Source organism: Pseudophryne corroboree, chromosome 10, assembly GCF_028390025.1.
Source record: "Pseudophryne corroboree isolate aPseCor3 chromosome 10, aPseCor3.hap2, whole genome shotgun sequence".
In the NCBI taxonomy this organism is placed as follows: domain Eukaryota; kingdom Metazoa; phylum Chordata; class Amphibia; order Anura; family Myobatrachidae; genus Pseudophryne; species Pseudophryne corroboree.
The window spans coordinates 341,956,469-342,100,647 of NC_086453.1; positions in this window are offsets into that span (position 1 = coordinate 341,956,469).

Genomic DNA, 144,179 nt, shown 5'->3' on the forward strand with positions numbered 1-144,179 from the left:
AGACGGGATCCGCAGGAGACATGGGCACACTAAAAGACTTTGACTGGGTGTGAACTGGCTCCTCCCTCTATGCCCCTCCTCCAGACCTCAGTTAGATTCTGTGCCCAGAGAGACTGGACACTCACTAGGAGAGCTCTCCTGAGTTTCTCTGAAAAGACTTTTTTATGTTAGGTTTTTTATTTTCAGGGAGACCTGCTGGCTACAGGCTCCCTGCTTCGTGGGAGTGAGGGGAGAGAAGTCAGACCTACTTCTTCTGAGTTAAAGGCTCTGCTTCTTAGGCTACTGGACACCATTAGCTCCAGAGGGTTCCATCACTTGGTGCGCCTAGCTGCTTGTTCCCGGAGCCGCGCCGTCACCCCCCTCACAGAAGCCAGAAGAAAGAAGCCGGGTGAGTACAAAGAAGCAAGAAGACTTCAGTGACGGCAGAAGACTGCGCGCCATGCTCCCACACATACACCATCGGCACTCACAGGGTGCAGGGCGCAGGGGGGGGCGCCCTGGGCAGCAAGTTACTGGAGCTAATAACACTGGCAAAAACATATATATAAGTGCCTAGGCACTAAATATAAGACCCCCACCAGTCTAAATATTCAAATTTGAGCGGGACTACAGTGTGCCGGGAGGGGGCGTGGCTTAGCCCTCATAGCTTACCAGCGCCATTTTTCTCTCTTCACAGACATTGCAGAGACGCTGGCCACAGTTATTTGGTGCTATCAAAACAGCGCAGTGATCATATATTATTTTTTTGGTAGTATATGGGCGCTGGGGTGTGAGCTGGCATACTCCCTCTGTGTTCTCTCTGACAGGCTTCTCTGTGGGTCTGTCCCCTTTTGCCAGTGTGAGTGTGTAGATGTCGGTACGGTGTGTCCACATGTCTGAGGCTGAGTGTTCCTCCCCGGAGGAGGTTACTGGGGGCGCAGAGAAAGAGTTGGGAGTGTCTCTGTCTGCACCGCCAACTGCTGATTGGGTGACCATGTTAAGTACTTTGAATGCAAATGTGGCATTATTGTCTAAGAGGCTGGATAAATCTGATTCTCAGACTCAAACGTGGAGAAAATCTATGGAGGAAGCCTTATCCCAGGTACAGGCACCCTCGGGGTCACAAAAGCGTTAATTTACCCAGATGGCGGATTCTGATACCGACACGGACTCTGATTCCAGTGTCGACTTTAGTGAGGCCAGTTTACATCCAAGAGTGGTGAAGAGTATTCAGTACATGATTGTAGCAATTAAAGATGTTTTACATATTTCTGAGGTGCCTCCTGTTCCAGATACAAGGGTTTGTTTGTTTGTTTAAAGGGAATTATCCTGAGGTGACATTTCCCTCCTCTCATGAAATAAATGCTCTTTGTGAAAAAGCTTGGGAATCGCCTGACAAAAGGTGGCAGATTCCCAAGAGAATGACGACAGGGAAAAGTGGGAGTCAACTCCCAATGTCGACAAGGCCCTCTCCTGGCTGTCCAAGAAGGTGGCACTTCCGTCTCCCGATACTGCTGCCCTCAAGGATCCTGTGGATCGTAAGCAGGAAACGACATTAAAAGCTATTTATGTCACTACGGGTGCACTCCTCAGACCTGCCGTGGCGTCGGCTTGGGTGAGTAGTGCTATTGTTAAGTGGGCTGATAATTTGGCATCTGATATGGATACCCTGGAGAGGGATAACATTCTTTTGACTCTCGGTTATATCAGGGACGCTGCTGCTTACCTAAAGGATGCGGCGAGGGATATTGGCCTCTTGCGATCAAGGGCCAATGCCATGGCTGTCTTGGCCAGGAGAGCGCTGTGGAATCATCAATGGAATGCGGATGCCGACTCCAAGAAAGCTATGGAAGCTCTCCCTTATAAAGGTAGTGTCTTGTTTGGGGACGGCCTCGCTGACCTGGTGTCTACCGCTACAGAGGGTAAGTCATCTTTTCTTCCTTATGTCCCAGCACAACAGAAAAAGGCACCCCATTATCAGATGCAGTCCTTTCGGCCTAATATATACAAAAAAGGAAGAGGCTCGTCCTTCCTTGCTTCAAAAGGTGGAGGAAGGGGTAAAAGGGCGCCTGCTGCGTCAGGCTCCCAGGACCAAAAGTTCTCCCCGGCCTCTACCAAGTCCACCGCATGACGCTGGGGCTCCCTTACGGGAGTCCGTGCCGGTGGGGGCGCGTCTCAGACTCTTCAGTCAGGCCTGGGTTCACTCGGGCCTGGATCCTTGGGTGTTAGACATAGTGCCCCAAGGATACAAACTGGAGTTTCAGGGGCTGCCCCCCCCCCCCCCCCCCCGCCACCGATTTTTCGAATCAGCCTTGCCAGTTTCTATCCCAGAAAGGGGTGAGTGCGGCAATACAAAAGCTGTGTCAACAGTGTGTCATTGTCCCGGTACCCCCGTCCCAATGGGGAGAAGGGTTTTATTCAAGCCTCTTTGTCGTACCAAAGCCAGATGGCTCGGTCAGACCGATCCTGAACCTAAAATCCCTCAATCTGTATTTAAAAACTTTCAAGTTCAAAATGGAATCTCTTCGGGCAGTGATCTCCAGTCTAGAAGGGGGGGAATTTAATGGCTTCAGTCGACATAAAAGATGCCTACTTACACGTCCCGATATATCCTCCACATCAGGCGTTCCTGAGATTTGCGGTGCAGGATTGTCATTACCAATTTCAGACGTTGCCACTGCCCCGAGGGTCTTCACCAAAGTGATGGCGGAGATGATGGTGCTCCTACGCAAGCAAGGTGTCACAATTATCCCGTACTTGGACGATCTTCTGATAAAGGCGAGATCGAAGGAGCAGTTGCTAAGAAATGTGGAACTCTCCCTGACGGTTCTGCAACATCATGGTTGGATTCTAAATTTGCCAAAATCTCAGTTGATTCCGACAACTCGGCTGCCGTTCTTGGGCATGATCATGGACACGGTACTGCAAAGAGTGTTTCTTCCAGCGGAAAAGGCTCTGGTAATCCAATGCATGGTCAAGGAAATTCTGAAACTGGCAAGAGTGTCGATTCATCAATGCACTCGAGTGCTAGGGAAGATGGTTGCGACTTACGAAGCCATTCCGTTTGGCAGGTTTCATGCAAGGGTGTTTCAGTGGGACCTGCTGGACAAATGGTCCGGGTCTCACCTGCACTTGCACCGGAAAATAAGTCTATCTTCCAGGACCAGAATTTCTCTCCTGTGGTGGCTGCAAAGCTCTCACCTTCTAGAGGGAAGCAGGTTCGGAATCCAGGATTGGGTCCTGCTGACCACGGATGCAAGTCTCCGAGGCTGGGGAGCAGTCACGCTAGGAAGACGTTTCCAGGGAAAATGGTCAAGCCAGGAAACTTGTCTCCACATAAACGTTCTCGAGTTAAGGGCCATTTACAATGGCCTTCTGCAAGCGGAACACCTTCTTCGAGGTCTACCTGTCCTGATTCAGTCGGACAACATAACAGCGGTAGCGTATGTAAACTGTCAGGGGGGAACAAGGAGCAGAGCGGCGATGGCGGAGGCTACAAGAGTTCTCCGCTGGGCGGAAAAGCATGTGAGCGCTCTGTCGGCAGTCTTCCTTCCGGGCGTGGACAACTGGGAAGCAGACTTCCTCAGCAGACACGATCTCCATCCGGGAGAGTGGGCTCTTCATCAAGAGGTTTTTGCAGAAGTGACATGGCGTTGGGGAATTCCTCAAATAGACATGATGGCGTCTCGCTTCAACAAGAAGCTTCCGAGGTACTGTTCCAGGTCAAGGGACCCCCAAGCCAGTGCAGTGGATGCCCTGGTAACTCCGTGGGTGTTTCAGCCGGTATATGTGTTCCCTCCACTTCCTCTCATTCCGAAAGTGTTGAGGATCATAAGACGAACAAGAGTTCCGGCAGTACTCGTCGTTCCAGATTGGCCACGGAGGGCCTGGTATCCGGATCTTCAGGAATTGGTCATAGAAGATCCTTGGCCGCTTCCTCTCAGAAAGGATCTGTTACTGCAAGGGCTATGTGTATTTCAGGACTTGCCGTGGCTGCGCTTGACGGTGTGGAGGTTGAACGCCAAATCCTAGCTCGAAAGGGTATTCCCGGGGAAGTCATCCCCACTCTCCTTAAGGCTAGAAAGGAGGTCACGGCGAAGCATTATCACCGAATTTTGGAGAAAATATGTGTCGTGGTGTGAAGCCAGGAAAGCTCCTGCGGAGGAGTTTCAGCTGGGTCGTTTCCTCCAATTTTTGCAGGCAGGTGTGGATGCAGGCCTAAAATTGGGTTCCATCAAAGTGCAGATTTCGGCTTTATCTATTTTCTTTCAAAAAGAATTGGCCGCCCTTCCTGAAGTTCAGACCTTCGTGAAGGGAGTGCTGCATATCCATCCTCCGTTTGTGCCACCCGTGGCACCGTGGGATCTTGACGTGGTGTTACAATTTCTTATGTCTCACTGGTTTGAATCTTTGCGAAAGGTTGAGTTGAAATTTCTCACTTGGAAAGTGGTCATGCTTTTGGCCTTGGCGTCCACCAGACGGGTGTCGGAATTGGCGGCTTTGTCTCACAAGAGCCCATATTTGATTTTCCATGTGGATAGAGCGGAATTGAGGACTCGTCAACAATTTCTGCTGAAGGTAGTTTCTTCGTTTCACATAAATCAACCTATTGTGGTGCCGGTGGCTACGGATGCCGTGGCAGTACCAAAATCTCTTGATGTGGTAAGAGCGTTGAAGATTTATGTCGCCAGAACGGCTCTTGTGAGGAAAACAGAGGCTCTGTTTGTCCTCTATGCTACCAACAAGATTGGAAACCCTGCTTCCAGGCAGACTATTGCGCGCTGGATTTGTAATACGATTCAGCAAGCTCATTCTACGGCTGGATTGCCATTGCCGAAGTCAGTGAAGGCCCATTCTACCAGAAAGGTGGGCTCATCTTGGGCGGATGCCCGAGGGGTCTCGGCACTTCAGCTTTGCCGAGCAGCTATGTGGTCGGGTTCAAACACTTTTGCTAAATTCTACAAGTTTGATACCCTGGCTGATGAGGACCTCATGTTTGCTCAATCGGTGCTGCAGAGTCGTCCGCACTCTCCCGCCCGGTCTGGAGCTTTGGTATAGACCCCATGGTCCTTTTGGAGTTCCCAGCATCCTCTAGGATGTAAGAGAAAATAGTATTTTAATACCTACCGGTAAATCCTTTTCTCCTAGTCCGTAGAGGATGCTGGGCGCCCATCCCAGTGCGTACTGTTACTTGCAGTTGTATGGTTACTTGTTGTTTTCGGTTACACGAAGGTTGTGTATTGGTCATGTTCAGCTTGTTGCTGTGTTTTTCGTTCATACTGTTATCTGGTTTTCTTGGTAATCCAGTTGTACGGTGTGTTGTGATGTGAGCTGGTATGTATCTCACCCTTACTTAACAAAAATCCTTTTCCTCGAACTGTCCATCTCCCTCGGCACAGTTCCTATAACTGAGGTCTGGAGGAGGGGCATAGAGGGAGGAGCCAGTTCACATCCAGTCAAAGTCTTTTAGTGTGCCCATGTCTCCTGCGGATCCCGTCTATACCCCCTGGTCCATTTGGAGTCCCCAGCATCCTCTACGGACCAGGAGAAAAGGATTTACCGGTAGGTATTAAAATCCTATTTTTTCTTCAAACTGCTCCCAGTGTACCAGAGACGCTGGGCTGTGACTGTAGCTGTGCAGGAATTGCACATGTACAAAGTCGCACAAGTGTCAGCATGCCCCGACATCCTGGGCCTGCTGGAAACTACTGTGCTCCTGTAGAAAAAAAAAACTATACAGGACAAACACACCCCACGCACCCTTGTTTTCCAATCTATTGTTCACTTAAGGCGTAATTTAGTGGTGGACGTGCTGCAGATGTTGGACATAGTAGAGCAATTCTTGGCACTGCGCATTGGTCATTATTATTTCCCTACAGTGTTGCCATTTGCGAATTCGGACGTACGCATGGGGAAGTGTACTGAAAGCGTAGAGGGCGTTCCTAGCTGGTTACAGGGAGGCTGCGACCAATAGCCCCCTTCGCTTGCCTTTGGCATACGCGACTGAAAAGGGGGCGTGTCCCTGCTAGAGCCCCCATTTTACATCAGGTGTGGTATGGAAGGTAGATAGTAACTAGTTCGACAGTGTCTAGTCGACAACTATTGGTCGACAGTAACTAGGTCGACAGGGTCTCTAGGACTACAGGGTCTTTAGTAGAGATGAGCGGGTTCGGTTTCTCTGAATCCGAACCCGCCAGAACTTCATGTTTTTTTTCACGGGTCCGAGCGACTCGGATCTTCCCGCCTTGCTCGGTTAACCCGAGCGTGCCCGAACGTCATCATGACGCTGTAGGATTCTCGCGAGGCTCGGATTCTATCGCGAGACTCGTATTCTATATAAGGAGCCGCGCGTCGCCGCCATTTTCACACGTGCATTGAGATTCATAGGGAGAGGACGTGGCTGGCGTCCTCTCCGTTTAGACACTTGATTTACTAATTTTGGGGAGCATTAGGAGTACTCAGTAGTGTACAGTGCAGAGTTTTGCTGATAGTGACCAGTGACCACCACTTTTATTTATAATCCGTTCTCTGCCTGAAAAAAGCGATACACAGCACACAGTGACTCAGTCACATACATACCATATCTGTGTGCACTGCTCAGGCTCAGGCCAGTGTGCTGCATCATCTATTATCTATATATAATATTATATATCTGTCTGACTGCTCAGCTCACACAGCTTATAATTGTGGGGGAGACTGGGGAGCACTACTGCAGTGCCAGTTATAGGTTATAGCAGGAGCCAGGAGTACATAATATATTATATAGTGAGTGACCACCAGACACACAGTGCAGTTTATTTAATATATCCGTTCTCTGCCTGAAAAAAGCGATACACACAGTGACTCAGTCAGTCACATACCATATCTGTGTGCACTGCTCAGGCTCAGGCCAGTGTGCTGCATCATCTATATATATTATATATCTGTCTGACTGCTCAGCTCACACAGCTTATAATTGTGGGGGAGACTGGGGAGCACTACTGCAGTGCCAGTTATAGGTTATAGCAGGAGCCAGGAGTACATAATATTATATTAAAATTAAACAGTGCACACTTTTGCTGCAGGAGTGCCACTGCCAGTGTGACTAGTGACCAGTTACCTGACCACCAGTATATAATATTAGTAGTATACTATCTCTTTATCAACCAGTCTATATTAGCAGCAGACACAGTACAGTGCGGTAGTTCACGGCTGTGGCTACCTCTGTGTCGGCACTCGGCAGCCCGTCCATAATTGTATATACCACCTAACCGTGGTTTTTTTTTCTTTCTTTATACATACATACTAGTTACGAGTATACTATCTCTTTATCAACCAGTCTATATATTAGCAGCAGACACAGTACAGTGCGGTAGTTCACGGCTGTGGCTACCTCTGTGTCGGCACTCGGCAGCCCGTCCATAATTGTATATACCACCTAACCGTGGTTTTTTTTTCTTTCTTTATACATACATACTAGTTACGAGTATACTATCTCTTTATCAACCAGTCTATATATTAGCAGCAGACACAGTACAGTGCGGTAGTTCACGGCTGTGGCTACCTCTGTGTCGGCACTCGGCAGCCCGTCCATAATTGTATATACCACCTAACCGTGGTTTTTTTTTCTTTCTTTATACATACATACTAGTTACGAGTATACTATCTCTTTATCAACCAGTCTATATATTAGCAGCAGACACAGTACAGTGCGGTAGTTCACGGCTGTGGCTACCTCTGTGTCGGCACTCGGCAGCCCGTCCATAATTGTATATACCAGTGACCTAACCGTGGTTTTTTTTTCTTTCTTTATACATACATACTAGTTACGAGTATACTATCTCTTTATCAACCAGTCTATATATTAGCAGCAGACACAGTACAGTGCGGTAGTTCACGGCTGTGGCTACCTCTGTGTCGGCACTCGGCAGCCCGTCCATAATTGTATATACCACCTAACCGTGGTTTTTTTTTCTTTCTTTATACATACATACTAGTTACGAGTATACTATCTCTTTATCAACCAGTCTATATATTAGCAGCAGACACAGTACAGTGCGGTAGTTCACGGCTGTGGCTACCTCTGTGTCGGCACTCGGCAGCCCGTCCATAATTGTATATACCACCTAACCGTGGTTTTTTTTTCTTTCTTTATACATACATACTAGTTACGAGTATACTATCTCTTTATCAACCAGTCTATATATTAGCAGCAGACACAGTACAGTGCGGTAGTTCACGGCTGTGGCTACCTCTGTGTCGGCACTCGGCAGCCCGTCCATAATTGTATATACCACCTAACCGTGGTTTTTTTTTCTTTCTTTATACATACATACTAGTTACGAGTATACTATCTCTTTATCAACCAGTCTATATATTAGCAGCAGACACAGTACAGTGCGGTAGTTCACGGCTGTGGCTACCTCTGTGTCGGCACTCGGCAGCCCGTCCATAATTGTATACTAGTATCCAATCCATCCATCTCCATTGTTTACCTGAGGTGCCTTTTAGTTGTGCCTATTAAAATATGGAGAACAAAAATGTTGAGGTTCCAAAATTAGGGAAAGATCAAGATCCACTTCCACCTCGTGCTGAAGCTGCTGCCACTAGTCATGGCCGAGACGATGAAATGCCAGCAACGTCGTCTGCCAAGGCCGATGCCCAATGGCATAGTACAGAGCATGTCAAAACCAAAACACCAAATATCAGTAAAAAAAGGACTCCAAAACCTAAAATAAAATTGTCGGAGGAGAAGCGTAAACTTGCCAATATGCCATTTACCACACAGAGTGGCAAGGAACGGCTGAGGCCCTGGCCTATGTTCATGGCTAGTGGTTCAGCTTCACATGAGGATGGAAGCACTCAGCCTCTCGCTAGAAAACTGAAAAGACTCAAGCTGGCAAAAGCACCGCAAAGAACTGTGCGTTCTTTGAAATCCCAAATCCACAAGGAGAGTCCAATTGTGTCGGTTGCGATGCCTGACCTTCCCAACACTGGACGTGAAGAGCATGCGCCTTCCACCATTTGCACGCCCCCTGCAAGTGCTGGAAGGAGCACCCGCAGTCCAGTTCCTGATAGTCAGATTGAAGATGTCAGTGTTGAAGTACACCAGGATGAGGAGGATATGGGTGTTGCTGGCGCTGGGGAGGAAATTGACCAGGAGGATTCTGATGGTGAGGTGGTTTGTTTAAGTCAGGCACCCGGGGAGACACCTGTTGTCCGTGGGAGGAATATGGCCGTTGACATGCCAGGTGAAAATACCAAAAAAATCAGCTCTTCGGTGTGGAGGTATTTCACCAGAAATGCGGACAACAGGTGTCAAGCCGTGTGTTCCCTTTGTCAAGCTGTAATAAGTAGGGGTAAGGACGTTAACCACCTCGGAACATCCTCCCTTATACGTCACCTGCAGCGCATTCATAATAAGTCAGTGACAAGTTCAAAAACTTTGGGTGACAGCGGAAGCAGTCCACTGACCAGTAAATCCCTTCCTCTTGTAACCAAGCTCACGCAAACCACCCCACCAACTCCCTCAGTGTCAATTTCCTCCTTCCCCAGGAATGCCAATAGTCCTGCAGGCCATGTCACTGGCAAGTCTGACGAGTCCTCTCCTGCCTGGGATTCCTCCGATGCATCCTTGCGTGTAACGCCTACTGCTGCTGGCGCTGCTGTTGTTGCCGCTGGGAGTCGATGGTCATCCCAGAGGGGAAGTCGTAAGCCCACTTGTACTACTTCCAGTAAGCAATTGACTGTTCAACAGTCCTTTGCGAGGAAGATGAAATATCACAGCAGTCATCCTACTGCAAAGCGGATAACTGAGTCCTTGACAACTATGTTGGTGTTAGACGTGCGTCCGGTATCCGCCGTTAGTTCACAGGGAACTAGACAATTTATTGAGGCAGTGTGCCCCCGTTACCAAATACCATCTAGGTTCCACTTCTCTAGGCAGGCGATACCGAGAATGTACACGGACGTCAGAAAAAGACTCACCAGTCTCCTAAAAAATGCAGTTGTACCCAATGTCCACTTAACCACGGACATGTGGACAAGTGGAGCAGGGCAGGGTCAGGACTATATGACTGTGACAGCCCACTGGGTAGATGTATGGACTCCCGCCGCAAGAACAGCAGCGGCGGCACCAGTAGCAGCATCTCGCAAACGCCAACTCTTTCCTAGGCAGGCTACGCTTTGTATCACCGCTTTCCAGAATACGCACACAGCTGAAAACCTCTTACGGCAACTGAGGAAGATCATCGCGGAATGGCTTACCCCAATTGGACTCTCCTGTGGATTTGTGGCATCGGACAACGCCAGCAATATTGTGTGTGCATTAAATATGGGCAAATTCCAGCACGTCCCATGTTTTGCACATACCTTGAATTTGGTGGTGCAGAATTTTTTAAAAAACGACAGGGGCGTGCAAGAGATGCTGTCGGTGGCCAGAAAAATTGCGGGACACTTTCGGCGTACAGGCACCACGTACAGAAGACTGGAGCACCACCAAAAACTACTGAACCTGCCCTGCCATCATCTGAAGCAAGAAGTGGTAACGAGGTGGAATTCAACCCTCTATATGCTTCAGAGGTTGGAGGAGCAGCAAAAGGCCATTCAAGCCTATACAATTGAGCACGATATAGGAGATGGAATGCACCTGTCTCAAGTGCAGTGGAGAATGATTTCAACGTTGTGCAAGGTTCTGATGCCCTTTGAACTTGCCACACGTGAAGTCAGTTCAGACACTGCCAGCCTGAGTCAGGTCATTCCCCTCATCAGGCTTTTGCAGAAGAAGCTGGAGGCATTGAAGAAGGAGCTAAAAGGGAGCGATTCCGCTAGGCATGTGGGACTTGTGGATGCAGCCCTTAATTCGCTTAACAAGGATTCACGGGTGGTCAATCTGTTGAAATCAGAGCACTACATTTTGGCCACCGTGCTCGATCCTAGATTTAAAGCCTACCTTGGATCTCTCTTTCCGGCAGACACAGGTCTGCTGGGGTTGAAAGACCTGCTGGTGACAAAATTGTCAAGTCAAGCGGAACGCGACCTGTCAACATCTCCTCCTTCACATTCTCCCGCAACTGGGGGTGCGAGGAAAAGGCTCAGAATTCCGAGCCCACCCGCTGGCGGTGATGCAGGGCAGTCTGGAGCGACTGCTGATGCTGACATCTGGTCCGGACTGAAGGACCTGACAACGATTACGGACATGTCGTCTACTGTCACTGCATATGATTCTCTCAACATTGATAGAATGGTGGAGGATTATATGAGTGACCGCATCCAAGTAGGCACGTCACACAGTCCGTACTTATACTGGCAGGAAAAAGAGGCAATTTGGAGGCCCTTGCACAAACTGGCTTTATTCTACCTAAGTTGCCCTCCCACAAGTGTGTACTCCGAAAGAGTGTTTAGTGCCGCCGCTCACCTTGTCAGCAATCGGCGTACGAGGTTACATCCAGAAAATGTGGAGAAGATGATGTTCATTAAAATGAATTATAATCAATTCCTCCGCGGAGACATTGACCAGCAGCAATTGCCTCCACAAAGTACACAGGGAGCTGAGATGGTGGATTCCAGTGGGGACGAATTGATAATCTGTGAGGAGGGGGATGTACACGGTGATATATCGGAGGGTGAAGATGAGGTGGACATCTTGCCTCTGTAGAGCCAGTTTGTGCAAGGAGAGATTAATTGCTTCTTTTTTGGGGGGGGTCCAAACCAACCCGTCATATCAGTCACAGTCGTGTGGCAGACCCTGTCACTGAAATGATGGGTTGGTTAAAGTGTGCATGTCCTGTTTTGTTTATACAACATAAGGGTGGGTGGGAGGGCCCAAGGACAATTCCATCTTGCACCTCTTTTTTCTTTTCTTTTTCTTTGCATCATGTGCTGATTGGGGAGGGTTTTTTTGGAAGGGACATCCTGCGTGACACTGCAGTGCCACTCCTAGATGGGCCCGGTGTTTGTGACGGCCACTAGGGTCGCTAATCTTACTCACACAGTCAGCTACCTCATTGCGCCTCTTTTTTTCTTTGCGTCATGTGCTGTTTGGGGAGGGTTTTTTGGAAGGGACATCCTGCGTGACACTGCAGTGCCACTCCTAGATGGGCCCGGTGTTTGTGTCGGCCACTAGGGTCGCTAATCTTACTCACACAGCTACCTCATTGCGCCTCTTTTTTTCTTTGCGTCATGTGCTGTTTGGGGAGGGTTTTTTGGAAGGGCCATCCTGCGTGACACTGCAGTGCCACTCCTAGATGGGCCCGGTGTTTGTGTCGGCCACTAGGGTCGCTAATCTTACTCACACAGCTACCTCATTGCGCCTCTTTTTTTCTTTGCGTCATGTGCTGTTTGGGGAGGGTTTTTTGGAAGGGACATCCTGCGTGACACTGCAGTGCCACTCCTAGATGGGCCCGGTGTTTGTGTCGGCCACTAGGGTCGCTTATCTTACTCACACAGCGACCTCGGTGCAAATTTTAGGACTAAAAATAATATTGTGAGGTGTGAGGTATTCAGAATAGACTGAAAATGAGTGTAAATTATGGTTTTTGAGGTTAATAATACTTTGGGATCAAAATGACCCCCAAATTCTATGATTTAAGCTGTTTTTTAGTGTTTTTGGAAAAAAACTCCCGAATCCAAAACACACCCGAATCCGACAAAAAAAATTCGGTGAGGTTTTGCCAAAACGCGTTCGAACCCAAAACACGGCCGCGGAACCGAACCCAAAACCAAAACACAAAACCCGAAAAATTTCAGGCGCTCATCTCTAGTCTTTAGGTCGACATGGTCTAGGTCGACAGGTCAAAAGGTCGACATGAGTTTTTTTAAAAAAAATTGGTGTCGTTTTCTCTGTACACTGACCAGGAACCCCAATTAGTGCACCGCTTCGCTCGCCATGCTTCGGGCAAGGTTACCGTTCCAATCGTAGTCCACGTGGATCGTTAAGTATGAAAAGGTTTAAAAAAAGAAAAACGTGAAAAACTCATGTCGACCTTTTGACCTGTCGACATAGAGACCCTGTCGCCCTAGAAACCCTGTCAACCTAGTTACTGCCGACCAATAGTGGTCGATCTAGTTACTGTCGACCTAGAGACCGGATCCCTTTACATCACCCTGGAGGTGTGCCCAGCATCCCCGGATGGATGTGTGTCTAATTACTATCCCAGCAAATCAGGTAATTAGTTGGTAGTGAGAATATTGCCAGCAGGTGTATAGGTTCATACACACTGTGCGGTATTTTAGTCAATATCGCTCATTTCACGACCGATGCGCGTTGCCGGCGGTAGCTAACGACCCCCGCTGTCGGCTGTACATGCAGGTCAGGTCAGCCAAAACTGTAAGTACAGGCTGGCCGCGGCGTGACATCACTGAGTGATGTCGTTTACGGTATCGCTAAGTATGTACGCACAATGTTGGGCAGCCCGGAAGGGAAGGGAACACACTGTGCAATATCGCTCACAGTGTGTACCCACTTTATGTTTTGGAGTTTTGTTGTTGTTGGTTTTTTTTTTTTTGGGGGGGGGGAACTTTTACCAAGCGTGCAATGGCGTCACTGGCTGCTATGCCCAGCGGTAACAATGCCATAATCAATAAACAATACATGTTCCATTGCCCCATGACTTGTTTTTTATACAAAAGAACTAGCAGCTTTTATATCACATTCCTCTCATGTCCCTCACCGCTTCTCCACACACTGAGAACTCATTTATTTCACATCCACATTAATCATGTCCACTCCCTGCAAACATAATAACATTTCTCCCCTCCCACGTGTCAGCTGTCCTGCAGGCGCATGGATGTGTAGCCCCACAGTAATATATGCTTATACTTTATATCTGTGTAATATGCTGAACTTCTACACCACACAACAGATACTAGGATACATCACTGATAGACAATAATAACATATATAGCAATGACTAGTAGCAGGGCCAAAACTAGGATTTTTAACGCCCGGGGCAAAGCAACAATTTGGCGCCCCACCCCCAACCCATACCTCCCAACTGTCCCGATTTCAGCGGGACAGTCCCGCTATTCAGACACTGTCCCGCTGTCCCTCCCGCGGGTCACAGTGTCCCGCGGGCGGGGGGGCAGTTGGGGGAGGCTTTGATCACCCGCTGCTCTGCTCTGCAAAGCAGCGAGTGATCTCTAAATAGATGCTGTGCGCACGCGCACAGCATCTATTCAGTGCAGGGAGTGAGCCGGGGGCTGCCCAGCTGCTCAGGGAGCGCTGGGCACGCCCCCAAAATGACTAAAACGGACCCACGGCGCGTGGCCACGCCCACTCGATTGTAGCCACGCCCCTTCCATACGAGGCCATGCCCCCTTTTCGGGACGCGCACGGCTATGCCGCGCGGAGTGTCCCGATTTAGGAACATTCAAAGTTGGGAGGTATGCCAACCTCAACCCCTACCAATATTTATCTGGTAGGGATGGTGACCAAACTGGGAATCGAGGTAAGCAGATGCTGTAGGTAACTTGGAAATAGTGGTCGAGATAGAATTGCGATTATTGAGGGATGAAACTGCCATAGTATAAGTATCATTGGATAATGCGATCACTCAGCCACAGTAGTCCTGGGTGCTACATGCTTAACTCTGCCGGATGAAGAGGAGACAAGGTAGTGGGGTGATGGGAGAAGTGGCTGGATGTCTGCGGTGTGTCTCCAATAAATATAGGCCACTCTTTAGCACACTGCCACAGGTCTCCCCACTGCTGATAGATGTAAAAGTGACCGTCATTGCGCCCCCACAAATCCAGTGCCCGGGGCACACGTCCCCCTAGCCCCCTCCTAGTTGCAGCCCTGCTAGTAGTGATACTAATTACAGTACAATACAATGTGTACACAAGATGCACACTGACAGAAGATGGAGAATACATTACAGTAAGCGATAGTATAAGCATTTGTGCATCCCTGAGATGTGCAGAAAACAATAGGGCTGTAATAATAAATTAAAAACATGGAACTGAGAGGCCAGGAGATTTGTATGGAATCAGTATTTACTTACTTACCCAGCTGGGTCCGTCATCCCCCAGTTCTCAGTAGCAATAGGACAGAGATACCATATTGTGTTACTGGAGTGCTAAATGTAATACCTGGAATAACTCATCCATGTACACCTACAGTCGCTCTAGTATGGTCTTCACTGTAGTCTTCATCTTATACAGCTGCCTATACGCAATGCAGAAAAGATTGTCAGGTATTCACCTGTTGTTCCAGGTATTCTGAATGAGACCAGCAGACAATATACAAAAAAGTTAACAAAGATTCCAGCTCCCATAGTGTCCACCCTTCAATCACAATATCCATATAACTGGCGTTCGGCTTCAATTCAGTATTTGGGGATCCAAATCCCACCTTCTACGGCCTCTGTTTTTGATGTTAACTTACCTCCACTCATTAATAGTTTTTTAGACCTGACTAAGTCCTGGTTATCTTATGATATTTCGTGTTTGGACGCCTAGCAGCCTTCAAAATGACTCTCTTACCTAAACTCATGTACTTATACCGAACCATACCTTTTCTTTTCCCTAAAACGTACCTTGATAGGTGTCGTGCTATAATGCTACGCTATGTCTGGAAGGCACGATTGGCTCGATCCAAAATGATTCTCCCTCGCAGAAAGGGAGGGCTAGATATGCCCGACCTGGTTCTTTACCAGGAGGCATGTGTGCTGGCCCAGCTAAAATACTGGTTGAGTGGGGCGCCTGCAGTGGGATGGGTATCTCTTGAACGTACTGGGAGTTTGGACCTTCCCTTAGAAGACCTTTTTAAGATACACCCAAACTCTAGACCCCGCTTATTGTCCCTCCTCCCTGCCACTAGAACATCTTTACAAATCTGGGATAAATTGGTGACTCACCTGCCTGGACATCAATTTCCTTATTCTACTATCTCACTATGAGCCATAGCTAAATGAATCCCTAATTTAAATCTCTCTACCTGGTTTGTTTGTGGTTTGACTGTCTTGGGGACCTTCTGGATGGTAATGTTATGCAATCGTTTTCTCAACTCCAGTCTCGATATAATCTCCCCAGTGGAGAATTATTGCATTATTTTCAAATTCACCACTGGTACAAAGGTTTGCCTAGACAGATGGCTCCCCCGAACCCGTTATCCCAGGTTGTCTTAACACGTGTATCTCTGTGTGACTCTAGAGGGGACATCTCGTTTTGGTACAGGACGCTTATCAGCTTGCTTACTACTACTAAGTCTAATGCGCAGCTGAAATGGGAACAAGACTTGGATCTTCCCCTATCTGAAGCCCAATGGGAACAAATTTTTATTTCTTCTTACCGAATGTCCAAGTGCTTGAATCACACGGAGATGCATTTCAAACTCCTTAATAGAGTATATTTAACACCGGATAGGCTACATACATTCTGGCAGTCTTGTTCCAAATATTGCTGGCGTAACTGTCGGGAAGTAGGCCATATTTTCCATATTTTCTGGTCCTGTCCTTCCTTTCAACATTTCTGGAGCAAGATATTTACTTTGATTAATACGGTCTTACACCCGTCCCTCACCCCCTCTCCGGCCATAGCCCTGCTCCACATTTTTCCTGCTGAGATACCACCTCATCAGAGATACCTGGTGGGGCATATTTGTATAGCTGCTAGGGCTGCATTGGCCCAAAGTTGGAAACAAGCTTCTCCCCCTCCTCTATCCCTAGTCACCAACGGAAACTGAGTTCCTGCCTTACTCCTCCTCGGCTTTCTCCCCAATGGTGAAATGGAGGGCATGGCATGACTACAGTACGTCACTGCTGGAGGGGGTGTTTCGCCTCCCCCTAACTGACTCGGCTTATACTTCCGCCCTGTGCACCGGCTGTGCCTTACTAGCTCTGTGTCTTTTATTGATTATCTGTTTATTGATAAGTTTTCATGTTTGGCCCGTGTTTATCTGTATCTTTTTCCAACATAACTGTATTTTTTCTATTGTATCTATACTGGATTGTTATATTTGACTTTCTGACAATTTTGATATTTGCATGTTTACATCCTGTTCCCTTGGCTCTATGTACCAGCCCCTTCCTTTTTTCTTTTCTGTACCCCTTCCTCTTGCAAAAAGAAAACTTGTTTTCAATAAAAATCATTGATGAAAAAAAAAAAAGTTAACAAAGCCAGGACCAAACAATGAACAACAGTATAAAACCAATGAGCAGAACAGAAATTAGGTGACATGCCATTGGTCAAACAAGTTAGAGTTTAGACAATGTTAATGAATAGGCAGAAGTGTCACATATTGTGTCATACAAAACCAGTGTCAGTGTCATCTGCAGTGTCTGGTTTCCCGAAAAATCATCCTACGGTATGTGGCTATACGGACCCTCCATTGCTGTGATTCCTCACCGTTATGGATCTTGGCAGTATGTCTCTCCGATCTAATGGTGCATTTACACCACCATGGACCCAGGGCCATCTTAACAGGAGTGTAAACCCCTGGACAAAGCAATACACTGGGGCCCCTACCCATTCTCCAGCGGTAGGGGTGGGGGGGGGTGCTATCAGCGGCAGCATTGATGTCCCGCGGACGGTAGGGGGTGTTTTATCTTCATCTCAGCATGTAGGACCTGGAGCAGTAATTTCTGCTAATTACTCCTTTACTGCACAGATGGTGGGAGATGAGGTGGGATGGAGAACACTAAACTGCAGAAGGGGGCATTGGGCTGAATGAAGGATCCCTGGTACATGACTTCCAGGGTCATAGTGGGTGATTAATATGCAGGGGAGTGGTGGATAATGGAGTGGGCTTAATATTCATCATTTTCTGGTGGGAGGACAGCTTGTTTGACTGTAGCTATCTAATAGATTTCTTAGCTTCCAATGGGATAAAAAAAACTAGAGAGTCCCACCTTTCAGGAAGTACTGGGGACTTGAGGGTCAGAGTTCAGGAGCCAGAGCAATCCACCAACGAAAATATAAACCTGCATACCAGGCGTGTGGAGCTGGCGTATGGGCCAGCTGCTGGAAGGCTGATATCTCTGGTTCTGGGCATAATAGAGACAAGTTGCCAGTGTCCACTGAAAGGGAAGAGTCTCAGCTTTAGGAGTATACCCTCAGAAAATCAGACAGAACCCGAGATATTTGGCTGGGAAGAGCAATTAACAGGCACGGGTGGGGACCACTGCTTTGATACTCCTGGTGCCCATTAAGCCCATACAAAAAGATGGCACTGCATGGACCTGTTCCAACCTTACTTGGATGACATCAGCCTATTTAAGTGTTTCAGACCCAATGGCCAGTGCTTGGTTATTACAAATGTTTCAAAACGAGAGCCAACGTGTAAATGAATAAAGGAATATTTAATAACAGTGTTTCACAATTGATATACCATCGATAAAGTCACGTGAGAGTGACGAAATGCGCCAGGACCCCGCCTTCTTGCACACCTGGTCCAGGTGAATACCTTGTGCAACCCGAACTGGTCTAAGCTATTACACCTTCTGACCATTCTCTGCTGCAGCCGGCTGCCGTTCATTTCACCGCCGCGGTTAGCAACAGCCATCCGGTGACCTCTTCAATCCATCTCTGCGGCAGAGTGTAGTGGGCATTGCAGGACTTTTAGCCGAGGACGCTCGGCTAACAAACCAGCCCACCTAAGAGGTAACTTTATTACTAACCCGGTGACTCTGAACCTTTTCTCCGTGGAACTGCACTACTACTTTGAATCGTCCGCTTTTCAGCCATTCACAATTTGTGGAAAACGGACGTTTATACATTTATACCTAACACATGGCTACGTAGCCTTTTATCACCTGAGACAGATATAGGTGTGCTCTTATTGTTTTTAATATTATATATTCTTATCATCATTCAATGTTTTCAATTGTGAAACACTGTTATTAAATATTCCTTTATTCCTTTACACGTTGGCTCTCGTTTTGAACTCATTAACTCTTGATATACAGCGCAGCCGTTGTTGTCCTTTTTTTTTTCTGTCTGCTTTACCACTCCACATAGTGTGTAGGCAAGCGCAGTATCTCATGAGTTTTTAATTTCTAATTATTAATTTATTGTGTTTGAGGCGCTGTGTAAGTAGATTTTTCGTTTTATTATAAGTGTTTCCCTGCACCTTCAGCATCCAGTTTCTTGAGTCTTACCTCCTGTTACCTGACCTGTGATGTAACCTGTGCCCATGTGTCTCAGATTCTCCTTACCTGATGTAGGTACAGCGCACAATCTTTAGTAATAGTGATGTTTATTTATGCAGAACTAGCTCTTATAAGTAGGTGGTAGATGTTATACCCAGACACAACATTTGCAGCTTGGGGTTCTACCCCTGAGGGGATACGATGGTGGCCAATCTGAGAAAGGAGGTAGACTACACTGAGCCATCCATTCAGGACCAGAACAGCCATGTGCAATGCATTTATAACCATACATGAGGATAGGACCTATCTCTTGTAAGCTTTCCTGCCTATGATAGCGTTGGTATCGGCATCCCGGCAGTGGGGATGCTGGCTGTCAAAATACCGGCAGCAGCATCCAGAAGTTTGAAATACATACAAATGGTATTTTTGAAGGCCAACCCTGATCCCTAACCCCCTAACTGTAACCCACCTTTCCCGCAGCCTAAACCTAACTCTTCCCCCCCCCCCCCAAACACAGCCTAACCTTAACCCTCCCTGGTGGTGCCTAACCCTAACGCCCCCTGCTTGCCTAAACCAAACCCTCCCTTCCCCGCAGCCTAACCCTATTGATAATGTTGATATTATCTTAGACCGCAAAGCTATACCTCTAAATATACTTTTACCGTTGAGCCGCTATGGCCGCTAGACTACATGCACGTGTTACGCACTTTGTACGCTATTTGCGTACAGAGTCCTGCACGTGGTACGCACTTGGCGTACACACGCTGCGCTGAGTGTACGGAGTACACACAGCGAGCGCACACACAGTTGATAACCTTTAAACCTTGTTAATGATACAATGTAATGATATGCTTATACTTTAAACCCTTAACAGCAAAGTACTGTAATGATGTAATACCTTTAAACCTTAAGCAGCGCTGGCGATACAAAGTACCCGCAGTGCGAACACCTTATCAATGCTTTATACACCTTATACAGATAAATCTACTTTAAGAGCCCATGCAGGAAACTGAAAACACAACACTGATTTGTAGTTGCAACCACAGGATTCTAAGGCCTCCGTAGATTAATTCCAAAAGGTAAATACAATACAAATCATACACTACAGGCTAACAAGTAAATCTAAACAGAATAATGGCTACAGAGAATATACATACATGAGAATGTTCGCAAGCGCAACCCGAGTCGGTCCTCCGCTGGTCATACAGATAGCGTTTAGAGTCTTCTGACCGGCCAGGCAACAATGGTCTTTTTATACACAACAAGCATACGCAATACAATGGTCACTGTAATCTCATTGTCCATTGGACACAGGGATGTGTCTCTACATTACAGAAAAGGTCATAGGTGGATTTGAAAAGGTGGGCGATGTCTTTCCCCAACTGCTCTTGTGGGTGGTATCCTCTGGATTCCCACCGCATACATAAAATACTGTAAATACAGTTAATGTTCATATTCTACTTTTGTACATAACTATACGCAGGAACAAGCGATCTTTCTCTAACTAACACCGGAATGTTACCCTCAAAATACCCTACAGCTGGATACTAGGCATCACCTTCCAACCTTTATCAGACCCTTCCTATCATGCAAAGGCGAATCCCTCTGTCCAGGAACTGTTTAAACTAATAATACTCGCTGACATGGTCTAGGGGAACTATATCTAAAATGTACGCTATATGGGTTAAATATGTAATGTTCTAATAACACGCTACATGCTCACAAACTCCGCCGTAAATACCCATATCACGCGCATGATCGCCGGAGCGATCCTACGCAAATTGCGGATATGTGCACGCACGGAGGACTGAGTGCATGAGCAGCGGGCATGTGCATGGGGTTAGTACAAGGCATATGCATTACAATATTTTTCGACTTTAACACTATCCCTCCCTGTGAATGCCTAACCCTCCTGCCCCAAAGCCTTATCTTAACCACCCTCCCTCTGAAGCCTTTTAATATATTAAGTAAGCAGATCACATTTCCCAGTCTTGCAATGGGAAATCCGACCAGGTTGAATTGAAATCTAACTCTCTCTGCACATGTTACATCTGCCCCATCTGCAGTGCACATGGTTTTGCCCATTAGAGGAAAATGTTATTTTGCAATCAACCTTGAAATAGACCCACAATCACAAGCTTGCTAGGAACCTACTGACTCTAGGTTTAGAGAGGCCAGGACTTTCAATACTGTCCCTTAAAATATTTTCTTGTTCCGCCGTTATCCGCAATAATTTATCTTGTTTGCAAACGGAAAATTCAGGTACCTTATCTATAGAACAGTTTGTTGTCTACAGTGCCTGAAAGAGTTAATATGATCTCTGCGTGCCTCCAGTCTGTCCCTCAGGGTGTGTTTGGGAGAGTTAAACTCAAGGGAGCTAAATGAAGCCTGGAACGAGGCCAATGGCTTGGCCACAGATACCCTCTTTATATTTAGGCCATTTTTTTTATTTTACATTATACAGTACATAGGGACCATAAAGTTTATACCAAGCATCCTGCCTCACCGTAATGTGTTTCTGTGTGCACTGTACACTCAATAAGCCTCATTCCAGCAGCTAGGCTTTCCCTAGAGCCAAATGAAAAAGGCTTGAAATCTTAAGCACATTTTTCCACCGCAATATTTTAAAATTGGTTTTAAATTTCCAGATTCACAAGTGTATGTTGCTTGTCTGGATTTTACTGGTCAAGGGAGGAGGGGGGGAATCTTTTGCTTAAGCAGAGAGTTAGCGAAACCCTTACAGCTTTGTCCGTTCTCAGGATCTTTAAGCTATCATTAACCCAGCGATTCATATAACACATTCCCAAGTGAAATGAGCGCACTGCGGCTTAAAGACAATTCCTGATATGATTAATACGCATTAAAAGTCTCATTAAAATATTGCAAAGCAGCACCAGTCATGACAGAGGCTGGACACATAGGGTCTAATTCAAGGTTGATTGCAAAACATCATTTTCCTCTAACGGGCAAAACCAGCAAGTAACTTTGTGTCTGGAACAAACTATGGGGGTTCAGATCTGATTGCAGCAGCAAACTTGTTAGCTTATTAGCCATAAAACCATGTGCACTGCAGGGGGGGCAGATGTAACATGTGCAGAGAGAGTTAGATTTGGGTGGGTTATATTGTTTCTGTGCAGGGTAATTACTGGCTGCTTTATTTTTACACTGCAATTTAGATTTCAATTTGAACACACCACACCCAAATCTAACTCTCTCTGCACATGTTACATCTGCCCCACCTGCAGTGCACATGCTGCTGCGATCAGGTCTAAATTGGGCCCTATGTTGTAATGCAACGGACGTAGGCCCTCATTCTGAGTTGTTCGCTCGCTAGCTGCTTTCAGCAGCATTGCACACGCTAGGCCGCCGCCCTCTGGGAGTGTATTTTAGCTTAGCAGAATTGCGAACGAAAGATTAGCAGATTTGCGAATAGAAAATTCTTAGCAGTTTCTGAGTAGCTCCAGACTTACTCTTACATTGCGATCAGTTCAGTCAGTTTCGTTCCTGGTTTGACGTCACAAACACACCCAGCGTTCGCCCAGACACTCCCCCGTTTCTTCAGACACTCCCGCGTTTTTCCCAGAAACGCCAGCGTTTTTTCGCACACTTCCATAAAATGGCCAGTTTCCGCCCAGAAACACCCACTTCCTGTCAATCACACTCCGATCACCAGAACGATGAAAAATCCTCGTTATACCGTGAGTAAAATACCTAACTTTTGAGTAAAATAACTAAGCGCATGCGCTCTGCGAACCTTGCACATGCGCAGTAAGCGACTAATCGCAATACAGCGAAACTTGGCAACGAGCAAACAACTCGGAATGAGGGCCGTAATACAGTTATACAGGTTGAGTCTCCCTTATCCAAAATGCTTGGGACCGGAGGTATTTTGGATATGGGATTTTTCCGTATTTTGGAATAATTGCATACCATAATGAGATATCATGGTGATGGGACCTAAATCTAAGCACAGAATGCATTTATGTTACATATACACCTTATACACACAGCCTGAAGGTAATTGTAGCTAATATTTTTTATAACTTTGTGCATTAAACAAAGTGTGTGTACATTCACACAATTCATTTATGTTCCATATACACCTTATACACACAGCCTGAAGGTCATTTAATACAATATTTTTAATAACTTTGTGTATTAAACATAGTTTGTGTACATTGAGCCATCAAAAAACAAAGGTTTCACTATCTCACTCTCACACAAAAAAGTACGTAATTCGGAATATTCCGTATTTCGGAATATTTGTATATGGGATACTCAACCTGTACTATTTTCTGTGCAGAGTCAAGACTGGCTGCTTTTGCATGTAGCCCACAGATGCTGGACAGCTTTATTTTTACACTGCAAGTTATAGTAGATTTCAGTTTGGACACACCCCCACCCAAATCTAAATCTCTCTGCAGATCTCACATCTGCCCCACCTGTAGTGCAGCATGGTTTTGCCCAGGTGCAAAGTAACTTGCTCTTTTCGATTTACTTTCAAATCAGAATCAGGCCCAGGATGTAGATGGATGCCTGATTTCGAAACTCATCTGATTAGTAAAAATATAGGAATGATCATACAATCCTACAGGTGAGTCCATCTGTGGCACATACCGTACCAGAGGATAAAAGGAGGGTGGAGCTATGGGAGTGGAGGGTTAGGGGGGCATTTACTAAGCAGTGATAAGAGCGGAGAAGTGAGCCAGTGGAGAAATTGCCCCATTAACCAATCAGCAGTTCTGTATCATTTTATAGTATGCAAATTATAGATGTTACTTCAGTGCTGATTGGTTGCCATGGGCAACTTCTCCACTGGCTCACTTCTCCGCTCTTATCACTGCTTAGTAAATGTCCCCCTTAGGCTGTTGGGAGTGGAGGGTTAGGGTTAGGCTACAGGAGCGGAAGATTAGAATTAGGCTGCGAGAGTGGAGGGTTAGGGTGTTGGGAGCAGAGGGTTAGGCACTAGGGTGAGAGATAGGCTGCGGGAGTGGAGGGTTAGGCTGTTGGGAATAGAGGGTTAGGTACTAGGGCGAGGGTTAGGGTTAGGCTACAGGAGCGGAAGATTAGGATTAGGCTGCGGGAGTGGAGGGTTAGGCACTAAGGGGAGGGTTAGGGTTAAACTGTCGGGAGTTCAGGGTTAGGCACTAGGGGGAAGGTTAGAGCTAGGCCAGTGTTGGATTTGGGTATGAAGGGCCCACCAGGGGGAATGCAGTGGTAGGGGCCCATGTTTTAGGGGTATGGCCAGCTTCCAGAGAGAATGTGGCCAGCCGCACAGAGGTTTGGCTAACAATTAGAGAGTGCATGGCCTGGGCTCTTTGATAAATATATACAGTACAGTAAATACTGCTAGTGAATGCATGGTAATGTACCAGATTAATAACAGCAATGCACTACAGTATATAGAATACACCATAGTCCTGTGCAGTATAAGGTAATATATTAGGGTTACCACCTCATCCCTTTAATTCTGGACACATATTAATTACACAGGTTCTGTGGCTGATTAAAACCAGGTGAAATGGAGTCTTGAAGTCAGCCAGCCACAGAACCTGTGTAATTAATATCAGAATTAAAGGGATGAGGTGGTAACCCTATCACATGTATAATGTATAATTCAAGTGCACAGTCTGGTACCTAATCCCTAGAGGAGGAAGTGGGGCCCCAGGCAGTGGCTCCCACCAGGGGTTTCCTCTATTCCCCTGTTAGCCAGTCCAACCCTGGGTTAGGCTGCTGGAGTGGAGGGTAGGCTTAGGATGTCGTGAGTGGAGGGTTGCAAACCCTTTCAGACTTATCCCCTCATCACGTGTTGACGTATTCCTATCCTGATGGCAGTGGCATATTCCAGGATGACGCGCCTCATCTTCTGTGCATGACGATATTATAGCGATGTAGATACAAACACTGGAACTCTGTTAAATTTCTACATTCTGTTAACGAGGCCAAAAATCTCTTTTAATCTATGAGCGGTTACACCCTAAAGCAACATAAAAAGAATTCATTGCACATTGAACAATAGGGATTTTTTTACTTCTCTAATAAAATAAAATATATACTGTACGTGCACCTATTGCTCAGTGTGGATGTGTAATTTGGGGCAGCACGGATGGTGTAGTGGTTAGCATCACTGCCACACAGGGCAGAGGTCATGGGTTCGATTCCCACCATGGCCCTAACTGTGTGGAGTTTGTATATTCTCACTGTTCTTGCGTGGGTTTCCTCCGGGTACTCCAGTTTCCTCCCACACTCCAAAAATATACTGGTAGGTTAATTGGCTCCCAACAAAAATTAACACTAGCGTGACTGTGTGTGCGTGTACATGTGATAGGGAATATAGATTGTAAGCTCCACTGGGGCAGGGACTGATGTGAATGGGCAAAATATTCTCTGTACAGCGCTGCGGAATATGTGTGCGCTATATAAATAACTGGTAATAAATAAATAATTTGGTGCAGGTACTGTCATTCCTGCCACCTGCTGACTTATGTCATAGAGTTACCATTCTCACACTGAGACCACTTATACAATCAAAGTCCCTGGAGCACAAATTACACTCCTACAACCATGGACAGAACATCTGAACTTCTAAAATGAGAACTGGGCCCAGCAGTACTGTGTAATCAGGACATCTGGCGATATTCAATTTACTAAATCACTTTAATTATTCTCAGTCATTTTGATGTGACTGCTTATGGGGATTTCATTTGTCCTTTGTTCATTATTAGAATCCATTATTCTAAATCAGCCCATATAGACAAAAAAAAGTCCTCACAAGTCCCACACACACTGTACTATACTATGGGCCCAATTCAAGGATGATTGCAAAACAACATTCTCCTCTAATGGGCAAAACCATGTGCACTGAAGGGGGGGGGGGGGGGGGCAGATATAACATGTGCAGAAAGAGTTAGATTTGGGTGGGTTATTTTTGTTTGAACATTGAAGATTTCAGTTTGAACACACCCCACCCAAATCTGACTCCTGCACATGTTACATCTGCCCCCCCCTCAGGCCCTATGTAAGAGCAACAGGTTCTGCCATTATCTGATTGGCTGATGGACATCACCCTACAACGTTACCCGTTTCTATTGTCAGGGTTAAGGTGTTACTGTTAGGGTCTATTTATCTAGTACATTCTATAAAATAATAGCTAGAATCTGGGCAAAATATCCAAGATTTGATAACCCTCCCCCTTTGTGTGGTTTTCTAACTACGATATGTTTTTCATTAGGAAAACGTCTTTTAGGGGATACTTGAGCTGGTAGATGTGTGGGCAATATTCTGTTGGGCTATGTTACTGGTAATATTTGCATATCTGAATTATTAGTATTCTTCTATTCTCTTATAATAGTTTTATAATCTTATTTTGTTTCAGAATAATTTGCATTTTTTTCTGTGTATTATAAACTGCAAAGAATTTTCTTTATGGCGGTGTCTGGAGGGTAATATAGTCAAATCTTTAAGATCTTTTAATGGTTCAAATCTGTCTTGTGTGGCAGGGTTTTCTTATCTAATGACGCGTTTCTGGTTTCTGTGATTAATCTCATCAGTTCCAGAAAACAGCTCAATTGCTGTCTATTGTAAATTCAGAACGTACTCTATTAGCACGGAATAAACAGTACATGGAATTAACACTACGGGAGAGATTAAGAAGTAAGGACGTGTTACCGTTGAATCCAATTTTCATTGACAATAGGGATATTTTAAATTTCAGCATATACATGCTTGGCATGTGGACATTAGACATGTTGACAGCGATGACATGTCAACATGATAAGAATGTTGACAAAACATTACGGGTGTTCCAGTGATGACTTACCTTCTTTGAGTTGTCTGGCGTGTCCAGCGGTGTCTTCTAGGTCAGGCGGTGATGTCATGAGGACAACCAGCTGTGATGGAGCAGATTGGGTGGTGAGTAACTCCTCTAACCCTAGTGTCTAACCCTGACCCTCCCCTTCTGCAGCTTTCCCTGCCCTTCCCTCCTGCAGCTTCCCCTATCCCTCCCCCTAGTGCCTAACCCTAACCCTCCCCTCCTGCAGCTTCACCTAACCCTCCCCCTAGTGCCTAACCCTAACCCTCCCCTCCTGCAGCTTCCCCTAACCCTCCCCCTAGTGCCTAACCCTAACCCTCCCCTCCTGCAGCTTCGCCTCACCCTGACCCTCCCCTCCTGTAGCTTCCCCTATCCCTCCCCCCAGTGCCTAACCCTAACCATCCCTTCCTGCAGCTTCACCTAACCCTCTCCCTGGTGCCTAACCCAACCATCCCTTCCTGCAGCTTCACCTAACCCTCTCCCTGGTGCCTAACCCTGACCCTTACCTCCTGCAGCTTCCCCTAACCCGCCCCATAGTGCCTAACCCTAACCATCCTGTCCTGTCCTGCAGCTTCCCCTAACCCTCTCACTAGTGCCTAACCCTAACCATCCCTTCCTGAAGCTTCACCTAACCCTCCCCCTAGTGCCTGACTCTGACCCTTACCTCCTGCAGCTTCCCCTAACCCGCCCCATAGTGCCTAACCCTAACCATCCTGTCCTGTCCTGCAGCTTCCCCCAACCCTCTCCCTGGTGCCTAACCCTAACCGTCCTGTCCTGAAGCTTCACCTAACCCTCCCCCTAGTGCCTAACTCTGACCCTTACCTCCTGCAGCTTCCCCTAACCCGTCCCCTGGTGCCTAACCCTAACCGTCCTGTCCTGAAGCTTCCTCTAACCCTCCGCCTAATGCCTAACCCTAACCCTCTCCTCCTGCAGCTTCCCCTAACCATCCCCCTAGTGCCTAACCCTAACCATCCCATCTTGCAGCTTCCCCATACCCTGCCCCAGAGCCTAACCCTGACGCTCCACTCCTGTAGCTTTCCCTATCCCTCCCCCTAGTGCCTAACCCTAACCCTCCCCTCCTGCAGCTTACCCTAACCCTTCCCCTAGTGCCTAACCCTAACTGTCCCTTCCTGCAGCTTCACCTAACCCTCCCCCTAGTACCTAACCCTGACCCTCCCCTCCTGCACTTTCCCCTAACCCTCCGCCTAGTGCCTAACCCTCTCCTCCTTGAGCTTCCCCTAACCCTCCTCCTAGTGCCTAACCCTAACTGTCCCATCTTGCAGCTTCCCCTAACCCTGCCCCTAGAGCCTAACCCTGACCCTCCTCTCCTGTAGCTTACCCTAACCCTCTCCCTAGTGCCTAACCCTAAACCTACCCTCCTGCAGCTTCCCCTAACCCGTCCCCTAGTGTCTAACCCTAACCGTCCTGTCCTGCAGCTTCCCCTAACCCTCCCCCTAGTGCCTAACCCTAACCGTCCTCTTCTGCAGCCTAACCCTTTGCTCCTTGCAGAACGTCACCATTTCGACAATGATGAAATCATAACTGTCGACGATGAGGTGTCGACATGGTGACTGCATTCCCTACAGGCTGCCAGGACTGCTGAGTGAGAAACTTGTTTCAGGTGTCCTGTCTCTTCTGACCCTGCTTGCAAGTGCATATACCTGGCATGGGGTTACTCGATAGTTAGCTGTTAGCTCACTGCTAGCCATGTATACAGAGAATTCTCTCTTCCAGTTTACCAGGGCTGAGTTATTGAAGTTGGGTCACACCGGTGGATCCTTGCTGATAGAAGGGTCTATTTACTAAACCTTGGATGGAGATAAATTGGACGGAGTTAAAGTACCAGCCAATCAGCTCCTGACTGCATGTTACAGGCTGGGTTTGAAAATGACAGGATCTGGCTGATTGTTATCTCCATTCATGCTTAGTAAATACACCCCATAATCTCTGTCCACTTTATCTCCATCGAAGGCTTAGTAAATAGACCTCTAGAACCTCTAACTAGTGTTTCCCCGAGTACCTCACCTGATGTAACATTTTACCCAAGGTTCCTGTATGACTTGAGGGTTTCACAGTGTGCATGCCTAGAGTCTACTAGAGCTTACACACACACCCCTGCCAACTAGAGAGAAGGAGGCCCTGACGGACACTGCACGTGGACCCCCTCTTCTCTTACTACGTCCCTGGCCACAACCCAAGTTCCCAGTTCTCCAAAATGGCACAGCTGCTTGGCTAACAAAATGTAATGATTTCTCTGCTAAACCGTGCACCACAGCTACAGTACCTGCTCCCTCTAATTCTTGTGCTATTGAAATGACGGCAAGCAGAAAACTTTTACTGGTGAGTGGAAAACAGCATTTTGCATGATATATGGCCATTACAAATACCCTGTCATGCCTTTGGGCCTTTGCCATGTCTGCTACTTTTTCAGCACTTAACTAACGATGTGTGTAAAGATTTAGTTGACCAGTTTGGGTTTATTTGGATCTCAGCTTCTTCTACAACACTGAAAACAAGTCTCCATTGTCCTGGCACATCTACGCCAACCCAAACTTTTTGCTAAGTTGAAAAAATAGTCTTTTAAATGATAATTACTGGAGTTCTTGAGTTGTATAACATCAACCCAGGGTTTACAGATGCATCCTGCCTAAATCAAGGCTATTAATGAATGGCCGATTCCAAAAATGATAGAGGGTTCCAGTGCTTCATTCGCTTTATCAATTACTAGCTAAATTCCAGTGCTTTGTTTTACGGAATTTAAAGAATAATGCCAATCTTTGTCAGGCCGAACCTCTGGGCTTCCCCGAATTGATGCTGTCAGAATGGTGCTGAGGAGAATAATCCACCTCCTTCTCTGCCCCGTCCCGCCTCTGATGCTGCCCTGCTCAGTGCTGTAAATGCTGGGACAACAGGCCAAGCTGCGGCCGCTGTATGTTAAATATGTTAGGTTTGCAGGCTGACTCTATGTCAAAGCGCCATAGGTCTCCTTGCTTAGCTTCGAAACTAAACTCGTGTGTGCCTCTGCTCCTACCCGTATGCCTATGTCCCTACCCGTGTGTGCCTCTGCCCCTACCTGTGTGTGCCCCTATCCTTACCTGTGTGTGCCTCTGCCCCTTACCGTGGGTGCCTCTGCCCCTACCCATGTGTGCCTCTATCCTTACCTGTGGGTGTCTCTGCCCCTACCCATGTGTGCCTCTGCCCTTACTCATGGGTGCCTCTGCCCCTACCCGTGGGTGCCTCTGCACCTACCCATGTGTGCCTCTATCCTTACCTGTGGGTGTCTCTGCCCCTACCCATGTGTGCCTCTGCCCTTACTCGTGGGTGCCTCTTGACAATGCTAAATTCCTTTGTCGTATAAATAACCCTTAATGAAGTCTAAGAACACTGTACGCTGTTTACTTAGGAAGTACCGTAAGGGTACACTAGTTGCGTAACGATCGCTCAGCCGTAGGCGAGACGCTCAAGCGCCACGTTCGCTCACGGCCCAGTGATCACAGGACAGCACGTTATTGGTTATGTCTAGAGTACTGATTCGTTATGGCGTAGCGTACGCTAGAGACCACGAGGAGATCACCAGCGGCGCAGGCGCTCACAACGCTATACCTTTATGTCTAAACCTTTTATCAATGAAATACACAGAATACCTTAATGTGAATACAGGGTGTATGTGCAACCTTGTGTAACCTAACTAACTACAAAGCTGCTTGAGCGTCACCGACGCTCAAGTGAACACTTAAAACTATAGAAAATACACAGATACTGGTTTAGGGTCCAAAGCCTATCAACTGTATTATATCTAATATACGTGTAAAAGAGAATAACAGTACAAATGATACACTACAATATAACAGAGACTTCCTAACCAAAATACAATACTATCTAATACAATACAATACTAGTCTAGGGGAGATATGAGAGAAAAAAGAATAGAGAGAGAGAAATGGAGAGAGATGAGAGAAATTGGCTCACAGTAAGACAATGATTACGGAGAGAAACTTACGCACAAAGGGTATGATCGCATGCGCCTCGATATCCAGCTCCCGATTGTCAGCAAGACAACCGTTGATGAGAGAGTGAAATTGGATATGGTCGGCCTGCCTATTTATGCCCCACACACAATGCAATCTCACAGTCCCTACAATCCCATTGTCCATTGGACGTCGGAATTCGGCCCTGCATCATAACAAAAGGTCATAGGTTGATTCATACAGGTGGGCTGTGACGTTTTCAAACAGCTCAGGTGGGTGGGGAACTAGGTTTCCCGCCGCATACCTGAGTATGAGTAAATAGTAGAAATGGACATAAACTTCTTATGTCCATAACTATTCGCACGAGCGATTAATACGCTCCAAACCAACACCGGAATATTGCTATTTAAATACTCTTCCGATGGGTACCAAACACTACTGCATGACTCCTGTTAGACCCTTCCTACGATACAAAGAGGGATTCCTCAGCTCAGGGACATTCTATATTAACCAAACTTTCAGAATCTATCAAAGGGACCATGATCTACAAACTACATTAATTGTGAAAATATGTAACGAATGAGTCGCACGCTACGACTACATAAACTCTACCGTAAATACGCATACCGTGCGCCCGCGGGTGCACGCTATTGCGGGTATGCGCCTTCACGGGAGAGCGTACGCATGCGCAGCGCGGACCAGTGTGCGGTGCAAATATGGCAGTGTGTATGGGGATATTTTTCTGACTTTGACAGTCCACCCTTTGGCAGTCAATAATAACTGCCACCTTCAAAACATTTCAAAAGGAGAAAAATATAAGTCAGGGGTTAATTGATTTCCATGGTTGGGTAGGGGAGGAGAGAGGAGTAGGTGTGAAGAGGGTATGACCTAGTGAGAAAGCAGAAGCATGTGTGTATGAGTCCATGTTTGGAGGGTCATGTATCATCGTGCCGTACGTGTGGTAAATCAAGCTTCGAGGTATTGCGAAGTATACATTTGAATTCCTTCTTATCCCGTGGTACAGGTCTGTGGATGGGCTGTCAAACTTTACCGAGCTCTTTTCGGCTTTTGAACAAAATGGGGAGCACATTTTAGTTGATGATACATGAATGGGGGAATATGTGATTGCTGATATCTGTGCCTGTATTCCCTATACTATGTGTGTTATTACCTGAGGGTTGTAGAGATGAAGATAAAGGACACTTATGGGAAATGCAATGATATTCTATGTCAGGGAAATGTACATCTGTTGTTGAAGTTTTGTTCGGTATCTGTTGAGAGTCGTCTTCTTTGCGCTGTATTGCTCCTTGGGCATGAGCAAATAGCTTTGTCAGTGCCATCAGATTTACAAAAAATGTTGGGCTAGCGTGAGTTTAAAAATACTAGGGAAACTGGGGATCCATGGCAAAGTTCATCAAGTGTCCATATCATAGGTTGTCAAAACTTCATCTTTGGTGCTTGTCTGTTGTCTGTATAGCGTCTCGTCAACTTCCTCGTCCAAGGGGGTCTTTGTATCTTGGAGAAAAGCAGAAAAACAGGTGAAAGAAACGGACCGTATAATCGCATTTTCATCACATTCTGGTTTCTATCATTGGGTCATAAATCAAATCCAGGTTAATTACGGTTTCCTCACTCCTCAAGCTCATCACTTTTGTACTTTGTTTGCACCTCATTAAAGCCTGCCCGCATCTAAATATCAATCCAATCGATATAACGACACCCAAGATACATAGTAGAAACTTTCCAACATCCATTATGACTCCTTGAGCCCAGTCTCCTAAACCGGAGAACCAATTTCGCGGGTTCAACCATGACACCCAACCAGTCAGCTCATTACCTACAGCAGCAAGGGTGAGATTGTGTTTTCGACGAAATTCCCACTTCAATTGGAGAATATCGTCCATCTTTTGGTCTATGACCTCTACCGGATCCTCGGTGCTATTTGTGATATACGTGCAACACTTTATGCCGTACTGTGTTGCCAATGTAACACAATATCCGCCTGTTACTGCTGTAAGATAATTAAGAACCATTCTATGCTGTACCAGTTCTGTTTTATAAGCTTGGAGTTCTCTTCCGGTGTATCTAAACGTGTCATCATACATTTCAGTGATATTATCTAACAAATTGGCGAGTGCGGAAATGTATCTATAATTCGTCACTCCCCGAGCGGTGCGAGTGAAATCTAATGCTACCAGAACCTGAATCCCGGTGGATTCATGGATAAGATCAGAGGCCGGATGCTCTAACCTTTCTGACAGTTGTCTTTTAACTCGGTGCTCGTAATGAGTGTGAGTATAAGGAGCTTGGGCACCACGGTGTATGTCTTTCATTTTGTCATGTGTTACAGTCATCACTTCAGGCAATACTTTTCCAATATAACACAATCCTTCAGAGTTTGGGGCAAGCCACTTGTACGCCTTTCTCCCGCATATGAAATATGCATCATCGGGGAGAACATATGGGACAGAGAAGGACATTACCATATTACACACCTTCCAGGTGAATTCTCCTGACCCTAATTCTGCCATCTGCTTAATGCACGTATCAGACTGTACGATATGTGCACAGTATCCTGGTGATACTTCTCCAACTCTAGTAATTCTATTTCCTAGGGTGTATCTATACCGGAAAGATTTTCCTCTACTGGCTATGTGGCGTACAAGCTCTGTATCTGTAGGCATTCTATCTGCTCTGTGTGAAAAGGTCATGGTAAGGTTGCTCCATGACACTTCCCAATTTCCCGGCTTACGGGGATTGGAGATATTAAAACATAAGAGGGACCTATCCACATGGTATTGGTGGAGCTTCAAACTAGGAGGGCTGGAGATGTTAAACCTCCGGTCCACCGGTCTCCCACCATTTAATTCAAGTACCTCCCCTAACGTTAAAGGAAATGGTACTAGCCCTGATTTGCTATGACCCTGAGGTACTTGAGAGCATACCCAACAATCTGTTTGGTTTAACACGTTACCCACTAAGGAGTGATAGTCACTTAATGGATGCCGGTCCATATGGATATTAAAACTGGATTGGCATTTCTTTATGCATCCATCTTCAACCAAATTGTCACAAAGCCTACAGATACAATTTTCTTCAGCTAACAATCCATCACAATTTCTTCTATCGGATCGTTTTCTGATACTCGCCTTTGCTTGTTGGTTTGGTTGATCTTGGAAAACTACGCCTCCATCATCATAATCGGAACCCATTCCAGAACCTCTCTCGACCTCTATGGTACTCTCGCCGGAACAGACTGCTCTGGTCAACATCATGGTTAACATCAAAATCCGGATCACAGTCTCTTGGGGCAAGTCCATCTTTGAGGAGGAAATAGAGAAGAATGAGAAGGGGGAAAAAGAAATTTTAAGGGAGAGGGGATGGGAAGTGGAGGAAAACAATAAAAGGGAGTGGGGAGTCGACAGCTGCTTTCGGTCTTCAAGGCTCAGGTGCCGCCTCAGTCCTCCTGGAACAGACACTCCAGTGATACAACCTCTACCGTCTGTTCCTTATCACGGGACTTCTCTGGATCAGCAACCTTTTTGCAGTGGGATGAATGGACCCAAGTCTCTCTCTCAGCAACCTTCAATGCTGTGGTGCTAGTCAATAAGACCTGGTATGGTCCTTCCCATCTATCAATAAGACAACCTGAGCGTAGAAAATTTCGTATCATTACATAATCCCCAGGTTCAATGTCATGACAATTACTATCTGGTAAATCAGGAATCACCAATCTCAGATTATCATTTTGATTCCTCAACTGTTTACTCATGTTAATCAAGTACTTTACAGTTACTTCATTGTTACATTTCAAATCATCCTGAGGGTTAATCATGACATGCGGTTGTCGACCAAACAAGATTTCAAAAGGGGACAGATTAAGAGGGGACCTGGGAGTGGTTCTGATGCTATACAAAACAATGGGTAAAGCTTCTGGCCACGTCAATCCTGTCTCTGCCATTACTTTACTCAATTTATTTTTAATAGTGCTGTTCACTCTTTCGACCTTCGCACTCGCCTGTGGACGGTACGGAGTGTGCAGCTTGCTATCAATACCCATTAATTTACACATTCCTTGAAAGACATCACCTGTAAAATGGGTACCCCTATCACTTTCAATGATTCTAGGGATACCATATCTACATACAAATTCCTGCACAATTTTCTTAGCTGTAAACATAGCGGTATTTGTAGCTGCTGGAAAAGCTTCGACCCAATTTGAGAAAACATCTATACAAACAAGTACATATTTCAAATTTCGACATGGGGGTAATTGAATGAAGTCAATTTGTATTACCTGGAAAGGGCCGCCGGCAGGTGGGATATGGGATGGTTCTGTAGGTATTGCCTTTCCAATATTCTTTCTCAGACAGGTAAGGCATGACATTGCTCTTTTACTCGCATGAGAGGAGAATCCTGGGGCGCACCAGTATGCTCTTACCAATTTGCACATTCCCTCCTTGCCTAGATGAGTCAACCCATGAGCTGTTTCAGCCAGACATGGAAGATATGCTCTGGGGGCCACTGGTTTACCATGTCCATCCGTCCAGAGCCCTGAGGACTCCTGGCCATATCCCTTTGCCTTCCAGACTGCTCTTTCCTGTGTGGAACACAAATTCTGCATCTCACACAACTTTTGTGTGTTGATGGTATTAAATGCCATCAGTTGTGTGGTGTCTGTCTGTATGGGGGTAGCAGCTGCAAGCTTAGCTGCTTCGTCTGCTCGGCTGTTACCAAGTGACACTGGGTCTTGACTATATGTATGTGCTTTACATTTGATAACAGCCACTCTGTCGGGTTCCTGTATTGCTGTTAGAAGCCTTTTTATGTGAGCTGCATGCGCTATCGGTGTACCAGCTGCCGTTATGAAATTTCTGAGGCGCCATAGGGCTCCGAAATCATGTACTACCCCGAAGGCGTATCTAGAATCGGTGTAGATATTGGCTGACTTGCCCTTAGCCAATTCACATGCTCTGGTTAGGGCGACCAGTTCAGCAACCTGGGCTGAGTGAGGTGGGCCTAGCGGTTCCGCTTCTATGGTGTCTTGGTCATCTACGACTGCGTATCCAGTACACAAGTCTCCCGAGTCTGACTGTCTATGACAACTACCGTCAGTGTAGAACGTGAGTTCTGCATCTTCCAGTGGATTGTCACTGATGTCAGGCCTTGCGGTAAAATTTTGGGTCAAATATTCCATACAATCATGTGTATCTTCCTTTGCATTAAATCCTCCTTCCCCATCACTCTCACCTTCCACCCTTTGTGTCTGACCAGGCACACCTGGGAGAAATGTTGCAGGATTTAATGCGCTGCATCTCCTTATGGTGATGTTTACTGGGGCCATTAATGCCAATTCCCATCTTGTAAACCTTGCTGATGAGACGTGTCTGGTTTGGGCAGAATTCAATAAGGCAGATACCGCATGTGGTGTATGGATTGTGAGGTTGTGGCCTAGCACGACATCTTCGCTTTTTGTCACTAGCAATGCTATCGCAGCAACGCTTCGCAAGCATGTGGGGAGGGATCGCGCTACCGTATCTAGCTGAGCGCTGTAGTATGCAACTGGCCTGCTGGCGTCACCGTGTTTTTGGGTTAGTACACCTGCTGCGCACCCAGCACTTTCTGTTCCGTATAGTTCAAAGGGTTTCCCATAGTCTGGCATACCTAGTGCTGGTGCCTGCGTTAGGCATTGCTTAAGTCTCTCAAATGCTGTTTCGGATTCGTCGGTATGCGAAATCCGATCAGGTTTGTTTGAGGAGACCATTTCCTGCAAAGGTAGCGCCAATATGGAAAACCCTGGGATCCAATTACGGCAATACCCACACATTCCTAAAAACGTTCTGATCTGTTGCTGGGTTTGTGGCAGGGTCATGTCTCTAATTGCTTGGATTCTATCAGCGGTCAGGTGTCTCAGTCCTTGTGTTAGACAGTGTCCCAAATATTTTACCTTAGTCTGGCATAATTGTAACTTGTCTTTGGAAACCTTGTGACCTGTGTCTGAAAGATGAAACAGGAGCTGTTTCGTATCCTTCAGAGAGGCTTCCAGTGAATCTGAACACAGCAGTAAATCGTCCACGTACTGTATCAATACTGATCCACTCTCTGGTTGGAAAGACTGTAAACAATCATGCAAAGCCTGAGAAAATATACTTGGACTATCTATGAAACCTTGGGGTAACCGAGTCCATGTGTATTGGACTCCTCTGTATGTGAATGCAAACAAATATTGGCTGTCAGGATGCAGAGGTACCGAAAAGAAAGCGGAGCAGAGGTCAATAACAGTGAAAAATTTGGCAGTGGGAGGAATTTGCATTAGGATGACAGCTGGATTTGGCACTACGGGGAACTGACTCTCAACTATTTTGTTAATCCCCCTTAGATCCTGCACTAGCCTGTAACCCCTCCCCCCACTCTTTTTAACAGGGAAGATGGGACTATTGGCTGTGCTGGACGTTCTTACCAGAATGCCCTGTTGCAGCAAGCGTTCTATTACTGGGAAAACTCCTAACTCCACCTCTGGCTTCAGAGGATACTGTGGGATTTTTGGAGCTATCCTACCATCTTTTACTTGTACAACTACTGGAGCTACGTTTGCCATTAATCCAGTGTCCTGTCCATCTTTTGTCCAAAGTGACTCTGGTATCTGAGATGTCATCTCTTCTATTTGGGATGGATTCCTATTTGTCATAATGGAATGTGACATTAATTTTGATGGGGAGTCTAACATGTCTCGTACCTCCTGAGCGTGATTCTCAGGAATGTCCAAGAATACACCTTCAGGAGTACAATAAATGACGCAATCCATTTTACATAGTAAGTCTCTACCCAGGAGATTAGTTGGTGCAGATGCAGCCAGCAAAAAGGAATGCTTGGTGTGCAAAGGCCCTATTGTAATCTCGGCTGGTTTGCTAACAGGGTAGTGCTGGACTACTCCTGTTACTCCCATGGCTGGAATTGTCCTACCAGTGGTTCTCATGCCCACTGTCGAATTTATCACTGACTTGGCCGCCCCTGTGTCTACAAGAAAGTTTAAGGTTTTACCAGCTACATTGATTGCAATCTCTGGTTCACTTCCAAGACTGGCAATCAACTTAACTGGCTGCAGATTACAGGTATGGCCACACCCCTAGTGGGTATGCTGACCTCCCTGGATCCCGCTGGCAGCGACTACTTGTGAGGGGGTTAGCTGGGAACTATCAGAGGCATGCCAATCTCTGTTCGGGGGATATCTTTTTGTTTCCCCTGTATGTGGCTCAAAACTCCGCCTCTGTGGACCCTGCTCCCAATGTCGTGTGTCGTGTCGTTGTCTAGGGGGTTGAAAAGATTTTGGTACATTTCTTACTCTACATTCTCGTGCATAGTGTCCCGGTCTGTTACAGGAATAACAAGTTATTACAGTTGACTTACTTACAGGATTCGATGGTACATACGCAGGCTGCTTTGTGGTCAGCGCCTGTATACTTACTGACATTAATTTATCACTTTGCGACTCTCTGTGCCTGGTGATGTTTCTGTCGTGATCAATAGCAGCCTCTCTCAAGGTGGACACTGACAGACCTCGCCAACATGGTTGCGTGGTCTGTACCCTAGCTTTTAATGTTTCCTTTAAACCATCCATCAGTACAGATACTGCTACTTCTTGATGGTTTGGGTTGGTCCTAATGTCTTCTATACCAGTGTATTTTGCCATTTCTAATAGTGCCCGGTGAAAATATTCTGTTGCCGTTTCGGACTCCTTTTGCTTAATGGAAAATATTTTATTCCATTTAGCAACGGCTGGGAAATACTCTTTTAGCTGCAAATTTATCCTTTTTACATTATCCTTGTTGTACACGTCTGTAAGCGGTACATCTTTATCCAATGCACAGTCAGCTAAGAATTGAGTTGAGTCGACATTGGAAGGTAAACAAGCTCTTAGCAGTATCTGCCAATCCTTGTTGTTGGGTTCTACAGTGTTACCTAGATCCCTGATGTATTTTTGGCTAGCAACTAAGTCTTTCCTGGGGTCAGGAAATTCAGACACTATTGTTCTTAATTCCATTCGGGAGAATGGAGTGTACATGGCAATGTTCCTTATGGGAGTGGCTCCAGACACATCTGTTTTTCCATTGGGAACTGCTATTACCTTTACAGGAGCAATTCTAACAGCCTCTTCCTGTGTAGATTCTACAGCTTGTTGTGGTACAATTGTTTCAGTGTAGTGCATGGTGCCGTACTTACCCGTTGACACGACCCACCTATCCCTCCGCTAGGGGCCTTTGCTAATCTCGTGGGTGTTGCTGTGCCTACTGTGGTTTCTGATATGGTGGCCGCTAGAGAGAGCGCTGAGATTGTTGCCGAATCGTCTTCTTGATCACACTCCTGAGGAAAGTTCAAAACAGGGTACAACTTGCACGGGTTAATAATTGCCTGGGTTACTTGGTTAACATCATTAACATTTACAGGGTTACTAAGAGTTTGTGTTTTACAACCCAGTGCGTTTCTCTCCGCAATCAACTTCTCTCCTGCAATGTATGGTGGAGGAGGGGCTGTGGCTATCAGCTTCCTGACTGCCCCAGATCCCGCCGCCAGAGCCAAACCTCTCTGTATCTCACCTTCCTGCTGCCACAACTGTAAATAATCATGATGCTGAATTCGTCTCTTTGTTGATTTTATGAGACATATCCTCCTCCTTAAATTTTGTAACACTTCTGGACTGAAGCTACCTATTCTTGGGAATTTCTCCCTGTCTTGTACAGTCATTCTCTCCCATTCATCACATAAAACCTCTGTGTGACTTCCGTATTTTTCACACATGATGTATCTTGCCGACCCGACTGGTCGGTTCTCTGAATCAACCCGAACCGAGGTTGATCGCCCCCTACCTGAACAACTGGCCCCCATAATCTGCAGGTGTTGCTTATTCCTCCTTGGATCTTTATCTCAAGGTTTTCAGCGAACCCTTACAAACAAACCAAGATGTCCTGGGCAGGCTGGCGGTGGCGGTTTACCAAGTACCCCACTCACTTCTCGCCCACGTTGGCCAGTACTGCAATCACTGTATCCAGAGCTGCTGTACCCAACTCAGGGCCCCTGTGAACCTTTATTTACTGGGGCGCGTTCCCCAGCAAGTATTGGTTGTTGGATAGTTCCTGAGTGACCAGCGAACCTCCCTTCCAAAAATAATAAATTACACAAATCACGTCAGAATGTACAAATAGCGTTTGTGACCACTTTACTCTAATGGTATTAGGTCAGATTACTAACTACTGCACACAATTACGTGCGGTACAATCGTTCAGTACATAAGCACTACTTGTCATGTACTGAAAGATCAATGGAATCGAAAATTTCGGCTGCGAATTCCTTCAGCATGAGCTTGTATGGCCTATATGGGTTCTGCACCAACACCCCTGGCGTTGTGCCTCTTGTACCTTTATAGCGGACCTCTTTGTCTATTTTACCTGTTACCTTATGACCTCCTGGTCTGTTACCTTATGACCTCCTGGTCTGTTACCTTATGACCTCCTGGTCTGTTACCTTATGGTCCGCTATACTCTAATGCTCAAATATTATTTAACCAGGGATGCCTCCCTAGCCACCGTATATGTCACTTACACGTATGTTCCTCGACGAGTACCCGACTTTCCTTTTGGTTCAACCTCTAAGTTATATAAACTTATGTGATAAAAACACACTTCACTCAACACATGTACACTTTGTTTCTATATCTATTTCTGCGCAGAAATTTTCTTCAGCCCAGCTGTGTTACCAATTAGGAGCAGGATCTGTTAAACTAAATTTCAGATTTTTCCAAAAGTAGATTTGCGTTATTTACCGCGTCGCGTTATCTACCGCTGTGCGTTATTTATCGCCTTTGCGTTAATTATCGCTTTGCGCTAAAATCCAACTTTTCGTGATGAGCTACGTGGGCGTAACCGGACGCTACGTTGCGTAATGTACGCTGCGTGCGTCTGCCTCTGGATTGCGTACGCTAGTCTTTGTTAGAGACACGTGTACGCAAAGCAAAGATCCACCGTAACACAATTTCTACCTTTATCAATGTAGATGATCCCTGATCATCTACCGCACACCACACTGACTGCCTTATCTCCCAGACAAGCCGTGTGTTGGTCTATACTTTAACTATTACCTCTACTATGAAATAACAGCAAATCTCTTTTAGCACTTTCTATCAACTATAAAAATTGGCAAACAGGAATAGTGATATACGAAATTGAAAAAGAAATGCAGATATATATGTATGCGTGCGTGTATACGCAAGACAGAAGAGAAATAAACAGTTTAAAAAAAAACACAAGCGTTTTGTTCTTACCTCCGGTTCCCGGATTCCTTCAGCACTCTTTATCTAAGCAAAGCAGACACTTATCCCGTCAGCACTGCGAGACAACCTCCCACCCTTTGCTGGGGGATAATGTCTGCTGATCTACCTAGTGCAGATATGAGAAGGACAGGACGAGTCCCCCAATTGACAATGCTAAATTCCTTTGTCGTATAAATAACCCTTAATGAAGTCTAAGAACACTGTACGCTGTTTACTTAGGAAGTACCGTAAGGGTACACTAGTTGCGTAACGATCGCTCAGCCGTAGGCGAGACGCTCAAGCGCCACGTTCGCTCACGGCCCAGTGATCACAGGACAGCACGTTATTGGTTATGTCTAGAGTACTGATTCGTTATGGCGTAGCGTACGCTAGAGACCACGAGGAGATCACCAGCGGCGCAGGCGCTCACAACGCTATACCTTTATGTCTAAACCTTTTATCAATGAAATACACAGAATACCTTAATGTGAATACAGGGTGTATGTGCAACCTTGTGTAACCTAACTAACTACAAAGCTGCTTGAGCGTCACCGACGCTCAAGTGAACACTTAAAACTATAGAAAATACACAGATACTGGTTTAGGGTCCAAAGCCTATCAACTGTATTATATCTAATATACGTGTAAAAGAGAATAACAGTACAAATGATACACTACAATATAACAGAGACTTCCTAACCAAAATACAATACTATCTAATACAATACAATACTAGTCTAGGGGAGATATGAGAGAAAAAAGAATAGAGAGAGAGAAATGGAGAGAGATGAGAGAAATTGGCTCACAGTAAGACAATGATTACGGAGAGAAACTTACGCACAAAGGGTATGATCGCATGCGCCTCGATATCCAGCTCCCGATTGTCAGCAAGACAACCGTTGATGAGAGAGTGAAATTGGATATGGTCGGCCTGCCTATTTATGCCCCACACACAATGCAATCTCACAGTCCCTACAATCCCATTGTCCATTGGACGTCGGAATTCGGCCCTGCATCATAACAAAAGGTCATAGGTTGATTCATACAGGTGGGCTGTGACGTTTTCAAACAGCTCAGGTGGGTGGGGAACTAGGTTTCCCGCCGCATACCTGAGTATGAGTAAATAGTAGAAATGGACATAAACTTCTTATGTCCATAACTATTCGCACGAGCGATTAATACGCTCCAAACCAACACCGGAATATTGCTATTTAAATACTCTTCCGATGGGTACCAAACACTACTGCATGACTCCTGTTAGACCCTTCCTACGATACAAAGAGGGATTCCTCAGCTCAGGGACATTCTATATTAACCAAACTTTCAGAATCTATCAAAGGGACCATGATCTACAAACTACATTAATTGTGAAAATATGTAACGAATGAGTCGCACGCTACGACTACATAAACTCTACCGTAAATACGCATACCGTGCGCCCGCGGGTGCACGCTATTGCGGGTATGCGCCTTCACGGGAGAGCGTACGCATGCGCAGCGCGGACCAGTGTGCGGTGCAAATATGGCAGTGTGTATGGGGATATTTTTCTGACTTTGACACTCTGCCACTACCCGTGGGTGCCTCTGCCCCTACTTATGTGTGCCTCTGTGTAAATTGCTCCAGGCATTCCAGAGGTATGCCAAAAACTATGGATTTTTACATGTCACCCCCATTCCAGAGTTATGCTGGAACACACACACACACACACACACACACACACACACACACACACACACACACACACACACACACACACAAACACGTCTGTTTTTATAAATATACTGTAGATTACCAGCACTTCATCCAAACCATTTTTTTCAGTTCTTGGTGCCTCATTGACGATCCTGGCATGCATCTTCTGATGGTCTAGGGAGGCCCTACATGCTTTTACCTCTTTGCTACAGCTCTAGCCCTCCTGGCATGCATCTTCTGATGGTCTAGGGAGGCCCTACATGCTTTTACCTCTTTGCTACAGCTCTAGCCCTACTGTAGCTCACGCAGACTCTACAGTATATTACTGTTTCTTTTAGATATAGACAGGGCCATATTAATCCACAAGCAGGCTCCTACGGTTCGGGTATTTTGGGCACCTCTGGCACTTAAATCTTTCACTCCACTAGAGGTGACGTTTGGGAAGCAAAACTTATGCCATTATTTACATTTTCAGTATTCACACAGACACCGAGACCCAGTTGAAATAAAGTCTGCTGACCTCTTTTTTCACAGCAATCATTCTTCTTTTCTCTTCTCTTTTCTCTTCTTTTCTCTTTTGGTCTGTAGTCTCTACCCCATCTACCCCATCGTCTCAAATCAAACCTCAGCTGACTATGAGTGTGTCTTGCCAAGGCGCTCAGTTCAAAGTGCCTTTAACCATTGGCGCCCTAGGGCGCAAGTACCAGTGCCTCAGCAAAAAAATAAAAATTGACGGGCCCCAAGTCCCCTAGGCTTCAGCCTAGTCAGCCCTATGGATAATACGACCCTGGATATAGATGTATCAGATATAGCCCTTGAAACTCTACTAACTATCTGAATTTAAGGACTTCTGTATTTCATTGATAAGGACATATTGCAAAATTTGAGGACAGCTCCAATATCTCATCAAATCAACATCACTGTGCAAAGACATTGAATCTTTTACACCCATCGGTCTAGTACATGTGAGGTGCCTTGTGAGAAAGGACCATTGTTCACACAATCCCTGAGTAGTGGTTCTTCATAGGCCTTACTAACTGTAATCAATCTCTTACATCATGAGGGCTTCGCCGTATTCATGTCAAACCTCAACCTAAGATGCTTCTCTATCAGAGGTAACGTGTTTTCTTTTCTCATGCAATCTTTTCAACTTCTAAATCTGATTTTAGTGACAGTTGCTCTATTTGAATGATCACGTGTTTGTGTCACATACAGTGGCAGTTTAAGTCCTTCTGCCATGCCTCACTAATCTGATACAAACAAGCCATTTTCAGTGGCATGTCCATCACTATAGCTCCTAGAAGTTCAATGCTGTAGTGTACCACGGCCACTGTAATCTCCACTTACATTGGGCCCAGTCCTTGTCTATGCTATGCATGCCTGGAAACATTTGAAGCTTCTTTAGCAATGTCATCAGACAGCATAACTCCAGCCTCTATAAAATGGACTAATTGTATTAACCAGTGCTTTGCTATTGCAAGTCCACCAGTATGTTGTGCCTTAGGGGACCCTTCACTGTGAGAATATACTATTTGTACCAACTCCTGGTATTCCCTGACACACCCAGATGTATCCCTCTCTGTTGTTCTACTGCTCCTTGGACAAGTATATCTATGTGCCTTCATTTCAGTTCCTGAATCTTGCTCACTGCTTACATTGGGCTGATCACACAATAAAGGACTGATCACGGTTTTCTTTGAAGCTGCATTGCTGAAGTTTGTCGCGCAGTCCCTACTTGTCTCTCATGTGCTCTTTGTCTCTAGGCATCATAATCATCCTTTAGGCAACAGGTACTATACTTCACTACTTATATTATGACAATCTGATCAATGGCCATGGAAGACTACCCATCTGACTCTTGATCCCTTGCAGTGGCTGAATAACTATCTGACTCTTGGTTCCTGGCAGTGGCTGACTACCCATATCTGATTATTGGCAGTGGCTGACTACCCATGTGACTCTTGGTTCCTGGCAGTGGCTGACTACCCATGTGACTCTTGGTTCCTGGCAGTAGCTGACTACCCATCTGACTCTTTATCCCTAGCAGTGGCTGACTACCCATTTGCCTTTTGGTTCCTGGCAGTGGCTGACTACCCAGATGATTGCTGATTCCTGGCAGTGGCTGACTACCCATCTGACTCTTGGTTCCTGGCAGTGGCTGACTAGCTATCTGACTCTTGGTTCCTGGCAGTGGCTGACTACCCACCTGACTCTTGGTTCCTGGCAGTGGCTGACTAGCTATCTGACTCTTGGTTCCTGGCAGTGGCTGACTACCCATCTGACTCTTGATCCCTGGCCATGACTGACTACCCATCTGACTATTTATCCCTGGCAGTGGCTGACTACCCATCTGACTCTTGGTTCCTGGCAGTGGCTGACTACCCATATGACTGCTGATCCCTGGCAGTGGCTGACTACCCATCTGACTCTTGGTTCCTGCTAATAGCTGTCTACCCATCTGACTCTTGATCCCTGGCAGTGGATGACTACCAATCCAACTCTTGGTTCCTGGAAGTGGCTGACTGCCCATCTGACCCTTGGTTCCTAACAGTGGATGACTACCCATATGGCTGCTGATCTCTGGAAGTGTCTGACTACGCATCTGACTCTTGATCCCTGGCAGTGGCTGACTACACATCTGACTGCTGATACCTGACAGTGGCTGATGACCCATCTGGCTGCTGATCCCTGGCAGTGGCTGACTAGCCATGTGACTCTTGGTTCCTGGCAGTGGCTGACTACCCATATGGCTGCTGATCTCTGGCAGTGGCTGACTATACATTTGACTCTTGATCCCTGGCAGTGGCTGACTACCCATCTGACTCTTGATCCATGGCAGTGTCTGACCACCCATCTGACTCTTGGTTCTTGGCAGTGGCTAACTACCCATCTGACTCTTGATCCCTGGCAGTGGCTGACTACCCATCTGACCCTTGATCCCTGGCAGTGGCTGACTACCCATCTGACCCTTGATCCCTGGCAGTGGCTGACTACCCATCTGACTCTTGATCCCTGGCAGTGGCTGACTACCCATCTATTTATCCCTGGCAATGGCTGACTACCTATCTATTTATCCCTGGCAGTGTCTGACTACCTATCTGACTCTTGGTTCTTGGCAGTGGCTAACTACCCATATGAGTTTTGATCCCTGACAGTGGCTGACTACCCATCTGACTCTTGGTTACTGGCAGTGGCTGACTACCCAGTTGACTCTTGATCCCTGGCAGTGGCTGACTACCCATCTGTCTCTCGATCCCTGGCAGTGGCTGACTACTCATCTGACTCTTGATCCATGGCAGTGGCTGACTACCCATCTGACTCTTGATCCTTGGCCATGACTGACTACCCATCTGATTATTTATCCCTGGCAGTGTCTGACTACCCATCTGACTCTTGGTTCCTGGCAGTAGCTGACTACCCATAGCATTGCTGATTCCTGGCAGTGGCTGACTATCCATCTGACTCTTGATCGATGACTACTTTTATGATAATTTCCCTGTCTGGTTACAGCCCATCAATCCTGTAAACAGCAAATGCTCATGTAGAAGCTCTGACTGTCTGTACTCTCTATATTATTTTCTGACTGTGGCCTCTCCGGGCAATAAGAGGTCATATTCATTCATACCCCAACATACATCTGAAGTTCCTGGGTAGGTTTACTTGCTAATGTCCCTTTAAGTGTTTCTTCCGGCCAAATTATGTCATATATATGAGCACCATCACCTCACCATGTAATGTAGAGGGCTTCTATCTGCGGGGCACCTTACAGTCACATTTCTTTTACACAGTGCCAGCTCAGTAGCAGTGCCAGCTTCCATTACATACACTGTTTACCTAATGAGTTCAGGTGCAGTTATAAGTCAACTTTGTTTTACAAGGTCACCAGGGATGTGGCTTACTACACTGGAAAGAATCCACCTCAAACTAATTATAAACCCCCTTACATAGACGAACCTCACATTTCTGTTTGGCTGTATTGTTTTGTGCCCGCCATGCGTTACATGTTAAAGAGTAATGGTGATTTATTCTGAGGTGCAGAAACATATGTGTCTCAGAAAGACATTAATTGGCTCTCAGCAAGCAAAAGCAAACAGCTGTATGAGGTCACCATCTGATGTCCTCGAGTGCACCTTTACAGGTACAGCAAACAGATTGATCGAATTACATCTCCCAGCACCCCCCCCCACCCCAACATGCACGCACACACACACACACACACACACACACACACACACACACACACACACACACACACACACACACACACACACACACACACACACACACACACACACTAGTTCTCAGAGCAGAACCCCAAATATTCACCTTACAGGGGGAACTTGATTAGATTCCAGGGAAATTCCTGCATATTTACTAAAATTACAATGTTTGTCTTGGCCGCTTTGCGTTTAAAATGAAAACAAAGCAGTGGTCTACTTTACAGGAACGTAAATTATGTCTGGCGATAAGGCAGGAATGCACCAAGCCTCACTGGGGATGACAGAGACTCCAGAGTCTTGACAAAGCAGGGGTTTCAGCCAACGATGAGGCAGTGCAGGATATTGTGACATCGATATATGTGCTATGTATCATGGCTGTTTCCCGGGAGACTTGTATTTCCATCACAGGAAATCACAGAATGAAATATTTTCTGCGCCAGGTGCTGAGACAAGCGCAGTGTTTCAAATGTGAAATATTAACAAAAAAAAGGAAAACGATTTTATCGGACGCTATTTTACTATTTCTTCGTCAACTTTTTTTTTCTCAAAAAGATCACGTACGTATGTTGTACACAAGAAATAGTATAAAGGATTCCTAGCCTAGTATAAGCTACAAACCTCAGTACTATACAGTTAATACATGGAACTGAAGGGACCTGCATCAGCATTTAAAGGTCATATTAATTCTTTTTATGCTTCCATAGCAATAGTCCTAGATTAGGGAGATTCCCGTCAACCACCGTCCTCCCTAAATCTGCCAGATTGCATATGTCTCTTTGGGAAGGCGAAACTGTACCTAAAATGAACATGAAACAGGTCCCACTAAAAACAAGTCCAGATTTCCATTCCTTCTACTGAAGAGTAGGACAGAAATCATTTTGTATGGAGAACTATTCTCTATAGCCCCTGCTGTCGAGGTGTCACCCTAAATCCGCCAACCTTTCAATCTCATTTAAATAGGCATGTTCCCCAACTGCTTTTGGGTGCATTCATGTGTCACCCTTGATCGGCAATCAAGGACAAGAAAGGACACTACTCTGGCTAAAACATGTCTGTGGCTTTGGAGCTGGAAACTCCTTATTCCGTTATGGAAACCAGTACACATAAATATTAAGGATCAGACTATAAAGACAATATGTGTCTTATCTTGGTGGCTTCACTCCAGGCTTTATGTCACGAACGTTTCAACACCGAAGCGAAGAGATATCCAGGACTTGGCCAGTGCTCAGTGAGTTCTGAGAATGTGACGGTTACTTCCAAGACCTGCATTGTTTTGTCACTTTCTAGCCAGAATTATCATCCAGTTTTAAGAAGCTGATTATATTAAATCATAAAGTGGATGCACAATGGCCCGGTATCTAGAGAGCTTTTATATGGACAATGGCTTCAGTAAGGAGCTTTGCCCTTCTACTACCACCCCCCCCTCCCCCTCCCCCCACACATATCATTGCCCAAAGCTATTTTGTTCTAAGAGTGGTCTCATGCCTTAATCATTTAACTGGCAAGATTTAGGATGAATTATAGGGCATAGAGGAAAAGTAATTGCACCTTTAATGAATGGCTATCATTATAAACTTGCTATCACTAACCTAGAAACCAGTTCCTATAACAAGAATATTTTATACAGTCATCCCTTAATGTTTAGACAACTACAGAGATAAAGGGGGTCATTCCGACCCGATCGCATGCTGCGCTTCCTCGCAGCCGTGCGATTGGGTCGGAAGTGCGCATGCACGGCAGTCGCATTGCGCAGGCGCGTCGTTGCCCGGCGACACCGCGAACGAAGAAAGGAGGAAGGCGGATCCAGGCGGCAACTCACCGTTTTCGGGGAGTGGTGAGTCCAACGCAAGCGTGTCCAGGCGTTTGGAGGGCGGATGTCTGAAGTCAATTCCGGGACCTGCATCGCTGGATCGATCGCACAGGGTAAGTAACTCTTACCCTGGTCTTCTTTTACAGGAAACTTTTTTAGCATAGCAGGGCTGCACAAGCGTTCGCAGCCCTGCAGAAATACACTCCCCCATAGGCGGCGTCTAGTTGATCGCACGGGCAGCAAAAAGTTGCTACGTGCGATCAACTTGGAATGACCCCCAAAGTAATATGATAGCATTATACTGTAGCTATAGAGACTCTTTAAGAAAGCTATTTCAGGTCCAATACAATGTATGCCATTTCTAACCACTATAAACGCTAAAAGGGACATTTGCTATGCCTGCTTAAGCTAAAGGATAGGGGTTGTGGGTTACAGGACCAACAGGAGTTTCTAAACCTTGGTTAAAGCCAGTTAATAATACACATATGGGGGAATCCAATTAGCCACGGTAACTTACCATGGCTAATTGAGCCCTGCCCCAATAGCCAGCACTATCAGGGATTTCGTTTTACTGGCCCGGACGCAGTAAAGACAAAAAATATGCGATAAGTGCCGTTTTTTCATGGCAGCGATAGCGAAAATACATGCATCTGGGAAGTTATCATGGATCAATGTGTTTTTGCATGAAAATGGGTAAATTACCACATGAAAAAAAGGGTCACAATTGAATTGCCTGATAACACTACTGGGCAATAAATAGATGTAAATTACAGGGAGGGGGGGGGGGGGGGGGGGTCGTGCAGTAATTTACAGCGATCAATTGAATTCACCCTCAAAACACTCATATTAAGTTTATGAAAAACATGAGCTACCATATCAAACTTAGCTGAGTTAAATCATCATAAATATAGACCTAGTATCTGCAGGTGCCCTGCAGACTGGTGCTAACACAGATCTGGGTGCAGTGTGTTGTAAAGTGGAATAGATGCGTTTTACTAGGCATCGTGTCCATACAACATCCTCCCACCAGTGTCTGTAATGCCAGTTCCTGGACGTTCCGGCAGAACTAATTTCTGCGGGCCTGTACTGTACCCTTGATGCATGGTTGTTGTGAACCCTCTGTGCAGAGCCGGCCATAGGCATAGGCAAACTAGGCAATTGCCTAGGGCATTTGATATGCCTAGGGGCATCAGCAGCTTCTGCTGATTAAAATGATATGCAGCATGCCTATATTCTGTGTGTAGTATTTCGTATGCAGATACAGCCACAGTCTCACACAGTATATAGGCATGCTGCATATCATTTTAATCAGCAGAAGCTGCTTGTGCATCCTAGCCACATAGCAATGCAAATAAGATGCATTTTCATAAAAAAACAAGGTGCCCGACGTTAGCACTGAGGCAAGATTTATGAGGACACATCTGTATCCAAGCAGAGGCAGAGGTCACAGTGTTAGTGGCAGTGTGAGTGCTGTGTGCATGTGAGTGGGTTGGTTGTGCAGTAGTGTTCAGAATATGTGTAAGGAGCATTATGTGTGTCATGTAAAAATGCATTAATAATGTGCAACATATGTGTAAGGGGCACTGTGTGTGTCATTATGTGTATAAGGGCATAAATAATGTGCGGCATATGTGTAACAGGGTACTACTGTATGTGTGTCATTATGTGTATAGGGGCACTTATAATGTGCAGCAAATGTGTAGGGGGCACTATGTGTGTCATTATGTGTATAAGGGCATTAATAATGTGCGGCATATGTGTAAGGAACATTATGTGTAAATGGGCATCAATAAAGGTTGTCATAATGTGTAAGGGGCATTACTGTGTGGAATTATGTGTATAAATGCATTACTAATGTGTGGTATTATGTGTATAAGGTGCTCTACTATGTGTCATTGCGTATAGAAAGGGCATTACTGTGTGGTCTAATGTGAATAAAGAACAATATGGTGTGGTGTAATGTGAATAAGGAGCAATTCAGTGTGATGTAATGTGAATAAGGGGCTTTACCGTGAGGAGTAACGTTTATAAGGTAAAGTGATACTACTGTGTGATTTAATATGAATTATGGACACTATCGCATGATCAAATGTGAATTAAATTGCAGTTCTGTGTGGCGTAATTGGAATTGAGGGTACTATTGTGTGGCCATGCCCCTTGCCAGCAAAAACACACCCCTTTTTGGGCTGTGCGCCAAATGTCCGAACTGTTCCTATGTAAAATATAGGGGGTACAAATACCAAAATAAGGACTGCTATAGGTGAAGGGGTGATGGTGCTGGGAAAGAGGTACAAGGTCAGAGGTGGAACCAGCGGTGGTGCTAGGGGGCACCAGCCAAAATCTTGCCTAGGGCATCATATTGGTTAGGGCCGGCTCTGCCTCTGTGTGCAGGTTAACCCCAAATCACAGACTGCAATAGTGAATTCTATAAGATGTTTATTGTGGGATATGCAATGGCAGGGGAGTAAACGTGATATGCAGACAAACACTTGATAAGGCAGATACAGTATACTTGAGTGCAGATATACTTGAGGTGCAGATTACTTTGACAATACAGATTTTCTTGGCATGGCAAATTGACTTGATAAGGCAGATTAATATGACAAAATAAAAATACTTAGCAAAGCTGATCATCGGGAAGGAAACTTGGCAAGGCAAAACATGAAACATTAGTCCAAACAAAAATTCCTTGGCTTGGCAGGATCTTGGCAAGGCAAATCATCAACAGGACACATTAACAGGATCAGGTATCCAGGAATCTTGGAAACATTAAACAGGAATAAAAGGAAGCATCAGTGAATATCCCTGACCAAGCCCTCAGTATTGGGATCAGACAGACCAAATAGGAAGCTGCCAGGTGTAGTCCATGCTGGTAATAAAACCATCCGTTACCCAACACCTGAGCACAGATTCAGAGCAGAGTCCAAAGAACACCACGTCTAATATAGACCAGTACTGCAGCTCACATCAAAGGAGTCTTGGTGACCTCTAGTGGCAGGGAAACATACTGCCAGGAAAACAGCAGAACAGAGTTCTTACATTGGTCCATTTTACAGCTACTGGCACCTGCTTTGAGAAGACTTAAGACATTGTGGCCTCAAAAAAGCGGAAGCCATGACAAAACTCAGTTGCTAAACAGATTGTTGAAAGGAGAACTTCCCCGTTGGAGGACTCTCTTCCAGTCATGCTACCGTCAGGCTAAAGAGTGTCCCTTTCCTGTTACAATCATCATTAGTTCATGTTCCACCTTTAGTACTCCATTTCCCAGGGATCATATAGAGTGCACAGTGCTTCCCACAGTAGTCCTTCCTTATGTGCAGCTGGTTGTACACCTAACTTTGTGCTGTAAATATCTGTATAAGCATTTCCATCCTGCACCGACTTACGTGTCCAACCCCTTATTGTACTCAAATCCACATGGCATGTCCTCACCTTCCTTCTCCAAGTCTAAGGATCTGTCTGTGTAAGATGCGTGCAAATCGAGATGCGGGTCAGATACTTTGTGTATGAGTATACACAAAGTATCTGACCCGCATCTCGATTTGCACGCATCTTACACATACAGATCCTTAGACTTGGAGAAGGAAGGTGAGGACATGGCAAGTGGATTTGAGTACAATAAGGGGTTGGACACGTAAGTCGGTGGAACCTTCTATGACATGGACACATCCCCAGATACACTTATTTTGAGCTGTATTGTTTTCGAGTTTTGGAGGCCTGGTGCACAGACACAGTATACACTGATGATATCATCAGCAGTAATATATTCCCAATTCTGATTGGTGGTTTATATTTTACCACAGGAATGGGTAGTTCCGGAGCCTCTTGAGTACCTTTGTATATTCAATGTGGCTTCACTTGAGATATACTATATATAGAATAAATAAAAATACATAATACACATTCTTTCATCATTCTTTCATCATTCCTCTTTAATAGCATATAATTAAATGGGATGATATAAATTGGCAGACATAGCACACGTCAAATGTGAAGGTGGGATTGGAAAATACAGGTAATTAGTTATATTAACCCTCTTTGTATTAATGAAGCACTACCAGCCTGAGGATGTGGACTGATGATCCGTGAAACGCGTAGCTTTATATGGCATTTCATGGTTACTCTCATTTGGGGCCGGATGTAATGCAGAGCGAGACGGCCGGAGCTCCGAGATTCCGGACGAACTTGCACATTTACATTGTAAATGATTGCCGCTTTAAAAAATGTATGAGTTCTGTCGGAATGTTAGAGCTCTGGCCGTTTCGCACTGCATTAAATCCGGCCCTTAATTTCTTTTAACTGCTTTTTCTATAGTGCATTTTTTTTGCATTTTAAAAATCAATTTTTTTTTCAAGTAAAGTATTTTATCATTAAAAGCACCATTTGTTCAGTAGTAGTGCATCCTATTCCAAAATGCCCTACTTTGATCTGTTTTTGGTATTAATAACATCGGGAACTTGAAATAACTGACCAAAGTGCTTCATAAATATAGAAAAGGTGAGTGTAACCATTCACCTGTATTTCCCAAAGCCATCAAGAAAAGGGGGCGTAGACTGGAAAGACGATGGAGGAAGACTAACCTAGTGGATGACAAAATAAAACTAATAAAGCATAATGAAGAATATCAATCGACAATCACCTGTAAGAAATCACAGTTTCTGTCAAATGAGATCACAGCAGCAAACAATAGGCCAGCTCAACTTTTCCACACAGTGGAGATGCTTTGCAAGCCAGCATGCCTGCAGACTGATGAAACCCTCTCCCAGGCAAGATGCAACGAGTTTGCAAACTTCTTTGCAGATAAAATATCCACCATTCGGGCTGGAATCTCCACAGTGCCATCAAAGGAGTGTCAAACTACAAAACCTGCCAATATAAGCCACCTGCCTTCATGGACCAGCTTTCACCCAGTGGATGTAAAGGACATTGCAGAAATTGCTCGGATTTTGCGTCCCACCACCTGTGATCTGGACCCTGCCTCAACCAAGCTTCTAATAGGTTGTATGGATATAATTGGTCCTGTCTTTGCAAAAATTGTTCAATGCTCTTTGCAGACAGGCACATTTCCTGGACCCCTAAAGGAAGCAATTGTTAGACCTCTTCTTAAAAAATCTAATTTAGATCCCGACTGCATGACCAACTATAGACCGGTATCAAACCTTCCTTTTCTAGGAAAGGTTATTGAGAAAGTGGTTGCAAATCAACTGGAAACCTGCCTGACAACCCATGATATCTATGATCCATTCCAATCAGGATTCAGGAGAAGACATAGCACTGAAACAGCCCTGGTGTGTGTGTTAAATGATCTTCTGACGGCAAGAGACAGAGGCAACTGTTCAATATTAATCCTTCTGGATCTCTCTGCAGCATTTGATACCGTGGACCATGGGCTTCTGATTGAGCGTCTGATACATTTTTGTGGACTGGATGGCACAGTCCTAAATTTTTTCAAATAATTTCTCACAGGCGGGTCACAGAGAGTATCGTCTGGATTATACTCATCACCACCAGTGCCATTGCCATGTGGTGTCCCACAAGGTTCTATACTATCCCCCATGCTTTTTGCAGTATACATGCTCCCGCTGGGTGAAATAATCAGGCGCCATGGGCTAGTCTACCACTGCTATGCAGATGATACACAACTGTACTTGTCCTTTGCTTCGGGCACTGATAACCCAATAGCAACCCTAAATGGCTGTCTAGCTGAACTCCAGGAGTGGATGAGTGCTAGTTGGCTGCGACTGAACCCGGATAAAACAGAGGTCCTTATGATAAGACCGCAACATCAAAGGACAAGACTGCAGCATAGCCAGCCAACTGGACTTACACTCGGGTATTCGCAATTACATACAACTGATCGTGTGCGGAATCTTGGCTTTGTCCTGGATGGTGGCTTGACACTTAAACATCAGATATCAGCCACAATCAAATCCTCATTATTTCACCTGAGGAACATAGCCAGAATCAAGCACTTAATTCCCTCAGATGATCTGCCAAAAGTCATCCAGGCATTTGTATCATCTCGATTAGACTACTGTAATGCCCTCTACCTTGGTCTCCCAGCAAAAGAATTGCACCGATTACAGCTGGTGCAAAACACAGCTGCCAGGCTATTAACCAACCAGCCCCGTTCTAGCCACATAACACCCATACTCTACTCCCTTCACTGGCTGCCTGTAAGATGGTGAATCATCTTCAAGATTGGCTTACTGAGTTTCAAAGCACTACATGACCAGGGCCCAAGGTACCTGAAGCAGCTACTGACCCCATACTGCCCCACTCGATTACTGCGATCTGTAGATGAAGGACTTTTAGCAGTACCTAGAATCTCCCGTAATTCATCTGGGGGTCGAGCTTTTAGTCATGCGGCTCCGACTCTATGGAACTCACTTCCCCGGACAGTGTGAGAGGCCCCAACTATAGAATCCTTCAAAAGTAGACTCAAGACTTTCCTTTTTACTCAAGCATTCCCATAATTGTCCCTTTAGTATCTCCATGCTTCTGTATTTTATGAAAATCTGTTCTGTACTTCATTATTTTCTGTACTATATTATGCTATGTATCTGTTAAGCGCCTTGAGTCCTATTGGAGAAAGAGCGCTATATAAATAAAATTATTATTAATAATTATTATTATCTTTACAATTGACATGCACCCGTTATCGTGTATGGCGCTGTCTACTGCTGACCTCCATCTCCTGTCTCGCTCTCCTGAGTGGCTTCTGCCTCCCATTGCCTTCTCAGTGGTTCCCATGCCTCCGGTCCATGGGCACTGCCATCTTGGAATGATGTCACTCGGATGTCCAGCCAGTCTATGAAGGCAGAATCCAGTCACATGACCTCTTGGGCCAATTACGAGCAAGGGTGCCTTATTCAATCTATTGGGTGTTGGCAATGAGTTGCCAGTACAACTTCCCTCTTAGAGGTCTCAGCACTTTGGTTCCAGGTTGCTTTGTGCTTCATAGTGTATCCTGTTGGTATCTGGTTGATAAAAAGATATACAGTCAATAGGTTGACACCAAATGGTCTCCATGCAAAAGGTCAACGAGTCAATAGGGCGACAGAGTCAATAAGTTGACGTTAAAAAATGGTCACATATTAGGTTGATACAAGTTTTTCATCATTTACCATCCATGTGGACTACGATTGGAAATAGTAACCTTGCCTGAAGCATGGCCAGCAAAGCCTACTAGGCAATCCTGCTAAACCTGCACTGTGCAATGCTGATATCCTGCTGGACAATCCTGCTAAACCTGCACTGCGTAATTCTGATATTCTTCTGAGTAATCCAGTTATATCTGCAAAGTGTCACCCTAATGTCCTGTTTTGTATTATGTACATTCCTGCAATCCTTACTGATACAAACCTGTATTCCTGCCACAGGTATCCTGTATTCTGCACGGAGTATCCTGCCTCCCTGCACTTTGCTTGTTGTAAAGTCTTGCTGCCTATACCTGCTCCGTAATACACTGCTTCTGCCACTTCCTATCAGTTGTGAGACTCATGCTTCTAAATCTAGTCTGCATGAGTAGTATAATAGGGCCACCTAGATTCATTAATACCCCTTTCACACCGCACAAATAACCCGGTTTTGACTCGGTATATTGCCAAGTTGACACGGGTTGCTGTGCGGTGTGAAAAGGGGCCATGGTTAAATTCCCGGGTCACCTGACCCGGTAATTCAACTCGGGAATAAAGCAGTGTTATTCCCGGGTTAAATACCGGTTCTGGTGCAGTGTGAACAGGTTGCCAGGTCGATGTGACCCGGGACCCGTTCACTGCATAGGAAGATGTGGTGTAGAGATGATGTCATCTCCCAGCGCCGCTTCCGCCCCCGCATATTACCAGGTCGGGAGGGCAGTGTGAAAGAGTCCAATAATGGGTCCCACCTGCGAAGGATCCGTTTTCAGTTCCCAGGTGGCATTGCAGTGTTAAAGGGTTATAATGTTCCAGTCATCACAGCTAGCCCTAGGAACCCTGACCTGAATCCCAGTCCTCCTAGTGCCGTGATAAAGCCAAGCTCATCTACTACTGTTCTCTCCAGGATAAAGCAGGTGCATATGCTGCCCTTACTTTATCTGCAAAATAAACCAAATTCACCTGTACTCGGAACCCATTTATTGCATGGGATTAGACGCAGTCAGCCCGTGTCTCCCGTGTCCTCCTCTAGTGCACTTTGTGTGACTGCCATGTGTTTGTGGTAAAGAATATCTATGGGGGACCCGACTCATCTTTTGCATCAGAAGAACCCATGAGTCTCTCACTATTATACCCCTTTCACACCGCAGCTTATACCCGGTATTTTGCCGTTTTAACTAGAGATGAGCGGGTTCGGTTTCTCTGAATCCGAACCCGCCAGAACTTCATGTTTTTTTTCACGGGTCCGAGCGACTCGGATCTTCCCGCCTTGCTCGGTTAACCCGAGCGCGCCCGAACGTCATCATGACGCTGTCGGATTCTCGCGAGGCTCGGATTCTATCGCGAGACTCGGATTCTATATAAGGAGCCGCGCGTCGCCGCCATTTTCACACGTGCATTGAGATTGATAGGGAGAGGACGTGGCTGGCGTCCTCTCCATTTAGATTAGGGTTGAGAGAGAGAGAGAGAGATTGACCTGAGGCTGTGATACTGTAGAAGAGAGTGCAGAGTTTAGTGACTGACGACCACAGTGACCACCAGACAGTGCAGTTGTTTGTTTTATTTAATATATCCGTTCTCTGCCTGAAAAAAACGATACACACAGTGACTCAGTCACATACCATATCTGTGTGCACTGCTCAGCCCAGTGTGCTGCATCAATGTATATATATATCTGACTGTGCTCAGCTCACACAGCTTATAATTGTGGGGGAGACTGGGGAGCACTGCAGTGCCAGTTATAGGTTATAGCAGGAGCCAGGAGTACATAATATTATATTAAAATTAAACAGTGCACACTTTTGCTGCAGGAGTGCCACTGCCAGTGTGACTAGTGACCAGTGACCTGACCACCAGTATATATAATATTAGTAGTATACTATCTCTTTATCAACCAGTCTATATTAGCAGCAGACACAGTACAGTGCGGTAGTTCACGGCTGTGGCTACCTCTGTGTCGGCACTCGGCAGCCCGTCCATAATTGTATATACCACCTAACCGTGGTTTTTTTTTCTTTCTTTATAGTCATACTAGTTACGAGTATACTATCTCTTTATCAACCAGTCTATATTAGCAGCAGACACAGTACAGTGCGGTAGTTCACGGCTGTGGCTACCTCTGTGTCGGCACTCGGCAGCCCGTCCATAATTGTATATACCACCTAACCGTGGTTTTTTTTTCTTTCTTTATACATACATACTAGTTACGAGTATACTATCTCTTTATCAACCAGTCTATATTAGCAGCAGACACAGTACAGTGCGGTAGTTCACGGCTGTGGCTACCTCTGTGTCGGCACTCGGCAGCCCGTCCATAATTGTATATACCACCTAACCGTGGTTTTTTTTTCTTTCTTTATACATACATACTAGTTACGAGTATACTATCTCTTTATCAACCAGTCTATATTAGCAGCAGACACAGTACAGTGCGGTAGTTCACGGCTGTGGCTACCTCTGTGTCGGCACTCGGCAGCCCGTCCATAATTGTATATACCACCTAACCGTGGTTTTTTTTTCTTTCTTTATACATACATACTAGTTACGAGTATACTATCTCTTTATCAACCAGTCTATATATTAGCAGCAGACACAGTACAGTGCGGTAGTTCACGGCTGTGGCTACCTCTGTGTCGGCACTCGGCAGCCCGTCCATAATTGTATATACCACCTAACCGTGGTTTTTTTTTCTTTCTTTATACATACATACTAGTTACGAGTATACTATCTCTTTATCAACCAGTCTATATTAGCAGCAGACACAGTACAGTGCGGTAGTTCACGGCTGTGGCTACCTCTGTGTCGGCACTCGGCAGCCCGTCCATAATTGTATATACCACCTAACCGTGGTTTTTTTTTCTTTCTTTATACATACATACTAGTTACGAGTATACTATCTCTTTATCAACCAGTCTATATATTAGCAGCAGACACAGTACAGTGCGGTAGTTCACGGCTGTGGCTACCTCTGTGTCGGCACTCGGCAGCCCGTCCATAATTGTATATACCACCTAACCGTGGTTTTTTTTTCTTTCTTTATACATACATACTAGTTACGCGTATACTATCTCTTTATCAACCAGTCTATATTAGCAGCAGACACAGTACAGTGCGGTAGTTCACGGCTGTGGCTACCTCTGTGTCGGCACTCGGCAGCCCGTCCATAATTGTATATACCACCTAACCGTGGTTTTTTTTTCTTTCTTTATACATACATACTAGTTACGAGTATACTATCTCTTTATCAACCAGTCTATATATTAGCAGCAGACACAGTACAGTGCGGTAGTTCACGGCTGTGGCTACCTCTGTGTCGGCACTCGGCAGCCCGTCCATAATTGTATATACCACCTAACCGTGGTTTTTTTTTCTTTCTTTATACATACATACTAGTTACGAGTATACTATCTCTTTATCAACCAGTCTATATTAGCAGCAGACACAGTACAGTGCGGTAGTTCACGGCTGTGGCTACCTCTGTGTCGGCACTCGGCAGCCCGTCCATAATTGTATATACCACCTAACCGTGGTTTTTTTTTCTTTCTTTATAGTCATACTAGTTACGAGTATACTATCTCTTTATCAACCAGTCTATATTAGCAGCAGTCACAGTACAGTGCGGTAGTTCACGGCTGTGGCTACCTCTGTGTCGGCACTCGGCAGCCCGTCCATAATTGTATATACCACCTAACCGTGGTTTTTTTTTCTTTCTTTATACATACATACTAGTTACGAGTATACTATCTCTTTATCAACCAGTCTATATATTAGCAGCAGACACAGTACAGTGCGGTAGTTCACGGCTGTGGCTACCTCTGTGTCGGCACTCGGCAGCCCGTCCATAATTGTATATACCACCTAACCGTGGGTTTTTTTTCTTTCTTTATACATACATACTAGTTACGAGTATACTATCTCTTTATCAACCAGTCTATATTAGCAGCAGACACATTACAGTGCGGTAGTTCACGGCTGTGGCTACCTCTGTGTCGGCACTCGGCAGCCCGTCCATAATTGTATATACCACCTAACCGTGGTTTTTTTTTCTTTCTTTATACATACATACTAGTTACGAGTATACTATCTCTTTATCAACCAGTCTATATATTAGCAGCAGACACAGTACAGTGCGGTAGTTCACGGCTGTGGCTACCTCTGTGTCGGCACTCGGCAGCCCGTCCATAATTGTATACTAGTATCCAATCCATCCATCTCCATTGTTTACCTGAGGTGCCTTTTAGTTGTGCCTATTAAAATATGGAGAACAAAAATGTTGAGGTTCCAAAATTAGGGAAAGATCAAGATCCACTTCCACCTCGTGCTGAAGCTGCTGCCACTAGTCATGGCCGAGACGATGAAATGCCAGCAACGTCGTCTGCCAAGGCCGATGCCCAATGTCATAGTACAGAGCATGTCAAATCCAAAACACCAAATATCAGTAAAAAAAGGACTCCAAAACCTAAAATAAAATTGTCGGAGGAGAAGCGTAAACTTGCCAATATGCCATTTACCACACGGAGTGGCAAGGAACGGCTGAGGCCCTGGCCTATGTTCATGGCTAGTGGTTCAGCTTCACATGAGGATGGAAGCACTCAGCCTCTCGCTAGAAAAATGAAAAGACTAAAGCTGGCAAAAGCTGTAGCACCGCAAAGAACTGTGCGTTCTTCGAAATCCCAAATCCACAAGGAGAGTCCGACTCCAATTGTGTCGGTTGCGATGCCTGACCTTCCCAACACTGGACGTGAAGAGCATGCGCCTTCCACCATTTGCACGCCCCCTGCAAGTGATGGAAGGAGCACCCGCAGTCCAGTTCCTGATAGTCAGATTGAAGATGTCAGTGTTGAAGTACACCAGGATGAGGAGGATATGGGTGTTGCTGGCGCTGGGGAGGAAATTGACCAGGAGGATTCTGATGGTGAGGTGGTTTGTTTAAGTCAGGCACCCGGGGAGACACCTGTTGTCCGTGGTAGGAATATGGCCGTTGACATGCCTGGTGAAAATACCAAAAAAATCAGCTCTTCGGTGTGGAAGTATTTCACCAGAAATGCGGACAACAGGTGTCAAGCCGTGTGTTCCCTTTGTCAAGCTGTAATAAGTAGGGGTAAGGACGTTAACCACCTCGGAACATCCTCCCTTATACGTCACCTGCAGCGCATTCATAATAAGTCAGTGACAAGTTCAAAAACTTTGGGTGACAGCGGAAGCAGTCCACTGACCAGTAAATCCCTTCCTCTTGTAACCAAGCTCACGCAAACCACCCCACCAACTCCCTCAGTGTCAATTTCCTCCTTCCCCAGGAATGCCAATAGTCCTGCAGGCAATGTCACTGGCAATTCTGACGAGTCCTCTCCTGCCTGGGATTCCTCCGATGCATCCTTGCGTGTAACGCCTACTGCTGCTGGCGCTGCTGTTGTTGCTGCTGGGAGTCGATGGTCATCCCAGAGGGGAAGTCGTAAGCCCACTTGTACTACTTCCAGTAAGCAATTGACTGTTCAACAGTCCTTTGCGAGGAAGATGAAATATCACAGCAGTCATCCTGCTGCAAAGCGGATAACTGAGGCCTTGACAACTATGTTGGTGTTAGACGTGCGTCCGGTATCCGCCGTTAGTTCACAGGGAACTAGACAATTTATTGAGGCAGTGTGCCCCCGTTACCAAATACCGTCTAGGTTCCACTTCTCTAGGCAGGCGATACCGAGAATGTACACGGACGTCAGAAAAAGACTCACCAGTGTCCTAAAAAATGCAGTTGTACCCAATGTCCACTTAACCACGGACATGTGGACAAGTGGAGCAGGGCAGGGTCAGGACTATATGACTGTGACAGCCCACTGGGTAGATGTATGGACTCCCGCCGCAAGAACAGCAGCGGCGGCACCAGTAGCAGCATCTCGCAAACGCCAACTCTTTCCTAGGCAGGCTACGCTTTGTATCACCGCTTTCCAGAATACGCACACAGCTGAAAACCTCTTACGGCAACTGAGGAAGATCATCGCGGAATGGCTTACCCCAATTGGACTCTCCTGTGGATTTGTGGCATCGGACAACGCCAGCAATATTGTGTGTGCATTAAATATGGGCAAATTCTAGCACGTCCGATGTTTTGCACATACCTTGAATTTGGTGGTGCAGAATTTTTTAAAAAACGTCAGGGGCGTGCAAGAGATGCTGTCGGTGGCCAGAAGAATTGCGGGACACTTTCGGCGTACAGGCACCACGTACAGAAGACTGGAGCACCACCAAAAACTACTGAACCTGCCCTGCCATCATCTGAAGCAAGAAGTGGTAACGAGGTGGAATTCAACCCTCTATATGCTTCAGAGGTTGGAGGAGCAGCAAAAGGCCATTCAAGCCTATACAATTGAGCACGATATAGTAGGTGGAATGCACCTGTCTCAAGCGCAGTGGAGAATGATTTCAACGTTGTGCAAGGTTCTGATGCCCTTTGAACTTGCCACACGTGAAGTCAGTTCAGACACTGCCAGCCTGAGTCAGGTCATTCCCCTCATCAGGCTTTTGCAGAAGAAGCTGGAGACATTGAAGGAGGAGCTAACACGGAGCGATTCCGCTAGGCATGTGGGACTTGTGGATGGAGCCCTTAATTCGCTTAACAAGGATTCACGGGTGGTCAATCTGTTGAAATCAGAGCACTACATTTTGGCCACCGTGCTCGATCCTAGATTTAAAGCCTACCTTGGATCTCTCTTTCCGGCAGACACAAGTCTGCTGGGGTTGAAAGACCTGCTGGTGACAAAATTGTCAAGTCAAGCGGAACGCGACCTGTCAACATCTCCTCCTTCACATTCTCCCGCAACTGGGGGTGCGAGGAAAAGGCTCAGAATTCCGAGCCCACCCGCTGGCGGTGATGCAGGGCAGTCTGGAGCGACTGCTGATGCTGACATCTGGTCCGGACTGAAGGACCTGACAACGATTACGGACATGTCGTCTACTGTCACTGCATATGATTCTCTCAACATTGATAGAATGGTGGAGGATTATATGAGTGACCGCATCCAAGTAGGCACGTCACACAGTCCGTACTTATACTGGCAGGAAAAAGAGGCAATTTGGAGGCCCTTGCACAAACTGGCTTTATTCTACCTAAGTTGCCCTCCCACAAGTGTGTACTCCGAAAGAGTGTTTAGTGCCGCCGCTCACCTTGTCAGCAATCGGCGTACGAGGTTACATCCAGAAAATGTGGAGAAGATGATGTTCATTAAAATGAATTATAATCAATTCCTCCGCGGAGACATTGACCAGCAGCAATTGCCTCCACAAAGTACACAGGGAGCTGAGATGGTGGATTCCAGTGGGGACGAATTGATAATCTGTGAGGAGGGGGATGTACACGGTGATATATCGGAGGGTGATGATGAGGTGGACATCTTGCCTCTGTAGAGCCAGTTTGTGCAAGGAGAGATTAATTGATTCTTTTTTGGGGGGGGTCCAAACCAACCCGTCATATCAGTCACAGTCGTGTGGCAGACCCTGTCACTGAAATGATGGGTTGGTTAAAGTGTGCATGTCCTGTTTTGTTTATACAACATAAGGGTGGGAGGGCCCAAGGACAATTCCATCTTGCACCTCTTTTTTCTTTTCTTTTTCTTTGCGTCATGTGCTGTTTGGGGAGGGTTTTTTGGAAGGGCCATCCTGCGTGACACTGCAGTGCCACTCCTAGATGGGCCCGGTGTTTGTGTCGGCCACTAGGGTCGCTAGTCTTACTCACACAGTCAGCTACCTCATTGCGCCTCTTTTTTTCTTTGCGTCATGTGCTGTTTGGGGAGGGTTTTTTGGAAGGGACATCCTGCGTGACACTGCAGTGCCACTCCTAGATGGGCCCGGTGTTTGTGTCGGCCACTAGGGTCGCTAGTCTTACTCACACAGTCAGCTACCTCATTGCGCCTCTTTTTTTCTTTGCGTCATGTGCTGTTTGGGGAGTATTTTTTTGAAGGGCCATCCTGCGTGACACTGCAGTGCCACTCCTAGATGGGCCAGGTGTTTGTGTCGGCCACTTGGGTCGCTTATCTTAGTCACACAGCGACCTCGGTGCAAATTTTAGGACTAAAAATAATATTGTGAGGTGTGAGGTGTTCAGAATAGACTGAAAATGAGTATAAATTATGGTTATTGAGGTTAATAATACTATGGGATCAAAATGACCGCAAATTCAATGATTTAAGCTGTTTTTTAGTGTTTTTTGAAAAAAACACCCGAATCCAAAACACACCCGAATCCGACAAAAAAAATTCGGTGAGGTTTTGCCAAAACGCGGTCGAACCCAAAACACGGCCGCGGAACCGAACCCAAAACCAAAACACAAAACCCGAAAAATTTCAGGCGCTCATCTCTAGTTTTAACTGGCTTCCTAAACGGGTCAAGCTGCGATGTGAAAGGGTCCCCTTCAATTTACCGTTTTCAAAATACCGGTATTTTGAAACGGTAAAAAAGAAGGGTCCTACCCGTTTCAGTCCCATTTCACTGTGCAGTGTGAAAGGGTCTGAAACGGTATTTGCAAGCCCCAGCAGGTCATAGGCTGTCTCCATGTGTGATGTCAGCAGCCACAACCAGGAAACAGCTTGGAAAACACAGGAGACACATGTGAGAGTGGCTTTATAAACGTTTAAACGGGAAAAACACGGGAAAAAATGGCGTGGGGTCCCCCCTCCAAAGCATAACCAGCCTCGGGCTCTTCGAGATGGTCCTGGTTCTAAAAATGCGGGGGAAAAATTGACAGGGGATCCCCCGTATTTTTAAAACCAGCACCGGGCTCTGCGCCTGGTGCTGGTGCAAAAAATACGGGGGACAAAAAGAGTAGGGGTCCCCCGTATTTTTTACACCAGCATCGGGCTCCACTAGCTGGACAGATAATGCCACAGCCGGGGGTCACTTTTATACAGTGCCCTGCGGCCGTGGCATTAAATATCCAACTAGTCACCCCTGGCCGGGGTACCCTGGGGGAGTGGGGACCCCTTCAATCAAGGGGTCCCCCCCCAGCCACCCAAGGGCCAGGGGTGAAGCCCGAGGCTGTCCCCCCCATCCATTGGCTGCGGATGGGAGGCTGATAGCCTTGAGTAAAATGACAGAATATTGTTTTTTCCAATAGTACTACAAGTCCCAGCAAGCCTCCCCCGCAAGCTGGTACTTGGAGAACCACAAGTACCAGCATGCGGGAGAAAACCGGGCCCGCTGGTACCTGTAGTACTACTGAAAAAAAAATACCCAAATAAAAACAGGAGACACACACCGTGACAAGTACAACTTTATTACACACTGCCGACACACATACATACTTACCTATGTTGACACGCCGACTGCCACAGTCTCCGACGATCCGAGGGTACCTGTAAAAAATGATACTCACCTGCCAGTGTCCAGAGATAAATCCACGTCCAAAGATAATCCTCGTACTTGGCAAAAAAAAAACACGAACACCCGAACCACCGGACTGAAAGGGGTCCCATGTTGACACATGAGACCCCTTTCCCCGAATGCCGGGACATCACGTGACTCCTGTCACTGAGGTCCCTTCAGCCAATCAGGAAGCGCTACTCCGTTGCGCTCATCTGATTGGTTGTGCGCGTCTAAGCTCAGACAGCGCATCGCACAGCTGCCTCCATTACTTTCAATGTTGGGAACTTTGCCGTCAGTGGTGGGGTTACCCGCGGTCAGCCGCTGACCGCGGGTGACCCCACCACTAACCGCAAAGTTCCCACCATTGAATATAATGGAGGGAGCTGTGCGATGCGCTGACAGCTCAGACGCGCACAGCCAATCAGCAGAGTGCAAGGACGTTGCGCTCGCTGATTGGCCAACGAGACCTTTCAGTGACAGCAGTCACGGGGGGGTCTCTCTGCATTCGGGGAAAGGGGTCCCATGTGTCAACATGGGACCCCTTTCAGTTCGCTGGTCGGGTGTTCGTTTTCTGTTTTTGACAAGTACGTGGATTTATCTCTGGACCATGGATCAGGTGAGTATAATTATCTTTTATTTTCAGGTACCCGTGGATTCTACTTGGAGAAGAGGACCGACTGCTTCGTGTCAACATAGGTAAGTATGTGTGTGTCTGCAGTGTGTAATAAAGTTGTACTTGTCACGGTGTGTGTCTCCTGTTTTTATTTGGGTATTTTTTCCCCAGTAGTACTACAGGTACCAGCGGGCCCGGTTTTCCTCTGCATGCTGGTACTTGTGGTTCTCCAAGTACCAGCTTGCGGGGGAGGCTTGCTGGGACTTGTAGTACTATTGGAAAAAACAATATTCTGTCATTTTACTCAAGGCTATCAGCCTCCCATCCGCTTCCAATGGATGGGGGGGACAGCCTAGGGCTTCACCCCTGGCCCATGGGTGGCTGGGGGGGGGGACCCCTTGATTGAAGGGGTCCCCACTCCCCCAGGGTACCCCGGCCAGGGGTGACTAGTTGGATATTTAATGCCACGGCCGCAGGGCACTGTATAAAAGTGACCCCCGGCTGTGGCATTATCTGTCCAGCTAGTGGAGCCCGATGCTGGTGTAAAAAATACGGGGGACCCCTACTCTTTTTGTCCCCCGTATTTTTTTGCACCAGCACCAGGCGCAGAGCCCGGTGCTGGTTTTAAAAATACGGGGGATCCCCTGTCAATTTTTCCCCCGCATTTCTAGAACCAGGACCATCTCGAAGAGCCCGAGGCTGGTTATGCTTTGGAGGGGGGACCCCACGCCATTTTTTTTCTGAATTTTACCATTCCATCTAAAAAAAAAAAAAAATTATTTTAAAAAATATATAAATAATACTTGTGCCTTCAAAAAAGACAAACCAAGTACCTAATCCCTTCTAATATAAATAGATATGCTTCAAGCTGCTGGGTTCCATCGTACGACTATCCAAATTATTAATAATGAATTAATTAATAATTATTAATAATGTGTGGGCCAGAAAAGTCCATTTATAATGACAACCACTGTTTTCTATGGGTGAAACGGGTTCAGTGTGAAAGGTACCAAAACGGTAATGAAATGGTAATTTACTGGTTACAACATGAGATGTGAAAGGGGTTTAACTGCTCAGACCCGTTTTAAGAACCGTTTCAAATACCATTTCAAAAGCAGGTTTTGCGATGTGAAAGCAGCATTAGTGTCACTTGTACATCTTATTCAATTGCATTTTCTGCATGGTGATGAAGTAGGTATAATTCACCTCATAGTACATCCTGGGTATCTCTCTATCTTAGAGTCTCCTGACAGACACGTGTGGAATGGTCACACATGACTCCCCCCCCTGAGATAATGCTCATTATTGGAAAATGTGAGTATTACACTAGAAATACATAGTGGACAGATGTGACGGGTGTAGATTTCTGCAGCTAATACAGGCACTCACACATCTGCTTTACGGGGGAAAAGAATCCAAGATATAAAACTTTAATCTAATATACTGTAGGCCTTGTGAGAGCTGGGAAATACAAATTGGTTCCATGGGCAGCGACAGGTCCTGGTTTACTGTTACCACATGTCCCCTGCCTCCATATGCGTCATGTGTAATACACAGACATATACCGAGTGACTATAGCAGTATCATTTGCTTTTTTACATTGTACTTCCAGGTATTCTGTGTATAAAGCTAAACACTGTGACATTATGGGCCTAATTCAGACCTGATCGCAGCAGCAAAATTTTTCTTGGCTGGGACTTTATCTCAATCCACTTTATCTTCGTCCAAGGCTTAGTAAATATAAATACTATAGACCCCATGGGGGTATATTCAATAGAAGTCGAAAGCAGCCGTTTGTCGAAAAGACGGCAGTTTTCGACTTTTTTAGGTCGGAAGGGGTTCCGACTTATTCAATCTAACCCCAAATTTTTCGACAAGTCGAGGAATTCGACTTGTCGAAAAGCACGTGAATCGGCGGAATAGTTGCCGATCCACATGCTTGTGTCGAAAACGTGGCTCCCTTTTCAACCATCTCAATTTGACTTTAAAAAAAGTCGAAGTGAGATGGGGAGAGCAGCGCCGGAGACGGGGAGAGCAGCGCCGGAGACGGAGAGAGCAGCGCCGGAGACGGGGAGAGCAGGGTAGCCGGAGGATGTCACAGTAGCCGCTTGCAGCAGCGTCCACCCGGCTCCAGCAAGCGAGACCTCGCTTGCTGGAGCCGGGTGGGCGCTGCCGTGAGCGGCGGCTGTGATGCGGGGACGGGGAGAGGCAGAGACGGGGGAGAGCCGCGGGCAGACAGGGGAGAGCAGCGCTACAGCAGCGGCTATATATGCTCTCCCACGTCTGCCCGCAGCTCTCCCCCGTCTCCCCTCCCGCATCTCAATTCGACTTTTTTAAAAATCGAACTGAGATAGCATTGAATAGCTCAGGTCGGATCCATTCCGACTAATGAATGTCGGAATGGATCCGACTTCAATTGAATATACCTCATAGTCTCTAATCTTTCCAGACCTCTGAGATAATCCCTTTCCCATGATTATTTAGCTAAAATTCATAAAAAGGAATAACTATATGAAATAAGTAATAATGAACTAATGTAACTGTTAAAGTATTCCACGTTTATAAAGCGTCATATTCTGGCACAACTAAATGCAGAAACATTCTGAGCATAATCTGAGTTACACCTACTAATCCATCTGCCCCACCCGTCCCCCTAACAATTACTGTGCGCCCCTGCAAGTATAAACACCGCTGCGCAGTATGCAGGCTGAAGCCATAAGTCAGGAATTCCCAGTCGTGGATGCAGCACTACTTTGCACCAGCCCACTATAAACATGACGACAAGACTTAATAAATAGGTCTGTCCATATTAGATTGATGAAGTACCAGTTTTCCTACTCTGACATATATTTATTAAATACTTTGCTAAATGTTTGCACATGATATGCAGAATAACGGCATAGCAAGGCCGAGTGTTTTATGTACTCAGCCTAAGACGGAATATAAATCTGTACATAGATCTCCCGCAGCGTGGGATCCTCCTATAAGTATATGTGCTGATACTACTGTATGTATGATACTCATACATACAGCAAAACAACATGACTTCAGGAAGTGCTGCAGGCTTATTGCAGAGAGTTCTTGCTGTGTTCCAAAATCCAATGTTTGGAAGGGTGTGGTATGGAAGATCGACCGCACTTAGGGCGACAGTGTCTAGGTCGACCAGTCTTGGTCGACAGTAACTAGGTCGACAGGGATTCTAGGTCTGCGTGTTCTACGTCGACAGATCAAAAGGTCGACATGAGTTTAAAAAAAATGGTGTCGTTTTCTCCGTACAGTGAACGGGAACCCCAATTAGTGCACCGTGTCCCCTCGCATGGCTCGCTTCGCTTGCCACGCTTCAGGCAAGGTAACCAGATTACTCAGTAGAATATCAGGATTACGCAGTGCAGGTTTAGCAGGATTGCCCAGTAGGCTTTGTTGGCCACACTTCGGGCAAGGTTACTATTCCCAATCGTAGTCCCCGTGGATCGTTAAGTATGAAAAAGTTCAAAAAAAAGAAAAAAATTGTGAAAAACTCATGTTGACTTTTTGACCTGTCGACCTAGAACATTTCGACCTAGAGACCCTGTCGACCTAGAATCCCTGTCGACCAATAGTGGTCGACCTAGACATTGTCGACCTAAGTGTGATTGATCTAGAGACCGGATACCTGTTTGGAACCCCCCCTGTAGACATCTTTGTTTACGTGATGTGTTATATAATCAGGAAGAATCAGCGCTTGTTAGCAGATGTACATGTTGGTCTAATGTAACCAATCAGATTGCTGAGCTGAGCTGTACAAGAGCAAATATTCTAAAGTCACTCTTCAAACATGCAAAGCCTAAATATTCATAGAGCGGACGTAACTACTGCAAACATAAATATACTGTGACTGTGCAAACACACAGATTGAATTGCTAGGAAAATACACATTATTCCGCGCGTGTGTATATACATCACTGTTCATATTTACATTGTCAGCCAGTGCAATACACCATTAAGTATTGGTATGTTCAGAAACATATTTCACTGCAAATCATATGTATGTAATTTAAATGGGGTTTGAAATCAACCACCTGCCTTTCCATTAGCATGACATGGAATAACCAGAATTATGGAAATGTTATTCTGTGATGGAATCATATGGTTCTAAAACTTTGAAATGACAGCACCCCTGTGTGAGCATAGTCAGACGGATGGAAAATAAAGATACATTTCTCTAATGGGCGCAATTATAAAGCCACCTGCCTTCCAGGTAAGTACTTAGATGTGTAGTGCGCGGAGGTAGGTGGGTATGCTTATAGCAGAGCTCTTATTTCCAATATAAATTTACAAATATGAAAAACTGGCTTTGGCCATTTGTTGTTAATATGGAGCAGTTGTATTAAGCCTGGTGAAGTGATAACGGGGAAGGTGATAACGCACCAGCCAATCAGCTCCTAACTGTCAAGTTACAGGCTGGGTTTGAAAAATGACAGTTAGGAGCTGATTGGCTGGTGCATTATCATTATCACCTTCCACGTTATTACTTCTCCAGGCTAAATACATCTGCGTCTGTTGTGAATATCTCAGGGGAGTAACAAGTGTAGCATGGCCTTCGGGCACTAGATCCACTTTGTGCACCACCAGCATTTCGACCGCTGGGATCCTGACCGGATCAAGGGGCATCTGCGGATGGGTCAGGGCAGGCAGCCTAGGGTGTAAGGATGTGCCTTCTGTAAAGCTCTATAAGCTTCTGTAAGGTTCCACTCTTTGAAGTGTGGTCCTGATTCGTCCACACAGAATAATATATATTCCTTGGAGAATCGGTCCAATCACAGTCCATGAAATATATTGCAAGCTTTCAGCAATCATCTAGAAAAGTCACATGACTACAGCCTTATATTATATTGGACCCCCTGGCAGCCTTACACTGGAAATCAAACCTCAAGTTCAGCCGTAGCTGCTGTACCCAAGTCATACCGGCCCAAGTATTGTATTATGGTCGGGCTGCAGACAAGTTTCAGTATGTGCTCCAACAGACAGATGAACACTGTGCTGGAAATGGAATGGATGAGCTCTTACTGTCCATATACCAATTAGTGGGCGCAGATCATTAACAAATAGATGTCAATTTATAAGTAGTAATTAAAAACATAAATAAAAATGTTCTTGCATTGATTAAAGTCGAATGTAATTATTAGACAGATATAAATTGCTGTGTTATATTACAAGTGTGTCTAATGCTTCAACAGATCATTAATTAAAACAAGCTTTCATCAAGTTAAATGCGGCCAGGATAGATCGGTTTTAATTAAAGCTTACATGTCTTCATTTACATTAATTGCTGTGCAGTCAGACTTAATTATTACCACATTTAAAATAAACTCTGGAGGTCCTTGTATAACTGTGAAGCTTTAGTGCTATTACAATTACTCGTTAGATCACAAACTGGCTAATTATGGGGGTAATTCCAAGTTGATCGCAGCAGGAAATTTTTTAGCAGTTGGGCAAAACCATGTGCACTGCAGGGGAGGCAGATATAACATGTGCAGAGAGAGTTAGATTTGGGTGGGTTATTTTGTTTCTGTGTAGGGTAAATACTGGCTGCTTTATTTTTACACTGCAATTTAGATTGCAGATTGAACTCACCCCACCCAAATCTATCTCTCTCTGCACATGTTATATCTGCCTCCCTGTAGTGCACATGGTTTTGCCCAACTGCTAAAAAATTTCCTGCTGCGATCAACTTGGAATTACCCCCACAGTTTCTCTGATCTGAGGGAGTTTAAGACAGCCCAGCCTGCATGATCCAATTGCTGGTGCTCATTATGGTAATCTATGGTTATTCTGATTTATTGGCCATAGAAGGGTTCAAGATACCTGCTGTTGGGATCCCGGCAGATGGAATACTGGAACACTGATGGTGGAATCCGGAACAGGTCAACATCCTGACGCTGGAATCCTGACAGCAGGAATCCCGAAGGGTGAGTAGTATAGCTGGGAGGGATAGGGATCGGCGGGGCGAGGGACGGGGTGGGGGGGGGGGGGCGGTTAGGCTGCAGTGGGGCAGGGGAGTTAGGGTTAGGCTGCGGGGAGGTGGGGTTAGGCACCACCCGGGGCAGGGGGTGTTAGGTCTAGGTACTAATGTGGGTGGTTAGGGTTAGGCACTAAGGGGGGAGGTTAGGGTTAGGCACTAAGGGGGGTGGTTAGGGTTAGGCACTAAAGGGGGTGGTTAGGGTTAGGCACTAAGGGGGGTGGCTGGGGTTAGGCTTCAGTAAGAGAGGGTTAGGGGGGAGTATTGTGACGCATACTAATCCAGATTCTTCCACTCATATATTTAATAAGGGAGCAATGCAGATAATATGTTTAGATAATATAGTGCTGTCCACAGGATTAAATAACAGTAACTACTCTTTAAGGGGCAAATTTACTAAACTACCAACCAATCAGCTCCTGTCATTTTCAAACACAGCCTATGACATGGCAGTTAGGAGCTGATTGGCTGGAACTTTATCTCTCTCCACTTTATCACTCCCCAAGTCTTAGTACAAACCACCCTAAATGGTAATTTTTATTTAGCATGGCAGTATTGCTTAATGATTATAACGTGCGGAATACACATTATTCTCTCTGTATTGCTGTTCAGTGGGAAATAGTGAAGCGGTGAGGTAATAACATGACAGAGAACATTCAGTGTATCAGTCGTGTTCATACAAAATAACTATGTGAAAGATGCAGCAATGATCCCGGATGACACAGCAAATGATTGTCGTTATAGTAGTCGTAAGGGACAGTATTTTATATACTGACTTTATTATTGCAAATTATTTATTATAGATTTTATATACTGATTTTATTAAAATATTCAAGAAGGAACAGTATGCTACCTACAGTACTCAGGAAGACACGTTTCCCTCTACATGTGGAACTGAGGTTCTCTACTGACAGATCCTGGCAGGACTAGAGAATGTCTTCTAAACTGCCTTTCCCTTCCCAATCACCTGTCAATGACTGACATGTTACCTTAAGTATATCAGGTATTGTGCTTGTTGTTGAACTGCACATAAAGCCGTCACAATTCCTGCTCTTACAGTGATCAGAAATTAACATTTGACGTGTCGACAATGACAGAATGTCAACATGATACTGTGACTGTAGAATGATGACAGGCAATTTTTTTAACGATTTTAGGGTTAGGCTGTGATTAGGGTTAGGGTGTGGTTAGATCTAGGATGTCATTAGGGCTAGGTTGTGGTTAGAGCTAGGCTGTGGTTAGAGCTAGGCTGTGGTAAGGGTTAGGCTGTGGTTAAGGCTAGACCGTGGTTAAGGCTAGGCTGCTATTAATGTTAGGTTGTGGTTAGGGCTAGGCTGTGGTTAGGGTTAGGCTGCAATTAGGGTTAGGCTGTGGTTAAGGCTAGGCTGCTATTAGTGTTACGTTGTGGTTAGGGATAGGCTGTGGTTAAGGTTAGGCTGCAAATAGGGTTAGGCTGTGGTTAAGGCTAGGCTGCAATTAGTGTTACGTTGTGGTTAGGGCTAGGCTGTGGTGAGGGTTAGGCTGGGATTCGGGTTATGCTGAGGTTAGGGCTAGGCTGTAGTATGGACCAGGCTGTGGTTAGAGTTAGGCTGTGATTAGGGTAGGCTGTGGTTAGAGTTAGGCTGTGATTAGGGTTAGGCTGTGGTTAGGGCTAGGATTTGGTAAGGGTTAGGCTGTGGTTAGGGTTAAGATGTGGTTAGAGATAGGCTGCAATTAAGGTTAGGCTGTGGTAAGGCTTAGGCTGTCACTAGGGCTAGGCTGTGGTAAGGGCTCAGCTATGGATAGGGCTAGGCTGTGGTTATAGTTAGGCTGCGATTAGGGCAAGGCTGTGGTAAGGGTTAGACTGCAATTAGAATTAGGCTATGGTTAGGGCTAGGCTGTAGTATGGGTTAGGCTGTAATTAGTGTTAGGCTGTGGCTAGAGTTAGGCTGTGGCTACAGCTAGACTGTGGTAAGGGTTAGGCTGTGGTTAGGGCTAGGCTGCGATTAGGGTTAGGATGTGGTTAGGGTTAGGCTATGGTTAGGGTTAGGCTGTGGTTAGGGATAGGCTGCAATTAGGGTTAGGATGTGGTTAGGGCTAGGCAGTAGTTAAAGTTAGGCAGTGGTTAGGGTTAGGCTGTGATTTATTCATATAGTTGACATGCCAACTATCACACTCAGAACATGCAACATTTTATATGTCAGCATCCTAATGTCAATATTTTGTACCCCACTCAAGTTACTAATAAAGTCCTTATAACTGTGGAAATATTTATTTTAGATCTTCAAGATTTCTTTCCCGCATTTTCCTCTCCCGCTCCTACTTACAGCAACAGCCAAAACAAATACAGTAGGGCGCATAATCTTCCCCAATATTATTAGTTATAATGATGCCGCTGTCCTGGGATATCTATGTTGCTGGCTATGGCTACACAGGTAAGATACATATGCTAATGTGATCACTGAACAAAGCTTATTCCTGAGACTTGTGTAAAATAGTTTCCCCGCCACCGTGACAGTGAGATGTTTCAGACAGTGCGGGAATGAGAACCCCTGGCTTTGGACTATTCTCAAAATGTAGCATTTACTGAGACCGTAATGCCCAGAAGTCACTGCACCACACCACCAGGTTCTGCTGGAGTTCCTGACACTGCCTCAGTATACACTTCCATTCTTCTCTCCTCAGGTAGTGACCAGACTCTCATATCCTTTAGTTTAGGCTTTGCAGCTGCAGCCTCCTAATCAGCCTCTTGCTGGAAGACCTGAAAGTGTCACAGCAATGGAGGCACTTCCTCTCTTCTCCTTTCGCTCCAGGGACCTTTAAATGATCTTCTACTTCAGCCAAACCTACTGAAAAGATGTCTTTCCAACACACACCACAATTTCCCTGGATTCTAAAAGACATACATTAGAATCCTGACCCGACTCAGCAGTACATACTTTAAATCTATGTTCTATCTTAATATATTGTGAGAGACGGGCTGGGAAAATAATCGATGGTGGATGTGTGGGGTGTAGTATGCAAGGTCGACAGTAACTAGGTTGACAGGGTCTCTAGGTCAACATGGTCTAGGTCGACAGGTCAAAAGGTCGACATGAGTTTTTTTATGTTTTTTTGGTGTCGTTTTCTCCGTACAGTGACCGGGAACCCCAATTAGTGCACCGTGTCCCCTCGCATGGCTCGTTTCGCTCGCCATGCATCAGGGAGGGGGACTGGAGCCGCAGCAGCGCTATGTAATTGGTAGAGGCGTAGTTGCAGCTGTCCCTCTGCTTACGCACTGGCTGCCCGCCGCCGCTGTGAATGATGGGATGAGGGAAGCGCATGCCAGCATTCACAGCAGTGCCGTCCAGCCAATGCGGAAGGAGAGGGACAGCTGCAGCGGGGCCACTACCAATTACATAGCGCTGCTGCGGCTCCAGTCGCCCTCCCTCCTCCGTCCTCTCCTCTTCTCCTCCGGCGGCGTACACAGCACAGGCGGCTTGTAATGAGTCGATTTGACTCATTGCAAGCAGCTGACATAGTTGCTGGCCGTGCGCCCTCAGGGCGACTGCGCTGTGTGCCCGGCACACCTGGCACACACGTAGTTTCGGCTCTGGTGCAAGTATTCATCTACTGTATTCTGATTTGTGTGATGAATTCCGGTTGGGTCTTTCATTGTTCCAAAAACGCTACATTGATCTGTGTCCTGGCATGTCTGGGTTGGTTTACATAAAGGTACCTTTGCCATTTGGAGAACTGATTGTGGTACGCTTTGTTCCAGATTTCTGTATACAAGTATTGAACTCCTTGCGGGACTGGATGTTCCTAACAGCTTGAAGCTTGATTTGGCGTTCCTTCATTATTAATTGTATTTTGTTTCAGTGGTTTTACCACTTGAATAGTTTCCCAAATACTGTAGATGACTATATTTCTATACAGCAGGTGTGATGGGCGCTTTGTAAAAGTAACAATTGTTGTGGCTATTTAGTTTAGTTTGTCATGATTACAGATACATATATATCAGTGCCGTCTTGTTCTTTGGTTTATTGGTGCATACAGTACACACTTGCCGAGAAAATGAGTGACATCGCTAATTTTCTCGGTAAGTGTGTGTGCGGCCGCTGACCAGCGATGTGCGGTCTGTGGGTCGTTAACGACCCTCGCTGTTGGCCATGCAGGCAGCTCTTGGAAGACAGTCCAGATTGAGCTGCGTACATAGCGCTCAGTGTGTATGCCCGGCCGCCGAGCCCGGGAGGGGGAAACACTAGGCGACATCACTCATAGAGCACGTCACCTAGTGTGTACCCACCTTAAAACTGGTGACAGCTGCAGGTATGAGTCTTTTTCTTTGCCACCATAGGGGGATTTAGGGGGAAATGGAAGAAAATGCGATTTTGGCGGTGAGCTCCAGCTTGCCAAAAACTGCTGATGATTTTGGCCTCCAAACTACCAGATATAATAGCCAGCATTTTGGAGGGTATATAAACAGAAATCATTAGTGATGTGCTGCAATCGTGAAAGGCCAGAACTGGCAACAAAAGTTTTAAATGCTCACCTCTCCGGAGCCCCACCCCCCACGCCGGCGGCAGCATGTCTCAGCAAATCTCCTCTAGATGGCACGGGGGGCATTTTTCCTAAGACTTGCGCATGCGCAGTAAGAAAATCTCTGGGAAAAGGGCCAACATGCCATTTACCCGGAGATTTGCTCATGTGCATTAGACTATATTACGCTGACGGGCTCTGGTATTAGAGGAGGGGCCCTGGCGGAGGAGAATGGACACAGACCACCTCCTCTGTTAATACGCCCGTGATATATGTATTTCTTTGTCACTAATAAATATTAATTGAGGGGCCCGAACGATAAATATATTTGTGAGCCATAATTATTGTATGAATGTATTTTTGCAAGCATATTAACAATAATTAATAAATCAATCAATACTAGCATTTTAATTAGGTGGGCAATATTAAATATATATTAAGGGACCAATATTATTTCTAAATTGAATAAAGTAGGCACACATATTTTTAGGTTAAGTAGGACCATATTAATGAATGAATTAACGATGGTGGCACCAATTTTATTGCTTACTTGTGGCACTATAAGTTCCAGCTTGCATGTGTGTCCCATCATTAATTAGTCCCGAAAACACAATTTCAGCAAATTGAACCTCATTACATTTAGAGTTTTTCTTGTAGTTTTTTGTTTATGCTAAAATTGTTCCCTGTAGTATTGGGTGTGGTATATCTAGTCGACGGTACCAGTGTCAACATGCTGCATTTATACTGGGATGTTATGTCGATATCGCATGTCAACATGGTAGATTTGTTCTAATTCTATGCCCTGACCCTAACGGCAACCCTTAACCTAGCGCAAATCCGAACTCTCCAACTTTATGAAAATGTTGACATTTCTGTTGTTCATATTGTATTTTAACTATGGGGGTGATTCCGAGTTGTTCGCTCGCTAGCTACTTTTAGCAGCATTGCACACGCTAAGCCGCCGCCTACTGGGAGTGTATCTTAGCTTAGCAGAATTGCGAACGAAAGCTTCACTAATTTTCTCGTAACAATTACCCCGCAGTTTCTGAGTAGCTCCAGACTTACTCTGCCATTGCGACCAGCTCAGTCCTTTTCGTTCCTGGTTTGACGTCACAAACACACCCAGCGTTCGCCCAGCCACTTCCCCGTTTCTCCAGCTACTCCTGCGTTTTCAACTAGCACGCCTGCGTTTTTCCGCACACTCCCATAAAACGGTCAGTTTCCGCCCAGAAACACCCACTTCCTGTCAATCACACTACGATCAGCACAGCGATGAAAAAGCTTCGTTATGCCGTGAGTAAATCTACTAAGTTTTGAGCTATAATACTTAGTGCATGCGCACTGCGTACCATGCGCATGCGCATTTTCGCATTAATCGCTCCGTTGCGAAAATCGGCAACGAGCGAACAACTCGGAATGACCCCCTATGTCAACATCATCAGTGTAGATCTGCTGTCGATATTCTGACCGCAGAGCTTGTAACTGCATAGGTTGGATGTTGGGGTGCACAGGTAGAGAGTATATACTGTATAGATTCAATGAAAGTATATTTAGGAGGATTGTGTGCATCACCTCCAGCCAGATGATATCCAGGTCCTGGATCACAGACTGGCTGGTAGAACAGTTTTTAGAAAATGAGTTATCATTCTAAACGTGAGCAGAAAGTACTGTACGTTCGCATCCTCAGACCAGGCACAAACTTGCTGTGTTTTACTTCTTAATTTGGCAGATGGAGCCGCTATGGCAAAGTCTTATTACACATGAAACTGGAGAGCCGTTACCTCTAGGTAGTGTAACTTTGGACTTTGGATCATTGGTGACACAGATTCTTTCCTGTGTGTGTTTGGGGTTACAGGGTTCAAAGCTGCTTTATGTTTCCCTTAATTACCTTCTCTTCAGGGGCTGAGCAGTATAGTCTGGATAACATGAGGACAATGTAACCCTCCATCTCCAAATCGTCATACCTCTGCCACATCATATTTCTGTTCCTCTGGGACACCAGAGAAAATCCAGACAGAAGCGGTACCTAGGCCCATTCCATTCTCATAAGGTAAATATAATGTTCTCAAATAAAACAACCTTAATCATCCTTTTTCTTCATAATAGTCTCCTTCAGACTCAAGTGACCAGACAGTGGCACTTGCTATGTGACATTGCTGTGGCATACAACATGTGGCCCGTACGTGACAATACAGGAGACCTTTATAGATGTATTTTAAAATCCTAAAATATTAGATTTCATTGGACCCCAGTAGATTACATAAACTGGTCTCAACGGGCTGTCATTTGGGGGGCAGGATGAGTTTGTATGTTCTCCCCGTGTGTGTGTGGGTTTCCTCACACCCTCAAAAAAACACACTGCTAGGTTAGATGGCTCCTGACAAAACGTAACCCAAGACAGCTGTGGCACTCTGTAATGGACCCCTGTTATATGGACGTTTGGGGGTCATATATACATGCAGACACCATCACCCAGATACTGGAGACAACCTGGGTGAGACACCTAAACTTTCCCTAAAAGGAACCCTCACTTCTCACTAGCTGGCACAGTGCAGCTGAAAGCGTTAATAGCTTCCCCTTGGTTAGGTTGCTAGGCAACGCCAGCAACCAAAGGACAGCAACTTGTGGAGCGCTAGGACCCAGGTGCAGACCTGCAGAGCAGGAGGAATCGAAGCTGCTGATTGGGTGCAGTGACGTGCGGTGGGGTGAGGCAGGTCAGGTGAAGTGGGGTGAGGCAGAGCGGGAAGAGTAGGAGGTGGGGTTACCTCCTGAGGTGGTTGCTGAGGAGTCTCCTGAGGTGACAGGCAGAGAGACGAGTGAGGGAGCCCTGAACCGCCACCTGCTGTCACAACCGGAGCCGGTGAGAAACGCAATGCCGCTGAGAGGAGCACCAGTGGGGTGTCACCGTGAGAGCCCTAAGAAGGTATCCTGGTTGCATGTCTGTAACAGCCCCATCAGGATAATTGCAGTGACTGATTTCATTGCTGCCAACATACTGTACATCAGTGATAGCCTCACACAGACTTATATGTGAACCGACTTCTATATGAAGCTCCTCCTATTAAACGCAGCTTAGTGAGCATTCTACACTAAAGCCCTGAGTGATACCCTGCATAATACAGAGACATTCAGCTAATAATGGAGGGCTGGATTGATGGAAGTAACTGCAATCTATTGATGCTCCAGAGTCTTTCTAATAGACAGACAGTAAGAAGAACTTGATACTAGACTCTGAATTACTCACCACCCTTTAACCTACTACATGAATATTAGTTTTCTCAGGCATATGACTTTGGTAATAAATTTGCAGCAGCTGAGTTTGAGTACACAAGTAAACTACAGCATTCACACATATTGGAAGGAACAATGATTGACAGTGTTAGTCAGTGAACTCTAGATACATGGGGGTCATTCCGAGTTGATCGCACGTAGCAACTTTTTGCTGCCCATGCGATCAACTAGACGCCGCCTATGGGGGAGTGTATTTCTGCAGGGCTGCGAACGCTTGTGCAGCCCCGCTATGCAAAAAAAGTTTCCTGCAAAAGAAGACCAGGGTAAGACTTACCCTGTGCGATCGATCCAGCGATGCAGGTCCCGGAATTGACGTCAGACATCCGCCCTCCAAACGCCTGGACACCCCTGCATTGGACTCACCACTCCCAGAAAACGGTGAGTTGCCGCCCCGGAGCGCCTTCCTGCTGTCAATCTTCTTGCGATCGCTTTCTTCGTTCTTCTGGTCGTTGCCTGGGGACGGCCATCGCTGGGCAAAGAGGTGAGTGCGGATTGAGGCCGCCGCGCAGGCGCAGACCTGACCCGTTCGCACCGCTGCGACAAACGGCAGCATGCGAATGGGTCGGAATGACCCCCATGGTTCTGATATCTCTTTAAGCATCGAACAGGATTATAATACTACTGGATTATAAAATACCGTTATAAATTTGTCTTCATTCTCATCTTCCCTGAGGAGTTTACTGCATGTTTAGCGAGAGGCAGCAAGTGACACAAAACAGTGGAATCTAAGCTCTCAGGACGTGATATTGCCCCATTTGTCTCAGGGACATATCATATTTAAGCGCCTTGAGTCCTATTGGAGAAAGAGCGCTATATAAATAAAATTATTATTATTATTTATCTAAGAGAGACTCAACAAATCTCACTGGTACCAGTAGGACAGGATTTTTTATATGTGCACCAACGAGGTAGAGAGCGAGGAAAGAGTACTCAGATAGACTGCAATAGTAATGTTGTAGTGTGACTTTGAGAGGTGATATTGCTATTAGTCTAGCTCAGTTTAATACTATCAGAGTGTTTATTGCATAGTGAACAGACAGTGCATAGTGTGAATCTTAAAGAAATAGGCCCTCATTCCGAGTTGATCGCTCGCTAGCTGCTTTTAGCAGCAGTGCACACGCTAGGCCGCCGCCCTCTGGGAGTGTATCTTAGCTTAGCAAAAGTACGAACGAAAGGTTAGCAGAACTGCTCGTAAAAATTTTCATGCAGTTTCTGAGCAGCTCCAAACCTACTCCTACCTTGCGATCACCTCAGTCAATTTAGTTCCTGCTTTGACGTCACAAACACGCCCTGCGTTCGGCCAGCCACTCCCCCGTTTCCCCAGACACGCCTGCGTTTTCACCTGTCACGCCTGCCTTTTTTAGCACACTCCCTGAAAACGGCCAGTTACCACCCAGAAACACCCACTTCCTGTCAATCACTCACCGATCAACAGAGCGACAGAAAAGCGTTGCTTGACCTTTTGTAAAACTGCATAGTTTTGTGTGAAAGTACTTCGCGCGTGCGTACTGCGGCCCGTACGCATGCGCAGAAATGCCGCTTTTTCACCTAATCGCCGTGCTGCGACCGAAAGCAGCTAGCGATCAACTCGGAATGAGGGCCCTAGTACTAACCCATTATACCTAGGTTCATTCGGGTAAAGTGAAGAAGAGACACAGCGACAACGTGTTCCAGTAAAATAAAATATGTTCTTTTTATTGCGTTGAATGTACAAGTTGAACTGTATTTCAGTATTGTCATTTCATTTGAATATCTTGTGATTGTGAATTTTTCTACTCATTGACTCCTTAAGAAAGGGACAAAAGTGAATAAAGAGGGTAATTCCAAGTTGATCGCAGCAGGATTTTTGATAGCAATTGGGCAAAACCATGTGCACTGCAGGGGAGGCAGATATAACATGTGCAGAAAGAGTTAGATTTGGGTGGGTTATTTTATTTCTGTGCAGGATAAATACTGGCTGCTTTATTTTTACACTGCAAATTAGATTGCAGATTGAACACACCACACCCAAATCTAACTCTCTCTGCACATGTTATATCTGCCTCCCCTGCAGTACACATGGTTTTGCCCAATTGCTAACAAAAATCCTGCTGCGATCAACTTGGAATTACCCCCTTTATTCACTTTTGTCCCTTTCTTAAGGAGTCGTTGTGTAAGAAGTCCCTCAGGTATCTGGGTGAAATTCTTCCTCGCCTCTCTGTGAAGATTGAAGCATTAAAGAAAGCGAGAAGGGAGAATAAGACAAGGTAAATAAGAACTTACCTGGGTAACGCAGAGTTATATCTATTTTAACTTACTACTTACCTGATTATTACACTGTTACACAGCCATGGGAACTGCTTATGCGAACAATAGCAATCTAGTATAATATATAGATCCCCGTATCGGGTGTGTACAGTAAATGTGGGTGCAGCAGCACACGCCATGCAGTATATCTGCTTTATAAGAATGCACAGTATAATAGGACAATACCACCGGCCGCTAGTGAGCCTGGGGAAGCAGTGATGGATGGTTCTGGGGAATAGAGAGGAATGTGTGTAGAGGCAGAAGACACTGTGGAAGGTTCCTACATGTAATATACATGACAGACAGCTCTGTGAATAAAGGATTGCTGAAGAGTAGGTGTCATGACAAAGCGGGCAATGTTCCCTAGTGAGCCCTGTCCGGCATTCTTTCGCTGTGGCTCACACTGGACGCATACTACTTACACCTTTGTTACACTTGCATGTGGCTGGGCCATAAATAACTCAGTGTTTTCATCTCTTGGAATTTTAGCTGAAGTTCTAAGTAACTACACAATTGCTAAATCTCTGTGTCACATTTCTAGGATAGTTATTCTGGTGGGATCATGCTATGAGATTAGCAGGGGGTGCATATCAACCATCTCCAGTGTTACTGGACCTCACACGCTACAAGATAGAGTATTTCTGGAACAATGGTGTCCACCTGGCGGCCTGTGATAGACAAGCATTTTCTCAGCATTGTTCTAGGTTTTTCTCTGCTTGCTGATATCTGTGTAGGTTGTGAAGCTGTGATCAGTGGCGTCGAGAGAGGGGGGGGAGAGGGCCCAGGTCTGATAGAGGGACCCAGTGGGGGCCCAGGTCCACGCCTCCTTTGATAGACCATGCCCCCTGAAAAGTACCTGGGCACAGCCAGGCTCTATACTGCCCTGGCTGGGAGGCATGTCATGCTCCTGTGAGTGGGTGCTTCTGATGTGCTAGACACGCCCCTAAAGAGGAGTGGCCATGCCCTCAGCATGCTGTGGTCACACCCCCTCCAGTGGGGGCAGGGGGCCTCAGAAAATTTTTCTACCGGGGCCCAGGGTTTCTCTTGGCAGCCCTGGCTGTGATTGTGTATGGGGGCTCCAGTCACATAGATAGGCACTGGTCTGCAATGTTTTACATGACTGGATCTGGCTACAACTTTGGTTCATTTTCCAGTGTTGACCTTATGAAGCACAGAAGACAATACTACAATAAGAAGGCGCTTTTTAATATACAGTTATCAATGCAGCCCTAATATCTCTGTATTAAATGTAAATGTGAAACCTGTGTACAATGTGGGGTCTATTCAAGAAGCAGTGAAAAGTGTGGAGAAGTGAGCCAGTGGAGAAGTTGCCCATGGCAACCAATCAGCTGCTATGTATAATAATATAGAATGCATTTTATAAATGTTAACTCAACACTGATTGGTTGTTATGGGCAACTTCTTCGCAGGCTCACTTCTGCACTCTTTTCACTGCTTCATAACTAAACCCATAAGTACAGTATCAGAAGACACGGCCAGTCTGTGACATGCTGTCTGTAAGGGGCACTGGAGGGTGGACCAGTTCACCTGTCTGATAATATAATTCTCCTCTCACATGATGTCTAAACCTAATGCCAACTCTCCCACTCCCACATTTTCTCTACTTCCATCCATTACTCCTCCTTTCTCCTGCCCTCCCTATTACTTGCCCTCCGTCTCTCTATGTTTACCCCCACTATCTCTTTCTCCTTTTCCCTCCCTCTCTCCCTCCCACTGTCAGGCTCTGCCTTTCTGTCTTCCCCTCTCTCTCTCTCCCCCATTATCTTGCTGTAGCCCTCTCTTTCTCTCCCAATATGTCTCCCTGCCCCCTTCTTTCTATGCATCTTTCCATCACTCCTCTCTGTCTCTCTCTCACCTTCTCTCTTACTCTACCTCCCCCTGCACCCCTTGCTCTCTATTTCTGTCCCCCCATCTCACTTTCTTCCTCTCTGTATTCCCCTCCTCTCTCTCTCTCTCTCTCTCTGCTCCTCCCTCTCTTTCTCTCCCTCTCTCCCTTCTCTCTCTCCCTCTGTCTCTCCTCGCTCTCTATCAAGTTCAATTCAATTAGGTGTGAGTTGCAAGCTTGTTTTATGCAGACTTCGCACAAATGCGTGCACCTGAGAATTCTCCCATTCAATTAAACATGCCTATTCACAAATATTCTACAATATGCAATGTGGGAAAACTGCATGAAAGAGTGAGGAGACCTTCCTGGACCCCAGAAAAGTGACAGTTTCTTTAGCAAAGTAGAAGAATTTAAAAATCTTACAAATTTCATTTAATTATGAATGAATTAAACGAAAAATGCAACAACAAAAAAATAGAATAAAACATGCTGGTAGGGTAATTTGCAGTCATTTTATCATTAAAATGTTGTCTTAAATAATTGCTTTCGGCGTGGCTTTGCCGAGCATGCTGGAAGGAGCTAGGAGTTAGAGCTCCGTCTAATATCCTCTGTATATCCTGTCCTCCCCACTGGTGACTGCTCCTAACCTGGCTCACCCTTCTTGTTACCTGGTCCTGCATACTTTGAGGGGTCTCCGGGTCTGCTCCTCTGCCTGGTGAAGCCGCCGGACTAATGTGGCCTGCGCTGCTATGCCTCCCTGGCTCCGTCTGCCCGGAACTGCGGCACCATCTTGGGAGCTGAGAGCGGAGGCTTAGGACGCGCTGTGCCGGAGCTCCCTACACGCGCGCTCTCTGTTGCCTCTGAACGGGTGGGGGAAGTGGAGCACCGTATCTCTGATCTGGAAGACCTCACCAACCCTCTTAAGGATATGGTTTCCAGTCTCACAACTCAAATGTCAGCAGTTAAGGCGAAGCTCTCTGATATTGAAGAAAGACTCCATTGCAATAATGTACGCTTTGTTGGCCTCCCGGAGAGATTCCTGGAGACATAGCTTCTTCAACGTGACAACTTTGGTCCTCAGTTCTCTGTGGAAAGAGCGTACCGGTTGCCTGCTAGGGCTCCTCCCCCGGGTGCACCTGCATGCACTTTCATAGCTCGTTTCCTGCACTACAAGGACCGGGATGCGATCCTACGGCTGGCCCGCACACAGGGTCCTTTGAAGTTTGACAACCATGTTATTTCTGTTTATCTGGATTTCGCAGTGGATGTCAAGAAGTCATGTGCGCAGTTTCTTCAAGTGAAAAGGAAGCTTTGTGACTGCCAAATACAATATTCCATGCTGTTCCCAGGAACGTTTAAGGGTTGTGCATGATGGCTCCACGCACTTCTTCAATACCCCTCATGAGGCGGAGGCCTGGTTGGAACGCAGACCCTGGGCCCCTAATTGAGGACGATTGTTTAAATGCTTTTATTTTTGACTTCTGATGTTTTGACTACTTTTCTCACAGGTGTTGCATTGTTTGCTGGGTTTAGTACTTCTGCTATTTGCCATTTTTCAGTGCTCACATAGTGGGGATGTTGTTTAAGTTTAGGAGCTGAATATGGTGGCCAATCCCGGGATCGAGATCGGAGAGATCCCGGGATTTAGGGACAAAAATGGCCGGGATTCAATCCCGGGATTGGAAGCTCCAATTCCGGGGATTGAGGGATCAGCGTTGAGCGTCCACAGGACGCTCAGACGCTGCCCGGCTTCCTCCTTCCAGCTCCCCAGCGCAGCGTGAGAGGTCATGCTGCACTGTCAGCTGCTGCTGGGAGCCACCAGCAGCGATCAGATGATGTTCCCCTCCCGCCCACCCACGGTATATGGTGATTTATATGTGCGGTGCAGGTGGGGCGGGGTAGGGCGAGGGGGCGGCTACCTAGCTAAAAGCCAATCCCGGGTATCCCCGGAATCCCGGGATTGCCCATTTTTCAATCCCAATACTTGAGATTGAAAAAATGGCTCGGGATTGGCTTCCCTAGAGCTGAATGCTAGGATATAGCCTTTTTATAGAGGCATGATTTGTCTCTATCCCCTGGGGTTGCAATAGTTTTTCAGCTTTAGTTAGGTTGTTCTCGGGATCCAAGTGTATCTAGGTTGTAATGGATATACAGGGTGGGGGGTGGTTGAGCTGTTTTGGGTTTGTTTGTTTTCTTATATGTGTACTAGTACTTGTGTCACTGTGACTCACTGTGTTATTTTTTTCCTCTTGAACTGCAGTGTGCCTACGCTAATTTTAATATGTATGTTTTGTGGTCTCCATATGTTTTGTTTGCTGGAGGGGTGCCATAGTGGCCAATTTGCTCTTTCCTTCTCTCCGCTACAGGTTCCTCTTTATTATCTGCCCCGATTTTCTTGTATATTCCATCTCTTCTGCCCCTCTGTATTCTCCCCTTACTCCTTTTCTCCTTCTGTCCCTTCTTTCTTATACTCGTGGCTGCAGTGGTTGATGGGCTCCGCATACTCGGCTGGAATGTGAGGGGCCTGAATGACCGCATCAAGCATGCTCTAGTTTTATCTCAGGTATAGAGCAGATATTATATGTCTCTCCGAAACCCACTTGGTTGGTACTAGAACCTTGGCTCTTAGGAAGCCCTGGGTTGGTCTGTCCTATCATTCCACTTTTTCTACTAATTCCAGAGGTGTTTCAGTTTTGATAAGGAAGTCGGTTAGTTTTCATTTGGTTCATAGTCAAATTGACCAATATGGTAGGTATGGTTTCCGCAGGACTTATGTTAATTGTACACTTCTACATATACTTGCTGTTTATGCCCCCCCCCCCCCCCCTCTACAATAATGAGGTTCTCAGGCATGCAATGTCATTTATTGCTGCCTCTCCCTCAGCACCGACCCTCTGCATCGGAGATTTCAATAATATTTTAGATAGGTGGACTGAGCTCCCGCCTTCTCTACCCTCTACTTCCCCTTCCCCTACGACATTTGCAAGGGTGGTTACTGAGCTTGGGCTTCTAGATGTTTGGAGGCTGAGACACCCTCTGCAGCTACAATACTCTTGCCACTCAGCCAGTTTTCACACGTTCTCGAGAATAGATTTGGCCCTCGTTTCCCCTGATCTCACCCCTAGAATAATTGATGTCCAATATCTACAAAGGGGTATCTCGGACCACTCACCCTTGCTGGTGACCCTATATTCTGTGCTTGTATGTGGGGCTAAACTGTGGAAGTTAAATCCCTTTTGGTTGACCTTGCTAACTGATCATGATGCCTTAGTTCATGAATGGATTGATTTTGAATTACATAGTGCATCTTGTTCTGATCCACTTATTAAACATGATACATTTAAGGCTACGTTAAGGGGCTCCTTTATACGACAAATTGCTACTGTAAAAAAGTCCAGCAGGGAGGAGGAGGTACACCTAGAACTTGCCTGTTCCCAATGTGAATCTGTGTATCTTTCCACTAAAGTCCTTAAGGATCGTGGGAAGTGGGATTTGGCGAGGAAAGCCTGGTCTGACCACTTACTTGATAAATCCAAGCGTAAATTACTTTTCTCTCAGATTACCCTCTATTCACAATCAGACACAGGGGATAGTTACTTAGCTTTTCTGGTACGGGAGGAGAGGGCTGGAGGCTCCATTCAACAGATTTGTGACCCCCCAAGGTGAAACAGTCTATTCCACTCCTGAGATAGCCCAAGTTTTACAGTCCTTTTACTCCTCAGTATATGCCTCTAGAATCACTTACACCTCAAGTCAACGGCAACAATACTTTTCCTGTATTGACCTACCCCAATTGTCACAGCAATCTATTGATTTTGTAGATGCTAGTATCACTACAGAGGAGGTTGAGACAGCTATTACCTGCTTCCCCAATAAAAAAGCCCCGGGTAGTGACGGTATACCTGTTGAAGTCTATAAACAGTATCGTGCTTACTTTGTCCCTTATCTTTTGAATCTCTTTAATACTTTGTTGGAGAGTGTTTGTTTGCCCCCTTCTATGTCGGAAGCCATTATTGTAGTCATCCTCAAACTTGGTAAGGACCCTACGGCCCCAGAATCCTACCACCCAATCTCATTGTTATCCACTCATGTCAAGATCTTGGCCAAAAATCTGGCAATTCGACTCAATAGTGTTATTACATCGATCATTCACGATGATCAGACAGGGTTTATGCCAGGCAAATCTACTCTCCAAAATTTGAGACGACTGTTTTGTCACCTGCAGGGAGGGGATAATCCGAGTCGGAGGCTGTGGTGGTTTCCCTAGATGCTGCCAAGGCCTTCGACTCGGTGGAATGGGAATATTTGTGGGAAGTCCTTATAAGATTTGCTTTTGGCCCCAAATTTATACGATGGGTACAATTGCTCTACTCCTCCCCCATGGCTCGAATATCTGTCAATGGCTATGTAACGTTCCCATTTGCTTTGTTTTGTGGTACTAGACAGGGCTGCCCACTATCGCCTGCCCTCTTTGCCCTGGCTGTGGAGCCGTTGGTGAGTTTTATTAGGGCATCCCCTGATGTCAGGGGCATTACTATTGATCGACATGAGGATGTTATCGCATTATATGCTGATGATATGCTTTTGTTTCTCAATGATGCCGATGCTTCCCTGACCTCCCTTCTAAGTATTGTTGATACATTTGGCTTCTATTCCGGCCTGTCTATCAACCGGAATAAATCTAATATCCTTCCCATATCTGGTGTTATTCCTGACCCGTTGCCTATTGTGTGCTCACTACACTGGACCCTTCACTTTCGGTATCTTGGTGTCTGGATTACTCCTAATGTTAAGTCTTTTGTACATCAAAACATTGACCAGGTCACGGTGGATCTGAAGCGACGGGTCCATATATTCAAGAAGCTTCCCCTTACTGTCACGGGTCGTATTAACTTGATTAAAATGGTGATGCAACCAAAATATCTTTATTTATTACAGCACTCTCCTGTCTATATCCCCAAGAAGGTGTTCACTAGCATTGATAGAGTACTTTCTTCATTTTTTGGGGGTAATAAGTCGCCTAGGGTTGCCCTGAGAGCTCTGGTTAAGGCTAAATCGGATGGAGGATTGGGTTTTCCTAATATGCGTGCTTATTATCTGACTGCTGAATTTGTGCATTTGTCCAATTTGATTCTAAACAGGGATAGTCCCACGTTTGAGAGATTCTTTGTAGAGTGTGTGGGGTCTCACTTCTCCCCTGTTCAGTTCCTTCTTTCTGCCTCTTCTACTGCTGGTCTTCCTCCTCTACTCCGCCAATCGCTACTTGTGTGGCGACAGACTCACTCTTATTATGAATGGAGAGATACAGATTCTGACATGCCACTCTGGTTTAACCCAGCATATAGGGAGCTATTACAGCTCACAGAAGACACTATATGGGCGGGCCTTACAACAATTTCACAAATGTATGATAATGGTGTTTTCAAATCTTTTACACAACTGCAGGAGGAGCTTGATATATCCAATAGATCCTTTTATCGTTACCTACAGCTCCGCCATGCGGTACAGGCACAGTTTGGGGTCTCGCCTGCGTCCATTTCTAATTCACCAGTTAAAGAACTGGTTATGGATCTGGGTACAAGACACCAAGTTTCCACTTTGTATGTTAGCCTTAATGCCCACATTTGCCCGAATGTGTTTGACCAGCTTAAACTTAAGTGGGAGCAAGACATTGGCCCACTTGCAGATGACCAATGGCTCCAGGTGTTGTGCTCTCTTAAATATACTACTCCATTTATCAGGTATCAACAGGTCTTTTTTTTTGTTCTCCATAGGACATATAGAACCCCAGTCTCTCTATGTAAAGCGGGACTGCGGCCTAGTGCTGCCTGCCCAAGGTGTGGTGCCCCTGAAGTTAACTTTTGGAATTTATTATGGTTATACCCCACCGTATATGTTTTTTGGGAAGCAGTTTGGTCAGACATACTACTTACTGAACCCACCTTACCCCTCTTTTCTCCTACACTCTGTATGTGTGCTCTAGACTTGGAGGAATCCTACTGTCTGGCAATATACAAATATGTTCTTTGCCTGACTACCTTAGCAAAGGTGATTATAGCACGTAACTGGTTTGCTACATCCTCTCCTAATTTATACAATTGGTGGGCTCTGGTAAATGAGGTATCTGGGCAGGAAAGGTTTACACACAGGTCTAGAGGGACCCTCCCCATTATCTCAATAAATGGGACAGATGGCACACCTCCCGTCTGGCTACAGCTAGGGTGGCTCTACCTCAGCTCTCTAATTAATTGGAGAAAGGATGGGATAGTACCTGTCATATTTCTCTTTCTTCTATTTACTCATTTGTTATTGTTTTTTTTTTTCTGTGTGTTTTTTTTCTTCTTTACTTGCTCCCATTTATATATTATTGTGTGCCTTGTTGATCTGAGGTGCCGTCTGTGAAATTTATTTCACTGATTTGTCTGCTTGTACTGTATGTTTATTAGCTGTATGGCTTTTGTTCTATGCGAGATTACTGACCACGAATTTTCCCTTTTTAAAAAAAAATATTTTTTTATATTGATATCAGTGTGGCACTCTTTATTGATATACACGTGACTCTGTGACACAGATTGCATCTGATTCTTTTCTGTACTTTTTTTTTGTTTTTTTTGTTTCAATGTTCCCTCTGTTTTCTCTGCAAAATTTCAATAAATAAATTACACAAGTAAAAAAAAAAATTGCTTTCACTAAATTTGGGGTGCATAATCTAACAAAAAAGTTGATTTGGGGTCAATGTCATCTTTGTTTACTCCTAAAAATGACATGTCATTAATTTGTGGAGAAAATCCTTGCACCTACTGTAATTGGATTGACCCCCCCCCCCCCCCCCCCCCCCCCCACACACACACACACACACACTCCCCTCCCCTCCCCTCTCTCTTTGGCAGGTCTCTGCCGATAACACTTATTCATTTCTCCTGGACATTAACAACTCTACACCCTGCTCCTCGTGTAGTCAGTTTCCTGTTCCTTACACGCACAGAGCGTTCTCATCTCAGCCGGTGACACTCGCCCGCTCTAGTGAGCCCCCTGCTTTGTTAGTTTTGGCTGCTCAGACGTGTCAGTAACTGCAGGCTGGGGTGTGTGACCCTGTTATGCCAGCTGCCTAAAACTAACACACCTGCAGCAGAGCAGCCCGGATAGCAGAGGGCTTAATTTAGTACATGAGGAGACTCAGTGATGCAATGCAGCATCTCAGTTATGTGACATCATTGGTTTATTCTAGCTGTGCACAGCTGTAATAACTGCCTGAGATCAGCTGCCGCTCTTTCCAGTCATCCGAGCTGGTAGAAGTGTAACGCAGAGGATCTGCCCATTATAATGATGCCCCTCTGTGTGCCTGCAGGCCATATTCGTGTATCTCCACCAGCCAGTCATCCTCAGAGCTGAAGAGGCGAGTAGAAGAAACTAATACCCCTTTTCCACTAGCATTTTTAAACACGGGTAAATGCGCGGGGGCGCGCATATACCCGTGTTTTTCCCTAGTGGAAACGGGTCCCCCGGCGATCCGGGAATCCTACCCTGGTAGCTAGCCGGGTTGAACACGTGTTGAACCCGGCTAGCTGTCTAGTGTGAACGGGAGCCGTGTCGAGGCGACACGGCTCCCGTTCACAGTGCATAGGGAGGGCGGCGCTGGGAGATTATGTGATCTCCCAGCGCCGCCCCTGCCGCTTCACTAGCGCGTCACCAACCCGGCAATTGCGTCACCAACTGCCGGGTTGGTGAGCGCTGTCTGCAGGAGGCTGTAGCACGGGTCGCAGCCGTGTCAGGCGACACGGCTGCGACCCGTGCTACTCTAGTGGAAAAGGGGTATGACATACTTACAGTTAAAGATAAATTATTAGAACTTTTTGAATTGGACAAAGCACTTTAATCCACAAAAATGTATCAGTAAATAGATTGCCAACATTTGAAATAACATTGGGGCAGATGTATTAAGCCTGGAGTAGTGATAAAGCAGTGATAAGTGCAAGGTGATAACGCACCAGCCAATCAGCTCCTAACTGTCAATTTACATATTGGAGCTGATTGGTTGGTGCATTATCACCTTGCACTTATCACTGCTTTATCACTTCTCCAGGCTTATTACATCTGCCCCATATTTACTATGATCCCATAACACCTTCATCCATTAATAAAACACATTTTTCAGAAAACTCTTCAGATCTGATCACAGCAGCAAATTTGTTAGCAAATGGGCAAAACCATGGGGGTCATTCCGACCTGTTCGCACGCTGCCGTTTTTCGCAGAGCAGTGATCAGGTCACTACTGCGCATGTGTATGCACCGCAATGTGCAGGCTTGTCGTACGGATACAAAGCGGATCGTTGCTGAGCGATGGACTTAATGAAGAATCCATTCGCACAGCCGAGCGCAAGGAGATTGACAGGAATAGGGCGTTTATGGGTGTCAACTGACCGTTTTCTGGGAGTGTTTGGGAAAACGCAGGCGTGTCCAAGCGTTGCAGGGCGGGTGTCTGACGTCAATTCCGGGACCAGACAGGCTGAAGTGGTTGCAAGGGCTGAGTAAGTTCAGACCTACTCATAAACTGCACAAAATGTTTTTGCATAGCTCGGCTGCACATGCGATCGCACACTTGCAAAGTGAAAATAGACTGCCCTATAGGCGGCGACTATCTGATCGCAGCGCTGCAAAAAGTAGCCAGCGAGCGATCAACTCAGAATGACCCCACATGTGCAATAAAGGTGGGGTAGATAGAACATGTGCAGAGAAAGTTAGATTTGGGTGGGGTGTGTTCAAACTGAAATCTTAATTGCAGTGTAAAAATAAAGCAGCCAGTATTTTACCATGCACAGAAACAATATAACCCACCCAAATCTAACTCTCTCTGCACATGTCATATCTAGAGATGAGCGGGTTTGGTTCCCTGAGAACCGAACCTGCCTGAACTTCACCACCCGAGCCCAGATCCGAGTCAGGCTCGGGTTTTCCCCGCCTGACTCGGAAACCAGAATGAGGCAAAACGTCATCATCCCGCTGTCGGATTCTCGTGGGGTTTGGATTCCATATAAGGAGCCGCGCATCGCCACCATTTTCACTCCGGCATTGGAGAGTGTAGAGAGAGGACGTGTCTCCGTCCTCAGTGTCCTGCATCAGTTCAGTAGTAGTGTCTTGTGCTGCATCAGTCCAGTCACAGCGATTGTGTCCTCTACTGCCATATGTCCAGTGCTGCTGTATACTGTAAGTCCAGTCCAGTGGTGGTGTCTTGTGCTGCATCAGTCCAGTGGTGGTGTCTTGTGCTGCATCAGTCCAGTGGTGGTGTCTTGTGCTGCATCAGTCCAGTCACAGTGGTGGTGTCCTCTGCTACCGTAAGTCCAGTGCTGCTGTATAAGTCCAGTCCAGTGGTGCTGTGTTGTCCTGCATCAGTCCAGTGGTGGTGTCTTGTGCTGCATCGGTCCAGTCACAGTGGTGGTGTCCTCTGCTACCGTAAGTCCAGTGCTGCTGTATAAGTCCAGTCCAGTGGTGCTGTGTTGTCCTGCATCAGTCCAGTGGTGGTGTCTTGTGCTGCATCGGTCCAGTCACAGTGGTGGTGTCCTCTGCTACCGTAAGTCCAGTGCTGCTGTATAAGTCCAGTCCAGTGGTGCTGTGTTGTCCTGCATCAGTCCAGTGGTGGTGTCTTGTGCTGCATCGGTCCAGTCACAGTGGTGGTGTCCTCTGCTGCCATATGTCCAGTGCTACTGTATAAATCCAGTCCATTGCAGTGGTGCTGTGTTATCCTGCATCAGTCCAGTGGTGGTGTCCCTGTGCTGCTGCATGTGTCCAGTGGAACTACCGTATATGTCCAGTGGAACTACCGTATATGTCCAGTGGTACTGCCGTATATGTCCATTGATACTGCCGTATAAGTCCAGCGGTACTGCCGTATAATTCCAGTGATCCTGATGTATAATTCCAGTGGTACTGGCGTATAAGTCCAGTGATCCTGCTGTATAATTCCAGTGGTACTGGCGTATAAATCCAGTGATCCTGCCGCATAATTCCAGAGGTACTGGCGCATAAATCCAGTCCAGTGATACTGTCATATATGTCCAGTGGTACTGGCGTATAAATCCAGTGGTCCTGCCGCATAATTCCAGAGGTACTGGCGCATAAATCCAGTCCAGTGATACTGTCATATATGTCCAGTGGTACTGCCGTATAAGTCCAGTGGAACTGCCGTATATGTCCAGTGGTACTGCTGTATATGTCCAGTGGTACTGCCGTATAAGTCCAGTGGTACTACCGTATAATTCCAGTGATCCTGCCGTATAATTCCAGTGGTACTGGCGTATAAGTCCAGTGATCCTGCCGTATAATTCCAGTGGTACTGGCGTATAAGTCCAGTGATACTGCCGTATATGTCCAGTGGTACTGCCGTTTAAGTCCAGTGGTACTGCCGTATAATTCCAGTGATCCTGCCGTACAATTCCAGTGGAACTGGCGTATAAGTCCAGTCCAGTGATAGTGCCATATAAGTCTAGTGATCCTGCCGTATAAATCCAGTGGTACTGGCGTATAAGTCCAGTCCAGTGATACTGCCGTATATGTCCAGTGATCCTGCCCTATAAATCCAGTGATACTGGCGTATAAGTCCAGTCCAGTGATACTGCCGTATATGTCCAGTGGTACTGCCGTATAAGTCCAGTGATACTGCCGTATAATTCCAGTGGTACTGGTGTATAAATCCAATGATACTGCTGTATAATTCCAGTGATACTGTCGTATAATTCCAGTGGTACTGGCGTATAAATCCAGTGATACTGCCGTATAAATCCAGTCCAGTGGTACTGCCGTATAAATCCAGTGATAGTGCCGTATATGTCCAGTGGAACTGCTATATAATTCCACTGATACTGCCGTATATATATACCCTGTTGCAAAGCGGATTACTGAGGCCATAACAACTATGCTGGTGTTAGCCGCGCATCCGGTATCCGCCATTAGTGCAGTGGGACTGCAATGCCACTTCTAGATGGGCCAGGTGTTTGTGCCGCATTCTTGTGTCACTGAGCTTAGTCATCCAGCTACCTCATTGCACCTCTTTTACTTCTTTACATGATGTGCTGTTTGGGGACTATTTTTTTTTAAGTGCCATCTTGTCTGCCACTGCAGTGCCACTCCTAGATTGCCCAGGTGTTTGTGCCGCACACTTGTGTCACTTAGCTTAGCCATCCAGCTACCTCATTGCAGCTCTTTTTCTTCTGTGCATCATGTGCTGTTTTGGGCCTATTTTTTAAATCTTCCATCCTGTCTGCCACTGCAGTGCCACTCCTAAATGGGCCAGGTGTTTGTGCCGCCAACTTGTGTCGCTTAGCTTAGTCATACAGCCACCTCGGTGCAACATTTTGGCCTAAAAACAATATTGTGAGGTTGGAGGTGTTCAGAATAGACTTGAAATTAGTGGAAATGAATGTTATTGAGGTTAATCATACCGTAGGATCAAAATTATCCCCAAATTTTGTGATTTTAGCTGTTTTTATGTTTTTTCAAAAATCATCCAGATTCAAAACCAAAACACGAAAGGGTGGTTTTGACAAAACCAATCCAGATCCAAAACACGAGCATGGAACCAGAACCAAAACCAAAACACAAAACACGAAAAGTGCCCGCCGCACAACTCTAGTTATATCTGCCCCCCCTGCAGTGCACATGGTTTTGCCCATTTGTTAACAAATTTGCTGCTGCGATCAGATCTGAATTAGGCCCTTTGTTTTATGTCAGATAATATCGTAAATCATGCCGTTTGTAAACCTATGTAGATAAATGGGTGTTTTTGCACCCTTTTTACATTATTTTGTATCACTTTATTGTATGAAAGGCCTTTTGGAAGAAAATTCACAAAAACTTTGCTCCAAGCCCTTAAACTAGTATATTTAGTAAGTAGATAGCATTTCTCATACAGGTTGAGTATCCCATATCCAAATATTCCGAAATACGGAATACAGGTTGAGTCTCCCTTATCCAAAATGCTTGGGACCAGAGGTATTTTGGATATCGGATTTTTCCGTATTTTGGAATAATTGCATACCATAATGAGATATCATGGTGATGGGAACTAAATATAAGCACAGAATGCATTTATGTTACATATACACCTTATACACACAGCCTGAAGGTAATTTTAGCCAATATTTTTTATAACTTTGTGCATTAAACAAAGTGTGTGTACATTCACACAATTCATTTATGTTTCATATACACCTTATACACACAGCCTGAAGGTAATTTAATACAATATTATTAATAATTTTGTGTATTAAACAAAGTTTGTGTACATTGAGCCATCAAAAAACAAAGGTTTCACTATCTCACTCTCACTCAAAAAAGTCCGTATTTCGGAATATTCCGTATTTCGGAATATTTGGATATGGGATACTCAACCTGTATTACGAAATACGGACTTTTTTGAGCGAGCGTGAGAAGGTGAAACCTTTGTTTTTTGATGGCTCAATGTACACAAACTTTGTTTAATACACAAAGTTATTAAAAATATTGTATTAAATGACCTTTAGGCTGTGTGTATAAGGTGTATATGAAACATAAATGAATTGTGTGAATGTACACACACTTTGTTTACTGCACAAAGTTACAAAAAATATTGTCTAAAATGACCTTCAGGCTGTGTGTATAAGGTGTATATGTAACATAAATGTATTCTGTGCTTATATTTAGGTCCCATCACCATGATATCTCATTATGGTATACAATTATTCCAAAATACAGAAAAATCCGATATCCAAAATACCTCTGGTCCCAAGCATTTTGGATAAGGGATACTCAACCTGTATTTGTAATGGGAAATGCTATCTATTTCAGATTTACTAAAGGTAAATTGTGAAAAAAAATACTGGAGGGAGCCTTGTGATAATAATGCCATCTTCAGATGTTGTAATGCAGGCGTCCTTCCATTTCCTCTACTCCCACTCTTCTTTTTCTGCATGCTGACAGGCAGAGCAGTGCACCGAGTAAGTTTCTGTGATAAGCCTATAGGGGGTCATTCCGAGTTGATCGCTCGCTGCCGATTTTTGCAGCGATCAGGTAAAAAAACACGGCAAAACTGCGCATGAGTATGCACCGCAATGCACATGTGCATCGTATGGGTACAAACAGCATCGTTGCTGTGCAATGCTTCTAGCGACGAATCCATTCACACAGCCGATTGCAAGGAGATTGACGGGAAGAGGGCGTTTATGGGAGTGGTTGGAAAAACGCAGGCGTGTCCAGGCGTTTTGCAGGGCTAGTATCTGACATCAATTCCGGGACCTCCGTTGCTGGAATCATCGCACAGTATAAGTAACTACAGGGCTGGTCTTATTTTGCACAAACTGTTTTTGTACCGCTCGGCTGCACATGCGCTCGCACACTAGCAAAGCGAAAATACACTCCCCCGTGGGCGACAACTATGCGTTTGCACGGCTGCTAAAAGTAGCTAGCGAGCGATCAATTTGGAATGAGGGCCTATGTGTCTAAATAGATCCTATGCTGATTACAGAGAAAATAAAATAGTTCTAACAATAGAAAATAAAATAAATAAAACTCAATTCAGTGAATCAGCTGACCAGGTCACAGAGAAGGTGCAGATCAGCTGACCAGGTCACAGAGAAGGTGCAGATCAGCTGACCAGGTCACAGAGAAGGTGCAGATCAGCTGACCAGGTCACAGAGAAAGAGCCCACCGATCCTTGTGCAGGTAAGTTTTTTTTTAATGTATTTTCTATTACAACTAGTTATTACTAGAGGAACAGGAGGCAACAGCAGGTAGCAGGCTAGAGGCCGGAGCACAGTGGTAGCAGGGGGGGCACTGGGGGCAAGAGAACAGTGGAGGATAGCTGTCCCATGTGCAGACACATTCTCCGGTTATTTTTTGCAAAAAATACACTGAGAAGTGCAGGGAGGGAAATTGCAGGGACAGAGCTTTCTTGTAAGCTCTGTCCCTGCATGCAAATTTTAATACTCTACATTTGTGCAACATTCTCAAATATCGCAATACAAATGTAGGCACATGTATCGAGACTACTGAACTCAGACTTAGTATACATGCTAAGAATATTTATGTGGTGCAAAATTTCATACCAAATTATAAGTCACATATCTGTGTAGCTAGGGTATGGGCTTCATGTTTAATGACAGGACCAGATGAGCCTACTTCGCTTCCAGTTATTAATGCATCGCAAGTTTCCACTAGTTAATATTTAAATGGTTTTATACAATGTGACCCTCCCAACGGGTGTTCACTATAAGCTTTGGCACATGGTCTAATAGTTTTTTCCATCTTGCTACTGGACCTGAAAATAATGTATAGATTTGCTGAACAGCTCCCATCTGATCAATTTTTTAGCACCTCAAACATGATCGCTGTCTACGTGCTAGAGTCAATGGTTAACAACCAATCCCTAAATTTCAGTATCTGACCTGATGTAATTTTAACAAGTAGGCGATAAAACTCCTTGGGAAACAGACAACATACATCTTACTGGGAATGGGGACATTTTTTTTCTTGTTTGCACATACTGTGACTTACAAAGCAAAAAGGTTTTAGAATCTCTGGTAAATGGCGCACTAGAAGCAGCCCGCAAATTGATTCACCACAGATGAACCTCACCAAAAGTTCAAAAAACAACAACACGTTACACAACAATTTGTGGGACTCAAGTAGAAGGCGCTTTTAAACAATAATGATACAAGTATATAACACAAGATACGTCCCTGAAATTGCAGATGGAAAAAAAAATCTCCGTAGAACAGTTTCAGGAGCCTTTCTTTTTCCTCTAACAGAGGTCCTACTCACGGGAGAATCAGTTGTGTTCAAACGTATCTAGGTTTCTTTCAAGGACTCATCCTGTATGTGGTCATCATAATTTACATCCCCCTGTGTAGATCTTCCCGAAGTTGGTACCATAAACGATTTCAGCAGCAAAAATCCACATGAAAAATATTATTATTTTAAAAAAACAAAAACACATAATTAGGGAAGAGAATAAAAAAACAAACACACTACAGGATAATAAGTAAAACAAAGTCCGGAAGATAGTACTGCAACGGGACTCACAGGTCCCTAAAGTTTACAATGATAAAAAAAAATATCCAGAAAAAAAAGTTTTCTTGAAAATCAGGAAAAATGCAGTAAAAAAAAAAAAAAGACAGTTCATACCTAGACGGGTATAGAGAATTGTCCCCACTCTCAGCTGGTCAACGCGTTTCGGCCCACCATGGGCCTATATCAAGACTTCTGATGCATGTGACTGTTTCTGCACTTTTTGTGTGTACTAAAATAAATGTTTTAGAGTTATAACTGGTGACTGCTTATAGTAGAAATCAGCGAGCATATCCTTTGCGCATAGAAGTCATATACCCAACATAAAGCATTAGCATGCTCAGGTTTCTCTCATGACAAGTACCACAAAAGTGATTTTTGCTGGTGTTACTTAAAAAAATTACAAACGTTTGATTTTAGTTCAATCCTTGAAGCAACTTTTTTTGCCTGTTTCGCTACTGGAGATGTCATTGTTTTAGATTATGGGCCTGATACAGGAGGTTGATGTTTTATGTCTGTACATGTGTCCGAGTTGCACCGTGTATGCGCCCAAGTCGCAGTGTGGTTATAACGCTCAGAAGGGGTCATTCGGACGTGGTAGGAGTTGCGATCACTTCCTTGGAAGCAGCAGTGATAGAGCTGTATCGTAATGCGGCAGGAGGTATCTATTACAATTTACGAGCAGACGCCTCCTGCTGCAGCAGTAATCCGAGCTGCATCCTCTATCACTCACAAACCATCGGGTGGTTGCAGCACCGGACATCTGTACACTGAGTATGATAGCACTCTAACAGAAACACCTAAATGACCCTCCGAGGTGCAGAACGGATTTGAATGCAGGGAGAATGAACGTCAGTAGGCATTCATGGGAGGTAACGTTGGTGGTGAGAGCTATACAGACATGGGACGTGGGTGTGTCACACAGGACGCCATGGTCAGACAGAAAAACGGCGAATGGGGGCAACATTTTGATGGTGTGACCAATGATGCGTCTAAAGAAGCCCCAAGGTGGATTTGCACCGCTGCAAGTGGGCGTCTTATATTGGGCCTAATTCAGACCTGATCGCTGCTGCAAATTTGTTAGCAGTTGGGCAAAACCATGAGCACTGCAGGGGGAGGGGGGGGGGGAGGGGGGCAGATATAACATGTGCAGAGAGAGTTAGATTTGGGTGGCGTGTGTTCAAACTGAAATCTAAATTGCAGCGTAGAAATAAAGCAGCCAGTATTTACCCTGCACAGAAACAAAATAACCCACCCAAATCTAACTCTCTCTGCACATGTTATATCTACCCCCCCCCCCCCCTCTGTAGTGCACATTGGGGGTGATTCCGAGTTGTTCGCTCGTTGCCGGTTTTTGCTATACTGCGATTATCCGCTAACTGCGCATGCGCAATGTTCGCAGAGCGCATGCGCTTAGTTATTTTACACAAAAGTTAGGTATTTTACTCACGGCATTACGAAGCTTTTTCATCGTTGTGGTGATCGTAGTGTGATTGACAGGAAGTGGGTGTTTCTGGGCGGAAACTGGACGTTTTATGGGAGTGTGCGGAAAAACGCAGGCGTTCGAGTTCCAAAACGCGGGAGTGGCTGGATAAACGGGGGAGTGGCTGGGCGAACGCTGGGTGTGTTTGTGACGTCAAACCAGGAACGAAAAGGACTAAGCTGGTCGCAATGGCTGAGTAAGTCTGGAGATACTCAGAAACTGCGGGGTAATCGTTACGATAAAATTAGCGAAGCTTTCGTTCGCAATTCTGCTATGTTAAGATACACTCCCAGTAGGCGGCGGCTTAGCGTGTGCAATGCTGCTAAAATCTGCTAGCGAGCGAACAACTCGGAATCACCCCCATTGTTTTGCCCAACTGCTAACAAATTTGCAGCTATTATCTGAATTACCCCCATTGAACAGTAACGGCCGCAGCATTTCAGGAAGACGCAGCCGTGACCGCCTCCAAATGATAATCATTGTTGTGAGAAAATATAAAGGATTGGTGTTATTATTATTATTATTATTATCCTTTATTTATATGGCGCCACAAGGGTTCCGCAGCGCCCAATTACAGAGTACATATGCACATTATCGAAACAGGAAAACAGCGACTTACAGTTGAAGACAATATAGGACAAGTACAGGGTAACTAAGCATAACTACACCAGTAGACGACACTGAGATAAGTATCAAGGTGGCCAAAAATCTGCGGGATTTGGGCAGTTGAGGATTATTAAAGTTAGAAATGGATAAGCACATGAGGGAAGAGGGCCCTACTCGTGAGAGCTTACATTCTAATGTAACCGTGGAATACTCAGATGTGTGAATGCGTGCCATTCTGTGGTAGTCCCACGTTGTGTGACCTTCTCTACACATATAACATCCAACACATCTGTCTCTTCTGTGTTTTCCATTGAACTCATTTGGGATTGTACAGTGGAACATTGGATTTCAGAGCCAGTTGTCAGTATTCCCAGTGGGAGGGAATGTCTCTCAGCAGTTTATTAAGCTGTCCATTGTAGTGGGCTGATTGTAGCCCTGGGAGATTTTCTGGTGGGATCCTGGCGGTAGCTCTGTGGGTTTAAAACCAAACCTCAGAACAACAGAGGCAAATGATGGAGCACTTTAGGGAAATATAATAATCACTTTATGTCTACGACATTAAGGCATTGGTAAAGCTGAACACACATATTACCGCTCACTTGGCAGATTGGATTAAACGCCCCCGATCACAGCTTCACCCCCTGTGACCCCCGTACAGTGAGCTAGGAATAACTCAGCGTGTACTTTCTTCCTCGGGATCAAGAGGTCAGCAGTTTAAATATTAAGCTGGACTTGTGAACTCCTGATCCGACAGTTGTAGAGGCGTTTTATATTGTTTATCGGCTAATGCCCCTGCATACATACCCACACATTCATTGGACTAATCAGTCAATATCGTGGCGCACGTTGTAGGGGTGTCCCACTACACAGACACCCCCCCCCCCACCCTTCCAATGGACCAAAAACATTTTAACAGCTGTCTCCGTCACACACTTACCTCTGGTTCGGTATGGAGTCCCGGTATTCAGTATCCCGATGGTCAGGATGCCATCATCCTGCATCCTGACAGTCAAAATCCAGAGTAAGTATTTAAACTCTACCCCTAACCTTCCTCTTCCACAGCCAGTAGCGGATCTTGCTACAGGCATGCAGGATTTTTGCCCGGGGTGCCGCCTTCTGGAGGGCGCCGCCGTCGTGGCAAGATCTGCTGGTGGTGCCCCCGGTGCTGACTACATTGAGCACCCGCACTGCATTGTGGGAGCGGCACATAGACACTAGAGGTCATGATTGATCTCTAGTGTCTGTGCAGTGCTATGGGAGAGACGTCATGACGTCTCTCCCATAGGTCAGTGGAGCGGTGCCGGCGGCCGGACACAGAGGGCAGCAGCGGTCAGGAATCAGGAGCGGGGATGGTATTTTTTTTTTTTTTGTAAGCGGCACAAACTAGGGGGCACAACTCTACTGGGGGCAATACTACTGGGGGCACAAACTATGGGGCACAACTCTACTGGGGGCACAAACTAGGGGGCACAACTCTACTGGGGGCAATACTACTGGGGGCACAAACTAGGGGGCACAACTCTACTGGGGGCACAAACTAGGGGGCACAACTCTACTGGGGGCAATATTACTGGGGGCACAAACTAGGGGGCACAACTCTACTGGGAGCAATACTACTGGGGGCACAAACTGACCACGCCCCTTCATGAAGCCACACCCCTATTTTTTCACCCGGGGCGCCACAAGGGCTAGATCTGGCCCTTTCCACAGCCTAACCTTAACCATCCCTTCTAGCAGCCTAACCACCACCCCCCACCCCCGCGACCTAAGCCTAACCTCCCCCACCCCTGCAGCCTATCCCTACAACCCTTGCCTAAACCTAGCCCCCATACTTACCAGCGTATCTATCGGGATTCTGCTGTCGTGATGCCAACTGTTGGGATTCTGACCGCATCCCCTTTCCTCGGCTGAGTCCACAGCCTCAAAGTAAAAACCCTGTTTCCATCACTCTGATGGTGTGGCCCGTATTTGACCACCCCACATGCCCTATTAATACCTCTCAGACTACTCCACATGTCCCATCATGCTCCAATCAGACCACCCCACATGCCCCAGTAGTCCCCCTCGGACCACGCCTCATGCCCAATAAGACATGCATCAATGCCTTTTGTGTTCACAGACCACATGCCCCCAGATATAGGAGTGGTGAGTACAGTTGATCAATGCCTTTTGTTTATGTGATTTTTTTTTTTTTATCTTTTCTTCTCATGCAACTGTAGGCCATACTGTTCCTTTAACGCCCAGTGTCCCAGTGAGCCTTAAACCAGGAAGAATGTCTTATGTTTAACCCTAATGTGAGAGCAATTATTACAATGTTTATAAAATGATAGAGTAAGACTGAGCAGATGGGAAAGATTTTGGCTCAGTTGGCCGGCTTTACAAATGTTGCAACAATTGAAACTAACATTCCCTGTTTATAAACTATAGAGAATACAGATTGTGTCGATAACATATATGGTGAGTGCAGAGTTTCCGTGATTTCTATTTAAACAACGCGGTCACATACCACATGCAGCCAGATATAGGAGTGGTGAGTGATATTATTTGTATTGTACAGCGCAATTTATAAAGTCTACTTTAAGTTGAGTGTGGACCCGAAGGAGACATGGCCGCACAGGTGGAAGAAGGGAGAGGCGGGGCGCAGGTAGGAAACGATCAAGGTGGTTAATAGAACATTACACACAGAAACCGGCAGTTTGGTTTTTTTATACATTTTTATTTTATACTGTAGTTAAATTAGGACGCTTACAGCAGTATAGTGCCAAAGGGAAAACCTGGAAAATGCACACTGTAATTGCTGGAAATCAGGGATCATTGAGAGCTGGAGGGTTTATGTGTTACTCTCATCAAATCCACGTAGACAGATAAGACCAAGTATGAGCATTAAGGGTTTTGCAAAGTCAAGGAAACTTTCATCTGATGTCCCTTTGCTTGTTTAACAGCAGTAAAATGATTAGAGAAAAACTAAGATTAAAGCAGGCTGACAGAACGTAGCCTCTAACAGTGCATATGTTGGCAGAAAACTATTTTTTCCATGATCTTTAAAAATAGGGTTAAAGTAAGAGAAATATGGCCCTCATTCCAAGTTGATCGCTCGTTGCTGTTTTTCGTAGCGTAGCGATCAGGATAAAAATTGGCATTTCTGCGCATGCGCATGGTACTTTCACACAAAACTATGCAGTTTTACACAAGGTCGAGCGACGCTTTTCAGTCGCTCGAGTGATCGTAGTGTGATTGACAGGAAGTGGGTGTTTCTGGGCGGAAACTGAGAGTTTTCAGGGAGTGTGCTAAAAAACGCAGGCGTGCCAGATAAAAACGCAGGAGTGGCTGGAGAAACGGGGGAGTGGCTGGCCGAACGCAGGGCGTGTTTGTGACGTCAAAGCAGGAACTAAACAGTCTGCAGTGATCGCAAGGTAGGAGTAAGTTTCGAGCCACTCTGAAACTGCATGAAAATATTTAGTAGCAGAACTGCTAACCTTTCGTACGCACTTCTGCTAAGCTAAGATACACTCCCAGAGGGCGGCGGCTTAGTGTTTGCACTGCTGCTAAAAGCAGCTAGCGAGCGATCAACTCGGAATGAGGGCCAAAGTTTTAGCATTAGTTTTATAAATTGTACTTTCTCATGGATAAATCTGAATGGTACAGAAAAGGGCAAATTCCCAGAAAGAGTTCCGTGTATCTGCACTAGCCTAACTAGAAACATTGGTGGTCATTCCGAGTTGATCGTAGCTGTGCTAAATTTAGCACAGCTACGATCATCTTCCCTGACATGCGGGGCGACGCCCAGTTCAGGGCTAGTCGGCCCCGCATGTCAGCCCCGCATGTCAGTGGCGATGCTTTTGTATTTCAGGAGTGACTCCCGGCCAGCGCAGCTCCTGAGGCTGCCCGGGAGTTGTTTGTCGCTGCCGCTGGCCGCAGCGGCTGCGTGAGACATCACGCAGCCGCCGCGGCCTGCCCCCCCAACGGTCCGGCCACGCCTGCGTTGGCCAGACCGTGCCTTCTAAACGGCGCTTAATGCCATCGTTCAGCCCCCTCCCGTCCAGCGACCGCCTCTTTCTCAGAGGCGATCGCTAGGCAGCGCCGACTGCCATGCGCCGGCGCACTGCGGCGCCGACGCATGCACAGTTCTGACCTGATCACTGCGCTGCGACAAACTGCAGCGAGCGATGGGGTCGGAATGACCCCCATGGGGCCTAATTCAGACCTGATCGCAAAGCTGGCCACCGGGCCTGAAACGTGGCAAGCGCAACGAGCCAGCGAGGGGAGTCACTGCCGGCATTCCAGCAGGCAGGATGAGCTGTCGGTATAGTATCCCATTGATTATATCATATACGGGCTTTTTCTATTTATTATTTACTGACTTAGAAGATAGAGGACTTTAGAGACAATTCATAGTTATAACTGATGTGCACAGTTTCAACCGGGTAAAGGGTTGCTGGGCGGAACATTTTGCCCCTTTTCATCACCTTAGGAGTCAAATAAATAAAAATATTCCTGATACAGTAAGTGGGTGGCTGCAAATAACTGTCACAGTTTCCAGACCACCCAGCAGGTGACATGTTTCAGGTCTCCCAGCAGGTGCACAGTTCACCAAATGTCAAAATTTCAGAGCACAATGGTGATGCATTATAAATGGCAGGCGGGCGAAAAACAAAGCAACCAATTACAATGCCAATATCTTCTTGCAAACCTACAGACTAAGGGGGTAATTCAGATCTGATCGTAGATGTGCTAAATTTAGCACATCTACAATCAGTTTCTCAGACATGCGGGGGAAAACCCAGCACAGGGCTAATCTGCCCTGCATTTCTGTCCTCCCCTTCCCCCCCCCCCCCTTTCCCCAGCACGGGTGCAAAAGCTTTTGCACCCAGCGAATAGCTCCCTGCCTGCGCAGCTCCTGCATGCTGGCAGGCAGCTACCCTCTGCGTCCCGGGTCGCACCCACTGCGTGTGATGCCACGCTGCCGCAGCGCCCCGCAATGGTCCAGATACACCTGCATTGCCCGGATCACGCCCCGCCAATAGCGTTCTAATGCCATTGGCACACCTCCTCCCACCCCGTGGCAGCCTCTGCCTGCCAATCAGCATATCACTGGGGTTCGCACGCGCAGTGCGCCTGCGTCCGCAAAGGGCTTCAGACAGCAATCGCTGCCGCTGCAGCAGTCCAGTCTGAATTAGGCCCTAAGACTTTTCATTTGGCATATGATGTGCCCTGCTCAGACAATGCCATCATAGAAATATGTCACTCATATAAGTCGTCTTTCTGCTGTTAATATCTAGATACAGGTTGAGTATCCCTTATCCAAAATGCTTGGGACCAGAGGAATTTTGGATATCGGATTTTTCTGTATTTTGGAATAATTGCATACCATAACGAGATATTATGGTGATGGGACCTAAATCTAAGCACAGAAGGCATTTATGTTTCATATACACCTTATACACACAGCCTGAAGGTCATTTTAGCCAATATTTTTTATAACTTTGTGCATTAAACAAAGTGTGTGTACATTCACAGAATTCATTCATGTGTCATATACACCTTATACACACAGTCTGAAGTTCATTTAATACAATATTTTTAATAACTTTGAGTATTAAACAAAGTTTGTGTACACTGAGCCATCAAAACACAAAGGTTTCACTATCTCAGTCTCACTCAAAAAAGTCCGTATTTCGGAATATTCCGTATTTCTGAATATTTGGATATGGGATACTCAACCTGTATTGCCTGTTAACTAGTCCGCCCTACTGTATCTTCAGCAAAAATGACAAAGAATATGTGGTTCTATATAGAGATGAGCGGGTTCGGTTTTCAGGGAACCGTACCCTACTGGACTTCACGTCACGAGACCGGATCCGAGTCAGGATCGGGTTTTCCCGCCTGACTCGGAAACCAGAACGAGGCAAAACATCATCATCCCGCTGTCGGATTCTCGCGGGGTTTGGATTCCATATAAGGAGCCGCGCGTCGTGGCCATTTTGACTCCAGTCTCGGAGAGTGTAGTGAGAGGACGTGTCTCCGTCCTCAGTGTCTGTGTGGGGGCGGGAAAGTGGGGTGGCGATTCTAGTGCTGTGTTGTGCTGCTCAGTCCAGTGTAGTGTCTTATGCTGCATCAGCCCAGCCAGTCACAGTGTTGGTGTCATCTGCTGCTATATGTCCCCAGTGCTGCTGGCTGCTGTATAAGCCCCTTGCTGTTTTGCTGTGTTGTCTTGCATCAGACCAGGGATAGTGTCTCTCTTGTGCAGCATCAGTCCAGTGACCAGTCACAGTGGTGGTGTCCTCTGCTGCCATATATCCAGTGTTACTGACGTATAATACCCATGATATTGCCGTATAATTCCTGTGATATTGCCGTATTCCAGTGATACTGGTGTATGATTACAGTGATATTGCCGTATAATTCCTGGGATACTGGCGTATAATTACAGTGTTATTGCTGTATAATTCTCTGGATACTGGCGTATAATTCCTGTGATATTGCCGTATAATTACAGTGATATTGCCATATAATTCCTGTGATACTGGCATATAATTAGAGTGATATTGCTGTATAATTCCTGTGATATTGCTGTATAATTCCCGTGATACTGGCGTATAATTCCTGTGATCCTGCCGTATAATTATAGTGGTACTGGCATATATGTCCAGTCCAGTGATACTGCCGTATATGTCCAGTGATCCTGCCGTATATGTCCATTGATACTGCCGTATATGTCCAGCGATACTGCTGTATAAATCCAGTAATCCTGCCGTATAATTCCAGTGATCCTGCCGTATAATTCCAGTGATCCTGCCGTATAAATCCAGTGATCCTGCCGTATAATTACAGAGGTACTAGCGTATAAATCCAGTCCAGTGATACTGCCGTATATGTCCGGTGGGGTGGTCTTCAGTATGCCGACTGACGGGATCCCGGCGCACAGTATACCGGCGCCGGGATCCCGACAGCCGGCATACCGACACTTATTCTCCCTCGTGGGGGTCCACAACCCCCTGGAGGGAGAATAATATATTGTGGCGCGCCACCGTGCCCGTAGCGCGGCGAGCGCAGCGAGCCCGCAAGGGGCTCATTTGCGCTCGCCACACTGTCGGTAAGCCGGCGGTCTGGCTCCCGGCACCGGTATGCTGGTCGCCGGGAGCCCGACCGCCGGCATATCGTAGTGAACCCGTCCAGTGATCCTGCCGTATATGTCCATTGATACTGCCGTATAATTCCAGTGGTACTGGTGTATAAATCCAGTGATACTGCCGTATAATTCCAGTGATCCTGCCGTATAAATCCAGTGATCCTGCCGTATAATTACAGTGGTACTGGCGTATAAATCCAGTCCAGTGATACTGCTGTATATGTCCAGCGGTACTGCCGTATAAATCCAGTGATCCTGCCGTATAATTCCAGTGATCCTGCCATATAATTCCAGTGATCCTGCCGTATAAATCCAGTGATCCTGCCGTATAATTACAGTGGTACTGGCGTATATATCCAGCGGTACTGCCGTATGATTCCAGTGATCCTGCTGTATAAATCCAGTGATCCTGCCATATAAATCCAGTGATCCTGCCGTATAATTACAGTGGTACTGGCGTATAAATCCAGTCCAGTGATACTGCCGTATATGTCCAATAATCCTGCCGTATATGTCCATTGATACTGCCGTATATGTCCAGTGATCCTGCAGTATATGTCTATTGATACTGCAGTATATGTCCAGCGGTACTGCCGTAGAAATCCAGTGGTATTGGCGTATAAATCCAGCGATCGTGCCGCATAAATCCAGTGATCCTGCCGTATAATTACAGTGGTACTGGCGTATAAGTCCAGTCCAGTGATACTGCCGTATAAGTCCAGTGATACTGCTGTATATGTCCATTGATACTACCGTATATGTCCAGCGGTACTGCCGTATAAATCCAGTGGTACTGGCGTATAAATCCAGTGATCCTGCCGTATAAATCCAGTGATCCTGCCGTATAAGTCCAGTGATCCTGCCGTATAATTCCAGGGGTACTGGTGTATAAGTCCAGTCCAGTGATACTGCCGTATATGTCCATTGATACTGCCGTAATTTCCAGCGGTACTGCCGTATAAATCCAGTGATCCTGCCATATAATTACAGGGATCCTGTCGTATAAATCCAGTGATACTGCCGTATATATATACCCTGTTGCAAAGCGGATTACTGAGGCTATAACAACTATGCTGGTGTTAGACGTGCATCCGGTATCCACCACTAGTGCAGTGGTACTGTAGTGCCAACCCTAGATGGGCCAGGTGTTTGTGCCGCACACTTTTGTCGCTTAGCTTAGTCATACAGCTACCTCATTGCCCTCTTTTACTTCTTGGCATGATGTGCTGTTTGGGTACTGTTTTTTTTTAAGTGCCATCCTGTCTGCCACTGCAATGCCACTCCTAGATGGGCCAATTGTTTGTCTTGCTTAGCTTAGTCATACAGCTACCTGATTGCACCTCTTTTACATCTTTGCATCATGTGCTGTTTGGGGCCTTTTTTTTTATATCTGCCCTCCTGTTTGCCACTGTAGTGCCACTCATAGATGGGCCAGGTGTTTGTGCCGCACACTTGTGTCGCTTGGCTTAGTCATACAGCAGCCTCGGTGCACCTCTTTTTCTTCTTTGCATCATGTGTTGTTTGGGGCCTATTTTTTATATCTGCCCTCCTGCCTGACACTGCAGTGCCACTCCTAGCCAGGTGTTTGTGCCGCACACTTGTGTCATTTAGCTTAGTCATACAGTCACCTCGGTGCAACCTTTTGACCTAAAAACAATATTGTGAGGTGTGAGGTGTTCAGAATGGACTGGTCACCGGTACTGTCATTCACTGTCCGGAAGGGCAACACTCCCACTGCTTTGTGGTGCCCATTGTACCTGGGTTGTGTGGGAAGGTGTGCTGCTGCTGTGGGTGCTGTTTGGCTTCCTCCTGCCTACCGCTATTTGCCCACATTGCTGGGAACTCCTGCAGCCACCAGAATGCCCTGCTGAACCCACGGCTGCTACAAGTGAGTGCCGGACGCCCTGCTTGCTGCTTCCAGATGCTCCAGTAGGTGATCCCGGTCTGCTGTGCCCTCTGCTGCATAGTGCTAGACTCCTCTCACCTCCTGCTCTGTAGGGCTACATTCTAAGTGGCTGGACTGAGCAATTGCACCTTGGTTTGCTCTCCACTCAGGGAACAAGCGTTTCCCTTAAACTGGGCCGCCTAGACCTTCTGACACTCTTGCAAGATGCAAGAACCCCACAGACACGACTCACCCGAAGTAGCAAAACAGGACACAATCTCACCGCAGTGGGAGCTGCCATCACTTTACACCCACCGGGACATCCATCGCCTCCTCTCACCCGATTCCACAGAAACAAGCAGACCCACACCACTTTAAGAGCGGGGAACTGAGGAGGGATAGCACCGGTACCAGGACATCTGAAGTCGCCTGGCTGCCTGCTCCCTACCGTTCTACAGTATTTGTACAATTCGATCCCGGGAATCCAGGGATTCAGGATTGAAAAAATAAGGCAGGATTGGCCTCCCTAATCACTGTGGATTATATTGTTTATGCTGTGTATAAGTTGTTCTGTCTGTGCCACCATAGAGCACTCGGGTGTGTAACATCTGCAATGATATGCACAGCTCAGTGTTTATCAATACACAGATAGATAAGTGTGCTAAGCATCTGCAGAACAGTGCAAACTGAGTTGGGGGGACCTTTAACATTTTTCCTATGGGGTCCACAAAGTTCTAGCTACACCACTGGCGAGGAATACAGCCTATTCCCAATTGGATTGTCAACAGTCAAGTATAGTCCTTCCCTAGAATATAAGGGAAGGAGACTAGCTCACATTGAACTGTCAAATTCAGGATCTTACTAAATGGACAAAACCTACTGTAGTCTTTCCAGCTTCAGCCACCCTGTAAACTACTTCTTGGGCGGAGGACCATCTATAGGATTATGCTTATATTAATGGGACTTTCCTTAAGGCTGTCGGTCGTTAACACCCCTGATACCAGAAAGGTGCATTGTGAACATTATACAACAGAATAAGATAGCGTTATTGGGGGGAATTCAAATGTTTGAAAAGTCGGTTGGGAGTCGGGTTTTTCCTCTCTATTAGATAGGAAAAAACAGAAAAGGCACCAACCAATCAGATCCTAACTGTTAATTTACATATTGGAGCTGATTGGCTGGTGCCTTTATCACCTTGCACATATCACTGGTTTATCACTTCCTTATGCCTTCTCCAGGTTAATACATCTGCCCCATTATCCTTAGAGGCATCTGCACTATAAATACAGATATTATTGCATGACAAGTATCCAACTTACTGTACGTTTTTGTGTAGGCACAATGAATATGGTATGCAGTAGCTGATCTTGCTACGGGCACATGGGATTTTTGCCTGGGGCGCCACCTTCCGGAGGGTGCCGCCGCCATCCGGAGGGCGCCACTGCTGTGGCAAGATCCGCTACTGGTGGTGTCCCCTGGTGCTGTGCTGTCACTGCTGTGCGGTGTGCAATGATGTCATCGCGCACCGCACGGCATTGTGGGAACGGCACATAGACGCTAGGGGTCATAATTGATCTCTAGTGTCTGTGCTGTGCAATGGAAGAGACATCATGACGTCTCTCCCATAGATCAGAGGAGCGGCGCCGGCGGCTGGAGACGGTGGTCAGCAGCAGTCCGGAATCAGAAGCAGGGATGGTGAGTATTAATTAATATTTTTTCTTATTTTTGTAAGCGGCACAAACAGGGGCACTACTCTATAGGGGGCACAAACGGGGACACAACTCTACAGGGGGCATACCTAACCATGCCCCTTTATGAAGTCACGCCCCTATTTTCGCCTGGGGCGCCATTAGGGCTAGAACCGGCCCTAATGGTATGCCTGCAAAACACACATTTCATACACAACTATAACCCTGAGTTCAGTTTAGGGGCTCATTTCCGTGCCCTTGCTGTATAGCACGTGCATGTGAGCACCCCTGGTCAGCCCCTGGCAGCTCATAATACAGGAGCAACGCTCACCTGACAGTCTCACTGATAAAGCAAATTATTTATCTTGAACCTAAGCTATATACTTATTAAAGACAACATACGCAATAGGCGCACGAGGTGCCGTAATGGTACGCACTTAGCGTAGCAGACGCTAGGCCGTGGTCGAGACGCACGAGCGGCACGTTCGCTCATGGCTTACGCTTGGTATCGAGCACGCTATAGGCGGCCCATGTACCGTAATGCTACGCTATTAGCGTAGCGGACGCTGTACCGCGAGAGCGGGATACGAGCGGCGCTGACGCTCACTGATCTACACACAGACAACCTTGTAACAACACACTGTAAGGGTATGCTTATACTGTAAACCTTAGTACTGTAATATTACCTTAATGTAACGCTGATTAACCTTTATGATATGAAAGCTGTTTGAGCGACTGAGACGCTCAGTAACCCTTTATACTAACTAGTGAAACACACACTCCTTGCTAAGGTTCCAACACCTTTACTGACGATATTTAGTACGTAAAAAGGGGAAAACAGATACAGTTCATACACTACAGACCTGACATTAATACCTAAACACAATAACTAAACAGAAATACAAACATTAGCAAATGATCGAAAATACAAATATATAGAATAAGAATGAATGGTTTACATTAAACGGGTAACAAAGTGGCCAAAGAGAAACATACCATACAGGGAAACACTCGCTAGCGCAACCGGATCCAGTCCTCCAATTATCCAACTGATAATTGTTGATGAGAGAGAGTACTGGCCGGTCAGGGGACAGTGGCCTTTATATACACAACATACAGTACACTACAAAGGGCCCTACAATCTCATTGTTCATTGGACACAGGAATGTCCCTCCGCATTATAACCAAAGGTCATAGGTGGATTCGAACAGGTGGGCTGTGACTATTTCAAACTGCTCAGATGGGAGGTATCCTCAGGATTCCCGCCGCATGGATAATGAACCGCAAATACAGTAAATGTCCATAAACTACTCATAGACATAACTATACGCAGGAGCGATTAATCTCTACCTAACCAGCACCGGATTGTTTCTAATAAAATACTCTTCAGTTAGGTACTAAACACCACCGCTCAGACCCTGTCTGACCCTTCGTATCATGCAAAGAGGAATTCCTCTGTCCACGAACCAGTTACACTAAACATACTTACAGGTATTATTAAGGGGACTATTACCTATAAAACACACTATATTGGTTAAATATGTAGCGATCGAGTCGCCCGCCAGACGCACACAAACTCTACCGTAAATGCACATCCCCACGCGCAGGCGACGTGGGAGCATCCCTTACGCATCCTGAGGGGATGCGTACGCACGGGGGAGTGGGTGCACGAGCAGCGGGCATGTGCATTGGGGTTAGTACAAGGCGATGAGAATAACGATATTTTTCGACTTTGACAGTCCACCCTTTGGCAGTCACCAATAACTGCCACTTCCTAAACAATTCAAACAGAAAAATATATGTCATCATGTAAATACCTTTTTATGATTGGGAAAAGGGAGGAGAGGAGAAGGTGGGAAAGATATGACCTAGTGAGATAGTAAAGCATGTGTGTATGAATCCATGTCTGAGGGGTCATGTATCATCGTGCCGTACGTGTTTTAAAGCAAGCTTCGAGGTATTGCGAAGTATACATTTGAATCCTTCTTATCCCGTATTAAGGGTCTGTGGATGGGCTGTCAAACTCTACCGAGCTCTTTTCGGCTTTTGGTTGCAACAAATGGGGTGCACATTAGTTGATGATACATGAAGGGGGAGAGTATGTGGATGCTAGTATGTGAATATCACCTGTCGACTATGTGGAATACTACCTGGAAGTTGTAGAGATGAAGATAAGAAACAATCGTTATAAATGCAGTCATATATCTATGTGAGTTTTAGTAGACAGTCGCCGATTGGGGTCTTGTTGAGGTCTTGTCTGATGTACGTGTTGTCTGATGTCTCGCGGTGCTTTTGCTGTAAGTGGTGAGCAAAAGCTTTTCCAGTGTCCATAAAATTACAGTCTCTAAAGTATTGGGTTTCCAGTAGATAGTTAAAGTCACTAAAAGTATTGGGTGTCTGTGACACAGTTCATCAATGGTCTGTATAAAAGAGGTTGTCAAATTCTTCTTCCAAGTGGATGTCCTTGTACCTTGGAGGAAAACAAAGGATAAACGGGTGAAAGAAACGGACCGTGGAATCACATTTTCATCACAACATTGTCTCTATTGACGGATCATAAATTAAATTAGTTGTTGTTATTACAGTGTCCTCGCTCCTCAGACTCATCACTCTGGTACTACGTTTACACTTCGTTAAAGTCCGAACGCATCTAAATATCAGACCAATCAATATGACGACTCCCAGAATACACAAGAGAAATTTCCCTACATCCATGATAATGCCTTGGGCCCATTCTCCTAAACCAGAGAACCAATTTCGTGGGTTTAACCATGACACCCAGCCGGTCAGTTCATTACCCACAGCAGCGAGAGTAAGATTATGCCTCCTTCGAAACTCCCACTTTAATTGCAAAATGTCATCCATCTTTTGGTCTATGACCTCGGCCGGGTCCTCAGTGCTATTTGTAATATACGTGCAGCACTTTACACCATACTGAGTTGCTAGGGTAACACAATACCCGCCTGTCACTGCTGTGAGGTAATTGAGAATCATCCTATGCTGAACCAGCTCTGTTTTGTAGGCTTGTAGCTCTCTCCCAGTATACCTGAACGTGTCGTCATACATTTCGGTGATATTGTCTATCAGGTTCGCAAGTGCGTTTATATACCTAAAGTTTATCACTCCTCTGGCGGTACGAGTGATATCCAACGCGAGTAGGAATTGAATCCCGGTGGATTCATGGATCAGATCAGAGGCCGGATGCTCTGTCCTCTCTATCAGGTGCCTTTTAACAACGTGCTCGTAATGAGTGTGAGTATAAGGAGCTTGGGCACCGCGGTGAATGTCTTTCATTTTGTTATAGGATACAGGGGGTCATTCCGAGTTGTTCGCTCGCAAGCTGTTTTTAGCATCTTTACACACGCTAAGCCGCCGCCTACTGGGAGTGAATCTTAGCATCTTAAAATTGCGAACGAAAGATTCTCAAAATTGCGATTACACACCTCTTAGCAGTTTCTGAGTAGCTTCAACCTTACTCGGCATCTGCGATCAGTTCAGTGCTTGTCGTTCCTGGGTTGACGTCATAAACACACCCAGCGTTCGCCCAGACACTCCTCCGTTTCTCCAGCCACTCCCGCGTTTTTCCCAGAAACGGTAGCGTTTTTCCGCACACACCCATAAAACGGCCAGTTTCCTCCCAGTAACACCCACTTCCTGTCAATCACACTACGATCACCAGAACGAAGAAAAAGCCGTGAGTAAAATTCCTAACTGCATAGCAAATTTACTTGGCGCAGTCGCACTGCGGACATTGCGCATGCGCACTAAGCGGAAAATCGCTGCGATGCGAAAAAAAATTACCGAGCGAACAACTCGGAATGACCCCCCCAGTCATTACTTCAGGCAGTACCTTTCCAATGTAACACAATCCCTCTGAGTTTGGGGCAAGCCACTTATACGCCTTCCTCCCGCATATGAAATATGCATCATCGGGGAGAACATGTGGGATGGAGTATGACATAACCATGTTACAAACTTTCCATGTGAAATCTCCTAACCCTAATTCTCCCATCTGTCTAGTACACGTATCCGGTTGTACGATATGTGCACAGTATCCTGGTGATACTTCTCCAACTCGCATGATCCTACTTCCTAGAGTGTATCTATACCGGAAATATTTTCCACTGTCGGCTATCTGGCGTATAAGCTCTGAATCTATGGGCATTCTATCTGCTCTATGTGAAAATGTCATGGTTTGATTACTCCATGACACTTCCCAATTTCCCGGCTTTCGAGGATTGGAAATGTTAAAGCATACTAAGGACTTATCTACGTGGTATTGATGGAGCCTCAAACTAGGAGGACTAGAAATATTAAATCTCTTGTCCACCGGCCTCCCACCCTTTAACTCAAGTACCTCATCTACCGTTAAAGGATATGGCACTAGTCCTGACTTTCTATGACCTTGAGGTACTTGTGAGCACACCCAACAGTCTGTTTGGTTTAACACTTTACCCACCAATGAGTGATAGTCACTCAATGGATGCCGGTCCATATTGATATTAAAACGGTACTGGCATTCCTTGATGCAGCCGTCCTCAACTATGTTGTTACAATTCCTACAGATACAATTCTCTTCAGCTAACAATCCTTCACAATGTCTATTAATAACGTGGCTACCAGATCGTTTTCTGATACTCGCCTTTTCTCGGTGATTGTGTTGCTCTTGGAATTCTACGCCTCCATCCTGATCATCAGATCCCATTCCAGATCCCTCTTTGGCCTCTCTGGTACTCTCGCCAAAACAGACTGCTCTGGTCAACAACAGGGTCAACAGGAAAATCCGGAACACAGTCTCTTGGGGCAAGTCCATCTTAGAGGAGGGAAAGGAGAAGAATGAGAAGGGGGGAAGGAGAATAGGAGGGAGATGGGAACTGGAGAAAATAACAAAAGGGAAAAAGAAATCTGGGCTCGACAACCGCCTCCGATCTTATTGCTTTCAGTGCTCAGGTGCCGTTTCAACCTTCCTGAAACAGACACTCTAACGATACAATTTCCTCTACCGTCTGTTCTTTGTCACGGGACCTCTCTGGGTCAGCGACCTTCTTACAGTGAGACGAACGGACCCAAGTCTCCCTCTCGGCAACTTCAATGCTGTTGTGCTGGTTAATAAGACTTGATATGGTCCTTCCCATCTGTCAATAAGGCAACCTGAGCGTAGAAAATTCCGTATCATTACATAATCCCCAGGTTCAATGTCATGACAATTACTGTCTGGCAGATCAGGAATCACTAACTTTAGATTATCATTCTGATTCCTCAATTGCTTACTCATCTTAACCAAATACTTTACGGTTACTTCATTGTTACACTTCAAATCATCTTGGGGGTTAATCATAACATGGGGTTGTCGACCAAACAGAATTTCAAAGGGGGACAGATTAAGAGGGGACCTGAGAGTGGTTCTGATGCTATATAGTACAAGTGGCAAAGCTTCCGGCCATAACAATCCTGTTTCAGCCATCACTTTGCTTAACTTGTTTTTAATAGTGCTGTTTACTCTTTCCACTTTCGCACTCGCCTGGGGGCGGTACGGAGTATGCAGCTTACTATTAATTCCCATTCATTTACACATTGCTTGAAAGACGTCACCTGTAAAATGGATACCCCTATCACTTTCAATGATTCTAGGGATACCGTACCTGCACACAAATTCCTGCACAATTTTCTTTGCAGTAAACACAGCGGTGTTTGTGGCGGCGGGAAATGCTTCAACCCAATTTGAAAACACATCAATACAAACCAATACATACTTCAAATTTCTACAAGGTGGTAATTGTATGAAATCAATTTGTATTACCTGGAAAGGACCATCTGTAGGAGGGATATGGGATGGCTCTGTTGGTATTGCCTTTCCGATATTCTTCCTCAAGCAGGTGAGACATGTCATCGCTCTTTTACCCGCATGGGAAGAAAATCTCGGTGCGCACCAATAAGCTCTTACTAACTTACACATTCCTTCTTTGCCTAGATGAGTCAGCCCATGTGCCGCTTCCGCTAGACTTGGAAGGTATGCTCTGGGTGCCACTGGCTTACCCTGTCCATCTGTCCAAAGTCCTGAGGACTCCTGGCCATATCATTTTGACCTCCAGACTGCCTTTTCTTGTGGTGAACACAAATGTTGCATTTCACACAATTTCTGTGTGTTTACAGTATTAAATACCATCAGTTGTGTGATGTCTGTCTGTATGGGGGTACTGGCTGCTGATTTAGCAGCTTCGTCTGCTCGGCTGTTACCAAGTGATATCGGGTCTTGGCTATACGTGTGAGCTTTACACTTGATAACAGCCACTCTGTCGGGTTCCTGTATCGCTGTTAGAAGTCTTTTGATGTGGGCTGCATGCGCTACGGGTGTGCCAGCTGCCGTCATGAAATTTCTGAGGCACCATAGGGCCCCAAAATCATGGACTACTCCAAAGGCATACCTAGAATCCGTGTAGATATTGTCCGCTTTACCTTTAGCCAATTCGCATGCTCTGGTTAGGGCAACCAGCTCAGCAACTTGTGCTGAGTGTGGTGGGCCTAGGGGTTCCGCTTCTATGATACCTTGGTCATCTACAACTGCGTATCCAGTACACAAGTCTCCCGAGTCCGTCTGTCTGTGACAACTACCATCAGTGTAGAAAGTAAAATCTACATCTTCCAGTGGGTTGTCACTGATGTCAGGCCTTGCCGTGAAATTTTGGGTCAAATATTCCATACAATCATGCGTGTCGTTTCCTGTACTAAATCCTCCTTCACCATCACTCTCATCCTCCACCCTTTGTGCCTGTCCAGGCACACCTGGGAGATATGTTGCAGGATTTAGTGCGCTGCATCTCCTTATGGTGATGTTTACCGGGGCCATTAGTGCTAATTCCCACCTTGTAAACCGTGCGGATGAGACATGTCTGGTTTGGGCTGAATTCAGTAAGGCTGACACTGCATGTGGTGTATGAATTGTGAGGTTGTGTCCTAGCACTACATTTTCGCTTTTACTTACTAGCAATGCTATTGCTGCAACACTTCGCAAGCATGTGGGGAGGGATCGCGCTACCTTGTCTAGCTGGGCGCTATAGTAGGCTACTGGCCTGCTGGCATCACCATGCTTCTGGGTTAAGACACCTGCCGCGCACCCAGCACTCTCTGTTCCGTACAGCTCAAAGGGTTTCCCATAGTCAGGCATACCTAATGCTGGTGCCTGCGTTAGGCACTGTTTAAGTCTTTCAAATGCCATCTCAGACTCGTCTGTGTGCGAAATCCGATCTAGTTTGTTTGATGAGACCATCTCCTGCAAAGGTAGGGCTAGTATGGAAAACCCTGGGATCCAGTTACGGCAATACCCACACATTCCTAAAAATGTTCTAATCTGTTGCTGGGTTTGTGGCAGGGTCATGTCATGAATTGCTTGAATTCTATCAGCGGTCAGGTGTCTCAGTCCTTGTGTCAGACAGTGTCCCAAATATTTTACTTTGGTCTGGCATAATTGTAACTTATCTTTGGAAACCTTGTGTCCTGTGTCTGAAAGATGAAACAGAAGCTGTTTCGTATCTCTCAAGGACGATTCGAGTGAATCAGAACACAGCAGTAAGTCATCTACATACTGTATTAATACTGATCCGCTCTCAGGTTGAAAAGACTGTAAACAATCATGCAAGGCCTGCGAGAAAATACTTGGACTGTCAATGAAACCTTGTGGTAATCGGGTCCAGGTGTACTGAACTCCTCTGTATGTAAATGCGAATAAGTATTGACTGTCAGGGTGCAGAGGTACCAAGAAGAAGGCGGAGCAGAGGTCAATCACATTGAAAAATTTTGCAGTGGGAGGGATTTGCATAAGAATGACAGCTGGATTTGGCACTACGGGGAAGTGACTCTCAACTATTTTGTTGATCCCCCTTAGATCCTGCACTAGTCTGTAACCCCTCCCCCCACTCTTTTTAACAGGAAAGATGGGACTATTGGTAGTGCTGGACGTCCTTACCAGAATACCCTGTTGTAGCAAGCGTTCTATTACAGGGTAAACTCCTAACTCCACCTCTGGCTTCAGAGGGTATTGTGGGATTTTTGGAGCTATCCTACCATCTTTTACTTGTACAACTACTGGGGATACATTTGCCATTAATCCAGTGTCTTGTCCATCCTTGGTCCAAAGTGACTCCGGTATCTGGGAAGTAATTTCCTCTACCTTGGACGGACACCTATCTACAACAACGGTGTGTGACATTAATCTTGCTGGGGAATCTAACATATCCTGCACTTCCTGAGCGTGGCCCTCGGGTATGTCCAAGAACACACCTTCAGGAGTACAATATATGACACATCCCATTTTGCACAGTAAATCTCTCCCAAGTAGATTAGTTGGAGCCGATGCAGCCAGCAAAAAGGAGTGCTTGGTATGCAAAGGCCCTATCGTAATCTCTGCAGGTTTGCTTAAAGGACGGTGCTGTACTACTCCTGTTACTCCCATGGCTGGAATTGTTTTACCAGTGGTTCTCATGCCCACGGTCGAATTTATCACTGACTTGGCCGCCCCTGTATCTACAAGGAAAGGTAGAGATCTACCAGCTACATCAATTGTGACCTCGGGTTCACTTCCAAGGCTCGCAATTAATTTCACTGGCTGCAAACAGGTGTGGCCCCACCCCTATTGTAAATTTTGACCTTCCCGCAGCGCATTGGTTGCTACAATATGTGAGGGAGGTATCTGAGAATTTTCAGAGACTTGCCAGTCTCTTTTTGGTGGGTACCTTCTCGTTTCCCCTGCATGTGGCTCATAACTCCGTCTCTGCGGTCCCTGATCCCATCTACGTGTGTCATACTGTGTGTCATGCTCTGGTCTAGGGGGTCGATATACAGTGTGTGAGTTTCTATTGGTGCAGTTACGTGCAAAATGTCCTTCCCTGCTACAATTGTAACATTTTACCATATACGGCTTACCACCAGGGGTCTGAGATTTAGACTGAGGCGGCCTTGTTGTAAGGGCTTGGATACTTATGGCCATCAGCTTATCACCCTGTGACTCCCTGCGTCTTGTGATGTTCCTGTCGTGCCCGACAGCAGTCTCTCTTAAGGTGGCCACCGACATACCTCTCCAGTTAGGTTGAGTGGTTTGTACCCTATTCCTAAATACTTCCTTTAAACTGTCCATCAATACGGACACCGCTACCTCTCTATGATGTACATTTGCCTCAATGTCCATGATCCCAGTATATCTAGCCATTTCCTCTAGTGCCCGGTGGAAATAGTCAGAAGCAGCTTCCCCTTCCATTTGCTTGATGGGGAAAATTTTATTCCATTTTACAACGGCTGGGAAGTATACTCCTAACTGCAGGTTGATCTGTCTAACATTTTCTTGGTTGTACTCGTCAGTGAGAGCTACCTCTGCATCTAGCTTACAATCCGTAATGAATTTTACAGGGTCAATACTAGAGGGCAGGCATTCCCGCAGTAGTGTTCGCCAATCTTTGTTGTTAGGTTCAGTGGAGTTACCTAGGTCCTTAATGAACCTTTGACATGCGGCTAGATCTTTTCTGGGATCAGGAAATTCAGACAAAATTGTTCTTAATTCTGCCCGGGACCAAGGACAATGCATTGCAATATTCCTTATGGGTGTGACTCCATTTGTGTCGGTCTTCCCATTGGGGACCGCTATCACCCTGACAGGATTAAGATCAATTACCTCACTCTGGGTTGATTCTACACTGGGTGGTGTAACAGTTTCAGCATATTGTACAGTGCCGTACTTACCTTTAGACACAACCTCACCTGTCCCTGCACTATGGGCCTTCGATACCGCTCTTACTGGTTGGGCCGTGCCCACTGGAGTATCGTTTATGGTGGCCGCTAGAGAGAGAGCTGAAATCGTAGTGGGCTCATATTCCTGGTCGCATTCCTGAGGGAAGTTTAAAATGGGATACAACTTGCACGGGTTAGCATTAGCATCAACATTTGCATTAACATTCATTTTACTCTTATCACTACTACATTTGTTAAGTGCACTCTTTTCGTATACCCGTATGCCATTCTCTGCAGCCACTTTTTCCCCTACTATATACGGTGGTGGTGCCGTTGCTATCAGACTTCTACCAGGATTTGAATTTGCTTTTTGAGCTAATTCCTGTTGTATTTCACTCTCCTGTTGCCATAACTGTAAACAATCATAATGTCTAATCCTCTGTTTTGCAGATTTTATTAGACCTATCCTTTTTCTTAAGTTTTGCAATACCTCAGGATTCAAACTGCCCACCCTGGGAAACTGTTCCCCATCATCCTCAGTCATTCGTTCCCATTCTTTGCATAATACCTGAGTGTGTGATCCGTATTTCTCACACATTATATACCATGCTGACCCTTTGGGCCAACAAACACCAACGTGAGCCCTTGTTGGACGTCCCTTTCTTGAGCAACTGGCCCCCATTGTTTGCAGATATTGCTGTTTCAGCAAATTCTTACAAAACAAACCAAGTTCCCTGAGGTAAGGCGACGGTCAAAGTTCAACGAGTGCCTTCACTCACTCACACCCCTATTGGCCAATACGAATTCCAGCAATGTGCCCACCACTGGTCGTACCCAATCTCGGGATCTTTTTGTAACCTCTATTTACTGGGGCGTTTGGGAGTATGCTACCCTCCCCAGTAAATATTGGTTGTTGGAGATTTCATGAGTGTACAGCGAAACTCCCTTAAAATAAGAAAAACCTACACAAATCACGTTAGAATGTACAAATAGCGTTTATGATCCCACAGTAAATTTTTAATGGGTGTCAAGGTAACAAACTAATGCACACAATTACGTGCGGTACAGTCGCCCTGCGTATAAGTATATTTTACTTATTCGCCTTGCGACCAACGGAATCGGTTGTTTAGGCTGCGAAACCTTCAGCCGGAGCTTTTTCCTATATGGGTACTACGCCAACCCCCTGGGCTGCGCTTTAACTTTCGCAGTTCTTTTTGTCTGCGAATACTACTTGCTCCTTTTTACCTTATATAATGTTAACGCGGGCAAGCCAGTCACACGCCACCAAGTGTCCACTCACCTGATGTGGTCTCCGACGGGATCCCGATTTCTGGGTTCACAAAAGAATACCTTTATTTGCACATACACTCCTATTCACTCATATGCACACTGATTTTTCTGTACAGAAATTCCTTTCATTCAAGCAGTAGTTCAATCCCCGGGTTTTGCAATAGAAAAAGGTTCTCTTTAAACTACAACTTTTGGAAACTGAACAAACTTGTGCTATTATCACGTGGCTACTATACCTGCCCACACTAAACAATGCTATCGTGTGATTTGAATTTAGTGGGCGTATCCGTACGCCCGCTGCGTAATATACGCCACGTGTGTACGCCCTTGCGTCACGTACGTAATCTCGCACGTTGCCCGAGATACGTATGCACAAAGTCCAGATACGCTCACAGGAACGCAAATAACACGCTTCTATAAATGTAAGCAATGTTCAACTGTAATCGCTTACCGAGCACCACACAGTATCTTGTTATGCTGTGTGCGTGCTTTTTATAATTACTCCCTTTAAATATTACTCTTTATAATATCAACTAAATAGCACCAAATTTCCTCAGCACGTGTCTACCAATCAATTCTTATGGCAACAAGAGAGTGACTATGCGAAAATACAATACACAAATAAAAATACAGGTGTGTGTGCGTGTATTGTGTGCGCAATTGGCGCCAAACAGAGAGAGAGTGAGAGAGGACAAAAAAACAGATTTAAAACAATAGCTGTATGTTCTTACCTTCCTCGGATTCCACCAGCATCCCTACAAACCAAGAGAAGCAGACACAGAAGCACATCCGATCAGCACTACAAGATACTACCTATCCGCCCTTTGCTGATCGATAAAGTCTGCGTGTTTTCGCCTGACTGCGGATATGAGGTGGACCGGACTAGCCCCCAATTGATAAAGCAAATTATTTATCTTGAACCTAAGCTATATACTTATTAAAGACAACATACGCAATAGGTGCACGAGGTGCCGTAATGGTACGCACTTAGCGTAGCAGACGCTAGGCCGTGGTCGAGACGCACGAGCGGCATGTTCGCTCACGGCTTACGCTTGGTATCGAGCACGCTATAGGCGGCCCGAGTACCGTAATGCTACGCTATTAGCGTAGCGGACGCTGTACCCCGAGAGCGGGATACGAGCGGCGCTGACGCTTACTGATCTACACACAGACAACCTTGTAACAACACACTGTAAGGGTATGCTTATACTGTAAACCTTAGTACTGTAATATTACCACAATGTAACGCTGATTAACCTTTATGATATGAAAGCTGTTTGAGCGACTGAGACGCTCAGTAACCCTTTATACTAACTAGTGAAACACACACTCCTTGCTAAGGTTCCAACACCTTTACTGACGATATTTAGTACGTAAAAAGGGGAAAACAGATACAGTTCATACACTACAGACCTGACATTAATACCTAAACACAATAACTAAACAGAAATACAAACATTAGCAAATGATCGAAAATACAAATACATAGAATAAGAATGAATGGTTTACATTAAACGGGTAACAAAGTGGCCACAGAGAAACATACCATACGGGGAAACACTCGCTAGCACAACCGGATCCAGTCCTCCAATTATCCGACTGATAATTGTTGATGAGAGAGAGTACTGGCCGGTCAGGGGACAGTGGCCTTTATATACACAACATACAGTACACTACAAAGGGCCCTACAATCTCATTGTTCATTGGACACAGGAATGTCCCTCCGCATTATAACCAAAGGTCATAGGTGGATTCGAACAGGTGGGCTGTGACTATTTCAAACTGCTCAGATGGGAGGTATCCTCAGGATTCCCGCCGCATGGATAATGAACCGCAAATACAGTAAATGTCCATAAACTACTCATAGACATAACTATACGCAGGAGCGATTAATCTCTACCTAACTAGCACCGGATTGTTTCTAATAAAATACTCTTCAGTTAGGTACTAAACACCACCGCTCAGACCCTGTCTGACCCTTCGTATCATGTAAAGAGGAATTCCTCTGTCCACGAACCAGTTACACTAAACATACGTATTATTAAGGGGACTATTAACTATAAAACACACTATATTGGTTGAATATGTAGCGATCGAGTCGCCCGCCAGACGCACACAAACTCTACCGTAAATGCACATCCCCACGCGCAGGCGACGTGGGAGCGTCCCTTACGCATCCTGAGGGGATGCGTACGCACGGGGAAGTGGGTGCACGAGCAGCGGGCATGTGCATTGGGGTTAGTACAAGGCGATGAGAATAACGATATTTTTCGACTTTGACATCACTTATAACTAGTGATGTGCACCGGAAATTTTTCGGGTTTTGTGTTTTGGTTTTGGATTCGGTTCCGCGGCCGTGTTTTGGATTCGGACGCGTTTTGGCAAAACCTCCCTGAAAATTTTTTGTCGTATTCGAGTGTGTTTTGGATTCGGGTGTTTTTTTACAAAAAAAACTCAAAAACAGCTTAAATCATAGAATTTGGGGGTCATTTTGATCCCATAGTATTATTAACCTCAATAACCATAATTTACACTCATTTTCAGTCTATTCTGAACACCTCACACCTCACAATATTATTTTTAGTCCTAAAATTTGCACCGAGGTCGCTGGATGGCTAAGCTAAGCGACACAAGTGGCCGACACAAACACCTGGCCCATCTAGGAGTGGCACTGCAGTGTCAGACAGGATGGCACTTCAAAAAAAATAGTCCCCAAACAGCACATGATGCAAATAAAAAAAGAGGCGCAATGAGGTAGCTGTGTGACTAAGCTAAGCGACCCAAGTGGCCGACACAAACACCTGGCCCATCTAGGAGTGGCACTGCAGTGTCAGACAGGATGGCACTTCAAAAAAATAGTCCCCAAACAGCACATGATGCAAAGAAAAAAAGAGGCGCACCAAGGTCGCTGTGTGACTAAGCTAAGCGACACAAGTGGCCGACACAAACACCTGGATCCATCTAGGAGTGGCACTGCAGTGTCAGGCAGGATGGCACTTCAAAAAAATTGTCCCCAAACAGCACATGATGCAAAGAAAAAAAGAGGCGCACCAAGGTCGCTGTGTGACTAAGCTAAGCAACACAAGTGGCCGACACAAACACCTGGCCCATCTAGGAGTGGCACTGCAGTGTCAGACAGGATGGCACTTCAAAAAAATAGTCCCCAAACAGCACATGATGCAAAGAAAAAAAGAGGCGCACCAAGGTCGCTGTGTGACTAAGCTAAGCGACACAAGTGGCCGACACAAACACATGGATCCATCTAGGAGTGGCACTGCAGTGTCAGGCAGGATGGCACTTCAAAAAAATTGTCCCCAAACAGCACATGATGCAAAGAAAAATGAAAGAAAAAAGAGGTGCAAGATGGAATTGTTGGGCCCTCCCACCCACCCTTATGTTGTATAAACAGGCATCATTTCAGCGACAGGGTCTGCCACACGACTGTGACTGAAATGACTGGTTGGTTTGGGCCCCCACCAAAAAAGAAGCAATCAATCTCTCCTTGCACAAACTGGCTCTACAGAGGCAAGATGTCCACCTCATCATCATCCTCCGATTCCTCACCCCTTTCACTGTGTACATCCCCCTCCTCACAGATTATTAATTCGGCCCCACTGGAATCCACCATCTCAGATCCCTGTGTACTTTCTGGAGGCAATTGCTGGTGAATGTCTCCACGGAGGAATTGATTATAATTCATTTTGATGAACATCATCTTCTCCACATTTTCTGGAAGTAACCTCGTACGCCAATTGCTGACAAGGTGAGCGGGCTGCACTGAACACTCTTTCGGAGTACACACTGGAGGGAGGGCAACTTAGGTAGAATAAAGCCAGTTTGTGCAAGGGCCTCCAAATTGCCTCTTTTTCCTGCCAGTATACGTACGGACTGTCTGACGTGCCTACTTGGATGCGGTCACTCATATAATCCTCCACCATTCTTTCAATGGTGAGAGAATCATATGCAGTGACAGTAGACGACATGTCAGTAATCGTTGGCAGGTCCTTCAGTCCGGACCAGATGTCAGCACTCGCTCCAGACTGCCCTGCATCACCGCCAGCGGGTGGGCTCTGAATTCTTAGCCTTTTCCTCGCACCCCTAGTTGCGGGAGAATGTGAAGGAGGAGATGTTGACGGGTCACGTTCCGCTTGACTTGACAATTTTCTCACCAGCAGGTCTTTGAACCTCTGCAGACTTGTGTCTGCCGGAAAGAGAGATACAACCTAGGTTTTAAATCTAGGATCGAGCACGGTGGCCAAAATGTAGTGCTCTGATTTCAACAGATTGACCACCCATGAATCCTGGTTAAGCGAATTAAGGGCTCCATCCACAAGTCCCACATGCCTAGCAGAATCGCTCTGTTTTAGCTCCTCCTTCAATGTCTCCAGCTTCTTCTGCAAAAGCCTGATGAGGGGAATGACCTGACTCAGGCTGGCAGTGTCTGAACGACGTTGAAATCATTCTCCACTGCGCTTGAGTCAGGTGCATTCCCCCTTCTTTGCCTATATCGTGGGCAGATGTATAGGCTTGAATGGCCTTTTACTGCTCCTCCATCCTCTGAAGCATATAGAGGGTTGAATTCCACCTCGTTACCACCTCTTGCTTCAGATGATGGCAGGGCAGGTTCAGGAATGTTTGGTGGTGCTCCAGTCTTCAGCACGCGGTGGCTGAATGCCGAAAGTGGCCCGCAATTCTTCGGGCTACCGACAGCATCTCTTGCACGCCCCTGTCGTTTTTTAAATAATTCTGCACCACCAAATTCAATGTATGTGCAAAACATGGGACGTGCTGGAATTTGCCCAGATGTAATGCACGCACAATATTGCTGGCATTGTCCGATGTCACAAATCCCCAGGAGAGTCCAATTGGGGTAAGCCATTCTGGGATGATGTTCCTCAGTTTCCGTAAGAGGTTGTCAGCTGTGTGCCTCTTCTGGAAAGCGGTGATACAAAGCGTAGCCTGCCTAGGAACGAGTTGGCGTTTGCGAGATGCTGCTACTGGTGCCGCCGCTGCTGTTTTTGCTGCGGGAGGCAATACATCTACCCAGTGGGCTGTCACAGTCATATAGTCCTGAGTCTGCCCTGCTCCACTTGTCCACATGTCCGTGGTTAAGTGGACATTGGGTACAACTGCATTTTTTAGGACACTGGTGACTCTTTTTCTGACGTCTGTGTACATTTTCGGTATCGCCTGCCTAGAGAAATGGAACCTAGATGGTATTTGGTACCGAGGACACAGTACCTCAAACAAGTCTCTAGTTGCCTCTGAATTAACGGTGGATACCGGAACCACGTTTCTCACCACCCAGGCTGATAAGACCTGAGTTATCCGCTTTGCAGCAGGATGACTGCTGTGATATTTCATCTTCCTCGCAAAGGACTGTTGGACAGTCAATTGCTTACTGGAAATAGTACAAGTGGTCTTCCGACTTCCCCTCTGGGATGACGATCGACTCCCAGCAGCAACAACAGCAGCGCCAGCAGCAGTAGGCGTTACACTCAAGGATGCATCGGAGGAATCCCAGGCAGGAGAGGACTCGTCAGACTTGCCAGTGACATGGCCTGCAGGACTATTGGCTTTCCTGTGTAAGGTAGAAAATTGACACTGAGGGAGTTGGTGGTGTGGTTTGCAGGAGCTTGGTTACAAGAGGAAGGGATTTAGTGGTCAGTGGACTGCTTCCGCTGTCATCCAAAGTTTTTGAACTTGTCACTGACTTTTGATGAATACGGACCAGGTGACGTATAAGGGAGGATGTTCCTAGGTGGTTAACGTCCTTACCACTACTTATTACAGCTTGACAAAGGCAACACACGGCTTGACACCTGTTGTCCGCATTTGTGTTGAAATAATTCCACACCGAAGAGGTGATTTTTTTTGTATTTTGACCAGGCATGTCAATGGCCATATTCGTCCCATGGACAATAGGTGTCTCCCCGGGTGCCTGACTTAAACAAACCACCTCACCATCAGTATCCTCCTTGTCAATTTCCTCCCCAGCGCCAGCAACACCCATATCCTCATCCTGGTGTACTTCAACAGTGACATCTTCAATTTGACTATCAGGAACTGGACTGCGGGTGCTCCTTCCAGCACTTGCAGGGGGCGTGCAAATGGTGGAAGGTGCAAGCTCTTCCCGTCCAGTGTTGGGAAGGTCAGGCATCGCAACCGACACAATTGGACTCTCCTTGGGGATTTGTGATTTAGAAGAACGCATAGTTCTTTGCTGTGCTTTTGCCAGCTTAAGTCTTTTCATTTTTCTAGCGAGAGGATGAGTGCTTCCATCCTCATGTGAATCTGAACCACTAGCCATGTACATAGGCCATGGCCTCAGCCGTTGCTTGCCACTCCGTGTCGTAAATGGCATATTGGCAAGTTTACGCTTCTCATCAGACGCTTTCAATTTTGATTTTTGGGTCATTTTACTGAACTTTTGTTTTTTGGATTTTACATGCTCTCTACTATGACATTGGGCATCGGCCTTGGCAGACGACGTTGATGGCATTTCATCGTCTCAGCCATGACTAGTGACAGCAGCTTCAGCACGAGGTGGAAGTGGATCTTGATCTTTCCCTATTTTAACCTCCACATTTTTGTTCTCCATTTTTTAATGTGTGGAATTATATGCCAGTATCAATAGCAATGGCCTACTACTATATATACTGTGCACAACTGAAATGCACCACAGGTATAGATGGATAGTATACTTGACGACACAGAGGTAGGTAGAGCAGTGGCCTTCCGTACCGTACTGCTATATATACTGGTGGTCACTGTCAGCAAACTGCAAAACTAAAATGCACCACAGGTATAGAATCTAGATGCATAGTATACTTGACGACACAGAGGTAGGTAGAGCAGTGGCCTTCCGTACCGTACTGCTATATATACTTGTGGTCACTGTCAGCAAACTGCAAAACTAAAATGCACCACAGGTATAGAATCTAGGTGGATAGTATACTTGACGACACAGAGGTAGGTAGAGCAGGTGCCTTCCGTACCGTACTGCTATATATACTGGTGGTCACTGTCAGCAAACTGCAAAACTAAAATGCACCACAGGTATAGAATCTAGATGGATAGTATACTTGACGACACAGAGGTAGGTAGAGCAGTGGCCTTCCGTACCGTACTGCTATATATACTGGTGGTCACTGTCAGCAACCTGCAAAACTAAAATGCACCACAGGTATAGAATCTAGATGGATAGTATACTTGACGACACAGAGGTAGGTAGAGCAGTGGCCTTCCGTACCGTACTGCTATATATACTGGTGGTCACTGTCAGCAAACTGCAAAACTAAAATGCACCACAGGTATAGAATCTAGATGGATAGTATACTTGACGACACAGAGGTAGGTAGAGCAGTGGCCTTCCGTACCGTACTGCTATATATACTGGTGGTCACTGTCAGCAAACTGCAAAACTAAAATGCACCACAGGTATAGAATCTAGATGGATAGTATACTTGACGACACAGAGGTAGGTAGAGCAGTGGCCTTCTGTACCGTACTGCTATATATACTGGTGGTCACTGTCAGCAAACTGCAAAACTAAAATGCACCACAGGTATAGAATCTAGATGGATAGTATACTTGACAACACAGAGGTAGGTAGAGCCGTGGCCTTCCGTACCGTACTGCTATATATACACTGGTGGTCACTGTCAGCAAACTGCAAAACTAAAATGCACCACAGGTATAGAATCTAGATGGATAGTATACTTGACGACACAGAGGTAGGTAGAGCAGTGGCCTTCCGTACCGTACTGCTATATATACTGGTGGTCACTGTCAGCAAACTGCAAAACTAAAATGCACCACAGGTATAGAATCTAGATGGATAGTATACTTGACGACACAGAGGTAGGTAGAGCAGTGGCCTTCCGTACCGTACTGCTATATATACTGGTGGTCACTGTCAGCAAACTGCAAAACTAAAATGCACCACAGGTATAGAATCTAGATGGATAGTATACTTGACGACACAGAGGTAGGTAGAGCAGTGGCCTTCCGTACCGTACTGCTATATATACTGGTGGTCACTGTCAGCAAACTGCAAAACTAAAATGCACCACAGGTATAGAATCTAGATGGATAGTATACTTGACGACACAGAGGTAGGTAGAGCAGTGGCCTTCCGTACCGTACTGCTATATATACTGGTGGTCACTGTCAGCAAACTGCAAAACTAAAATGCACCACAGGTATAGAATCAAGATGGATAGTATACTTGACGACACAGAGGTAGGTAGAGCAGTGGCCTTCCGTACCGTACTGCTATATATACTGGTGGTCACTGTCAGCAAAACTCTGCACTGTACTCCTCCTATATAATACTGCTGGTCCCCAGTCCCCACAATAAAGCAGTGTGAGCACAGATATATGCAGCACACTGAGCACTGATATGGAGCGTTTTTCAGGCAGACAACGTATAATACTGGTGGTCACTGGTCAGCAAAACTCTGCACTGTACTCCTCCTATATAATACTGCTGGTCCCCAGTCCCCACAATAAAGCAGTGTGAGCACAGATATATGCAACACACTGAGCACAGATATGGAGCGTTTTTCAGACAGAGAACGGATAAAACTGGTGGTCACTGATCAGCAAAACTTTGCACTGTACTCCTCCTATATAATACAGCTGCTCCCCAGTCCCCACAATTAAGCAATAAGCACAAATATTTGCATCAACAATATAAACGGAGAGGACGCCAGCCACGTCCTCTCCCTAACATTTCCAATGCGCGAGTGAAAATGGCGGCGACGCGCGGCTGCTTATATAGAATCCGAATCTCGCAAGAATCCGACAGCGGGATGATGACGTTCGGGCGCGCTCGGGTTAACCGAGCCATACGGGAGAATCCGAGTATGCCTCGGACCCGTGTAAAATGGGTGAAGTTCGGGGGGGTTCGGTTTCCGAGGAACCGAACCCGCTCATCACTACTTATAACACACAAATGCACTTGTGAACAACTCCTCAGGTCTCAATAGGTAGATGCAACAAATCTTCTAAAGAGACAAGAAGTGGGACAAGTGGAGCAGTAACCCATAGCAACTAATCAACTTCTGCCTATCATTTTAGAGAATATACTTGATAAATGCTAACTTATACCCTTTTACAGCAAACTCCTGGATCCGAGCCACCTTTAAGCGCCGGGAATGCTATTTTCCCTATGTTTATAACGGGAACTGGGTCGGATGACCTGGGTTACTTGTTTACACTGTCCCGTTACCCAGGTCCTCAGAGCCAGATTTAGGGGTCAGGCCACCCCTAAGCACAATGATATTGGTCGCTCCCCCCTCCTCTCCCAAGCACAATAATATCGTCCGCTGAACATCCAAAACCTACCCCCCTTTTTACAGGGCTTAATAATTCACCAGCTGTACCTTTTCTCGGGTGCTTGGTGCCTCTACAGTCATTCCTCTCGACCCGCCTGTCCATCTGCCCTCCATCCGCTCTATACACGTTGCACCAGGTAGCCCATTATACACCAGTTAGCCCATTCTACACATAGCACCAAGTAGCCCCTTATACACATTGCACCAAGTAGCCCATTCTACACATAGCACCAGGTATCCCATTCTACACATAGCACCACGTAGCCCATTATACACATTGCACCAGGTAGCCCATTATACACATTGCACCAAGTAGCCCATTCTACACATAGCACCAGGTATCCCATTCTACACATAGCACCACGTAGCCCATTATACACATTGCACCAGGTAGCCCATTATACACATAGCACCAGGTAGTCCATTATACACGTTGTACCAGGTAGCCCATTATACACATTGCACCAGGTAGCCCGAGATACACATTGCACCAGGTAGCCCATGATACACGTTGCACCAGGTACCCCATTATACACATTGCACCAGGTAGTCCATTATACACGTTGCACCAGGTAACACATTATACACATTGCACCAGGTAGCCCTTTATAGCATTGCACTAGGCGAGCGAGAGTGAGTGAGTGTGTGTGTCTGTTTCTGTGTCTCACCCCGGTGCTGGCTTCTGTCCCTCAGCTCATCACTCTTCCTCCGATGTGTGGGGGTGGGGGGACGACCCGCAGGAGATGGCCGCTTCTGGTGGGGTGACTGCCCGCCCTGCTAGCCTCGCCACGAGGAGGAGAAGGACTGCTGTGCTGCTCTTCTGGTTTTGGGGGGGGGGGGGGGGGGGGGGGAATGCTGTGCCGCCCCCAGCAGGTGCCACCCCAAGGCATGATCCTCATGTGCCTAGTGGGAAATCCAGCACTGCAGGTCCTTCACGGGTCCAGGCCTGCTCACTACCCCAGTTGGATTTCCGGGTCACTGAACCTTGGTTATGTTTTAGAGGCCCTTTTAGACCAAGCTACAACTCAGGTTGCCCCACCAATAACCCAGATTATTGCGGCGGTGTAAAAGGAGTATAAACCTCTCTTCTTCACTTATTAGAAGTTTAATACATTTACCTCACATAACAAACCCCTTACACATACACAAAGGAGCTGAGATCACAGCAAACGGTGACCTGCTAATACACTGCACACATGGAAGTAACTAACAAGATTGCACAAGAACGATTATCCCTAAAGCACCTGTACATCTCCAGCCATCAGGAGCTCTCAGGACCTGTCATTAATTATACTGATGGAATACATAAAATGCTATTTTTACTGGTTAAAACCCCCAAAGAGAGGCATAAAAGTTATATACTGTGTTTTATCAGGGCTCTGTAGTATACAATTAGTATCATATTTCCTGTGGATAAAGCATTGCCTTTACTTATTGCCTGAGGTTGGATCTACTCTGTGTTGTATCCACAGAAGAATGAGTTAGGTCACACATGGACCAACTTCAGTTATTTTATAAATCCATCATCTGAGAAACATTAAGAAAAGTGTCAGATAAAGTTTCCCGAACGTGTGACTTAATATTTCCTAGAACATTTGCCTAATGTTAGGAGGTCAGCAATCCCAGACTGGACACATGTAGCACACATGTTGGCTCCTTACATTGTAAGTAATCCAGGATTATCCATGTTCTTGTTTATGGCAGCCTTGCTCTATTCACCTATAAGGAAAGGTACAGAGATTATAACCAGGGCCCAACTCCGTGGCCCCCACATAACTGTCTCCCTACCATGCAGCTCCTGCTGCCAGCCTCATGGTGCCAATTTCTTGCAAGCAGACCACACGGTGCTCTACCAATGCTGCACAGTAATAACTGCAGGCATCTACTTATGTCCTTATTACATCTTTTTTATATTATAGGAGCAGCATATCTTGCTTGCTCCGATACAGTAATATATCTATTAGTCTATACACGACTATAGTTCTACCATGGGACCAATTGATACTGTAATCTAATAATATATAAGGAGCTAGGTTGGGACAATAAGTCAGACAGAAATAATCTAGAGCAGGACTTCAGATAATGGTCAGACCAGTTGTATTCAATCATATCTACAGGGTGATTCAAAAAGTTGCAGTACACCCTTTTGTTTCAAAAACTGTGCAGGAAATGGGAAAACTGACTTAGATTCAAGATGGCCGATTTCAAGATGGCGCCCATGTTCGGTACATACCCTAAAAGATAACCCACCTCACCCTACTTTACTGGAGTATTCAGTTTTCCCATTTCCTGCACAGTTTTTGAAACAAAAGGGTGTACTGCGACTTTTTAATCACCCTGTATACATTAATAGAAGAATTACGACTTTTATCAGTGACATATTTCAATGGTGTTGTTGTTAGGACACATCCTATTCCAAATGAAAGGTCTTGGTCTGTAGATTTGCAGAAAAATATTGGCGTTGTAATTGGATGCTTCGTTTCAGAGTTATGGGCAAAATGTCCGCCTGCCATTACAATGGATCACCATTGGGCTTTGTAAACTGTGACAGTTGGTGAACTTTCCCTGTGCACCTGCTGCGTGTCCTGGAACAAGTGACCTGCTGGGTGGTCTGGAAACTGTGACAGTTATTTGTAGCCACCCACTATGCAGGAATTTTTTGAAATTCGACTTCTAAGGGGGTGAAAAGGAGTAAAATGTTTCTCCCAGCAAACCTTTGATTGGTTGAAACCTGGCACATCAGCTAGTTTATCCTGATTAGGCTATAATCATAGGCATATCCGGGGGAAGGAGGGGGGGGGGGGGGGGAGGAGGGCACTCGGGCCCGTACCCCCCTGTTGTTTCTGACTTCTTTTTTTTCAAATGGAGAACAGCAGCAGCTACTGCTATTTCTGTCAGTCAGATCTGATAAAGGAGCCGGCAGGCACTAGGACCCGCCGCGTCTCTCAGCAAGTCCGTGTGGTAAGTAACCAATGGGGAGGCTGGAGCTGCACCTACCTTCCCCACTGCCAGCCAGCCAGAGTCCAGCCCTGACGCGGGGTTCAAATGCCAGCATCGAGTAAGACTGTTCCTTATGACAGCGCAGAAGGCTTCATTAGCCCTCACGGCACTGCACAGTTTCCCAGCGCTTCCTCGCCACTTCCTTTACCACCAAGCTAGGTGCAGTCACACTCATCCTCAGCTTTGAGAAGGCGGCCCGTGTGATTGTGACAGGGCTGTCCTGCAGATGTCTTATACTGCTTGTTGGAGATCCAGCTGGCTGCTTCTGCTAATCAAAGATGGGCAGTTCGTGTCCTGCAGTCTGAGTCTCAATGCACCAACTAATAATCATATTGTCCTGGGGTGCCTTCCAGGCTCCCATAACTAATGGAACAGGTGACCAACATTTCAAGGCCCAATCAGCCTTTTCATCAGGGTGAAACATTGGCAACAAACCAGGATGCGCTTCTACAGCCAATCATTACCTGATGGCGTATTCTGTGAGGCCACGCCCCCTGTGATACCACACCCCTTATCTGGGAGCACGCGTGCCTTAGGTGCATGTAAATATAACTATTACCGTTCCCCTATCATGGTGCCCCCCCCCCCCTTTCATTTTCTTCTGGATCCGCCCCTGGCTATAATTATATATAGGGATACTGTGGTGCAATGGGGGCAGATAAAGTGGGCATTAGTCTGAATTAATTTAAGGCTTGGTTAGGGACAGTGGTCAAACATGTGAGTTATGGGACTGTGGGGGACAGTTGTCGGTTATAGGAGTTAATATGAAGTTGTGGTGGGAATAATGGTTAGTTGTATGAGTTGATCTAATGCTGGATGGGGAAAATGAATGGGTACAGATCTCATGTTTGCTCCTTCTCAATGAACCTTCTACAGTATATCCTTGTTCTGTTTCAATGTATGATTTGTTATACTGACTGTTAAGGGTTAGTAATGCTGAGCTTTGTGGTACCTTAGAAATAAACAAAGGTGTTGATGAGATAATCTGGTGCTTTGTGATTGACAGCAGCAATAATCTAGATTAGAAAAAAATAATATAAAAAATTCTGGCATTGACTTCAGTATGTTTGGAGCGAATTAGAGCTGGATTGAGATTTGTTTTTGGGTCGGGCACATGGGTCATTCATAAAATAAAATGTGTTATGTGGATATTACCAGTGACGGGCGGTGAGGTGAATTGCTGGGGGAGCACACGTGGGGACGGGTCTGAATGCTGGGAGCCTGTCTCACCCCCTACGCACTGTAACTGTCCCCTCACTAAATTAAGATACAGTGTCCATTGAGTCTCCTACCTGCATCCATGTATCTTCCCTTGCTGCTGCTGACTGAGCTCTGACTACAGTGCACTTCCTGGTCACATGACACATCCAAGTGTCCATCAGTGCACAAGGCACAACCCCACACTCAGAGCCATGCCTCTATTGGCTCCCTTTCTGTGCAGCGTTAGTGCCCGTGGTGTGGCCCCGCCCCCAGCTGTGTAAAGCAGTGTCTGTCTGTAGAACCGAGGCAGAGCTGTTGCTGCCTTATCTCTCGTCTCCCTGCAGCTGCCGGAATCCCAACAAAGCTGGTGAGAGTTAGCTATAAAAAGGTATACAATATACAAAGAAGATGTTTATGTTATAAATATCTTTTTTGTATTATTCTAATCGTTTTTATATAAATTTACATGACAGGGCTCTGCCTCCCCTGCCTTCCCTGACTGCACATCCATGGATATTACAACTACTCTGTAACTTTCTGCTCATCCATAGTCCATGCCACATACAGTACCATCATTTTTGGCAGCCCTCTAGTGGTTCTCCTCACATTTCCCATGTTTCTGCACCATTATCGGGAAAGGAATGAGAACTGGGATGCGGGAGGCATGTTTAATATCCACAAATGCCAGCCCTAATTCCAAATCGGTTCTGCCGACTGAAGCCAATGGATCACAGTGTGAGGACACAGCAGCTGTGCAGGGGAAGCGAGCAGGCTTTCACGGCGGATAAATATGCCCTTTATTTACGGAGAACAGGTGTTGCTACATATGCCGGGGTGACCGACTGAGCGTCTTTCTGTAGAATACAGATTTTGTTTTGACAAACAAAAAAAAAGTGCTGACAGACATATTAATTAGAACACTACTAATATAACTAAAATCAACTACATGTACAGGATTTCTATTTATGTAAAAGATCTTCACCGCAAATACTTTTAACGTAAACTGAAGCTACATCTGGCTTGTAAAAGGATCTAAGGAGACAACAACTGCAGAAAGCTGGAGGGTGTTTTATATCTGTGTTTTTACATACAGTATCAGGACATAATAACAATCATTTAGGGGTCTATTTTTCACAATCCGCATACGAGGATGCAGATGTGAGATGAAAAAAATTACCCGAATCCGCACTGCGGTAATTGATTACATCACACTGATATATCAATTATCGCATGCAAGGACAGAGCTCAGTCCCCGCGATGCCTGTCTGCAACATCATCAGGGAAAAATACCCCGATGTCCTGCTGCGCATACACCGTCACCGCTGCCATTGCTGCTACCGCCGGGTCGACCACACCGTTGTGACTACCCCCCCACCCACACGGTAAATATACTCACCAGTCCAGGAAGCCGGTCGTCGCTGCTCCTGCAGGGCTGCCAGGCGCCGGATCCTGTTCGCTGCTGTGACTCCCGATGCTGTAAAGTGAACTGCTGTTTTGCAGCGTCACTTTACTGCACTGGAGGTCCCAGTGCAGCACATGGAGGACCCGCCTCCCGCATCAGAGCACCGATTACCGGCTCCTGGACTAAGTATGTTTTTTTGGGTTTTTTACTTTTTTTTTTTTTTACAAGTAATCAGCTTGTGTGTGAGAAAGCTGGGCAGAAGGCAGCGTATCCCACTGCTGCCAGATTGATCTGGAGTAATTATCACAGGGCTCACTTTTTTTTTTTTAAGTAAATTCAGAAACATCGCTTTTCCCATTAAAAATATGGGGAATGCGATGTGGGTTAATGAAAAAAAAATGAATTAAAGGGTTTGGACTTTAGAGCAGTTTTTCATGAAAACTGCTCCAGAAGCCCTTTAACACATTTAAGTGATACTAAAATAATGTGAAACACCCTTTTTTCACATTATTTTAGTAAAAATAATGTTAATAAATAGTAGAGATGAGTGGGTACGGTTCTCTGAGAACCGAACCCTACCGAACATCATGTCCCGAGCCCGGATTCGAGTCCAGCTTGGGACTTCCCGCCAGAGTCAAAAACCAGAACGAGGCAAAATGTCATCATCCCGCTGTCAGATTCTCGGATGGTTTTGGATTCAATATAAGAAGCCGCGCATCGCTGCCATTTTCATTCCAGTCCTGGAGAGTGTAGCGAGAGGACGTGTCTCTCTCCTCAGTGTCTGTCTGTGCGGGAAAGTGGTGTGGCGACCTGCTGTTTTATGTGTGTCATTCCAGTGCTATCTTGTGCTGCATCAGTCCAGTGGTGGTGTCTTGTGCTGCATCAGTCCAGTCACAGTGGTACAAGTGAAAATTCCAGGCGCTATGATTTATACAAATGCGTAAGCAGCTCTCTCAGGGGCAATTGGTATTTCGCCCCTGAAATAGAAACAGACAGACCAAAAAAATGAGAAAGCGCTATTCACATTTGATGTGGATTTTATTTATCCTTAAAAATCAATTTTCACTAAAAAGCACATAGTATGTATTCAATTTAAATGCCGGCCGGCAATGCACAAACAGTAAATATAAAAATATTACAATAAACTCAGTAATAATAATCTTGATATTTCCTTTCACCTGTATATTATAAGTACAATGACTCTGATTTACAATCTGTCTATATTATGACAGAGATTCACATGCATACAATGTATCCACCTTAGGATCTTCTCATGTTAGTATGTTGTTACTATTATAGCCAGGCAATTGTTGGACTTGTGCCTCTGTAACAATATTAAACCATGCTGGTATCCATGAATCCCGGGTTAATGGAGTGCATGTATTTCACAGTGGATTTTTGTGATAAATTTGTTTAAAGATGTTAATTGCAGTTCATAAATAAAGTTAATACATGTATGGTGATTTTGCCACTGTATAAATAATATTAAATGAAAGTACCGTACAGATGCCTCTGTTCAAACGCACTGATTAAATTGCTGCTCCTGGCTGGTGTTCCGCAATTGCCTTTAGTTGGAGTTGAACGGCTTTTATCCGCGGTGTGTTCTCTTTTTCCTCCCGGCCGGTAAACACTATCCCCGGCCTTATCCGGAGTCCGAGAACGGGTGATGTTGAAGATTTCTGCTCTCCACAAGGGCTGTGCTCAGTTTTTCCTCCCGGCCGGTAAGCACTCCCCTCGGCCTTATCCGGAGTCCGTGAGCCGATGGTGGTAAAAGTTTCTCCTCTCCACAAGGACTGTGCTCAGCTGGCTGGCTGGTAAACTCGGTCTACAATGCAATGTGACCGGAGATGCTGACATACGCGTTTCTCCGCCTACTTGCAGGTATCGGCGGCTTCCTCAGTGTCATGAGTCACAGTGGTGGTGTCCTCTGCTGCCATGTCCAGTGCTGCAGTATAAGTCCAGTCCATTGCAGTGGTGCTGTGTTGTCCTGCATCAGTCCAGTGGTGGTGTCCCTGTGCTGCCGTATAAGTCCAGTAATACTGCCGTATAACTCCAGTGATACTGCCGTATAAGTCCAGTGATACTGCCGTATATGTCCAGTGATACTGCCGTATATGTCCAGTGATACTGCCGTATATGTCCAGTGGTACTGCCGTATATGTCCAGTGGTACTGCCGTATATGTCCAGTGGTACTGCCGTATATGTCCAGTGGTACTGCCGTATAAGTCCATGGTACTGCCGTATAAATCCAGTCAAGTGGTACTGCTGTATAAATCCAGTCAAGTGGTACTGCTGTATAAATCCAGTCAAGTGGTACTGCTGTATAAATCCAGTCAAGTGGTACTGCTGTATAAATCCAGTCAAGTGGTACTGCCGTATAAATCCAGTCCAGTGATACTGCCGTATGAGTCCAGTGATACTGCCGTATATGTCCAGTGGTACTGCCTTATAAGTCCAGTGATACTGTCGTATAAATCCAATCCAGTGGTATTGCTGTATAAGTCCAGTGATACTGCCGTATATGTTTAGTGGTACTGCCGTATAAATCCAGTCCAGTGGTACTGCCGTTTCAGTCCATTGGTACTGCTGTATATGTCCGGTGGTACTGCCGTATAAGTCCAGTGGTACTGCCATATATGTCCAGTGGTACAGCCATATAAGTCCAGTGATACTGCCGTATAAATCCTGTCCAGTGGTACTGCCGTATAAGTCCAGTGATACTGCTGTATATGTCCAGTGATACTGCCGTATAAGTCTAGTGATACTGCCATATAAATCCAGTCCAGTAATAATGCCATATAAGACCAGTGATACTGCCGTACATGTCCAGTGATTCTGCCGTATAAGTCCAGTGATACTGCCATATAAATCCAGGCCAGTGGTACTGCCGTATAAGTCCAGTGGTACTGCCGTATAAATCCAGTCCAGTGGTACTGCCGTATAAGTCCAGTGACACTGCCATATATGTCCAGTGATACTGCCGTATAAATCCAGTCCAATGGTACTGCTGTGTAAGACCAGTGGTACTGCTGTATAAATCCAGTCCAGTGGTACTGCTGTATAAGTCCAGTCCAGTGGTACTGCCGTGTAAGTCCAGTGATACTGCCGTATAAGTCCAGTGATACTGCTGTATATGTCCATTGGTACTGTTGTATAAATCCAGTCCAGTGGTACTGCCATATAAGTCCAGTGATACTGCCGTATATGTCCAGTTGTACTGCCGTATAAGTCCAGTGGTACTGCCGTATAAGTCCAGTCCAGCGGTACTGCCTTATAAGTCCAGTGATACTGCCGTATATGTCCAGTGGTACGGCCGTATAAGTCCAGTGGTACTGCCGTATAAATCCAGTCCAGTGGTACTTCTGTATAAGTCCAGTGGTACTGCCATAAAAATCCAGTCCAGTGGTACTGCTGTATAAGTCCAGTCCAGTGGTACTGCCGTATAAGTCCAGTGATACTGCCGTATAAGTCTAGTGATACTGCTGTATATGTCCAGTGATACTGCCATATAAGTCCAGTGATACTGCTATATAAACCAGTCCAGTGGTACTGCCGTATAAGTCCAGTGGTACTGCCGTACAAGTCCAGTCCAGTGGTACTGCCGTATAAGTCCGGTGATACTGCCGTATATGTCCAGTGGTACTGCCGTATAAGTCCAGTAATACTGCCGTATAAATCCAGTCCAGTGGTACTGCCGTATAAGTCCAGTGATAACTTAGTAACATAGTAACATAGTAACTAAGGTTGAAAAAAGACAATTGTCCATCCAGTTCAACCTATTTGTGGTCTCCTATGCAGTCTTATTATAGGACTAGTTATTTTCATGTTAGGACTAGTATATTAACTATAATGCGTGCCTACGCACCATAACGCTGAATATTTTTATCCTATAGGAATTTATCTAACCCATTCTTAAAGGTGTTGACTGAGTCCGCCATTACTACTCTCTCAGGCAGGGAATTCCAAACACGTATTGTCCTTACTGTGAAAAAATCTTTTCGCCTCAATGTGCGGAAACTCCTCTTCTCTAACCTAAGCGAGTGACCACGTGTCCTCTGTGCTGATCTTATAGAAATCAGGTCCCTCCCAAGCTCTGTGTATTGACCCCTTATATATTTGTAGATGTTGATCATGTCCCCTCTTAGTCTCCTCTTTTCCAATGTAAACATGCCTAGCCTTGCAAGCCTTTCCTTGTATTCCAGCGTCTCCATGCCCTTGATTAGTTTGGTCGCCCGCCTCTGAACCTTTTCTAGCTCCAGGATATCCTTTTTGTAATATGGTGCCCAAAATTGCACACAGTATTCAAGATGTGGCCTCACTAGTGATTTATATAATGGGAGTATAATACTCTCGTCCCTTGCGTTAATTCCCCATTTTATACATGCTAATATTTTATTAGCCTTCTTTGCTGCACTCCTACTTTGGGCACTGCTCCTTAATTTGTTATCTATGTGAACCCCTAGGTCTTTTTCCAGTACAGAATCCCCTAATATTACCCCATTTAGTATGTACAGTAGATGTTATTTTTGGTCCTGTCCCCACAGTGCATTACCTTTCACTTGTCTGTGTTGAATCTCATTCTCCATTTTGCTGCCCATGCTTCCAGTTTAATTAAGTCGTTCTGAAGAGACTCAGCATCCCCCTCCGTATTTATAACCTTACACAATTTGGTATCATCTGCGAAAATTGACACCATGCTCTCTAGACCTACTGTTAGGTCGTTGATGAAAATGTTAAACAAAAGTGGTCCAAGTACAGACCCTTGTGGCACACCACTTAGTACTTTACTCGAATTTGAAAATGATCCATTGACCACAACGCGCTGCTCCATATTATCTAACCAATTACTGACCCAAGTGCATATTGTGCTCCCTAGCCCTATTTCTTGTAGCTTAAAGATAAGACGCATGTGTGGTACTGTGTCGAAAACTTTGGCAAAGTCTAAAAAGATTACATCCACCTCCTTACCCTGATCAAGGTTCGCCATACATGCCGACATTCTGGCTGCTCTCTGCGGGAGAGAGCAGCCAGGTCGGCTCAGCAGGGGGGCAGGGGAGGGCGGTGACGTGGGGAGGAGGTGGACCGGAGGCGGAATGGGGGTGGAGCAGGGACGGGGCGGAGTTACTGTGCCACATCCGTAAAGCCACGCCCCCGCTCTGTAATGCCGCGATCCCCGGCATTACACTGCAGGGGGCGTGGCTATGATGACGCGATTCAGCAAGAATCGCGTCATCAACTGCCCGGACCGCCCACTTTACACACTAAGTGGGCAGACGAGCAGGGGGACCCCTGATTCCGGGAGACTTGCCTGCTCTTCCGGGGGGCCAGGAGGGTCACCAGATTTTCGGGAGCCTCCCGGCCATTCCGGGAGAGTAGGCAAGTATGAGGTTCGCACTTACTGTTTCATAAAAGCCAAGTAAGTTGGTCTGACATGATCTGTCCTTCACAAATCCATGTTGGTTCCTTTTAATGACCTTATTTGCTTCAAGGAACTTTTGAATACTGTCCCTTAGAATATCTTCCAATACTTTCCCTGGTTCAGCTTTGCTCCCCTTTTTGAATATCTTCACTACCTCCGCTATACGCCAGTCTTTGGGAACCTGCCGTATATGTCCAGTGATACCGACGTATAAATCCAGTCCAGTGGTGCTGCCATATAAGTTCAGTGGTGCTGTCCTATTCTGTATATTACTTACTCCAAATAAAGAGGTTATTAATACTTAATCCAATATTTTTTACAGGGTTTGCCCTTTGTGGTGTAGAGGACGAGGTACGCTCTTTTGTGCTGCATATTGTTAAATAACATCAGAAAAATAATGGAGAACAAAAATTTGGAGGATAAAATAGGGAAAGATCAAAAACCACTTCCTCCTAGTGCTGCTGCTGCCACTGCTGTTGTTGTTGCTGGGAGTCGATCGTCATCCCAGAGGGGAAGTCGGAAGACCACTTGTACTACTTCAACTAAGCAATTGACTGTACAAAAATCCTTTGCGAGGAAGATGAAATATGACAGCAGTCATCCTGTTGCAAAGCGGATAACTCAGGTCTTGACAGCTATGTTGGTGTTAGACGTGTGTCCGGTATTCGCCATTAGTGCAGTGGGATTTAGACAATTAATGGAGGTAGTGTGTCCCCGGTACCAAATCCCATCTAGATTCCACTTCACTAGGAAAGCGATTCCCGGACTGTACAGGGACATTAAGAAAAGTCTCCTCAGTGTCCTGAAAAAGGCGGTTGTGTCCAGTGTCCACTTAACCACGGACATGTGGACAAGTGGAGCAGGGCAAACTAAGGACTACATGACTGTGACAGCCCACTGGGTAAATGTATTGCCTCCTGCAGCAACAACAGCAGCGGCACCAGTAGCAGCATCTCACAAACGCCAGCACGTTCCTAGGCAGGCTACGCTGTGTATCACCAGTTTCCGTAAAAGGCACACCGCTGACAACCTCTTACGGAAACTGAAGGACATCATCACACAATGGCTTTCCCCACTTAGACTCTCTTGGGTATTTGTGATATCGGACAACGCCA